General features: G+C 41.8%; 3 protein-coding genes across 3 annotated transcripts; 1 reads left to right on the top strand and 2 right to left on the bottom strand.

Moving 5' to 3' along the window:
- Positions 1-27471: 27471 nt before the first annotated feature.
- LRRC58 (leucine rich repeat containing 58) lies at positions 27472-49586 on the bottom strand. The gene is made up of 4 exons (XM_082654343.1): positions 49028-49586; positions 38272-38400; positions 36611-36888; positions 27472-33504 (listed from the first exon to the last, which is right to left on the bottom strand). Exons 1-4 carry the CDS (start codon positions 49525-49527, stop codon positions 33296-33298), a joined length of 1116 nt encoding a protein of 371 aa, XP_082510469.1. The 5' UTR covers positions 49528-49586; the 3' UTR covers positions 27472-33295.
- A 9058-nt stretch (positions 49587-58644) lies between these two features.
- LOC309823157 (V-set domain-containing T-cell activation inhibitor 1-like) lies at positions 58645-68907 on the top strand (the record flags this gene model as incomplete). The annotated part of the gene is made up of 4 exons (XM_082655315.1): positions 58645-58705; positions 65775-66179; positions 67148-67432; positions 68891-68907. The coding sequence occupies 4 exons, from the start codon at positions 58645-58647 to the stop codon at positions 68905-68907; spliced, it is 768 nt and encodes a 255-aa protein (XP_082511441.1).
- Positions 68908-74044: 5137 nt separating this feature from the next.
- On the bottom strand, positions 74045-125118 carry FSTL1 (follistatin like 1). Its single transcript, XM_082654121.1, has 11 exons — positions 125009-125118; positions 124791-124847; positions 91791-91895; positions 88968-89097; positions 88102-88134; positions 86687-86817; positions 82983-83101; positions 81551-81663; positions 81117-81227; positions 80115-80191; positions 74045-76711 (listed from the first exon to the last, which is right to left on the bottom strand). Exons 1-11 carry the CDS (start codon positions 125009-125011, stop codon positions 76667-76669), a joined length of 924 nt encoding a protein of 307 aa, XP_082510247.1. The 5' UTR covers positions 125012-125118; the 3' UTR covers positions 74045-76666.
- Between the last annotated feature and the right edge of the window lie 19061 nt (positions 125119-144179).

Here is a 144179-nt window from a genome sequence, read left to right as displayed (position 1 = left end):
GCCCAGGAACCGGGTTGAAGCAGGCCTTAATCTTGCAGAGATGGTCTGCCGGCCTCATCGCTTGGTCCTCTGTTGCCTGGCAACCCAGCCTGAAGTATACTGACCCAGATATAGGTTCAGGTGATAAAGGGGTACTTAGACCCTCTCAATTCCCTCCCATTGAGGCAAAGTGGCCATGAAAGAGATCAGAGGATGCAGCATACAGCCCATGAATTCAGTTTGACTTGGAGCATTCTGAGTATTTGTGTGATGGGTGAGATCTGTCTCTGGTTAGTCCCAGGAGTATACTGAATGAATCTGACCTCCTCTTGTTTACATCCCTTAGAGTAGATTGTACAAAGTCTCTAGACTGGATTGCACACAGGAGAATATTCTGGAAGTGACTTGGACATAAACAGACCTCAAGGCCTTGCTTGGGCTGGAGGCACTGCCCAAGAATTGCTCAAAATCTGACCCAATCAAAAGTTACATGGCTCCCTACAATGAACAGACTAAAGTCCAGGCCCCTGTGTCCTTTACCATTGGCCTTTAGCTCTCCTGCTCTACCTCTTACTGCAACCTGCCCTACCCCTCCCTGACCCCCGTCTTCACCTCACTCAAAGCCACACCAGCACTTTGGCCCTGACTCAAATGTCTGCTTAAGTTACTCTGTCTGTCTGGAAATGCCCTTCCACACCACAGCTGCCAGTCAGAGAGCCACACCTCCTTCAAAACTTGACTCAAAAGGCACTTCTTCCTTGGATGAAAATAACAACTCCTCCTGAAATAGCTAGTTTTCTCCCCCGGCCCCCCCACCCCTGGAAAGGCTGGCTAGCCTCCACTCCTTCTCCCATATTTTCATAGCAGGTGTGATAATTATAGCACTCAGCACAGCTGCCTTATACAGGCCTTGTCTACATTGCTGTCAAAGGAACTGTGTGCTTTAAAGGCTGATTTCTTTATTCTTCTATTTGGAACGAATGCATTCCATCTTAATTAATCCCTCCTCACGCTGACAAGCTCTTTTCCACCATCCCCTCTGGACTCACACCCTCAGGGGCACTCCATTAACAGGCCCTGCTTTTCCCAAGTCATTGTTGTCAGTCTTTCTCCCGATCCAGATATTATTAATGCTCATTCTTCTGAAGCCTCATTTGTCCCCATCCCTAGAAAGCAAGGTGGGTTCAGTATTACCAATGTTCTCTGGCCGTATCATCTATCTCTGTCTGAGCAGCTCATAATTATGACAAGTGTCTCCAAAAAAACACCTTGAGAAGTCTAGATGGAAACCAATGCCCCATGGAAACACATAAATATTTTATCAGGCTCTGAACAAGACTCTTACTCATAAATATTTAAACCCCTCGAGAACAGAATGCTCGATGGCTAATTAGAGTCAACTTGTACCGGGATGGGGAGCTGAGAGGAGGAGGTGAATACAACAGCAATGGCGGCAGGCATTCTACAGTCTCTTTTAAGGATCTAGAAACACTGAAAGTGCACCGGAGGGCTCCCCAGTTTGCCTGCGCACTCCTTTTCCAAGTGCTTTCCCTCTGCAGTGGAAGTCAGCACCCAGTGGGGCTGTCTAGGAAGGGCACTGTTGGGCTGCAGGCAGGCTGCCACATCGGTCATAGCCACCATAACCTTGCTATACTTCTCTCAGCACTGGTGGCACAAAGATTTTCAAAGAAGTACATAGAAGCCAAAATGAGGCAGACTCTATAAGAATGTTCATGGCAGCTTTATTCAAAATAGCTCCAAACTGGAAACAACCCAAGTGTCCATCAATAAGAGAATGGATAAATAGAAGGTAGATATTCATATTATGGAATACTATCTTGAAATAAAAATAAACAACTTTTATACTCAACCACATGGCTGAATCTCACAGACATTGTGCCAAGCAAAAAGAAGCCAGACACAAAAGTACATACTGTGTGAATGCGTTTATATGTTCATGAACCAGCAAGACTAATCTATGATAAAAGAAATCATAACAAAAGTTGCTTCTGGGGATTGGGAGTAACTAGAAACGGGCAAGGGGTAAATTTCTAGGATAGAAATTTTTTATATCTTGTTTGGGATAAGGGTTTGTCAAAACTAGCCCAGCTCCTAACACAGGATTCAGCTTCAAAGCACTGTGGAGATAAGAGTGGCCACTGATCTCTAGGATCACCATTTACCTATAAAATATTGATTAACCTGAATTACTTACAAGGACTTCTAATATTTTACCAAGGGTTCTGTAACCCTTATGGGAGGCAATGTCTTGTCTGTGTCATTTAATTATCTAATTAATTCAACAATTATTTATTAATTGCCTACAATATGCCAAACAGGAACATCGCCATGAATAAAACAAAAAATTTCTTGTCCTTACTGAAGCTTACATTTGAGTGGGGGATATATGGATGATTAATAAAGAAACAGATATACTATTTAATGCTGGGTAATGGTAAGTACAGTGAAAAAAGCTAAAGCAGGGTCAGAGGACAGGGAGTGACAAAGTGTGGTTTGGGATCAGGTGGTCAAGGAAGACCTGATGGAGGAGGTCCCATTTGAAAAGAGCCCTAAATGAACTAAGGAAAGAAGCACTGCCAGTATTTGAGGGAAGAGTGTTCAGGCAAAGAAAAGCAAGGAAGACAGTAAAGTGAGGGGAGAGTGACAGAATAGAAGGGCAAAGAGGCCAGATCACATAGGGCTTTGCTAAGTCCTGGTAGAGAGTTGGATTTTCTTCCAAGTGTGAGGGATTTTATTCCATTGGAGGGTGTTAAGCAGGGGAGTGAGATCATCCAACTGATGTTTTAAGAATGGGAAAAAGGAAGCAATGAAGAGATGTGCCTAGGATTCTTAGGGAAGAGTCAGAAGAATAAGATCCTCCCCCCACCCCGAAAGGTCAATATCTTTCACTCATCTATTTCTTAACCACCTTCTGATTCGAGTTCTGTACGTCTGAAATTTTTCACAATAAAATGCTGGAGAAAAAAAAAAGAGAGGTAGGAACTTGGATCCTTTATCAGGCAAAACTCATCAGTAACTAAAGGTAAACGTTATGGTTCTCAATGCCCTTCTGCAAAATAAAGGCTCTGATTTTTAACTACATGTGGAACATTCTTTTCAACTTTCAAATCCACCTTCTGGGCCCAAGTCAGTCCACGTTCCATTGTCTCTGTGGAAAGGCAGAGCCTCAGTGCTTCTCTCTCCCCCTGCCCTCACTTACTCTCTGAAAACCTACAAGGGAGTTGAAAGAAATACAAATTTGGGAAAAGGAGGGACTTTTCAGAGAAGTTCTATACTCCCCCAACTCCATCTGGAAATGCCCTTATGGTCAAACAACAAAAAGGAAATAGTAAAACCCTCAGCAGGAAACAAACTGTCAAGCACCTACTGTCCTCCCCAGAGAATCTCTTTCCCTCCATCATTACCCTCCCACTCTTTTGAGAGCCTTCTAGGCTGGAAGTCTAGGCTGGAAGTTGCTTCACCCCACCCACCCCGAGTCTCCCCTAGGCCACAACTCTGCTTTCACTAGACTTGTAAGTTCTCTATCCCCAGGCCACCATAACTCTGCCTCTGCCAAGCTCATTGCTAGCCTTTACTGGGGAACAGGGAAAAGCTAAAAGCTGGAGGGGGAAGAGAAAGGGGAATACAGGGAGCACTCCAGAGACAGTGGTGGCCCTGAAGTGGAATTAGGTTGGCAAAACGGGGACCAGAGAGGCACCAGTCCCCTCCCAAGAGATCCCTAACTCAAGCAAAGCCTGCCAAGGCATTTTCTTCTCCAGACTCAAACTGCCTTACACTATGTACAACCACTTCCTCAGCCATTTATCTCCATTTATTTAGCCATTTACACATTTGCTACAACTGCAGCAGGGGAAGAAGCTACTGTTTTGCAAGGCTGGCTGCTACCCAGCCTGCAGGGAGGCCTTCTATGCTGCATTTAGCCATTGGTGGAGAAACATTAGTTTTCCTTTGCAGGCCTTGCTGCCTCATACAATTATATCAACAAATTTCCCAGCTTTTAATCCCCACCTGAAAATCTTTCACTTAGGGGTGCAATAATTTAATGTTGCCCTCCATATCCTGGTTAAAGGACTACACCAGCAAAGACATTTCATTATAGGCTAGGACATAATTTGCCTATTATTCATGCACGCATGTACCTAGGAAACCAACAAAGGGAAGAGTAAGAGAGCAAGTAATGACGTCTCTCCCCCACAGATTCCTATTCGAAAATGTTAACAACAAATCTCAATTTTAAAGAAAAACCTCACGGTTCATATTTCGCAGCGTAGCACGTATAACTAGACATACACCATCCAAGTTCTAACAAGTGGCCTCTAGTTTCGGAGAGAACTACAAGGATGCGGCAGCTCCCGGGCGACTCTCCTCTGCCCAGAACAAGGCAGTTCGACAGACCGCAGTACAAAAAAACTTTCTCTGTTCAGGACCTCACAGTGCCCGTGAGAGAGTCCACCCTATCCGCCACCCGGCACCCTGGGGTGCACGTACCCCCGCCCTCCGCCACCAGGCAGGTTTGGGGACAAGCTCGGTGAGGAGGCTCTGGGAGGTCTACACGCTGTTCCCGGATCCCTCCGATTCAGCACTGTCGTTCGTTTAACAAAACAAACAGCCGCAGCCCCTCTTCCCGACAAATACCAGTAACCCTTCTCAGGAAGCTGCCACGGGCATCCCTGGTCAGGGACCACGGCTCGCCTCCAATTTCTAAGATAGTTTCTTTACCGTTTCCAAAGAAGCTGCCCAGATTCTGGAGAGGAGAGAACGCTCTTCCCCCCTTTCCATATTTTACTTTAGAATTTAAGTGTTTAATGCTTTGTGGATATATCGTGTCCACAGAGAGGTCCTGCAAACTCCCGAATTTGGGATCCTCCAGGGCGCGCTGCTCACCTCACCAGGTCCCGGACCGCCGAGGAGCGCCTAGCCCACGGCCGGCGGCGGGACGCCCGCGGCGCCCGGGTCTCTCGCGGGTTCGCGGGGCCGGAAGGGACGGGGAGGGGCGGGGGCAGCACCGCAGGGCGCCGCGCCCATCTCCGAGCCAGGAGCCAGGAGGCGGGCGCGGAGGCGGCGGGACGGCGTGACAGCGGCGCAGCGGCGCGAGGCCCTGATATCTGCACTGGGCGCGCGGTGCCTTCGGGGCCGCCCCTGGCCGGCTAGGGCGGGGCCGGGCCTCCTGCCCCTCCCCTGGCACCGCCCCGCGCGCCGCGCCGGACCCGGCGGTCTGGCCGGGAGGGCGGGTCGGCCCCTTAGGGCCCCGTACGCCACGGGGCCACGCGTACCCGTACGCCGCGCCGGGCTGCGCGTGAGCGGGGCTTCCCCTGGGGACTCCGCGGCGGAGCGGGGAGGAGGACGCTTACGCTCTATTTCCCAGGAGCAGGAATTATGTCCGAGATTTTATCCAGGACTCTTCCCAGATCTCTCATTCGATTCAGCCAGGCCCTTTCATTTGGAACATGCGGACAGTGAGCGGAACCAGTTTGATCCTCCTCCTTGGGGGCTGCTTTAGTTAAGAAGGCACGTGGGTTTATCTTCCCCTTAGGACAGCTGACTTACGAGACCAGAACCAGGGCTTCACTTCTGTGGTTCAGATTGAGGATTTGTCCTTCCCATCTCTGTGGGGCTTTTATTTTTCCTCAGAATTTCTCCTTGCTTTTAGCCCATTATTCTCACCATATTCTGCAAGATATTGGAATTTTTCTTCCAACGTGGTCCCCACCTTCAGTCCCAGTGTTCTTTTTCTCAAATTGAAGTATCCCCAAGCCCTCAGTTGGCCAGGCGCAGAAGGTTTTCCATCTTCCACCAAGGCCTGCCCTATTTACCTCAGAAATGTTTCTGGAACCTTTCCCCTCCTCTGCATTCCCATATTGCTGCTCCTGTTAGACTTTGATTACCTTGGCCCGAATCATTTTAAGTTTCCTTGCCTCCTATCTCTCCCCACTCCCAAAACAGAACTAAGAATGTTGCTCTCCTGACAAAATAAGCAAAACATACCTCCCCTCCTCTGCCACAGACCTGCAGTAAACCCCCTCTGCAATTGGAATACAGTCCAAACTACTTTCCCAATTGGAAACCAGCTTACCTTTCCAACCTTCGGTCCACTCAACACCTGTGTTCCAGTTATACTGAGTTGCACCAATTGCCATTCTTTGAATATACCCTGGTTGTTTAATGCCCCTGTGTGTTTTGGTCACTCTGTTCCCTTATCCTGGATTTCTCTTTATCCCCTTCTTTACCTGCTGAATTGCTCCCAAGCCTTCAAGACCCAGCTGCCTTCTCCTTTAACGAAGTTCTTCCAGATCTTCCCAGTCAGATCTGGGAGATCAAATAATTCCCTTTCCCAGCACTCTGTGCTTCTGTTACAGCACTCACTAAGTTGGTCTGTATGCTACAGCTGGCCGTGTTTTCTTGTCTCCCCACTGTCAGAGCTTGCAAGGCAGGAGGTGTTTCTGACTCAACTTCATCCCCCATGGCGATTGGCCACACACGTTTTAAAATAAATAACCATTCTTTGGTTGTATATAAACTGTGCTTATTGTAAAAATTCAAATACTTAAATGTATAAGGAAGGAAATTAACCCGCAACACACTGAAATAACCACTGTTAATGTTTTGATGATCGTATTTTCATGAATATCTTTATGCATATGTCCCTCCACCATATATGCACAAACGGAATGATTTCATGTATGCTATGTTTAGGACACCCTCTGTTTTAGTTTTCTCCCCTCACTACTCTCCCTCATTCTCAACTATTTAAAAAGTTAAGCATGCTAATATAACCATATATATTGATATCTATCTATATATTTTACAAAGTGAGTAATTATAGTGTAAACATTTCTCTGCTTCTTGCTTTTCTCATTAAACAATGTTATATAAATCCTTCCAGTTCAACTGGTATAGCTCTGATTCGTTCTTTTATCTTAGAGACTGGATAATGTTCCACAGTATGGATGTACCAAAATTTATTCAAGTTTCCCTATTCATGACATTCAAATTCTTTTAAAAAAAATTGTCACTGCCACCAACATTTCAATAAACATCCTTATGTGTATATCCAAATGCCCTGGTACTTTAATTTCTGAGGGACTGATTCCCAGGTATGAGATTGGTCTATTTAAAATGTTAATAGATTGCCTTCTTAAAGACTGTAACAATGTACTTTGCATAATTTAGCCATTCTGGTAAGTGAATAGTGATAATTTGTTGTTCCTTTATTTCACTGACTACTAGTGAAGCTGTTCATGTTTTCTCTTTCTTTCCCCTTTTGGATTTTCTGTTCTGTAAATTGCTTAATCATATACTTAGTTCATTTTTCTTTTTGAGTTACTGGTCTTTTCAAAGTGTAAGAATTTCTTGTATATTATAGATAGTAATCCTATATATGTTGTATGTTTTGCAAGTATTGTACTTTCCCCAATCTCTCATTTATCTTTTAACTTTGTTTGGAATTTAAAAACCAACTACAACTAATTCCAGTTGGTGTCAAGTTAATATCACATGTCTTATAACAAGTCAACATAGCACTTAGGAAACTAAAATAGATTTTGCTGTTTCAAACTTCCTTGGGAAACCAATCTTCTATTTCAGTATTTAAAAAATTTGACATACCATCCTACTCTGTAATCCCATACTCAGTCACTATTAATCACATTGCCCCATTCACAAATATAATTCTGTTTATAGTATAATATAAATTTGCTATATATTATTGTCTGGCAGAGTCACATTAAATAGACCATTTTGATTCACTAAAATTATGGTTAATAAAATGTTAACTCATTTAGTGGTCATCACTTATTTATTTATTTTTGCCCAAACCTACTTATTTGGGAAAATGCCTCCCATGTAATTCTAGAGGTCTGCCAATCTTGCAACCCCACTCTTTTGAACATAATAGTGGGCATGACCCACACTAGAACAGATAGACTCTATGTCCCAGGAATTTGAATCTTGAATTTTATTTTTTATTTTATTTATTTATTTTTTGAATCTTGAATTTTAGATTGACACTCTCTTAAAATAACTGTCCTTAATCCCAGCCACTAAAATCCTCAGATCTGCCTTGCTTCTTTCGATTGTATGTATTCAGTAATTTTCTTAGTGCGTGCCCTGGCATTGTAGTTAACATCTGTGCTTAAAATAATCTAATTTGGAGTAAGACCAACTTAATTTCAATAGCATACAAAGTTTTGCTCCAGTATAGCTCCATACCTACTTTTGTGATATTATTTTCACACAAGTATTTGTATCCTTTTTGTACTATAAGCTCATCAACACAGTTTTAAAATTAATTACTTTTTTCATGCAGTTTATTTAAAAATCAAATAGGAAAAGAGAGTTACAAACAAAAATATATTTATACCGTCTTTTGTATTTGTGTAGTATGTTTTCCAGTGCTCTTTATTTCTCCGTGTGGATTTGAGCTACTGTCTAGTGTCCTTTTATTATAGCTTGAAGGACTTCTTTTAGCATTTGTTGAGGTCAGGTCTGCTAACCACAAACTCTTTCAGTTTTTGTTTTCTTGGAATGATTGAATTTCTCCTTCACTTTTAAGGACAGTTTTGCTGGATATAGAATTTTTGGTTGACAGTTTTTTCCTTTTATTACTTTGAATATGTTAGCCCACTTCCTTCTGGTCTCCATAGTTTCTGATGAAAAGTCAGCTGTTAATTTTTATTGAGGATTCCTTGGATGTGAAGAGCCCTTTTTCTCTTTCTGCTTTAAAGATTCTATCTTTGGTTTTCTAAAGTTTGACTATGATGTGTCCAGGTATGGATCTTTGTGTTTATCCTACTTACAGTGTGTTGATCCTCTTGGATGTGTAGGTTAATTCTTTTCATCAAATTTGGGAAGTTTTAAGCCATCATTTCTTCAAATATTGTTCTTGCCCTTTTTCTCCCTCTCCTCTCCTTCTGGGACTCCCATTATGCTTATGTTGGTACGCTTGATGGTGTTGCACAAGTCTTTGAGGCTTTCTTCATTTTTCTCTTTTCTTCTTTCTGTTCTTCAGATTGCATTATCTCAAGTGACTTATCTTCAAGTGTGCTGACTCTTTCTTCTACCTATTAAATCTGCTGTTAAGCCCCTCTAATTTGTTATTTCATTTGTAATTTTCAACTTCAGAATTTCAACTTGGTTCTTTTATTTTAATAACTTCTGTCTCCTTATTGATATTCTAGGTTTTGTGAGACATCATCCTCATTCTTTTTTTTAAATCTTTATGTGTGATTTCTTTTCATTCTTTGAACATATTTATAATAGCTGACTTGAAAACTTTGTCTAGTAAATCCAAAATGGATTAAAGTTAGCACTGGAACTCTGACCAAGTTAAGCCCCTAAAGGTCGTTCATGCTAATCCTTCTTAAGAAAAAGATACCCTCCATACTTCACCCTCTAGGCTCCTCATCTTGACTCCCTTTTAATTTTGTTCCACAAGGAATTTAAAATAAGGTCCCAGAATTTTTACCTTGAAATTGGCTTGAAAGCCACCAGAATTTCCAGACTTCCCACACTTTAACCAACTAGTAGCATCAGGAATTAAGACTCAGGAAAAAAAAAAAAAAAAAGAATTAAGACTCAGCATCCAGCTCAGTTCCCTAAGATGCTCCCTGCCTGACCTCAAATTGACCTCCAAGGGTTGGCTCCAATTTGCTCTACCATGTAGAGGGCTGTGGCTGGTTTGTGAATGGTACATTCTAAAAATGGACTATTATCAGAATAGCATGCATACTTTTTTTTTTTTTTTTTGCGGTACACAGGCCTCTCTCTCTTGTGGCCTCTCCCGTTGCAGAGCACAGGCTCCGGACGTGCAGGCTCAGCGGCCATGGCTCATGGGCCCAGCCGCTCTGCGGCATGTGGGATCTTCCCGGACTGGGGCACGAACCCATGTCCTCTGCATCGGCAGACGGACTCTCAACCACTGCGCCACCAGGGAAGCCCCATGCATACTTTTGTTATTATTTTTTCAACAACTACCTATCAAGTGTAGGAGATAACAGCCTCTCCCTTTCCATAACTTCTTGCCTTGGTCCAAAACATAGTTCTGCTTTCTCAGAAGTGTTAAGGAGAAAGTGTCAATCCTTTGTTCTTTCACCTCCCACTTGTTTCTTACGGGAAATACAATGATTTGTGTGATTGTTATTTTAGAAAAAGGATCTTTGCATTTACATAGCCAAGTCCTTCTTTGACTTTCTGTGGAATGATCCTGCTCTCAGGAGGTATACGTTCTTCTTCATATGGTAGACTAACTAGAACAGACCCTGCTTCTTTAGATGGCCTGTGTTTGTACAAGTTCTGCCTGTGCTTGGGTGGTTCAGTTTGGGAGGAAGGAGTGTGAAACACATTTTGATTTCTAATCCAGGCTGTGTTCTCCAATCTAACATTACCATAAAAAGCTGAAATTTGGGGAATTTCCTGGTGGTCCAGTGGTTAGGGCTCCACACGTTCACTGCTGAGGGCCTGGGTTCGATCTCTGGTTGGGAAACTAAGATCCCACAAGCTGCACAGCACAGCTAAAAAAAAAAAAAAAAAAAAAAAAAAAAAAAGCTGATATTTGAATTATAGTCTGGTTCCTGGATTTATATTTCTATTTTCTCAGAACTTAGAGGCAAAAGGGATATGATTCTCCTTCTAGCACTCCAATTATTGGTGTTCATTTTGTACAATATATTGCTAGGAGCTATGAGGAATTCAAAGGATTATGTACATGGTCCCTGCCCTTTAAGAAATTTGTAGTTTTGTAGTACTGTAGATCTAAGACACAAACAAATAATAACAATTCAAATGAGAATATCATCATAAAATATTCTGGAATCATTTTCTGGTTTAAGGTTTTGTGATAGGTACTAAGGATACAGATATGTTATGGTTTCTGCTTTCAAAGTCCACACAGAGCAATCTTCACAGAGAAAAGGGAATTTGACCTCATTTAAGAAGGATAAGATTTCAAAGGGCAGAGATGGGAGAAGATATGCCAGGTAGAGGAAATAACATGAGCACGAACTCAGAGGCAGGAATCAAGGCAAGCAGTCCATTTTTGTTAAAACTGGAGGGATCTTTGAGCAAAGCAATGGAAGATAACTAGACAGGTAATTGGAACTAGATTGTGTGGTTTCTTGATTTCTGGCCTAATCAGAGGCATTAGAGCCTAACGGTTAAGTGTCAGTGCTTCCAGGTAGAAAGAAAGGCTCCCAATAGAGGCTCTAAATGTCTTAAGAGGAGGAAGATGTCCCCCAAATAAATACTTTCCTCTACAATTTACTTGGTGCACAGTTATAGAATATCAAAACTGGCAATGACTTTAGAAATATGCTAGTTCAACATTCTCATTTTTAAAACGAATAAAGAAGCTCAGAGAGATGAAGTAAATATTCATACCTAAAAACCTTAAAGATGATGCTAATGTCAGAAGTCTATCCCAAGAAATAAAAGCAGCAACAGCATCATTATTGAAAAAGAAGGGCAGATGCTCTCCAGAATTCCAATAACACAACAGGTAAGAACTGTTTCAGGAACACAACTTGAATAATTTCCTATAAAGCAAGTGGGAAGATTTCTGGTCCTTATATTTGTGGATACTGGTCTTGTGTGAACCAGAGGGACTGAGTCACAGTAATTAGTAGATTATTTTTAGTTTTTTTTTTTTCATGTTATAGTCATGCCCCTAAATGACTCTTAGGTTAACTTTTCAATCTCCAGTAAGCCTTTAAAAGGTAATAGACATCTTTTGTTGGTGCTTGCTGGGATGATGGGTGGCCACTGGAAAGGGTTGCCATTATGAGTCTTAGCAGGGAACCTGTCTCCTAGGCCTTACTTGTCAAACAGTCAGTTCTGTGGAACAGGCAGGAACAAGATACAGAGAGGAACACCTGTGGGAAACAGAAGTAAACACTATATTAAGAATAATTAAATTAATAAAATGGACACTCTGCAAACTACTTTTGTCCCCAAATGTTTAATGCACTGTGGCCCCACATAGCCAGAGGGAGAGTTTTAATGAGCATAAGACTCCTTGAAACTAGATGTCCAGAATCCAACACAGTTGACGCAAGCTGCCAGTCCTTTGAGGTTGAGAAGCTTTCTGGTTGTCCAGTACTTCTTGGGGATAGAAGTGGAGAAGGGCTCATCCTTAGTGCTCTTAGGCAAATGTCTTTTTTGCTTTTTTAAAAAACAAATTTATTAATTCACATAACATACAATTTACCCATTCAAACTTTACAGTTCAGTAGTTTTTAGTATATCCACAGATATGTACAACCATCATATCATCATAGTCAATTTTAGAATAATTTTATTACCTCAGAAAGAAACCCTAGATGATGAGAATGAAATGTAGAATTACTATATGATCCAGCAATTGCAATTCTGTGTATATGCCCAAATGAATTGAAAGCAGGAACTCGAACAGATATTTGTATATTCGTGTTCATAGTAGCATTATTCACATGAGGCAAAAGGTGGAAGCAACCTAAATGTCCATCAGCAAATGAATGGATAAACAAAATATTGTATACACATACAACAGCCTTATAAAAGAATAAAAGTCTGATACATGCTACAACATGGATGAAAATATTATGCTAAGGGAAATAAGCCAGTTACAAAATGACAAATATTGTGTGATTTTACTTATATGCAGGATCTAGCATAGTCAAGTTCATAGAGACAGAAGTAGAATGATGATAGGTGCTTGTGGTAAGGTTACTGAAACAGTATGGAAATATAAAATTTAGAATGTATTTCCTAATTCCTCATACAGATATATCTTCACTTAAGAATATACGATGACATTTTTCATGTTAGCTCACAAGAATTTATTTCATTGTTTTTAACAGTTGCTCAGTACTGTAGTCCATTATATGAATGTGCCATTATTTGTTTTAGCATTCTCCATTGATAAAATTTGTGTAGCTTCTACTTTTTCACTGAAATGACACAATCAAGATATTTACACTGTTTCTTTGCGCTAGTGTTTCCTGGAAGTGGGATTTCTGAGTCAAAGGTTATGGAAATACAGTGTTGTGTAACCTGCTTTTTTTTTAAAAAACCTATTAATATATTATGATCCTCTTTTCAGGTCATTAAATATTTAATTTAGCTGCCTAATATAATTTATGAATGTATTAAATTTTATTTTTCCAATCTCCTAACATTAGAAATTGAGTTATTTCTAGATCTTCACTAGATTGTTTGATTATAAAAAACTTTGCTTTAGGGTCTTCCCTGGCGGCGCAGTGGTTGAGAGTCCGTCTGCCGATGCAGGGGACACGGGTTCGTGCCCCGGTCCGGGAAGATCCCACATGCCGCGGAGCGGCTGGTCCCGTGAGCCATGGCCGCTGAGCCTGCGCATCCGGAGCCTGTGCTCCGCAACGGGAGAGGCCACAACAGTGAGAGGCCCGCGTACCGCAAAAAAAAAAAGAACAAAAAACCAACTTTGCTTTAAACATTACTTTAGCTAAATCTTTGCACGCAGCTTAAAATTATACTCTTAAGATGAATTCTTAGGTATAGAATTGCTCATTCAAGGAGTATGTACATTACAGAAATAATACATAGTCATTCTAGATTAGAAAAATATTGATAGGCAAGAAAATCAAACATGAATAACCTCATCACCCAGAGGTAACCATTGGTAACGATGTGGAGGTAACCATTGGTAACTATTTTGTCTGCATACTTTTTCTTTACACAAATGCAAACAGAGAGTATATGCTGCTTTGAACTACCTATGATAAGCATGCTTTCATTTATCTCCATTATCACTTTTAACATCTGCACAGTGTTCTAGCTTATAAATGGGCCAAAATGTATTTGCACAGTCCTTATTGCTGGGCATTTAGGTTCTTAATGTACATATTTTGAAAACTTTTCAGGTGAATGCAGTACATACAAGGGCAATCATCTCACTGTCAAGAAGCCCTGAGCAAAAGGTTCCTGCCTTTTTGTGGATCTGTGAGCCAGGGGGAAGGAGAGAGAGAGAAGGGCTAGTAGTGCAAAGGTACTGACTCGAAGTAGAGAAAAGTGCTTCAGCCAAGGCCCCCAACAAGGAGGACTCTGAATGGAGACATCTGGGTTAGGAAGGTAGATATGTGTATGACCATGGCTGGTTGGATTAGGGAGAAGGCAGGCTGAGTCCTGGACCACAACCCCTCCAGAAAAGTGCAATGGATTGGCAGTGCATCAAGTCTGGTGTGGGGAGGGCAGCTTCGCCCCGTGAGGCCTGCCAGGCAAAGCCCTGTAATTTTCAATGATCAGTTCTAAACTATCACACATACGATTTTGGTCTGGAGCTGGACTCTTCAATAAATAATGACAAACTGCCGAAACTTGTCCAGTATCCCTTCCCACCAGAGTATGCGAGAGTGCCAGTAGAAATGGTAGTTTGTCAGGGACCCAGTAGAGAAGACTGAAATGATTTCTTTTGGGGTGTATAACCAGACATCTGAGGGCAGGACAAAGAGTTCCAGCACGACTGGGCAATGGAATGAGCTCAAGAATCCTAAGCAGGCTGAACCAGGATCTGATGTAATGGGTCCACTCCTTTTAGGAGATGAGACTGAGTCATCTCCATTGTCCACTCAGCCAAGGGCTCTACTTTTGGAGTGAATTCTAAGCACATGTTGTGTGAATGCTTGGCTCTGCTCCGTGACCTCAGAAAGTGATGATAAATTTCCTAAATTTTTATTTTTTCTTAAGAAGAACGTAGGGGCAGGACAGGAATAAAGACGCAGACGTAGAGAATGGACTTGAGGACATGGAGAGGGGGAAGGGTAAGCTGGGATGAAGTGAGAGAGTGGCATGGACATATATACACTACCAAATGTAAAATAGATAGCTAGTGGGAAGCATCCACATAGCACAGGGAGATCAGCTCGGTGCTTTGTGACCACCTAGAGGGGTGGGATAGGGAGGGTGGGAGGGAGATGCAAGAGGGAGGAGATATGGGGATATAGGTATATGTATAGCTGATTCACTTTGTTATAAAGCAGAAACTAACACACCATAGTAAAACAATTATACTCCAATAAAGATGTTTAAAAAAAATAAAATAAATAAAATAGATAATCAACAAGTATCTACTGTATAGCATAGGGAGGAACTCTATTCAGTATTCTGTAATAACCTACATGGGAAAAGAATCTGAAAAAGAATGGATATATGTATATGTATAACTGAATCACTTTGCTGTACACCTGAAACTAACACAGCATTGTAAATCAACTATACCCCAATATAAAATAAAAGTTAAGTTAAAAAATAAGAAATAAAAGAAATAATCTATTTTGGTTTGTCCCTCTTAAGTTTCCTCTAAACCTTATAGATATTTTTAGCTTGCACTATTTCACTGAGTAATGGATTCTCTCATTCCATTTCCCACTGTGTATACTTCATGTTTTCAATTTTTCTGCTTCAAGCTTTAAATACTTTGAAATGTAACAGAGAGTAAGCATTGTCTGGTTATAATGGAGAGTAAGCATTGTCTGGTTATCTCATCCACACCCTTCACGATTTCATAAACATTTTATCACATCTCCTTTCAGTCTTCATTGTTTTGGCCTGGTCTATTCCTTTTTTTTTTTTAATTTATTTTTTATCTTTTGGCCAAGGTGTGTGGCATGTGGGATCTTAATTCCCCGACCAGGGATCGAACCCGTGCCACCTGCAGTGCAAGTGTGGAGTCTAGCCAGTGGACCACCAGAGAAGCCCCTGGTCTATTTCTTTTTAACCCATTAGATGGATGATTCTCAAGCCTTTTGGCTACCAGAGGTGGACCTTCCTGTTTCACTAAATTATTATTGTGATTATTACCAACACTATTATTATTTTAAGTATCTATCACAGGGAAGCACCATTGTAGGTTCTCAGAGAGGGACACATAGTTGAATAACTTATGATCTCTGATGAACCTACTATTCTCTTTGCTTGGCCTGTAGAAGTAGCCCCCTGGGCCAAGTGTTTAGAGCAGAGATCAAAGAAGACATTCTAGGTGGATAATCTCTTTGCTAGGCCACAGGGCTGTTTGACTCTTTAGTAATGAACATAAATAGAAATTAATTTTCTTAACTCTTTTTGTCATGGAAGTAGATTCTCTGCAAGGGTGAGGGTTATTAGACCTCACAGTTCTAGTTTTGTTGGTTTTTTTTTTACATCTTTATTGGAGTATAATTGCTTTACAATGGTGTGTTAGTTTCTGCTTTATAACAAAGTGAATCAGTTATACATAAACATATGTTCCCATATCTCTTCCCTCTTGCGTCTCAGTTCTAGTTTTGCCTAGAGATTCTCCCTCGGTGTAAGGAGTTCTGACACCAACTACCTAGAGTTAGTGCAAACTTCACAGGTTAAGGGTACAGTCCTCCATAAGACTGTCTTTACTACAAACACCAGCTGCAAATTGGTGTTCATTAGCATAAACTATCAGGTATGATCTGGGGAGCCAACCACAAATAACAAAGACACTTTTATGACTCTGAAAATTTCAAGGATTTGGAGGTGGATTCCCAGGACCTGGGGAAAAAGGCCAGTTAAATTTTTAAAAATACAACCCCCTTGGGGGTCTCTCCCTAGGCAACTAAACATTAGCCTCAAGGGGTGCTAGCTTCTCCTCTACCCTCCAGGCTCAGTATTCACAACAGATCCACTGCCTTCTGGTAGTACCTGTTCTCAGGGCTGACAGAGGCAAGACATTACTCTGTAGCTAATTATTAGAGGTCAAGTATATCCACATAAAATAGTCCAACATCTACACAGTAAATACTCATATGATAGCAGGGGAATTGGGGCTGTGTATTCCCACTCCGATTTCTTTTTCTTCCTGCTCCTGCAGAAGACAAAGTAAACTGAGAAGTTTGGTTCTACCAGGAGTTTTGGTCTTCAAAGATGTTGAAGGGAGTATTAGGGAGGGTTTGGTAAACAGGCATTCCCATTTGCTGTTGATGGTAGTGTAGATCAATATAACCTTTTTGGAGAGTAATTTGTAAGTAGCTAAATGCATGTAACAAGAAATTGAGAGGGACTTTTTCCCTTCCTAAATTGCATTTAAAACTGAAAGCTAAAAAAAAACAAACAAAACTGAAAGCTTACACTATTAGACACTAGGTAAGAAAAACTATATCTATCTATCTATATATATACATTTTTAAGACAGCCATCAACTGATCACCTTAAGATGGGGTCAACTACCTCCCTAGGGCTTCTGGAAGGAAGCAAAACTGGCAATACTATCATCAACACACCTCAACAACCATGCTGAGTCAAGTTAAGAAGACTGGAAAAGAGTGGGATGAATGATGAGTGGTGGTCTTGTGAGAAAAGACTACCATAATCACCATGAGAGTCTTTTCCCTTCTTTGTGAGAGGAATAGGAGGGATGTTTCCCCTCCCTGAATCCAAATGAGTGTGGACCCCAAGGGTGGCAAGCGGACTTTATTGTTCTATGGATTGAGAGGAGAGGACCCTACACAAGGTTTCTGGGCTTGAAATATCTTTCCAGTATTGCATCCAAGAAGGTTACCCATTCAGGGAGCAACAGCTGTGAAGTGGACCCTAGTGGTCCAGTGGTGGGAGCTCAGGAAGAAGCTGAGCTAGAGCCATGTCGCCCACACTGGGGAATGTGCAACAGAGAAGGAGGCCTCACAAGACACAAGACACACAAAAATCTTGATGCCTGCCATACAAATAACATCAACTATCTGCCTGGTCAGCCAGAGAAACAGCACAGCCAACAAGATACAATTAAAGTCAAGAAGTGTTTGCTTTGTTCCCACCACCATTCCTCCTCTGCTTCTCTCATTGAAGGAGCCCTTCCAAGTATCTCAAGGGAAATGGAGAGCTTTGAATCAACTTTGAAGTTTTAAATGGACTGGAAAGTTATGGAATCTGCTCAAGATGCCTTAAAAGCCTGAAGGGTATTCAAAATAACACAGTTGAAGATGATGGTTTGAGAAACAAAATGATTTCACGTTTAGACTCTACAAAGAAGAGAGTCTTTTAAATAAACCAGTTACATGCATATGCTCTTTGATTCTGGAATTCCACAGTTAGGAATTGAGACTAAAGATATAGTAGCTAATGTATGACACATTATATATACAAGGATGGTTACTGCAGCATTATTTGTAATAGCAAAGAGAGCAGTAACAAAAAGAAAAAAAAACAATAGCAACAAAATCTAGAAACAATATGATGCTATCAATTGGATACTGGTGAGAGAAGACAATGTGAGGATGAAAGGAGAGGTCAGAGTGATGTGGCATCACAGGCAACCTCTAGAAGTGAGAAAAGGCAAGGAAATGGACTCTCTCCCGGAGATTCCAGCCCTGCCAGCCTGGTCTCGTGTTCTGACATCCAGACATTAAAATAATAAATTAGTGAAAAAAAATCCTACCAAGATTGGTTCAAGATAGTGGAGTAGAAGGATGTGCTCTCACCCCCTCTTGTGAGAACACCAGAATCACAACTAACTGCTGAACAATCATCGACAGGAAGACATTGGAACTCACCAAAAAAGATACCCCATATCCAAAGACAAAGGAGAAGCCACAATGAGATGGTAGGAGGGGCGCAATCACAATAAAATCAAATCCCATAACTGCTGCGTGGGTGACTCACAAACTGGAGAACATTTATACCACAGAAGTCCACCCACTGGAATGAAGGTTCTGAGCCACACGTCAGGCATCCCAATTTGGGGGTCTGGCAGTGGGAGTAGGAATTCCTAAAGAATCAGACTTTGAAGGCTAGTGGGACTTGACTGCAGGACTTTGACAGGACTGGGGGAAACAGAGACTCCATTCTTGGAGGGGACACACAAAGTAGTGTGCGCATCAGGACCCAGGGGAAGGAGCAGTGACCCCATAGGACACTGAATCAGACCTACCTGCTGGTGTTAGAGGGTCTCCTGTGGAGGCAGGGGGTGGCTGTCTCTCACTGTGGGGACGAGGACACTGGCAGCAGAGGTTCTGGGAGGTACTCCTTGGTGTGAGCCCTCAGAGAGTCTGCCATTAGCCCCACAAGGGAGCCCGGGTAGGCTCCAGTGTTGGGTCACCTCAGGCCAAACGACCAACAGGGAGGGAACCCAGCCCCTCCCATCAGCAGACAAGTGGATTAAAGTTTTACTGAGCACTGCCCACCAAAGCAACAGCCAGCTCTACCCACCAACAGTCCCTCCCATCAGGAAAATTGCATAAGCTTCTTAGATAGCTTCATCCACCAGAGGACAGACAGCAGAAGCAAGAAGAACTACAATCCTGCAGCCTGTGGAACAAAAAGCACATTCACAGAAAGATAGACGAGATGAAAAGGCAGAGCGCTATGTACCAGATGAAGGAACAAGATAAAACCCCAGAAAAACAACTAAATGAAGTGGAGATAGGCAACCTTCAGGAAAAAGAATTCAGAATAATGATAGTGAAGATGATCCAGGACCTTGGAAAAAGAATGGAGGCAAAGGTCGAGAAGTTGCAAGCAATGTTTAACAAAGATCTAGAAGAATTCAAGAACAAACAAACAGAGATGAACAACACAATAACTGAAATGAAAAATAGACTAGAAGGAATCAATAGCAGAATAACTGAGGCAGAAGAATGGGTAAGTGACCTGGAAGACAGAATGGTGGAATTCACTGCTGCAGAACGGAATAAAGAAAAAAGAATGAAAAGAAATGAAGACAGCCCAAGAGACCTCTGGGACAACATTAAATGCAACAACATTCGCATTTAGGGGTCCCAGAAGGAGAAGAGAGAGAGAAAGGACCCAAGAAAATATTTGAAGAGATTATAGTCAAAATTTCCCTAACATGGGAAAGGAAATAGCCACCCAAGTCCAGGAAGTGCAGAGACTACCATACAGGACAAACCCAAGGAGAAACACGCCAAGACACATAGTAATCAAATTGGCAAAAATTAAAGACAAAGATCAATTATTGAAAACAAGGGAAAAATGACAAATACATACAAGGGAACTCCCATAAGGTTAACAGCTGATTTCTCAGCAGAAACTCTACAAGCCAGAAGGGAGTGGCATGATATACTTAAAGTGATGAAAGGGAAGAACCTACAACCAAGATTACTCTACCCAGCAAGGATCTCATTCAGATACGATGGAGAAATCAAAAGCTTTACAGACAAGCAAAAGATAAGAGAATTCAGCACCACCAAACCAACTCTACAACAAATGCTAAAAGGAACTTCTCTAAGTGGGAAACACAAGAGAAGAAAAGGATCTACAAAAACAAACCCATAACAATTAAGAAAATGGGAATAGGAACATAACATATCGATAATTACCTTAAACATGAATGGATTAAATGCTCCAACCAAAAGACACAGCCTTGCTGAATGGATACAAAAACAAGACCCATATATATGCTGTCTACAAGAGACCCACTTCAGATCTAGGGACACATACAGACTGAAAGTGAGGGGATGGAAAAAGCTATTCCATGCAAATGGAAATCAAAAGAAAGCTGCAGTAGCAATACTCATATCAGATAAAATAGACTTTAAAGTAAAGAATATTACAAGAGACAAGGAATGACACTACATAATGATCAAGGGATCAATCCAAGAAGAAGATATAACAATTATAAATATATATGCACCCAACATAGGAGCACCTCAATACATAAGGCAACTGCTAGCAACTATAAAAGAGGAAATCAACAGTAACACAGTAATAGTGGGTGACTTTAACACCTCACTTACACCAATGGACATATCATCCAAACAGAAAATTAATAAGGAAACACAACCTTTAAATGACACAATAGACCACACAGATTTAACTGATATTTATAGGACATTCCATCCAAAAACAGCAGATTACACTTTCTTCTCAAGTGCACATGGAACATTCTCCAGGATAGATCACATCTTGGGTCACACATCAAGCCTCAGTAAATTTAAGAAAATTGAAATCAGACCAAGCATCTTTTCTGACTACAACGCTATGAGATTAGAAATCAATTACAGGGAAAAAACTGTAAAAAACATAACCACATGAAGGCTAAACAATACGTTACTAAATAACCAAGAGATCACTGAAGAAATCAAAGAGGAAATCAAAAAATACCTGGAGACAAATGACAATGAAAACACGATGATCCAAAACCTATGGGATGTAGCAAAAGCAGTTCTAAGAGGGAAGTTTATAGATATACAAGCTTACCTCAAGAAACAAGAAAAATCTCAAATAAACAATCTAACCTTACCTAAAGGAACTAGAGAGAGAAGAAAAAACAAAACCCAAAGTTAGCAGAAGGAAAGAAATCATAAAGATCAGAGCACAAAAAAATGAAATAGAAACAAAGAAAAGAATAGCAAAGATCAATAAAACTAAAACCTGGTTCTTTGAGAAGATAACAAAATTGATAAACCATTAGCCAGACTGATCAAGAAAAGGAGAGGACTCAAATCAATAAAATTAGAAATGAAACAGGAGAAGTTACAACAGACACCACAGAAATACAAAGCATCCTAAGAGACTACTACAAACAACTCTATGCCAATAAAATGGACAAGTTGGAAGAAATGGAAAAATTCTTAGAAAAGTATTACCTTTCAAGACTGAACCAAGAAGAAATAGAAAATATGAACAGATCAATCAGAAGTAATGAAATTGAAACTTTGATTAAAAATCTCTCAACAAACAATAGTTCAGGACCAGATGACTTCACAGGTGAATTCTATCAAACATTTACAGAAGAGCTAACACCCATCTTTCTCAAACTCTTCCAAAAAATTGCAAAGGAAGGAACACTCCCAAACTCATTTACGAGGCCACTATCACCCTGATACCACAACCAGAAAAATATATCACAAGAAAAGAAAATTATAGACCAATATCACTGATGAATATAGATACAAAAATCCTCAACAAAATACTAGCAAACAGAATCCAACAACACATTAAAAGTATCATATACCATGATCAAGTGGGATTTATCCCAGGGATGCAAGGATTCTTCAAAATATGCAAATCAATCAATGTGATAAACCATTTTAACAAACTGAAGGAGAAAAACCATATGATCATTTCAATAGATGTAGAAAAAGCTTATGACAAAATTCAACACCCGTTTATGAAAAAAACTCTCCAGAAAGTGGGCATAGAGGGAACCTACCTCAACATAATAAAGGTCATATATGACAAACCCACAGCCAACATCATTCTCAATGGTGAAAAACTGAAAGCATTTCCTCTAAGATCAGAAACAAGACAAGGATATCCATTCTTACCACTATTATTCAACATAGTTTTGGAAATCCTAGCCATGGCAATCAGAGAAGAAAAAGAAATAAAAGGAATATAAATTGGAAAAGAAGAAGTAAAACTGTCACTGTTTGCAGATGACGTGATACTATACATAGAGAATCCTAAAGATGCCACCAGAAAACTACTAGAGCTAATCAATGAATTTGGTACAGCTGCAGAATACAAAATTGATGCACAGAAATCTCTTGCATTCCTATACACTAATGATGAAAAATCTGAAAGAGAAATTAAGGAAACACTCCCATTTACCATTGCAACAAAAAGAATAAAGTACCTAGGAATAAACCTACCTAGGGAGACAAAAGACCTATGCAGAAAACTATAAGACACTGTTGAAAGAAATTAAAGATGATACAAACAGATGGAGAGATATACCAAGTTCGTGGACTGGAAGAATCAATACTGTGGAAATGACTATAATACCCAAAGCAATCCACAGAATCAATGCAATCCCTATCAAATTTCCAATGGCATTTTTTACAGAACTAGAATAAAAATCTTAAAATCTGTATGGAGACACAAAAGACCCCAATAGCCAAAGCAGTCTTGAGGGAAAAAAACGGAGCTGGAGGAATCAGGCTCCCTGACTTCAGACTATACTACAAAGCTGCAGTAATCAAAACTATGTTACTGGCACAGAAACAGAACTATAGATCAATGGAACAGGATAGAAAGCCCAGAGATAAACCCATGCACCTATGGTCAACTAATCTGTGACAAAGGAGGCAAGGATATACAATGGAGAAAAGACAGTCTCTTCAATAAGTGGTGCTGGGAAAACTGGACAGCTACATGTAAAAGAATGAAATTAGAACACTCCTTAACACCATACACAAAAATAAACTCCAAATGGATTAGAGACCTAAATGTAAGGCCAGACACTATAAAACTCTTAGAGGAAAACATAGGAAGAACACTCTTTGACATAAATCACAGCAAGATCTTTTTTGATCCACCTCCTAGAGTAATGGAAATAAAAACAAAAATAAACACATGGGATCTAATGAAACTTAAAAGCTTTTGCACAGCAAAGGAAACCATAAACAAGACGAAAAGACAACCCTCAGAATGGGAGAAACTATTTACAAATGAATCAATGGACAAAGGATTAATCTCCAAAATATATAAACAGCTCATGCAGCTCAATATTAAAAAACAAACAACCCAATCCAAAAATGGGCAGAATACCTAAATAGACATTTCTCCAAAGAGGACATACAGATGGCCAAGAAGCACATAAAAAGCTGCTCAACACCACTAATTATTAGAGAAATGCAAATCAAAACTACCATGAGGTATCACCTCACACCGGTTAGAATGGGCATCATCAGAAAATCTACAAACCACAAATGTTGGAGAGGGTGTGGAGAAAAGGGAACCCTCTTACACTGTTGGTGGGAATGTAAATTGATACAGCCACTATGGAGAACAGTACGGTGGTTCCTTAAAAAACTAAAAATAGAATTACCATATGACCCAGCAATCCCAATACTGGGCATATACCCAGAGAAAACCATAATTCAAAAAGACACATGCACCCCGATGTTCATTGCAGCACTATTTGCAATAGCCAGGTCATGGAAGCAACCTAAATGCCCATCGACAGCCGAATGGTTAAAGAAGATGTGGTACGGGCTTCCCTGGTGATGTTATCCAGGACTTCATCCTTGTTCTGCCAGAAGTAGGTCTGAAGGATGGTCATCTTCTCCCGGGTGTCCTTCTCCACTTCAGTGCTGCAACTGCCATGGGATCCCAGAGCTGCAGCTTCCTTAGCCTTGAACTCCTTCTCCCTCTGCAGGCGGTACTGTTCAATTTCAGCCAGGGTTAAAAATGTAATTACAGTCATACCAAAGCTTGTCATAGGGATCTAGCAATCATCTGATTCGTTTTTATCCATTGGTCATTTACACACATCTTTCTTTTATGAGATGCTGCCCTCAGCAGAAATAAAAAACAGATAGTTTGTTTCAAAGCTGCCTATTGACTTATCCACTACAACGAACCTCTGGAAGTAATCTAAAGGGTAGAATTTTAATTGCAGATTCAGGGGCAAAGTTCTCATTATTCCACTAACACTGCCCCTGGCTGCTTGTGCACTGGTTTAGGAGGAAAGATTAAAAGACCCAAATAGAGGTGATTAAAAAGGGTGGGGTGAGTGAAGCCAAGAACTTATTAATATTTGAGAGCTACAAAAATGGAAAGGAGTTTTGAACACAGATAATTGTAGACTCAAAGTAAGGAAAAAACTCAGAGATCATTGTTGAGTTTATAAACAGGTTAAAATTACAAATAATGACAAAATTCTAAAATTGTAGAAGCTTTCTAGCTGTTACATAAGCTTAATTTCCAAGAAGTTAAATTTATTTCACAAATCTTTATTTAATTCAGCTTAAAAAAACCCCAAAGCAACATTAAATCCTGTCTTTATTCATAGAAAGAAAATACCCATAGTAACATTTTAAGAATATTTTTTCTTTGAGTTTCCATGGCATCATGAGCAAGTTTACTTTTCCATTTAAGTCTTCCATATATTTACAGAGGTCTTAAGATTGCATTACTATTCAGGTTTAAGCAATGAAATAATCATGTAATCTTATAGCTAGACCTAAAAGAAACTGGGGTAGAAATTATGCATAGTGCTTATAAAAATGTGTAGTTGAGTTGAGCTTTTCTTACTGTTTCTTAGCAAGAGAATCTATGTTTATGGATGAACTATAGTGTTTTCTTCTAGGCAGATGTCTACATTTTCTTATCTTTCGTGGTAATGTCAACTTGTTCATCACCGCTGCTTAGGATGTTAGCCATTTGTTTACCTGTGGTCAAAAGAAGCAGTGTATAGTGACTTGATGAGGTTTTCCTCGCCCATGGAAAGGCTGTCTCCTGCCTTGCGGCTTTATCCTGAAATATTTGACCAAGCCATCCTTTTACGAATGTTTCTAGTCACGTTGATCTGTTTTGCTGCTTTTGTGCTCCATGATTCGGCAGGTACTCCGATTTAGTTGAAGCTGGCTTCAATACAGCCAATTCAGTATTCCACCTGAATATACCATCTTATGTCCAGCAAACGTACATCCATCTTACATTTCGGTTCAAGAAAAGGTAGCTGACAGGGAGAAGCAAAGAACATTGGATTAGTAATCAGCGCCTGGTCTGAAGTAGGCATTCAATTTAAAAAAATTATTTTTTAAAAATAGATGAATGGATTCTAGCTCCAGCTCTGTCACGATTTACCTTAAGAGAACCTGGGCAAGTCACTTCATCACTTTGGGCCCATTTCTTCATCTGTCAAAATCCTACTTCACTGATCTCAAGTTATCATGAAGGGATTTTCACAAAAGAATCATCATCCTTGCTGGGTAACTGAGTCACAGAGAAGAGCTCAGTGGGCATCAGTAATTATTGATGCCCAGACTCCACATCTAGAGATCAGGTTTCAATTGGTCTGGGGATGGGCCCAACTTTTGTATATTGTGAAAGCTCCCATAGTGATTCTAAAGTGCAACCAGGGTTGAGAACAGCTGCCCAGAAGAAATCTTTTTAGATCTTTTTCCGCCCTGTGGGAGAAATACTAATTGGGCAGCACTACAAGGCTTAAGATTTGACTTGACCTCCTTTGGATCTGTGGTGTGTTAGGGTCAGTCTTGTGAAATGCCATCTGGGAGTAGAGGGAGTCTGATTTTGGTTGGTAATACTCAATTTACATAGAAGTTCAATTTGGATTTGATAAAGCTGATATTTATATCCCTTTCTCAAACCTATGTCAATTTCTTAATTGATTTCAAACTCAGAGGAGGGGAAAGGGTGTGACAAAACCACACCAACAAATTTCACCAAGTCTAGTCCTACCTCACAGTGTCATGACGATTAAATAAGGTAGACTCTTGAGTATGTTTGTAAACATAACGAGCTACCCAGATATTTACTCTTATCTAAGGTTTCCCACTAGATGTAAAGTTCTGAAGAGATGGTGCGGACAGCATCACTTTGATGCCCGTCGGCAAATTACGATGCGGTACCAATGCTGTTACTGATTTCCTGTCACACGACAGAGTATTAAAGAAAGCAGCATACTGTAGTGGAGACAGCACTGACCTGGGAATCCAGAGGCTTGGATTCAAGATTCCACCATGTGAAGTCTTTTCTTTTTAACATCTTTATTGGAGTATAATTGCTTTACAATGGTGTGTTAGTTTCTGCTCTATGACAAAGTGAACCAGTTATACGTATACATATATCCCCATATCTCCTCCCTCTTACGTCTTCCTCCCACCCTCCCTATCCCACCCCTCTAATCCACCATGTGAAGTCTTGAACACATCTCTCTGGGCTTAAATTTTTTCATCTCTCAAACATGAGTTACCTTCAGACCTTTGAGGTTTCCTTAAGCTCTAACATTCTAGGGCATGCTGATGGAACTGCTCATGAAGCTGGCAATGACTGATGTTATGAACGGGACACATCCAAGTCTTACATAGCCCCTGAAATGTTCTGGCGTCCCATGTAGTATTCTACAGAGTTAGACAAGCCATTAAAGAAGTTTCTTCCAACACTTGTTCTAAGGAGAACATCCACAACAGGACAGGTTAGGGAGCAGTTTTATTCTCAGGAAAGATCAGTTACACCCAATGTTTCTTCTCTTGTGCCCTCAAATTTCTGAGCCCATCTTCACCAAGAGGACTTCCTATATACCAACCAGGGAAGTGCTGAGTTTTTTCCATTTCAGCAATTCTGAAACATCGGCTGTTTTGCAGAGTGTCTTTCCTACCCACTCTGTTTACCTCAACTCATAACCAACCATGATATACTTCCAAATTCTGGAATCTAGAAATATGTCAAGTGTTCTAGGGTCACCAAAATAATGGCACTACATAAGTACTGCAATATCAACGTGCTCAGTTAATACTATGCTACTTTGCATCAAGATTGTATGATTCTGGACTAAATGCAAGAAGTAACTGACCCTCAGTAGCAATGTGACCTCACCAATTTTTTTTTACAGTATGTATCCGTAAGCCTGTTAAGACTGTGGAAGCAGAAGGAACTATGGTAGAAAGGATTTGGTCTAGTTCATCTTTCATCCTTTGCATCTAGCATAGAGAGTATAAATACTAATACACACTTAATGTATTATTCATGTATTGAAAAAATTCAATGAATAGATGAGCAATGGTATAGCAAGTAATCAGGCAAAAACAAACAGTATAAGGATTTTAGATTTTTTAAGTAAATGCTTGTCAATTAAAACTAAAATACTTTTGCTTTTCCAGAATACAGAATTAGATTCCAACAAAACACTTTTAATAAAATAAGGCACAATGTTTGATAAGGCAAAATTCACACAGACGGTTAATATTAGATCACATTCTTTTGTGTGTCCTGGGGGAAAAAAAGGAGGTATAGAATTGAAGTAGCTTAAATACTCTTTTTAGAGCATTTACCATTACAAGGTAATACATAAATTTGATGCAATAAACTATATCTTGTCCCCAAAATAAAATGTAATTGAGTCACACTGCTGAATTACATTTATTGTAACCATTGTTTTAAATATATATATATATATATATATACCTACAGATATAGATATTCTTAAGTCACAAGAATGCAAATACAGAAAATTAAGAAATCAGGTAATAAAAAATAATTTGACTAAAGTAAAAGTACATATATTTTTGATATCCTTTGTTGATACTTTAAAGTCCCAAACTTTATAAAAAGTTAAAATACTGGTTAAAATATTTCTCCCATTATATTTTTGTTTCTCATGAATACAAAGTGGGCTCAGAAATGCAACAGACACCAACTGCAGGCACACCATTTGCTCCATAATTGTTGTAAAGTGATTGTTGAGGTTAATAATCCTTCTCAGTAACACATCATTGTCAACCATTTAAGTTAGTGAAAGGATTCTCTTAAAACACCAGTTGTAGACAGAATTAACCAATTTAGTAATGCTTTTGTAGTACCAGCAATAGTGATGTCAAGCTTATCCCCAGTTTCTTCCCAAAACTGGAATTGAAAATAAGAGTTTTACCCAATTTATTCACAGCAAAAGGAAGAAAGTAACTTCTGTTGAATGCAGATGGTCTCTCCAACCATGGCTTTCTAGTATAATGGTATATAAATAATCTTCTTCATACTAACAAATTTTAATATTAACTAGATTGAATACTGTCCCTTACGATAAACTGAGACTGACCAGCAAGTGCTAGGTAAAAGTCTAGTAGCACCCAAATCAATATTACCCTGTGAGTGTTCAATAATGTGTCATGTTTGTTGTTAGTGAACTGTTATTTTCTACATCAATTCTTAGCAAATATGAACCAAGTAGAGACATAAAAAGAATGGGGATATTTACATGCAAAAATATTAAACCATACCCCCTTTTTAACCTGGTATTACAAAGAAAGCACAAAACGTGCTAGGCTTCATGGCAATAATATCTTTATATGATGCTATTAATATGAATTCGTTAGGAACTTGTCATCCCTTAGTGGTAGCAGATATATTTTCTTTATATGAACGAGAATATACTTTTTCACTGATTTTATTTCAGGGACTCTAATCCTTCTATGACAGTATGTATGATTGGGATTCCTTCTCCAAAAGCCCTAGACTCAGAGACATTAGGTCTAGTTTTAGTGGAAGGAGTCCTTCAGGATCACAGTCATTCTCCTTCAACTCAAAGCAAAGCATCATGAGGCTGTCACACACAACTTATTAAATGACATAGTTCCCCAAACTTTGGCTCCAGCGAGGAAGATTTAAGGCACATACTTTCAAAGCACAACTGAAGGCACTGCTACCTTTAAAAAGATCATGACTATAAAATACAAAATTGGATGCTATTAAATTCATCAGATTAATGTTATAGAGTATAGTGCTTAATACAGGAACAGTGAAGGTCAAATACTTCTTTTCTGTACAGCGGGGATCAGAACTATGAATTCCAGGTCACGTTGCCTAAAACCTATACAGCAGCCTTTACTGTTGTTAATGCTCAACATAACTTCAAAACTGACTATTTTGGACTAAATGGGGAGTGATAGTTATACTGTCATAATAAAATCTCTACTTTGGATGAGAATAAAGGGAGTCATTTAGGTAAAAATTAGGTATTTCTAAATAAATGCAGCTTAACTAATTTTATATACTATATATACATATTATAACTGATAAAAAGTTCTGCCCACAAAGGGTCTTATTTAGAATAACTTTTTTTTATAAATAGCTACTGCTAAAATGTTTTTTAAGATCAAACTTAATTTGCAGTAATCATTTGCTTAGCATTTTTTCTCTTTTACATAGTGAAAAGGTAAACATTAACCAAAGGTGTACCACAAATTCCAGGTTAACGAGGTATTACTTTCTCCCTTTGGAAAGAGCAAGGCTGGGTGTAAGAAAATCCAATTATTTGCTAGCCCTTCATTATGGAGGGATGTGGACAATCTCCCACTAGCAGAAACTGAAGAAATTTAGTGATAAACAGGCTTTCAGATGGTAGGTAGTGGGCCACTTAATTTCAAAACAATTCAGTATTACTTTAAAAAACTTTCTTGGCTCAGGGATCTCCTTGGGTGTCTGGTGACTTCTCTTTCCCTGCCTTTTGTGGTTTTTAAAGATTTCTTTCATTTTACACTCCAGCCATCAGCCTTTCCCTTGTCTTCTTTTGTTTAAATTGGTATTTACAATGTTTGGTAGAACTGGTCTGCAGTATTACCCTGCACTAGTGTGGACTGCTTTTAACGTTACATTAGTACAAAAATTTCTCAAGTTTGAGGTACAGTTTATAATACAAGTCTTTACTTTTACATTTGTTAACTTTAAGTTCCAAATACCAAGAATTTTAGAGTAAGAGACTCCCCCAGGAAGCATTTAGAAGTAAAATATGAACAGTAACCCTCAGATCTACCTCTACTACACAAATACAGAGAATGCTGAGAACCCTGACTAGCTTGTCCTCAGGTCAGCCAACCCCTGGCACCATGGAAGCAAAACGTTATAGTAGCTAATCTTCCTATTTCCTAAAATCCTAGGACCATTTCACCGACTCAGTTTGGTGACACTGAGAGAATTGGATTCTAGGAATAAAGATTACTAAGAATGTTCAATGTATCCATTTCAATTCCAAATATTAGCACTGAAGAATTCCATTCTAAACACATTTATGCTTTGGTTAAGTAGTTTTATCCACAGAAGTTTTGGTCACTAAAATTGTCCAAGTAGAGCAGTATCAAAAACTTACACACAAACAAGTGACTCAGCAACTAGAGAGACTTTCAATTTAAATACATAGTTAGCTATATGACTCTGGAACTGTAACTCACTTCTGGTTAATTTCTACAGTCACCAGTTATGAAAACAGGGAAGGTAGAGAAAAGAAACGGGAAAGCTTAGAAATTATTAGCAGCTCAGGAAAAGCTTAGAAATTATTAGCAGCTCTTATAAAAGGTTAGGTCAAAGATTAAAAAAAAGATAAAACTAACAGCTAAAATGTAGACTTCAGTAAAAGTCACCAAAGAGAGCTGCATACTGATCAGAGATTTTCAAATGTACATATAGAGAAGCATAACAAACATTTTGTTGAAAGACATTTTGCTGTATACAATGTATATATCTACATTACACAGCAAAGGCTAGAAACTGTTTCTGGTTGGATCTATTTACATCTGTAAAAGATCAATCAGTGTATCTTCTGGCAAGGTTAAGCATCTATTTACATATCTACCTGTTTATTTCACAAAGACTAACTCTTAGAAGATTACCCAAGCTGTTACTTAGATCAAACTGGTAATTAATTAGGAAGTAAACCGAGGAATTTAAGCCAGAAGAATTTGGTCCTATCAATTTATTTTACTATGAATATATTATTTTCTATGAAAATATTTTATGTATCTTACCTAAATCACTTACTTACAAAACACTTTGGGCTTGCCATTTAGGCACTGCCTAAATCATCTTTTATCTTTTATAATTTTGTAATACGCAGCCTGCTGTGGCTCAAGTGGAGAAGTAAACAAAGACTTATTACTTCAATTTTATGATATAATCACCCATGTACTACTCTGCTAGGCAGTAGAAAGATACTACATTACTTCTACAGACATAGTCAGAAAATTTCTGGATCAAAAGGAAAAAAGAATCTTATTACAACAGAGTGAAGGGATTCACTCTATAGCAGCGTTTCACAACTGCAGTCATGAAACTCTCATGATGTTTCATGAATTAACATATAATAAACAAACAAACTATCCTACAGTATATTTTCTTCTAAAATAAAAAATATATGTGACAAAAACCTAACATATGTACATACCATTATTATACAACTTGCTTTTAGGAAATGGTGTGCCCCAGTCATGAATGCCAGAAGTCAGAAGGGAGATCATCTGATGTTCCAATGTGTTTCTGACCTTTGTATTACTCTACAGGTAGTATTTACCAACAAACCATTACGTTATTACAGATTAGTTAGCTAACGATTGCTAATGTGTGCTATGTATTTTATTTTACAATGTCAACTTACAGTTGTACTGTTACTCAATTTTTACTGCATACTAGTTAGTAAACATTTGTCATTTCTACTGGCAATTTGTGAAACCATTTTTCTGCTGTACTTTAAGGGTATATTTAATACATTTAAAATATTTTATCAATATATTATTTTCAAAAACTACTCCATGGTTAAACTTGTTTTGGAAACTGTTCTATTGTGTAAAAACACAACGACTGCTGTGCCCAATTTTATTTCACTTGTAATGTTTCTCTAGTTTTTCTTTAAAATTAGAGGAAGTTACAGTTCAGTACACACAGGCAAAGGAGTCATACTGGACTGTTAAAACCTTTAAAATCATTTTTCCCACTCCTTTAACGCAAGACATAAAGAAGTTTCCTATCTTACATCTCTTTTCTGTTAAAAGAAATCTGACAGATTTTTCCATTAAAAACTATTATTCTGGGCTTCCCTGGTGGTGCAGTGGTTGAGAGTCTGCATGCCGATGCAGGGGACACGGGTTCGTGCCCCGGTCTGGGAAGATCCCACACGCCGCGGAGCGGCTAGGCCCGTGAGCCATGGCCGCTGAGCCTGCGCGTCCGGAGCCTGTGCTCCGCAACGGGAGAGGCCACAACAGTGAGAGGCCCGCGTACCACAAAAACAAAACTATTATTCTGTCTTATGATGAACAGACTGATCAAGATCGTGGCCTCCCATTAATTATAAAAGTTATTTGTTTAAACAAAAAATGAAGTTAAGGTGGCTATGAGCTCAGATGTCAGATATACAGCTGTTTACCTAGTCCCATTAAAGCATATTTTAAAGTGTTCTGCATAGTATGTCAGGTTATAGGCTGCTCTGGTATCATTTCTTGAATAAATTTCTAAATCCTTGTTATGATTAAGGCACTATTACAGTCATTGCTGGATTATACAAGGGTAACAACAATCATATAGAACAAAGGAGAAGTGAAGAGTTTTAAAACCCCACATGAAAGTTATATTCCTTACTTTACCAGTCAGTAGCTGTGAAAGGTTTAGGTCCTATGTAACCATCTGTGAGCTTATCTGAATAACTCTGTAATCTAGACATATGGGCAATACAAGAATGTAGGGCTAATCCTGTTACGGTATAGTGTTCAACCTAAACTCAAGGACAACTCTGGTAAAAATGACATCTTTGATCATTCCTATCTTCATATCAACTATCACAAGTTAACACTCATGGTTTATTATAGCACTGCTCTTCAGGATGTTCCATTCTGCTGTGTGATTCATGCAAAACTTGAGTGAAAACTGCAAACAATCAGCTAAATCTGAAACTGCCATTCAGAGTGAATTTAAAAGAATCCAAACATGGAACTGGACTCATTCCTGCTGAATGGCTAGAAACACAAAATCTTTTACACCATCTCCAACTCCGTCATGGACATTTAAGATGAAGGTACGGTTTCTAGTGAATTTCCAAGTCTATTCTCTTTTCTAACCACCTCTGCTCAGTCTTTTAGTGTTTCACACCGCCCTGCTTCCCTTTTCAACCAAGAAGAACTTTCTGCATTCTGTGTGCAGCCACACTGGCTTCATCTTCTGAGTCAGATTCGCTCTGGGATGTGGAGCTGTGAGAGGCAGAGCTGCAAGGGGAAGAGCATTCCGGTGAACACAGGTAGTGCATCAGGGGGAGACGGTATTTCCCACAGAAGTCCACAAATTTAATTTGTCTGACGCAGCAATCAAAGTAGACTCCTGGAGAGAAGGAATAAGGACAAAGTAATCATTACAAAGCAAAGACCCACATTTTCTTTTTCAACCCTATCTCCAGCATTCTGAAGAAATGTCTTATAGGCTTCTCTTTTGAGAATCTTAAGCAGAGGTAGTGGCTGCTCCCATAATTGTTTATAGAAATACTGGAAGGTCTTAGGGATGGACTACAAAGAGAAGGCTAGGAGATTTATCTTAAAGAGAGCTGGCGTTAAAAGGACACTATTGGGCTTCCCTGGTGGCGCAGTGGTTGAGAGTCCGCCTGCCGATGCAGGGGACACAGGTTCGTGCCCCGGTCCGGGAAGATCCCACATGCCGTGGAGTGGCTGGGCCCGTGAACCATGGCTGCTGAGCCTGCGCGTCCGGAGCCTGTGCTCCGCAACGGGAGAGGCCACAACAGTGAGAGGCCCGCGTACCGCAAAAAACAAAAAACAAACAAACAAAAAGGACACTATTTACTTGGCTTGTTTTCTCTGCGAGACTTGGTGGACAGTGGTTGATGGAGATTACAGGATACCTAAAGTGCCCTTTCTCCATCCCCCAAGCCCCTCCTTGGTACTACCCTAGAGTCTTGATAATGATCTTAAAGAATTAGTGTTATACTCAAAATTTGCAGAAAGGAGACGACTTTTAGTACCCCTGTCTTTATGTATTGGGAAGGAAAAATTAAAAGTAACAAAATGCCATCCTATTTCCACAGGGTCTAAATCTACAGCTTCAAAGCTGTTTCACTACTGATCTCACTTGACTTTCATGCAATTATATATTGCTAAGTAAACTGAAAACTAGTATTCAGCTCTTTTGAGTCCTAATTTAGTGCTCCTGAACTGTGGCCCTTCAGCTAAGTAAAAATACAGCTAGAGATGACAGGAAAGCAGAGGTTGCTGTTTCGTGGGCTTCTAGCTGCTCCTGCTACTAGATATTGCACATCTCTAATCCATGAAGGCTGTCACAATGGTTGCAGTATAACCGGAATCCCTAGACCCCTGCGTCCCATCACCTCTCTGGAGAAGAATCTCAACCTTTATACTCTACCTAGGATTCCTCTGGCACCAACTACTCTGTATATCACATAAGGGAACAAAATAAAAAGATGTGGTCCAAGCAAAGGAGAAACAATTTTTCTCCTATTAATTTTTTTTCTGTTACTTCTCCATTAACTTTCTAATTCTTTGATCCTGTAGTAAGTATAATTCATAGTTTAAAAAGGGAAATTCATGGTATGTTACTTCGAACAATTCAGAAAAGTAGACAGATTCAGTAAACTGATCAATCATTAACAATAAATCCCCCCAAATGAGTTAGCTTTCTGAAACAAATGGAAGTAATAAAATAATTATAGTTACCAAGAGTTAAAATAGTATAATACTATCTTGTCATCTGTAAGATCTCAGACTATACAAAGGCAATATCTCACAAAATAGAAAATTACTTTTGTTTAACTTAGAGTTCAGTAACTAGGGAATCTGAGGGGGAATTCACTTCAGATATTAGAAAATTTTAAGCTAATAATTTAAAAAGTTATTTTAGTTCCTAAGACAAATAACACAGCAGTATACTAAAGAACTCATTTAAGAAAGAAAGAAACCATTTAAGAGAGAAAACAGACTTCTTGTAGAGGTCTATTTCTAGAAAAGGACAGATTCCAAGAGATTAGATACAGACTATGAAGCCTGAAGGTCTGGTGAGAGTGTTGTCTCTTCCACTGTTAAAGCCAACTTCAGAAGGAGAGTTCACAGAGAAAATCTAAGTACTTCTAACTTGGCACGGCAGTCTCTACTTCTAAAAGTAAGTGGCCAGAAATGGCTCAGAGTAGTGTCATTTTTCTTTTTTAAACTAGTAGTATCTTTTTTACCTTTTAATATTCTTTGAGAAACTTAAATCACCTTCTCTCTGTTTAACATTATAACAGTTTTCAAGGCCTGACGGGACATCTGGGGAAAACCTCAGTTGGCTCTGATCATATTTATGCAGCATTTCCCTGGCACCTACAATTATCCTACAATAATAAAAACCTTTCTGTACCCCCATTAAATTGGATTTTTAAAAAAGTAGTCTTTTATGAGAGAGCCAAGATAGAATGACCTGCTATCATTCACCAACTCCCCTCCACACACTGGCACTTCAGGCCCTTCAAAATCTGGCCTCAATGTATCTTTTACTCTGCTCTCATTACTCCCTTAACTGTACATTTGAACCAAATTATTACTCAACCAACATTCTGCCCCATATTGTTTTGTTTCCTATTTTACTCTCTCCATCTGAAAAGTCTTCTATCCTCAATCAAACCATATCAAAATTCAACTCATACTTCAAGAATTGTCTCATCTTTTCCAGATCTAATAAATGTGCTCTCTCCCTCCTTTGGTTTCCAACAGTATTTTGGATTCCTACTTTACACTGTCTTACATTATATTATTTGTTTAGTTCTCTCTAAATGCTCTAAACTCAAGAAATTTTGAAGCATGGACTTAAAAGAATGGAGAATTCCAGGGTACATTCTGAAACTGGCACACATTCAGCCTATTCTCGTACACCCTGAATTGTACTCTGTAAAAGGTACCTGACACTCAGAATGGTGAGTCTAAGAAAATGTCCTTCAAATAAATATGAAAGGTGGCCAAACATTTTAGAGACTCTTCTAAAGCAATTAGAACTGTTTATGCTTTCTTTCTGTTTCCTCTCATGTTACCAATTTACCTTATCCTATGACAGTTCCAAGAAAGACGAGACTTTCTGGGTATTTTCCCTGTGTATGAATCCTGAAGTACCATGAAAAGAAGAAGTAAGGAAAGAAAGAAGAAAAGGAGGGAGGGAAGGAAGGAGGGAGGGAGGGAGGGAGGGAGGGAGGGAGGGAGGGAGGAAGGAAGGAAGGAAGGAAGGAAGGAAGGAAGGAAGGAAGGAAGGAAGGAAGGAAGGAAGGAAGGAATCCAGAGAGGGTGAAATGTCTTACTTTGGGGTAAAAGGGTGAAATAAGACAAACAAACAAACTGCCTTTCTCTGAAAGAAGACAGCTAATTAAAACAACATTTAGATCATTAATTTAAAAGTAACTAAATGAATGGGAAACAAGGACACTGAATTAACTTACCTCCACACTTTGGGTTTGGGCAATTGCTGGCTAAACTCAAGTATCTAAGAAGATTCCCAGGAAGATCATAGGGAGTATAGGAAATATTTCGTATTTTAATGGTCCGTGCAGCTAACTCCAGGAGAGTTGGAGGATCATATGTTAAATCTCTAACAAAACGAACAACCAATGGATTTCCTCGCAAACTCAATTCTTCCAAATGAATAAGGTTGAGGATCTCTCGAGGCAGGTATGTCAGCAAGTTATTGTGAAGACTGAGGGAACGAAGTGAATGCAACCTAGAATGAATGCAATACAAAAATCAACCACCATAAGCAAGAAAACTACTCAGAAAGTTAAGGGAAGGACTCAATTTCCCCGCAAGAATGAGCAATTAAGATTAAGGTCAATGGAAGTAAAATTAAAAGGTGCTGAAACTAAATTAGAGCCCATACTTGTATATGTCATGAAGGACTTTTGCCCATGGAATCTTAGAGAGCTTAAAATACTTAGAGAGTATTCTGATGTGTTAGCTGATTTAAATGCTAGATTTAAAGGGTGTTTTTTTTTGGCATGCTTTATCATTCAGATACCTAAAAAAGGAAAGATTTCAAATGCAACAGGAATAAAGATCCTTCACATTATCTCATTAGGATAGGAATGCTTCATATCAAATATAAATCAATAAAATCCCATAAAACCTTGGGGAATCTATGCCAAAGTAATACTCTATTTTTGATTACAGAAAAGAGGCTCAACAACTATGGAAAACAGTATGGAGGTTCCTCAAAAAACTAAAAATAGAGTTGCCATATGATCCAACAATCACACTCCTGAACATATATTCAGACAAAACTATAATTCAAAAAGATACATGCACCTCTATGTTCATAGTAGCACTATTTGCAATAGCCAAGACATGGAAACAACCTAAATGTCCATCGACAGATGACTGGATAAAGAAGATGTGGTATATATACACAATGGAATACTACTCAGCCCTATAAAAGAATGAAATAATGCCATTTGCAGCAACATGGATGGACCTGGACATTAGCATACTAAGTGAAGTAAGACAAACAGAAAGACAAACACCATATGATATCACTTATATGTGGAATCTAAAATACGACACAAATGAACCTATCTACAAAACAGAAACAGACTCACAGACAGAGAACAGACTTCTGGTTGCCAAGGGGAAGGAGGGGTGAGGGAGGGAAGGATTGGGAGTTTGGGATTAGCAGATGCAAACTATTATATATAGGATGGATAAACAACAAAGTCATACTGTATAGCACAGGGAGCTATATTCAATATTCTGTGATAAACCATAACAGAATAGAATATGAAAAAAAATGTATGTATAACTGAATCACTTTACTGTACAGGAGAAATTAATACAACACTGTAAATCAACTATACGTCAATAAAATTTTAAAAAGATAATTAAAAAAAAGAAAAGAGGTTCAACGATTTTGAGGAATATATCAGAGCATTTAAAAGTAAAATTAAAAATAAGCCACCCAATTCATAACACACCTCAGAACTTTCATTCTCATGTATCATTTACTTTGAGAACACTTAATTCTTTTCCACATACAAATCATGTGGGTGAATGCAGGATGATAATTCCTAAGCATGTATCTCTGTGTGTACATAAACTGCCTGAAAATACTCACTGTGAAAGCTGAGGAGGCACACTTTGGATTTTGTTGTCACATAATACCAAGTAATTTAGAGAAGGCAAATTTCCTAATTCTGGCGGGATTTCTTTGATGAAGTTTCCTCCAAGATATAAACACTCTAAACTGCAAAAATAAATGAAAAAAACAAAAAAACCAAAATTTGAACAAGTACCCCATTATCTTTATTACAATGAACATATATCGTTTATTCATTCCGCAAATGTTTTACTCAGGCTTTCTATGTGCTATACAGTCTCTGGAGGAATAATGCAATCTTCAGGGAGCTTATATTATAGGTAAGCAGACAAGACACACCACATTTATAATTAAATGCAAAACAAGATCCCAAATAAGCATAACATGATTAAAATACCAAAATAAGCAGAACAATCCATAAATGATATAGGAGTTTAAAAAGTAGAGAAATTAAAAAAAAAGACATTAGTTCTGATTGGAAAGGCTCCCAAAAGTGTTGTGATTTCAGCTGGACTATGAATTTAGCCCATTTAGGGTAGGAGGAAAGAGGACCTTCAGGTCGGAAGAAGGGTTTTTATGGGATAATGAGTATACCTTTTAACACATAAGAAGAGAATTCATGTTGAGGAACCCAGAGATACAGCTGGATAAAGGCCAAATTACAGGAGCCCTGTATTCGCGCTGGTGGGTTTGGATTCAATGCATTACTAGGCAATGGGAAGGGGAAAACCACTAGCTTTTTTTTGAAGAGTGGAAAAACACAGCTGAAGTTTATGTTTCTTCTTTGCTCTTATTATGGCAAATGCAGTCTTCAGGAGGCTAACTAAATTATGTAAAACTGACCACTATTATGAAATTAAAGTTCTAGATAATTATCCTGTTTTCTAATAATAAGTTAACAACATTTTAGACATAGCATATATTGCACCAAAATGTACTGCTACTCCTTGTGGTGGTGACTGTAGAAAGACTCTCTCCAAAAGATTTTTTCAGTTGACGGGGGGGTGGCAGAATCAGTTCTTACTATATAAATATCAATGAAATGTATACATATAGATCTTTCCCATAACTATGTTACTTTTGTCTTCCTGTTAAATCTGCTCAGTAGACATTATCATTCTTTTAAGACACCTTTAAATGTAGGGAAAAACAGCATACTAAACTGTTACCCAAACTTCCAGGATAAGAATTAACTGGGATACTTTTAAAGCTACAAAATCTAGGCCATGCTCAGATCCAGTAAATCAGAGTTCCAGGGGAAGGGCCTGAGAAGTGGCAGATTTTAGGGTACAAGCTGTAATGTTAAAAGAAAAAGCCAAATTACCCTGCAGAGTTATAGCTAATTACAATCCACAATTAGCATTTAAGAGCACTCTTTACCCTACAGCCCTGCCAACACTTAATATCATCACCTGCTTTAACGTTTTTATTCTACTCTTTACTATTTAGCTGGTGTGAAAAATGATACCATTCTGTACTAGTAATCTCTAATTATTAGTGACGTTTAGCATCTTTTTATGTTTTGACCATTCGTACATCTTTAGAGAATTGCGTTTCTATCCTTTACCCATTTTTCTCATGGGTTATACGGCTTTCTCTTAGCTTGTTGAGAGCTTTGTTGTTGTTAAACATATGTTCTGCATAACCTTGTTCCTCTGTGGTCTAGAGCATGGTCTATTTTTGTTCACATTTTATATGTGTAAAAAGAATGTGCAGTTATTAGGATTGAGCTTGTTAGCTGTGCAATTCAAATTTTTTATAGTGTCTCATTATTTCACCTTCTTACTCTGGTGGTTAGTTTCCTACCTGAACCATGGTTTTCCCTTTATAGTTCTGTCAATTTTTGCTCTCTTTCTCCTCAAAATATGGAAGCTATATTGAAGATACATTCAGGTTCATGATGGTTAAAACTTCTTGTTGCATCGTTCCTTAATTCAAATGAAGCATTTCTCATTCTTCCTTCTAATCCATTTTGCCATAAAATCTATCGCCTCTGATTATCAATACTGCCTACCTGTTTTTGTTAGTATTTATTTAATCCTAGCTCCACCATTTACCAGTACGAGAACTTGGGCCCATTACTAAATCTCATTATGCCCCAGTTTCCTCTTCTTTAAAATTGAATAACATTACTATATATCATATAGTCAATAAATATGAACTAGGCACCGACCATGTGCCAGGCACTATTCCAGGGAATATAATGTAAATAAGACCAAGTTCTTGACCTTAAGAAGCCTACATTTTAGTGAGAGAGACAGTAAGTCAATGAATGTATATATATTATGCCAGATAGCTTTAAGTGCTACAAAGGAAAACAGGTAATCAGATGCTGATGGAAGTGATACTGTAGATAGGGTGGTCAGAAAAGGTTTCTCTTAGGAGATGACACTTTAACAGAGATCTGGATGGAATGACTGAGTGAGTACAAATCCCTGCAGTGGAAAAAAGCTTGGTGTGCTGTGAAAGAGCAACACAGCCAGTGTGGGTACATCAGGGTGACAGAGGTGGGGAGAGTGGTGGTCAGAGAAGTCAGAAAGGTAGCCTGGGAAAGCCAGATCACAGAGGGCCCTTCAGGCCTTAGCAAGGATTCTGAATTTATCCTAGGTAGAAGGGGTTTGAACAAAGGCCAGTTGTGTAACTTGACTTACACTTTAGAAGGATCACTTTGGTTACTGTTTGGAAAACAGCAGGAGAAGTGGCAGGGACAGGCGAGTGCAATGGGAGGAGTGGAAGCAGGAAGACCAGACTGGAGCCTAAGGCAGTTGAATCCAGGTATGAAATGATAGAGATTTGCTTCGTACATCTTTTTCTGCACCTTAACTTTAAACACATTGGGGTATTTCTATTTTAAGTGTAACTCTTGCAAACAGTGCACAACCTGATTGTTGATATATTTGCACTTGTGTTTTCTTTACCATGGTATATCTCAATATCTTTTTCTCTTCTGTCTGCCTTCTGTTGTGTTCATCAAGTTTCCTTTTGTCCCACTCCATTATTTTGAACTGCACATGCTACATGTATTTTGCTAGTAGTTGCCCCTTCAATTTCCTTTGCTCTCCCTCTCACTCCCAAATATACAACCATGCTCACTTCTCTGTCATCTTCATATCATCATCCAGGATTAGTTCTACCTTGATTTGAAAATAAATTGAAACTTATTTATTCCCAATCAATAATTACTCAGTCATCAATATGTTTTACCAATTTCTCTGCTCACCACTGTTCTGGGCACTTGCTATTTCTTTTAAAGTTCATTTTTCTTGGAGTACAGCCTGTAGAAGTTCTTTCAGTAAGGACTCACAGTTGTTAATGTTTGAGTCCTTTGTCTCTGATGTTCTTATTTTTTCCCTTCACACGGGAGTAATAGCTTGGCTGGGCATAAAATTCTAGGTTGACAGTTACTTTTCCTTACCAGGAGGAAGACACTGTTCTACTATCTTATTACAGCCCATATTCCTTTGTAGGTAATCTGTTTTTTTTCTTATTAGGAATTTTTAGGGTCTTTTTTCTTTATCCTTCTTGTTCTACAGTTTTATTATGATGTGTCAAGATACCAGTTCAGAGTGCTCTCTTTCTTTAATCGTGGGAAATTCTCAGCTACTATTACTTCTGGCATTGCCTTTCCTACATTCTCTCTATTCTCTTTCTGGAATTCCTAGCAAACAGCACTTTGAACTTCAGAGTCTATTTTCCATTTCTCTTAACATTTCTTTCATACGTTCCGTTTCTTTATTTTTTTGTGCTGCATTCCAGAATGCCTCAGTAAGATCTTTTAGCTTACTGATTCACTACGCATCAGCTGACTCCAGTCTACCATTCAGCCCACTGAGTTCCTAATTATATATTTTTATTTCTAGAAATTCCGATTGGGGTTTTCATAGTTGTCAGTTTTAAAACTTCTTATTCTTCTTTCACTGATGAAGTTCCCTCCTTTATCTCTCTGAAGTTAGGAAACAACTTATTTTAAAGTCCTTTACAGATGGCCTTTATACATAGTTTCTCAGATACAATTTCTTCCATTTGTTGACTTTCTTATCTGTATTTCATAATCTCAGCCTTCCTTGATGTGTGGTGATTCAAAAAGCCAATTTGAATCTGAAGTTTTGTCATTCTAAAAATATATTAATGAAAAAAAATTAAAAAATATATTAATGCTACTCTCTATTTCTTATTGTGTAAATCTTTTCAAGACTGCATTTCTCTCTTTAGATTTACAATGCTCAGTAAAAGTAAGCAGAACACTTAACCCTGATAGGCTATTTTTTTCTCCTTTAAGGATTATCTTGTGGCAAAAATCAATGGTCTGGATACAAAACTGAATTCCCCTACATATAAGTGTTTAAACACTGGTGAAAAAGGTTCCTAGGCAGGATTTTTTGAGCTTACAGATTATAAGTTACTGAGAAATTTCTATTTTTCAATGATGAGAGCTAATAGAATAGAATAGGAGAGTAGAAAAGAATATTTGGAGTCCAAAACAGAAACTTCTCTGGAAAAAAAACAATTTCAATGAGACAGTTGGGAAAAATTTTTAGCAAACTTGGAAGTTCTTTTATAAAGGATTCAATAGTTACATAACAACTTGCAATTTAGTCTAGTGAGGGAGAAAAGAAAAGAAAGTGATGAAAGGGAAGAGTGAGTCTGAGAGCAAATATAAATATTGCCCTTCCTATATGGTTAAGTCAGGAACCAAGAGAAATTAGTGTCTGGTGGTCAGTCACTACTCAATGTCTTCTCTCAGTGTTTTGGAGTTGGTGGGGAGGTAAACAGACAGAAAGGACGCCAAATCTTAGTTGTTACTGTGACTTTGGCAGAGAAAGATCTGATGTTCTAAAATATAACCAAGTTCATGACTTCAAAACCATATAAATCTCTTTTGCAGCTGATGGGTATCATTAATTAGAGTATACAACCAGCATATTAAATTTACATTTTCAGGCTTATGTACCACTTTGAAACTCAAATAATTTCCAAAGTTCTTGGACTTAAAGCCTTTCAATGATTTGTGGGAATTAAATTTCTAAAACACACTCTACTGTTTCCAAACACGCTTTTCTATAAGGAGAAATGAAACTATTGTTGAATTTAAAGCAAAACCGTAGTGTTTAAAAGTTCTTGTATTTGTCAAAATTACACCTCTGTTAATCAGACGTGAAACAATTCTATTCTTTTGATGTTTGACAAATACAAAAAACATGAAAACCATTCACAAAATTTAGAGAAGAATTCTTCCTTTCTTTTTGTCTAAGGTTAACAGACCAACCTTAAATTTGTTTCCTGAAAAGTATCTCACCTCTCCAATCCTTAGGGATACTGAAGTGGGTACCTTTCCTATAGGAAGGGCCAGTGACCCACTGGAAAAATACACTAGGGTCCACTTAGTGCCAATCAACTTAACCACAGGTGTAAGTAGGAAATGTTTTGCTTCTCCACCCAAACAAAAATGACATTCAATATAACAAAAATATACATTAGTCCCATGTTATGATTGGTTAAAGGGAGATGGAATTAAAGTGAGACAGGTTTGTACCTAAAGAGGCAGAAAATAGAAAATAAGAGAAACACAGAAAGATAAGAACCATACGTCTGTGGATAAAGAAAGTAGTTTTCTTGAGACAGCATCCCCATACTAAATCATTTTCAAATATACTCACTACAGGATTTTAAAGTCCGTTATATGTTCAAAAGTAGGAGCACAAATGGAGGAATCATCTCTTGGTTCTTGCCCCAGACTAAGGCATTGAAAGAAGTCAGAAGGAAGAATTGAGAGCCAGAGAAAAACTCAATATGACTCTAAATGGGGAAAAGAGTTTTTATTTAAACTTTACTGCTGCATTCTATTTATCATCTGGTTAGGTCGTCTCTTTTGTAAGATATCAACCTATTGCACACTAGCTTCAAAACAGTCCAGGACATTAATATTTAGCTTTTATTTCCATCACAATTCTCATATTTTTAATTTCTAAAACCACATCAGGCAGACAGTGAAAGAGGCATTATGAACAGAAAAAGGAAGGAAATCTTTTCTTACCTGAGAAGAAAAGACTGTGGGGAATGGAGCCAACGAAACTCACTTGTGCTCAAACCTACTCTCCCAGTGTCTAGCATCCTGGATGCCAAAGAATCCTGGAGCTTTTGTTTTCTTTAACAAAGTCTATTACCCGTTGGGTGATAAGTTATTAAGCTCTTCCTCAGTTAATGTCTGAGCTAGTTGAGAGGAATAAAAGTTAAGAGTTCAGAAAAAGAAACAGGTCAAAATATGAATTACACCTACTTTTCCAACACTGTAAGACAAAACCAAGTTTGTCCATCTACTAGCAAGTTATTATACCTACTTGTTGAAGAAGAACCTCATATTTTGATGGAAAGAATCTACACCCACAACCTCATGATGCACACTGAGCCTAATTTACTCCAGGGGAATGAAGTTAATCATAAAAATAAGATTTTCACCATCTACTTATTTGTTATACTTTAAAATCATCTTTCAAAAACCACTTTTCAAAAATTTTATCACCAGGGAAAAGGATCAACAGAATACAGAAAATATACATGAAAATACCCTGCTAAATCTGGAGGATCAAATACACCAATTAAGCTAGGAGTATTTATTTGTTATTCCCTCCTGGAAGGATGGAGGGTGGGGAGAAAGGGGACCTCTATATGGATTATATACTCTGCATTATTTTTTAAACTTCCGTTAAAGAGGGTGGATAGATTCCAAATGCCCAGAAACACCTCACTTGGTTTTAAAAGCAACATGGCATAGTAAACAATATACATCAATGTTACCAATGAGGTCTAGGGAGTCCACGTATATTCTAAGAGAAGATGGTGTTCTTGGGCAGGTACCTTAGGGTTTGAGTAACTGAACCTCTACCTCTACATTTTTGAAGCTTTAATGTATTATTTTAGTAGTAAGTAGTAAGCAGCCTTTGAGGGTTGAAGCACATGAATCTCCCTGTCACTATCTGGCCTCAAGCAAGTCACTGATACTAAATCTCAGTTTCTTCATCTGTAAAAAGAAGGGGGTGACTCAGGCCAATTGCCTAGGCTGTCTCTACTTCTAAGAGTATATTCCTACATGACCCTTTCAGCCTACATTCAACTACAGTTTATATTTGGAGCATATAACCTAAATCTTTACTGATTCTTATCAGTAAAGAGAAATACAGCAGACAACTGAAGAATGAAAACAATGACATAAAAGAGCCTACATACAATTGGAGACAAAGGTACAATGTCCAAAAACCACAGTAAACAGCCCAGAAAATCAGGTCAATCAGGAAAATGGCTTTAGCCAATCCTCCTGATCACATATTCAACAGAACAGAAGTCAGAAGAATTAGGTTCTAGCCCTTACTCTGTCACTGTGGAAAATTCATGGATTTGAAGTCAGAGATCCAGTTTGATCCAAAGGTCAAATCCAGTTCTACCACTCATTGGCTTTGTGATCTTAAGACTTTACTTCTTAGGGCTTCAGTTTCTTCTTCTCATATCACAGGGTCATTGTGAAAATTAAAAAGCATATTTAGAGAACCTACCACAGGGCTTACTGCATTGTAAGAATTCAATAAATGGCATTTTTGCCTACCTTTCTCCCCATGTGATGGTAATATTTGCTCTAAGTTTTTCTTAGTACATTAAAAAAATTCAAATGAGAATGCTGGAATTAACATCAAAATTAGAAGGAACTAAGGCTTGACAATTTTACATCTAAATCTCTCTCCAACCCTTCTATCAATATTTCTTACTATCTCTCCTAGCATCACCCTGGTATAAGCTACCATCATCTCTCATTCTACTAGAATAGCCTCCTTCCATCCAGCCTTCAAAATGTCTTCTCATCTCTCCACCTGCTCCCCGCTCCATTCTTGCACAGCAACAAGACAGATGTGCTTTTTAAAAACTCTTCCATGCGTACTTAGAATAAAATTCAAGCTTTACCATGGCCTTCAAGATATGACATGGCCTGGGATCTGGTCCAAATTTATATTTGCCACTTTCCCTGTTGGTCACTTCCTCACTATGCTCTAGTACAATGTCCTCCTTTCAAAATTTTGGCCTTCAGTCCTTCTTTCTGGGTTTTCATGCATGCTGTTCCTTCAATCTGGACTGATCCCATCCCACCCTCTCCTGGTTAATTCTTACTCTTCCTTTAAAAGCTCAATTCAAATGTTACTTGCTCAAAGACCAAACTAAGTTACTTTGTTTCAAGGCACTCTGTACTTCTTCACAGAACTTATAACAACTGTAATTAAATAATGAAGTTAACAGGTGTTTAATGTCTCCTCTGTTAGAATGCTCCATGAGGGAAGGATCCTGTTCACCACTGTATCCCCACCCCAGCACCTAGGACAGTGCCTGACACTGGGTAGGTACTCAATAAAAATCTGTTGGTGAGTAAACAAAGGGACATCTTGTCCAAATGCCTCATTTAGCTGATTAGGAAGTTGTAGTCAGGATATGTTAAAGTGACTTGCATAAGGCTGGGACACCAAGAGTTCTTTTTTTTTTTTTTTTTAACAATAATAAACATTTATTTAGTGCTTATTACATGTAAAGCATAGATTTAGGCTCATTATTTTTTTTTTAACATCTTTATTGGAGTATAATTGCTTTAAAATGGTATGTTAGTTTCTGCTTTATAACAAAGTGAATCAGTTATACATATACATATGTTCCCATATCTCTTCCCTCGTGTCTCCCTCCCTCCCACCCTCCCTATCCCACCCCTCTAGGTGGTCACAAAGCACGGAGCTGATCTCCCTGTGCTATGTGGCTGCTTCCCACTTGCTATCTATTTTACATCTGGTAGTGTATATATGTCCATGCCACTCTCTCACTTTGTCACAGCTTACCCTTCCCCCTCCCCATATCCTCAAGTCCATTCTCTAGTAGGTCTGTGTCTTTACTCCCGTCTTGCCCCTAGGTTCTTCAAGACCTTTTTTTTTTTTTTTAGATTCCATATATATGTGTTAGCATACGGTATTTGTTTTCTCTTTCTAACTTACTTCACTCTGTATGACAGACTCTAGGTCCATCCACCTCATTACAAATAACTCAATTCGTTTCTTTTTATGGCTGAGTAATATTCCATTGTATATATGTGCCACATCTTCTTTATCCATTTATATGTTGATGGACACTTAGGTTGCTTCCATGTCCTGGCTATTGTAAACAGAGCTGCAATGAACATTTTGGTACATGACTCTCTTTGAATTATGGTTTTCTCAGGGTATACGCCCAGTAGTGGGAATGCTGGGTCGTACGGTAGTTCTATTTTTAGTTTTTTAAGGAACCTCCATACTGTTCTCCATAGTGGCTGTATCAATTTACATTCCCACCAACAGTGCAAGAGGGTTCCCTTTTCTCCACACACTCTCCAGCATTTACTGTTTGTAGATTTTTTGATGATGGCCATTCTGACCTGTGTGAGATGATATCTCATTGTAGTTTTGATTTGCATTTCTCTAATGATTAATGATGTTGAGCATTCTTTCATGTGTTTGTTGGCAGTCTGTATATCTTCTTTGGAGAAATGTCTATTTAGGTCTTCTGCCCATTTTTTGATTGGGTTGTTTGTTTTTTTGATATTGAGCTGCATAAGCTGCTTGTAAATTTTGGAGATTAATCCTTTGTCAGTTGCTTCATTTGCAAATATTTTCTCCCATTCTGAGGGTTGTCTTTTTGTCTTGCTTATGGTTTCCTTTGCTCTTATTCTCAGGTCAATGTTCTTTTCACTACACTTAACTCTGAGGTCCCTTTCAGCTCTAATATTCTGTTATCTCAGAAAATTCAAGAAAGGATGTGAAAATATTTTACAGATAGAAGATTCTTTTTTTTCACTTTGGACAATACACTTGCTCTTACTTTATTTCTCACTCCCCTGCAGGGCACCTTTAGGGGACTTTTGTTACCCTGCTTCCTGCTTCCTTCTTCCATTTAATTCAACATATATTTACCGAACAATCTAGTAGATGAGGCAGATCTGTAGGCAATAATTATAATCAATAAGTGCAATGGCAGAGTGAATGAGGTACAGAAGAAGTACAGTTTAGACAATAATTAACTGTTGTCCAAGAAGCAGTAAAGAAAGGAAACAAAGAAATGACCCTCAAAACAGGTTTTGAAGGATGAACACGAGTTTGCCAGATGCAAGCAACATTCCAGACAAAGGTAACAGCAACACAGAGGCACTGTATCCATTCAACACATATTTAGTCAGTGCTTACAAGGTGCCGGTAAAGTGCACAGCTCAGTGAATTCCATAAATAGTTTTGCTGGTATCGCTACAGAAAAGATGGAGCAGGAAATGTAGTGGAAAGCAAGGATCAGATCGGAGTACCTTGTCTGTCACGCTACAAGACATAAATTTGATCTACAGGCATGGAAAACCACCCAAGACTTCGGAGCAAGGAAGGAACCTTCGGAGCAATGTTGCAAGAGGCAACCTCAGATCTACATTTGTTTGAGTATGTACTCAGTTGGGATCACTCCCCCAGACCCCAGAAGACGACAGAAAAACTGCCTGGAAGATCTGCACAGGGCAAACACAACAAACCAAATGCTGTCACGACCACGATCTTATTAGATCTTCACTACAACTCCCTGAGTTGGCAGGGCAATACTCACAGCCAAAGAGTTGAAGAAGAGCCTAGACTAAGACAGGTACGTGACAACCGAACGGCGCCCCAAGACCTGGCGCAGGGCCCCAGGACTCCCGGACACCGCCCCGGGCCTCCCTACTCTCAGGCAGGCACCCGCTCACCTCCTCAAGTTCTCGATCTCGGCTGGGATGTTCTGAAGCTGGTTGCCACCGAGGCTGAGGGTGTGCAGCGCGCGCAGGTCCAGCAGCGAGGCTGGAACCTCTTGGAAGCAGTTCCCGCTAAGGTTGAGCACGTGGAGGCTGCGGCAGAGCGGCGACTGGGCCAGGCCCTTGGGCAGCGAGCCGGGCCCGCCGAGCCGGTTGTTCTTGGCCAGCAGCGTGCGCAGGCCGCGCAGCGCCAGCAGCTCCGGCCCCAACGCGGTCAACGCGTTGCCGCTCACGTCCAACAGCTGGAGGTGCGGAAAGCCGCTGCCCAGCGCCCGCGGCAGCGACACCAGACGGTTGTGCGGCAGCAGCAGCCGCAGCAGCGCCTCCCGCGCGCCGCGCCGCTCCTCGCCCCGCGCCTCCAGCTCCGACTCCAGGGTCTCGGGGGACACGCTGAGGCGGGACAAGTTCAGTTCGGACTCCCCGGCCGTGGCCACCACCGCTCCGGCCTCCTCCATCCCGGCCGCCACAGAGCGCCCCGCGCTACCCACAGGCCGGGAGCTCCGCGGCGCCCCGGAACCTGAACCAAGCGCTGCGTCGGAAGTGGCGCGGGAGGGCGGACGCGCGCGCGCTAAACCCGCGCGCCCCCGCCGAGTCACGCGACGCGAGGCGGCGGGGTGCGCGCGCCGCTCGGGGGCCGGGCTGCGCTGCTCGGGGGCTGGGCTTCGCTTCACGCGGCCCGCGGCGCGGACCGGGCTTGCCGGCGGGGGCGGAGACCAGGCGGCCCCCAGTTACTCTCTGAACGCGGCCGGGTTTGGGCAGCCGCGGCTTATGGTCCCTGGAGTCTGGTGACCTGTCCCCGGAGTCCAGGACCGCCTCGGTAAACAGCCCGAGGACAGTTTTGCTATTTGGCGTTGAGGATTCGCGCGTCACGGTGCCCCGCCCTCTTGGTTTCCAGTTTAGGAGTGGGGCCCCTGGTCTGAGGGATTAAGCAAGAACACAGGAATTTAGTGGTGATTCAGCTCCATGACAGCAAGCCCCAGGAATTTCAAGTCCCGGGATTAACCAAGCCGACTTTGAAGTGCGAAGGCAGCTGTACTAGAAATCAGAACTCTTGGATCTTACCTCGGGTTCAGCTGTTAAATAGCGTTGTTTCCTCGGATATGGGATTTGATTTCAGTTTCTCCATCCATAAAATATGGATAATCGTTGCCCTGCTTGCCCTACAGCATTTTTTAAAAAAAACCGTTTTAAAAGGAGGTGTCAAATAAGGACGTTTCGCCATTTTAGCTGTAGAAGCACTTCTGTGGTTTTTTGGTTTGTTTTAGTGGCTAGAAATGAATTTGGGGGCCATGGAGAAATTTTCGTTAATTTGAGATAGCTCAGATTAATTGATCAGTTTAAGAAGGCAGAAAGCATTGAGATTTTAGTTCAGGTTAAAACTACAATGTAAAAAAAAACAAAACTACAATGTAACTGAGAAAATCCAGAAAATATGTTAATTAGTTAACATATTCTAATTAACATATTTTTTGCCTTGCCCTAAATTCAGTCTTTTCTGAAATTACTTTTTATAATTTTGAAAAGTCATTAATAGAAATGAAAATATTCAGCGTATTTTTTACAAAGTCATGCACAAAAACGTTAAAAGATTGTGTATAACCGATGCCATTAAATTGCTTTCTTCCTAAAAAGGAGAATAAAGTAACTTTTTTCTTTCCAGTTAGTGTGAGAAACTTTATGCTTCTTACCGCCCCCCACCCCCTGCCAAACTTCACCTTAATTTCTGATTGAGTTATAGCTGTGGGAGGTTACACATTGTGAGTTTAAACCAGGGATGGAATGTTTTTAAAACCGCTGGAGTGTCTTGAATTTGAAGCCTGTTTTGAAAGGGCCCTTTTAAAAATGAGACCTTCCTTATTTTGGATCAAGATTACATTCTGGCAGGAAACTAATATGTGAAAATTGCAAATGTGTAAAGTAATACAGTTTTATGCTTTTTTTTTGCGGTACGCGGGCCTCTCACTGTTGTGGCCTCTCCCGTTGCGGAGCACAGGCTCCAGACGCGCAGGCTCAGCGGCCATGGCTCACGGGCCCAGCCGCTCCGCGGCATGTGGGATCTTCGCGGATCGGGGCACGAACCCGCGTCCCCTGCATCGGCAGGCGGACTCTCAACCACTGCGCCACCAGGGAAGCCCCAGTTTTATGCTTTTAAAAATGTGTATGTGTCTGTGATAAAAATAAACTGACGGGAATGTAATGTAAAATGAGAAAACATAATTCAAATATGATTCAGAAATAGAGTTAAGGTCACAAATTGGTGAAATTAAGGGGGAAGAGATAGAAATAGTCTCAGTATTAGAGAATAAAGCTACCTGGTAGAAAGTTTTGAAGATATGTTGAGAGTGATGGGAGGATCCCCCCCCCATTGCTCATTATAAGAACCCTCTCTATCTCAGCTACCATGGGTGCATCTCTTTGTTGAAGCCGGGTGGGTCTAAATAAAGCAGCATCCCTCAACACTACAGTGGGCCTTGAAACTGTCCAGTGAGCTTGGAGAGTTTTGAAAACTCCCTGGGAGGTGAAGGAGCTTTGGTGGCTTGTGAACCTTCACAGTGATGGATGCAGTTGGGGCACCAGAAAGTGTAAAGGGAAAAGGAGACATGATGAGTTATCTAGGGAAAGGGAGATGGATTACAGGGAGTTGGGAAGAAACATGGCATACTTGCACACTTATCAAAACTTCACCATTGAGTCACTTTTGGGTCAAATTGACTGTTTCAGGATAAGTCTCCTGACTAGAGTGTTACTGAAAAAAAGGGAGACCAAATGAAGAGCAGGTCCTCCTTCAGCCACCCTGTCCAGGTTTCCTGAGGGCAGGTGCTGTGTCTATTTACCTTGGCACCACCTCCTGAGGCATAGTAGACACTCAGTAAATAGTAAGTGAAGAAAATAAATGCATGAATAGGCTTTGGTATACCTGACTAGGATGGCCACTATTGCCCAACTGACTGCAGAAGAAACAAGAATAAGCTGAGTGAAGAATCCTTTCATAAACCATACTAGCCAGGAGGCAGTGTACTAAGTATATAAAGCGTGGGCTTTGGCTTTTATCACATATAGGTTTCAAATCCCACCTCTGGAAATCAAATTTCTCTTATTTAATCTTGATTTTGTTACTTCATCTCTTTAAGCCTTGATCTCATTATCTGATTATTGTCTGTTTTGTGGGGTCATTATATGGGTTAAATCTAAAGAGTTTAGCTTAGTAGGTATGTAGCATGAAGTAAATAATCGGTAAGTAGTGACTATTATTAGCAATAATAGTAATAGCAGTTATTGTTATAACTATTACCCTCTCCCTCTTTTTAGATCATGATCAGGGTAAAGATGAACGAAGTTGAGAACAACCTTTACTATGATGGCACAATTTACTGCATAAACCGTGGCTTTCTGTTCTGGGCCAGGCAGTGTTTGGGGGATTAGAATTTGAGAGGTTGGTGTGAACTCTCCTTGCCCTTGGTCTTGACATCCAAGATTTATGCCTATTACCCTGTCTATCTTCAAGTTATATATCAAGACCTCATCCCTCCTAAACTGGACTCCTACCTCCATTCCAGCTACCTCTGATGAAGCACTGCTTTTATTATTTCAAGCCATCTTTCTACCTCTCCTAACCCCATATCTCTTCATTATCAGATGAAGGACAATTGCTTAGCCTGGCATGCAGGGTTTTGGATTATTACTATTGCTGAGTCACTCTCAGAGTGGCTTATCCAGTCTGGCCTGGGATGGTTTAAAGTTCTGCCATCTTCCTACCAGCTGTAGTCCAAATATCAAACAACAGTTACTCTCTGTTCCAGGCAGCATTGAAGGCAGAGGGAGCTGTAATCTTTCAATCCATCATGAGGAGGAGTCCGCCTCTATGTTTACAGGAGCCTAGAGTGAATCTGCAGACAGTTTTGTAATTTAAGGTCTACAGTTTGGTTAGTAGCAGGTTCCTTCCTCTGCTTCAGTGTATTCTTGCTATAGAATTGACAGATCAGTATTAATTGGTAGATTAAGCTTTCCTCAATACCTTTCCCCAAATGAGTCTTTACTGAAGTATGGGCTCTCTTTATTTTGAAGATTCAAATAATGACATGACATTTTTGGATCTGGGTGTCTTTCAGTGAGAGATATAAAAGCATCCTCATGACTACTTCCATTGAATTCACTTCATGTAGGGGTTTTCTCACACCAGTTGAGGTGTTTTCCTTGGTGATTGTTTTGGGAATTTGAGTAGCTATGCATCTTTTATTTATTTTTAACATCTTTATTGGAGTATAATTGCTTTACAATGGTGTGTTAGTTTCCGCTGTATAACAAAGTGGATCAGCTATACATATACATATATCCCCATATCTCCTCCCTCTTGCGTCTCCATCCCATCCTCCGTATCCCACCCCTCTAGGTGGTCACAAAGCACAGAGCTAATCTCCCTGTGCTATGCAGCTGCTTCCCACTAGCTATCTATTTTACATTTGGTAGTGTATATACATCTTTTAAATTTTATCCACTTGTTCAGCCTATGTTCCATAATTGGGTTGTTTTACCTTTTCATAGATAGCTAGTCATAACAACAACTATAAACAAGCTAAAATACTTCTAGTCCCCAATTTATTCATTTGTAAATACTTATTGAGCACGTCTTATGTGTAAGAAGCTGAACTATGCATTAAAGATGTATATCCAAAAATAATGGCTAACATTTATTGAGTGTTTTCTCAGTGCCAGGCACTGTCCTAGAGACTTTGTAGTCATTATTTTATTTAATTCTCATACTCATTCTGTAAGGTATTATCCCCATTTTACAGACAAGAAAACTGAGGTGTGGAAAAATTAAGTAACTTGCCATGTCACAGTTATGAAGGGGCTGGATACCAGCATAGTAGAATATGACCCCAAAGTTTATGATTTTGTTGAAATACAATCACTGCCTTCAAGGGATTTATAGTATAGTAACAGACTAAACATGAACCCATAAAATCCCAAATAATCCAATTTAAAATTGGGCAAAAAAATCTATAGACATTTCTCCAAAGAAGATTTGCAGATAGCCAATAAGTACATGAAAAGATGCTCAATATCATGAGCAAATGCAAATCAAAACTGAAACAGGAGGGAAGGGGGCAGGGCATTGAAAGAATGACATAGCCCAAGGACATGACATAAACTGATTAGAACCAAATGGGTCCAAGATGGCAGACAAGTCAACTTCCACTAGATCTTGAGCCTCAGTATACCTCACTGTAACACATCAGCACACTAAATGACCCACAGGCACCATGACAGTTCCAAGACCAACCTTGATCAAAGAGTGGGCGGTGGCCCAATTCCTGGAAATGCCCGCCTCTTCCCAAAATAGCTGGAATACTCTTCTCACTCATTAGCCTATGAGATTACCCATCCCTATGAAAACTGAAAACCCCATACCCTGGTGCCTTTCTCACCTTCTGAGGTGGCCCACACTCTGTCTGTGGAGTGTGTTTCTATCTAAATAAATCCACTTCTTACCTATCACTTTGTCTCTCACCGAATTCTTTCTGCAATGAGACATCAAGAGCCTGAGCTTCATTAAGTCCTGAAACCAGGTGTGTGATCTCAGTTGGAAGACTGTGAGTTTTGGCCGGGTTCAAGTCCCAGCACATGGGTTCAAGTCCCAATCTGAGGTGCATGTTTTCAAAACCACAAAGAGATACCACTCACAGTTATTAGGATGGCTAAAACCAAAAGATAGATAATGAGTGCTCACGAGGATGTGGAGAAATTGGAACCCTCATACACTGCTGGTGGGGATGTAAAATGGTGCAGCCACTTCGGAAAACAGTCTGATAGTTCCTCAAAAGGTTAAAAAAATAGAATTACTGTATGACCCAGCAATCCCACTCTTAGGTATGTATCCCAGAGAACTGAAAAAAATATATCCAACAAAAACCTGTGCACAAATGTTCATAGCAGCATTGTTCATCATAGCCAAAAAGTGGAAACAAGCCAAATTTCTATCAACTGATGAATGGATTAAAAAACGTGTTTATCCATAAAATAGAATATTATTTAGCAATAAACATGAAGTACTGATATGTGTTACAACGTGGGTAAATCTTGAAAACATTATGACAGAACACATAAGTGGAAGAAACCAGTCACAAAAGACCACATGATGTATGATTCCATTTAAATGAAATGTCCAAAATAGGCAAATCTATAGAAACAAAAAATAGATTAATGTTTGTCAGGGGCTGGAGAGAGGGGGGAATGCGGAGTGACTGGTACAGAGTTTCTTTCTAGGGTGATAAAAATATTCTAAAGTTGATTGTGACGGTGGTCGTACAACTCTGTAAATATACTAAAACCATTGAATTCTACATTTTAACTAGATGAATTGTATGATATGTGAATTTTATCTCAATAAAGCTGTTATAAACCCAAAGCAATTAAAATATTAAGTAGCATTTGGTAACTGTCAAATAGAGGCATAAACAAATACTATGAAAATTCAGAGGAAAGAGACCATTTCAGGCTCCTGCAGTTAGGAAAGCCTTCATTGGTTGGTGGGGTTTTGGTAGAGATGGGATGAGGCATACGAAATTGGAGAGAAAGAAATGAAGAAGGTATTTCTTGAGAAAGAATGGCAAAAACAAGAAGGAAAGCTTATGTCTGGGAAATGGTGAAGGGTCTGACGGCTGAGGTGCTTGGTGCTGGTGGTTTCGATAGCCTGGTATTGGTGCACTTTGGAGAACAATGGGAGAAAATATTTTAAATTGTAACTTTGCCCCCCAAATCTAAGGTGTACTGTTATTATTTTGTATAAAGGAAGGGTAATGCTTGAAATGATAAGCTGGTCTAGATCATGATGGGAGAGGTATGAATACCAGGTGAAGAGAGCATCTCTAGTTCTTTCCTTACTGGAAGCTCGAAATCCCATTTCCTTATTAGCTTGTGTAGACATGCATGAAAAACTCCCAGGCTTGGGGGAGTCTATGGAGTGTGGCACCTGTAGAAAGAGCTTTATATATGAAGACAAAGTATTCTTCCCCATTTCTCAAGACTATAGTAACATCAGGATGTTTCTCCTCTGCCGCAGAGGGGAAATCAAATGTATTGGGTTGGCCGAAAAGTTCGTTCATTTTTTTCCGTAAGATGGCTCTAGTAGCACTTAGTTGTCTTTAACTTCATTCGAAACAATTTTGTTAGATTGTATGTGATAGCTGTCATATCAGCGTGCATTTAAAAAAAGACATCAAAATTGGTGAATTTTTGTGTAGCCATTTTCATTTTGAAAATGGAAGATAAAAAGCAACAATTTCAGCATATTATGCTTTATTATTTCAACAAAGGTGAAAATGAAACCAAAATGCAAAAAAAAAAGATTTGTGCAGTGTATGGAGAAGGTGCTGTGACTGATCGAATGTGTCAAAAGTGGTTTGTGAAGTTTCATGCTGGAGATTTAGGGTAGAGCAGTTGAAGTTGATAGTGATCAAATCAAGACATTAATTGAGAGCACTCAATGTTATACCATGTGAGAGATAGCTGACATACTCAAAACATCCTATCCAAATCAAGGGCTGAAAATCATTTGCACCAGCTTGGTTATGTTAATTGCTTTGATGTTTGGGTTCCACATAAGTTAAGTGAAAAAAACCTACTTGACTGTACTTCCGAGGGCGATTCTCTACTGAAATGTAAAGAAAACTTTCCATTTTTAAAACAAATGTGTGATGGGCAATGAAAAGTGGATACTGTACAATAATGTGGAACAGAAAAGATAGTGGGGCAAGCGAAATGAACCACTACCAACCACCCCAAAGGCAGTCTTCATCCAAAGAAGGTGATGTGTAAATGGTGGGATTGGAAGGGAGTCCTCTATTATGAGCTCCTTCCAGAAAACCAAATGATTAATTCCAACAAGTACTGCTCCCAATTAGACCAACTGAAAGCAGCACTCAACGAAAAGCATCCAGAATTAGTCAAGAGAAAACACATAATCTTCCATCAGCATAACACAAGACCGCATGTTTCTTTGATGATCAGGCAAAAACTGTTACAGCTTGGCTGGGAAATTCTGATTCATCCGCCACATTCACCAGACATTGCACCTTCGGATTTCCATTTACTTCAGTCTTTACAAAATTTTGTCAATGGAAAAATTTCAATTTCCTGGAAGACTGTAAAAGGCACCTGGGACAGTTCTTTGCTCAAAAAGGTAAAAAGTTTTGGGAAGATGGAATTTTGAAGTTGCCTGAAAAATGGCAGAAGGTAGTGAAACAAAAGGGTGAATATGTTGTTCAATAAAGTTCTTGGTGAAAATGAAAAATGTGTCTTTTACTTTTACTTAAAAACCGAAGGCACTTTTTGGCCAGCCCAATAGACCAAGCCTCAAGCCCCATAACAGGAATTAGAGAAGTGATATGAACTGATCACAATTATTTCATTCCATTATGTTCCATTCCAGGGTTATTTTATTGAGCAACTGCGTAAAAACTCTATGTTAGATGTTGTAGGAGCTTTCAAAAAAACAAAAACAAAAACGACATTCTTCAACAGTTCATGTTTGTGGGTGTAGCTTTAAGTTCACTTCGACATTTCATGGGTGTTGCCTTCACTCAACCACTAAAGATGATTAGAACTGAGAGGTTCTGGAGATGCAAAGGGAGGAACTAACTGCTTCATTAGCAGTCAGAAGAGGTCAGGGATCCAGATGCCTCTGGCACTGATCCCCAGCAGGAGACCTCCTGTTTATGTGTTTATCTTACTTGCCAATTGTTCCCTCAAACCCTTGTCTGTAGTTCACCTGGGTTGCATGCTGAGTGTAAGAACTAGGGCAATCCAGTTGAGACCCAGACCCAGTAATTCATTTGCTGTGGTGATGGGAGAGGGAAAGGCACCCTAATAAAGAGCTGGCCACCACTGAACTTGAGCTTAAAGGTTAATCAGAAAGGTTTTAAACAGGAGACACAAGCCGTACTCATCCCTAAGAGGAAGAGAATAGAGAATAAATCTCATTTGCTCTTTCCTGTACCCTCACTCTCTGAACCGCATTATGTGTGTAAGTTCTGTCTGTCCATTTCATTATTTTTTCCAGTTATAAAGTATTTATTGTAATGTAAATGTAAAAGGTCATTACAGAAAATTCAGAGCTGTGTAATGAAAACAACTAAAATCACACATAATCTGACCATTCAGAAGTAGCCACTGCTGACGTTTTGGTGTATTTCCTCCCTTTTCTATGTGCACATATTTTTTCCCACAAAGTTGAAATTATGCATGTGTATAAACATATATTAAGTTTTGTATTTTGATTTTTCTCACTAAAAATTGTATAGTGAGCATTTTCCGTGTTATTATTCTCCAAAAATGTGATTTTTAAAAACTGCGTGTAGAATGATTCTCCAATATTGGACATTATGGTGTTCTACTAGTTCCGCTCTTTAGCCATAATGCCTTGCAAGCACTTTTTAGCCAACAAATATAGCCATTAGAAATATTAAATCTCACAAGGTTCTTTGCTGAGCTTTTGCTGCAACAGCTTGGTAATAACAGAATCACCAAGCCTTCTCTCTGGGGACTGCCACACAACCATCCCTCTGAAAGACATGCTGACTCCACCTCACTTGCTTCTCACCTGGCTGATCAGAGGGACCAGCTGTGATACAGGTAAGCTCTTTCAATAAATAGACAATTTGCGAGAAAGTGTTGGCCTTGTGAACTGGAGAGTCAAATGTTGGATAATGTGACTGAAGTATTTAGGTATCTACTCCAACTGTATGTGGTCCCTTTACACATGTGCCTCTATTATCAAGCTAGTTCATAGTCTTCTCATAGTTTTTCTGTAGACGAGAGGTGAAAAGGGTACAAGCCCTGGAGACAATACCGGGCTGCACTGCTGGAATTTTCTGCTTTGGCATAGTTGATGCTCATCTTTAGTAGTGTATGAATTTCTTCTTTTTTTTTCATTTTTCTGTTATAGAGTGAAAATTTGTAAGAATGTTACACCAAATTAAATTTAATTTAGTTAATGCAATAAACACGTATTGGGCCTCTACGACATATGGAACACAATGATGGACATATGAAAGACAAAGAGGACCTAGGCAGGCCCTTAGGGAACTTGCAGTCTAGTAGGCATGATAAGATATGCACATACATAACTATAAAACAGAGTAGACCAGATTATAGGGATATTTTTAATGATGAAGAAATGCTCACAAAACAGTGTCAAGAGGAAAATTAAACTGGACACTAAACTGTATACAAATTTAGTTCTCTTAAAAAGTACACATACTGGGCTTCCCTGGTGGTGCAGTGGTTGAGAGTCCGCCTGCCGATGCAGGGGATGCGGGTTCGTGCCCCGGTCCGGGAAGGTCCCACATGCCGCGGAGCGGCTGGGCCCGTGAGCCATGGCCACTGAGCCTGCGCGTCCGGAGCCTGTGCTCCGCAACGGGAGAGGCCACAACAGTGAGAGGCCCGTGTACCGCAAAAAAAAAAAAAAAAAAAAAAAAAAATTACACATGCTGAGTATGTGTACGTACTACCAAAATGGTAGCAGTGGTTGTCTGGATGGATTTAAAAGTGGTTGTAGTATTCTTCTTTATTCTTTTCCATTTTTCTAACATTTTAAAACAATGAGTATGTGTTACTACTAGAATCATTAAAAAATACGCTCTATTAAATGTGTGAGAGTACTGTATAAAACTACAAAATACAGTGGAATTATGGAGGAGCAAAGATTATATCTCACTGAGGTGGGGGAATTGGGAAGGCTTTAGGATTTATGTCTTTAATAATGATGCAAAACTTTCAATCTTGAAAATAGATAATGAAATTTCATTGAGTTGAAAAGGCATTTTATATTCCTACAACTTCTTATCTCTATGACATTTGACTACAGTCTCTCTCTATTGACTATCTGTAGCTCTAGTAGCTGCTATCTGGCATATTACCTTTTATATTTTTTATTATTTTAGATATGTCTTTAAAATTTTTTCCTACATATACCACAGAGAAATATTTTCTAAATCAGTAGTTGTTGTCAATCACTAGTCATATTCCTAGTCAGAGTATATACTTTTGGCAAAGAATCTTTCCATTTGTCCCAATGACCCCAGAAATGCTTTACTTGGACATCTGCTGGCAGGGGCTCCTCTATCCTCTTGTTCTTCTGAAGAATTCTGTATCTGTTAATATTCAACCCACAGAGCACATATTCTCCAGGGTCCAATAGGCCTCTAGGAAAGAGACTTATTGTAATATTCCACAAGCCATCTGCTTCATCGGCCAGGAGCTTCCTGTTCTTTTGGTGGGCACCCTGGGTGATGGGACTTCCCATGGTATGTGGCGACAGTGCAGGGGTTTGTCAAGACAGAATTTAGGTGACGTGACAGGCTTCGGCTAACCTGAAAGATGAGTGTCTTTGTTCTGTGTGCCCCTGATGAATTATTTACCCTCTCTATGCCTTATTTTCCTCACTTATAAAATGGAGATAGTAAAAAAGAGAAAAAATGGAGATAATAATAGTGCCCATTTTATAGGCTTATTTTGAAGATTAAATTTGGCATTTGTTAACATTTGATATATAGTAGCTATTATTATAATGTATCACAGACCTGGGGGATTGTGGAGTTTTATTTTTCTCCTTAACAGATTATAGGAAGAGGCAGAATTTTGAATGTTAAGTGAGTAGTGGAGGGCAGATGAGGGCGGTCGTGATGGGCGATGTGCCAGGCGAGGAGGCTTTGAACAGCACCATGACTCAGGGATGGCACTGGTGGAACTTGAGGTGTGGGGGAGTAGTGAGAGATGAGACCAGAGAGGGAGGCAGCATCCAGACCGTAAGATTGCCTTTACCTGCTGTAGATGTACATTTATGTCAGAGCTTCTTAAAGGGGCTGACTGTTCCCCGATACCTTTCTCCCACCGCCTCCAGAGATGTCCCAGGCTTGTTAGTACCATTTCCATTAATGTGCAGCCCTGGCAGGGCAGACGTGTTTAGTACTGTCTCTTGGTTATTTTTCTCTGTTTGGGGAAGCATCGCTCCATAACTTCCCAGATACATCTGTATATCTACTAGTTATATCTCCCCCACTGCTGACCTTCCCCAAGCAACATCCAGAAAGATCAATGACAATTGCTTGGGAAGCTGTCACTGATCCCTCAAACATCATTTCAGGGCTAACTCTGATCCAGAGGAATTCAAATGTGACTCACCTCTAGAGACAGATTTGCATATTACAGAAATAGAGCTCCAGGTTCATATAGCAAGTCAAACAAATCTGCATAGAATCAGCCTGGGTGAACTTGACTCAGTGGACAATCCCACACAGAATGTTGAAGTGCTGGAAGCCTCTGTCTGCTAAGAGTGCATCTGGTGGGCGTGGAGTCTGGTGGTGGAGCCTCTTGGTGGGGCCTTCCTTGGACCCAGCAGCGTTGTGCTGCTTCACACTGTTTCTCAGCTGAAGCAAATTTTCTCCCTTTCTTTTTGTTCCTTACAGAATGTCTTTCTTTTTGGTGACTGTCAACATACTTCTACTTATTCATAATGTAGATGAGTCACTTTTCAAAAAATCTTTGTGGGTATTTCTGAGAAAACTTTGGGGATAGTGAGGGAAATAGTGATTTGGAGATTAAAAAAAAACAAGCAAATTAATTAATCTCTCTGAACCTCAGTCTTTTCATTTTTTTTAGATGGGAGTAACAATGTTATATTTGTTTAACAGGAAATGGTGAAGACAGATGGGCAAATAGACCCTAATTGTAAAGCATTCTTGTTTATTCTATTTTCATGTTTTTAAATGAGAAAAGCCTTCCCACCCCCACTGCCAATTTGAATTGCCCATTTGAGGCCATATCTGGATAACTACACTTATTCACATCTATAATTTGAACTCCCCCAATTAAAAAAAATCTAGACAGTCCTCCCCACTTCAAGTGCCTGATTAGTGCTGATTCAGAGTATAGCATCACAGAATATTTGAGAGCAGGTCTGTCCTGAAAAATCTGGATGGGCAGTCAACACAGAGTTTGTATAATTTTTATACTCATTTCTTCAAAAATGTTGAGATGAATAGTATATAGATGTTGATAATGTTAATGTAATTCAGCTAGCCAAAAATATATATGCAAAAATTTCTTTAAAAAAAAATATCCCAAACCTGCAATATAACTACTCAAAAAGTGGTCAAACACATTAATCGGTTTTAGGTATATGCAGTGTCTCAGAGACATATGGCAGTTCTGCCAGTCTCTTAAAGCTGGCAGAAGCTGGAAGGCATCCTCAGGAGATGCATCCAGAGATCTACTTAGGAGTTAGTGCAAGGCCTGGTCCACCCAGATTATATTTACTGGCTCTTTTCTTTTGATGCTTGGTTCCTGTGTGTGTGTGTGTGTGTGTGTGTGTGTGTGTGTGTGTGTGTGTAGAAGGGAGCAGTAAGGCAAAGTGAGATGGTAATCCACTCATAGTTAGGAACAACCCAATCAAACAGATTAAAGGAATGGGTATATATGTAAGTGAGAAAGAGAGAGCGGTGTTAGTTCTAATAATATCTTATATTTTATAGCAATAGTGACAACCTAATACTAGGTGCTAGGTACTATATTAGGTGCTTTAGATGTAGTATCTTTCTATAGTTTTCAAAGTGTTTTCCCATATTATTAACTTTTTGCTGAGCTTTTGCCTCAGCTTCTTAGGCCTTGGGAAGCTAAAGATACAAAGGTCTAGAAATAATACAGATTGAAATAGACAAAAGAGTTATTCAGATTCAAGTAGGACCATCTGCAGACACATCACTCAGAAGTTGGCTTTTATATTAACAATTACATCATTGGCAGATCCTGTTTCATGATTCATTGGCTAGAGTCTTTGGATTCCTGAGTCTGAGATCCTTTCCCATGGGGACAGAAAGTGTACAGCTGTAGCAAGACCTCCTGGATATAAACTGAAAAGCTAGAATCAAGGACCTCTCATATTTTTATGAGAGAGTTTGGGAAGAGGGGCAGTTTACTAAGGTATCCACCCATCTGGTCCACTCCTTCTGTCCCTCTGGAAAATGACTAAACCATGTCATATAAAAACAATCCCTAAGATCCCAAGGTATTTCATAACAGCCCTGGGGCAGGTGTTCTTACCCTAATTATACATAAGGAAACTGTAACATAAGAGAGATTAAGTGACTTGCCCAATTCCAAATGACTAATAAAGAAAACTTAGAACTAGAACTTGGATTTACAAATCTACCAAGATTTTTTTGTACCTGTAATCCACTGCTTCTTGATTATAACCACGTCAGACAAATAACAATCTGAGCAGGAAAGCACTTAGTTTTTTTGGTATGCAAATCCATCCTTCCAAAGGGTGGACAAGTTGTTTCTCCCTGCCTCCTTTTTTTCCATTGTCATCTGTCTTCCTTTATATTCATTCAGTCATTTATTTCATCAGTCATTTTTTCATTCATCAAACTTAGAACGAGTGCCTACTGTTAGAAGACAGAACCCAGTTCAGATGGAGGGCTCTGGAGCCAAACTGTCTGGGTTTGAATCATAGCCCTATTTCTCACTAGCCATGTGTCCCTGAACAACTTACTTCACCTCACTCACTGTGCCTTGGTTTTCCCAGTAGTACATTGAGAATAATAGCAGTACCTACCTCGGTATTAGTATACAGATTAAATGAATTAATTCAGGAAAAGCTCTTTGAATACGCCTAGGACATTGAAAAACTTAAATGTTACCCAACGTATTAGTTAGAGTTCTCCAGGGAAACAGAATAAAATCTATATAAAGAGATCAAGTGATTATGGAGGTGAGAAGTCCCCAGAACTACAGTGTTGACCAAGCTGGAGACCCAGGAAAGCCCATGGTATATTTCCGGTGCAAGTCCGAAGGCTCACGACCCAAGAAGAGCCTATATTTCAGTTCAAGTCTGAGCAGGAAAGGACCAAAGTCTCAGTTCAAACAGCTGGGCAGGAAGAGTTCCCTATTACTCAAGGGAGGGCTGGTCTTTTTGTTCTTTTCAGACCTTTAACTGATTGGATGAGGGCCCCCCACATTGGAGAGAACAGTCAACTTTACTCAGTCTACTGATTCAAATGTTAATCTCATCTAAAAACACCCTCACAGACATGCCCAGAATAATGTTTGACCAAATATCTGGGTACCCAGTGACCCAGTCAAGTTGACATAAAATTTACCATTACACCTGATGTTTTCTTACTGTGTCAAGTCCTGTGCTAGGCACTGGTGAAACAGAGTGGTTAAGATACGGTCTCTGCCCTCTGTGTACAGTCTATACCCAGCGCCATCATTAGCCATGTGGTTGCCACTGCTGAAATGAGCAGATTGCATCTATTATTCAGCTGGAATGTCCCCTACCAGATGTCTCTCTGGCTGCTCTTTGCTGGGCTGATGGCTTAGAAGCTTCCTTGCCTATTAACTTTCACCATTTGGGTTTTCCTTGGTGCCTCACGTATTCCTTTCTTCTATTTGATCTCAGCTCATTATATCAAACAATATCCTTACTTAGGCTTATATGATAAGTTCTTCCTTTAGGATGCTTCTTACTTGCATAGTGTCTCTAGGAGAAAAAAAAGATGGAGTCCCTACTTTCATAATGCAGAAGTTTCATTATTCTGTCTTACTCAAGTTGGGAATTTAATAAGTCTTTTAGGCTCAAAAGTTTGATAACTATGACCCAAAAGGTTCTTTTTAAATTCTGAGACGTCTTGTTTCTTTCTGTTGTGCTAACAGTATCTTACTTTGTGACCCCAAGCAACATTGCTCCCTGGGTTTCAATTTTGTCTTTTAGTAGCAGAGACACTTAACAGAAGAATTCTTACTTGGAAGCCCCATTTATAAATTAAATTATAGAGAGATTTTTCTGATTGAAGTGATAAAGGAATACAGATCTCACTGATTTGGTCTTTTACCTGGCTGTCAATGAGGTGGGCTTTGGGGAAAATAGTTTGGAAAGATTGAATCAAATGACCTCTAAGCTTTCTTTCAGCTCTAATATATCAGGATTCTATTCTAGGTCATGATTCTATGAATGGTACATAGTGCAATGGCTATATTCCCCATAGCCCTCAGCCCCTTCTGTTGATAACTCTGCCCAGACCAGTAGATATTTGTGGCAGGTAGAATAGACTGACTTACTGCAATTCTATTTTTGCCTTTTTAACATGCCTTCCTGAACTGCTGAGACTACAGAGTAAAAAACTGTATTTCCAAGATTCCTTTGTATTTTGGGTTCTGGAAATGACGTAGGCTCTGCCAATCAGATACATTTGCTAAAGGACCAAGTTAGCAACTGATTTAAGTGAGGAGAATGGTGATAGTGCATGAGGCATCCTTTCTGTTCCCAGTGTGAATCTAGCAGGTGCAGTTTGACTCTGGAGCCAATACCTGCAGTGACAACTTCCTGATTTACCAGCTTCCTGATATGGCAGAGGCAGCAGTTCCACTGGCAGACCAGCTCAGCCTGTTGTTCTGAGCATAATTCAGGGAAGGACTTAACACATAAGACATTGCATGTCTTACCTTCCGTGACCTTCTTTGGGCTCATTCCTCTAGGCTCCCCATGATTTTGTAAATGTCTAATTCCCTGTACTAAACCTCTTTCTGTTTGACATAGCTAGAGTGATTTATTTTATCTGTTATTAAACCCTACCTGATGCAGTGTTCACTGGTCTTTACAAATACTTTGCTGACTTCATTTCTTCTTTGACATCCTCAGTGTCTATAGAAGAGTTGCGGTCCCATCCTTTCACTGATGTTACCCTTTCCTGTCATTTCTCCTTTGTGGAGGACACAGAAAATCTTGAGTTGCCTTGGAAGAGAGAAGACATAAGACAGGAGTATGAGATAGAGGATGATAAAGAATATTACCAATTTTTTAGGTACTATGATTTTTGGGAAGTTTTCTCGAAGCTGGTTTGCCAGTTTAGCAGTAACACAGAGCAACTAGAGGACCAAAACTCCTTGTATGAGGGAAAAGTCTCCATGGATCGGGAGGAAATTTCTGAGTGGACTCTATCACCCTTATTAAGAAATGTGGATTTCATGGATGAAGCTATCTACAAATGCTCAGCCATCACACCAAATGGAAGAGGCAAAAGTACAATTAAGCTAATAGGAGAAGGTAAGGGAATTTATTGGATTAACTTGGTTTCAAGCTCTGTTTCTGTTCACAAAGATAAACTACACGTTTTCTCTTCTTGTGTTCTCACTTTTTCCCTTCTACTCAAATCATTACAGGTACTTCTTATTCCCATTATGAGAGTCAGGTATTTGGAATGTCAATTCACCTTAGCTAAAAATATTGCTCTGAACCAAAGGTGTTAATCTGTACCTGACTACATCATTCATTCATTCAAACAAGCAAACAAAACATAAAAAAAACACCAAAATCCAAAACCCTGGTCCTATCCCAAACTTACTAAACAAATTGTAAGACTGAAAAACCAACATGTTGCAAAAGCCTCCTACATGAAAACTCTGAGATATGATGTGTGATTTGGTGAGAAGAGAGCCCTGTGCTGGGAGTCAGGAGGCCCAGGTTCTAATTGTGTGACTCTGGACAAACCATTTAGATTTTCCAGGCTTCATTTTCTCACTATTAAAATGTAAGATTGGACGGGACCAGTGGATGTCCATAGTGCCCCAAGGATCCTCACCCTTTTCAGGATTACATGGGGAGTGGTCTTTTCCTCATCAGAGATCTCACAAAGGTGGAGGGAGGCATGGCAGAATTCCTCTGGGTAGGAGTTGGAAGAGATGCCAGGGGGGTGCTGAGAGTCATTTTCCTTCTATGATCCTCAGCAGGGCTATCTGAGTGCAGCAGAGAGTCTGAAATGAACCCCCTCATGTAGAGGAAGGTTCCAAAAATAAAGACAGCAGTGGTAGATGAGACCTGGAGGGCAGGCATATGTGTGTATCCTGATATTCTCTCGCTGTGCCTGGATCAAAACTTTAACTATGGTGAACCTCAAGATGTGTTGCCTACATAAGGGTTAATGTAAAAACTCAGGGCAAGATTTCTGCTAGCCTGATCCTCTTGGGGCTGGAATTAAAAAAGGAACTAACAGTTTTGTTATTTTTTCCAACCAGACTCTGAAACGCCCCAGGTGCGGTTTGATAAGATTAATGATGAGGATGTGGCCACGTGCGTCTCCAGGGGCTGGTACCTCACGCCCAGTGTGACCTGGCTGGATCGGGCAGAGAGGGACCTGAGCAACCACAGTACCGTGGAGGTCCTGGAGGAGCAGATGAATGGCTTCTACCGGGTGTTCTCTGTCCTGAAATACCCGGTCAAGTTAAATGAGAAATATGTCTGCCACATAACAGAGACAGATGTGAACAACCAGCCCTTCAGAATCATCTGCAAGTACCCAAGTAAGTGAGTTAAAGCAGGGTGTATTCCTCCACAAAGAAGTCATTATTCAGTAATATTTACCAAATGCCAAATGTATCAGGCACTTCTGGGCACTTTGGAGATTTAAAGAAACTCAGGAAGAGAAGGTTGTAGCTTGGGGCAAGAGAAGGTGGGGAGGTGGGAGTTTCTCTGTGTTTGAAAAAAGACCACACTTCAGGAACTTACAGCTTTCATCCCAATCGATGTGTCTGTTCCTATTGGTAAGGCTTCTCTCCCTCTGCTACGGGCGTCAGCTTTATGATGTGACAGGCTGAATAAGCATAGCTGCCCTTTATCAGTCTCTTACCATGTGCCTGGCACTTTACATACGTCATATTAAGTCCTTGCCTCAACCCTGCAAGGTAGTTGTTATTGCTGTCCCCCTCCTGTGTGAGGGAAGCAAGACGGCAAAGAATTTGACCAAGGACATGGCTAATAAGCACGTGAGTTAGAATTCAAATCCGTTCTTTCTGAATCCAAAGCTCATATACTTTATTTTCTTACACCACCCAGCATTTATGTATCTAAGATTATACACTCCATGAACAGATTTAAGTCATCTAAGTCTTGCCCCGAGACTGCGAATCCCTCACAAGCAGCAGCCATGTTCCTCTATCCCTCTTTTCTGGCTCCTGATGCACAGCAGTCTCTTGGAATAGGTGGTGTTCGCTCTTAGTTTTTGAGTCTCATGGTCATGGCCCCAGAGATGCACAATAACCTTGAATCTTGAAATGGAAACGCACAACTCTTGTTCCTTTTCTCAGGACACATCAGGAGCATCTTCCTCCCTCCTCCCCCTGCAGGCTCAGATCTAATAAGCAGACTCTGCAGTCATTCCTTGGCCTGGGATGTCTTCTTTCCGGTGTATACTGGAATGCGGTGGGATCTGGTGACTGACGGTATCAGTTCCTCTGACATGTATCTCAGTCCCACAAACCTAACAGACACAGTAGTACAGTATATTCCAAAGCCCTGGGCCTATTTTGCTTCTGTATTTCCCCTCTCTCTGAAAGTTGGTGGGAAATATCCCATTCACTTCCCTTTTCTCTTTTTGCTTCTGTCATTGTTCCCCTAACAGTAGTGTTGAATTAATGAATGAGTAAACCAGGATTTTGCCTTAAAAATGAAGGAGAGTTACTAATGGTGAATGAGTTATTTGAGGGCTACTGCTCTTAGGAGGAACAGAGAGAACTCATTTTTCACGACTGCTCCTTCCTGTGTGACTTTCAGGAATGCATTGTAGCTGAATGCAGGGTTTGCCTCTAATATAAAACTCCAGCCTTCCATGCTTGCTTTCTTTTTTACAGGGAGAAAGTATCCCCGTACATATGACTACTATTAAGAGATTTGAATAACATCTGCCCGAGGACCAAACTGTCTTGCCTTTAGCCACTGGAGCTCCTGGTTTTCTCTTGTGGACTATATTCTCTTTGTCCTAGGCACCTACCTGTCATAAACCTAAAAGATAAGGAGGTAACAGGTCCAGTGGACTGGATGTTGACTAAAACTATAGGAGCGCCCCTATTTTGTCTCTCTTAGGTCTGTATATTTATAAAGTCTTGTTTCTTTATCTCTAATTCTCTTATTTATAAGATTTACTTTTATTTGACCTCATGCCTCTCATATGTTAAGTTCTCTGAATAAAATTTTAAAATCTTTACTGTGAGATGAAAGATGACCAAAAACCTGATGAACTTTCTACTCTGTGTATGTTTCATTGATGTGGTGCTGCAGTGACAGACGATTTGTTGGAGACTTCAGGGCAGAGCAGGATTTCTCTAAGCCAGATTTTTTGGGTTTTGGTATCAATATTATTACATGGGCACTTTGCTGATACGAAGTTGAGAGAGACATCTTCCTGAAACTGATTATGAATGGGAATCACTATATCTGTAAAAGCCTTCTTTTACATAGCATAACTGAGCAAAGGCTATGGAAAGCTTGGAAAGTCAAAGAAGGTGAGACTCACTCTTGAACGTTTCTGATTTGCCCAACTGATTTCAGAGTCTTTGTTATTCCTAAAACTCACCTTCCAAATCTCTCCTATCTCTATACTTTCTGTACAGAATCTCCTCCTTTGTTCCTTTTGGAAGGGGGTGGGGGTGATATCTGTCCCGGGCCTTGTAGGAATCAAGCTTAGGTTATGGGAGAGAGGAGAAAAAGGCATGTAAGAGAAAAGGGAATTCAGAAAATCATCCAGGAACCAGAGATTTTAATTGGGTTAAAACCCCAATTTTTTGAACTACTGGACTCAGGTGATAAAATAATTTTGATGGAGATAAGACATACATCTGCTTCTAAAACGTCCACATAGAATGTCACAAAAAGAAGGCATCTCAGAGAGGTTTACTGGGCCAAACCTCTGAGGTGTATGCTGGAGGTTGCTGGGGTCCCACACTGGCTGGCATGACTCCTGGATGCATCGTTTCTGGGGAAACCAAGTTGGATTGTGGATCACGCCTCGGGGAACTTCAGAGGCCCGGCCTGATCCGCACTCACTTAAGAGTGAGAAGACGTGCAGACAGTTATTAGAACTAATTGAAGAAACTTATTAATTGCTTATACATGCTCAGCAGTTACATAATTAGAGAACACGAATGAGGAATTAATGGCTCATGTGGATGTAATAATTTTTAAAATAAAGGGAAAGACGGTGGCAAAGTAGAATGAGTATGAGAGGGACCCAGGTTTGAATCCTCACTCTGTTCTTTGCAAATTGTGTGGTATTACATAAATTCCTTAAACTTTACAAACTGTCTGTTCCTTATCTGTAAAATATCTTTTTCACCAAGTCATTGTGAGAATTATAAGAATGTATAATAGAAAATAATTGGTGATAATTTGACATTTACACAGCACTTTCTACGTGCCAGAGACTATTTGAAAAAATTATATACATTAGCTCATTGAATCCTCGAAAAAAGAACAAAATGAGGTAGGTACTCTTGTTATGCCACTTTAAAGAGGAAACTGAGGGACTTCCCTGGTGGTCCAGTGGTAAAGAATCTGCCTTCTAATGCAGGGGAGGTGGGTTTGATCCCTGGTCAGGGAACTAAGATCCCACATGCCACGGGGCAACTAAGCCCATGCGCCACAACTACTGAGCCCACGCTCCTCAACTAGAGAGCCCGTGTGCCACAAACTACAGAGCCCGCACACCACAACTAGAGAGAGAAAACCTGCACGCCACAACTACAGAGAGAAAACCCGCACGCCACAACTACAGAGAGAAAAGCCTCACGCCACAACTCGAAAGAGAAAAGCCGCACGCCACAACTACAGAGAGAAAAGCCGCACGCCACAACTCGAGAGAAGAGTGTGTGCCGCAATGAAGAACCTGTGTGCCGCAACAAAAGATCCCACATGCCTCAACGAATATCCCACGTGCCACAACTAAGACCCGATGAAGCCAAAAAAATTTAAAAAAAAAAAAAAGGAAACTGAGACACAGAGAGATTAAATAACTCCTGGAATATAAAGGGCAGAGGCAGAACGAGGATATAAACTCAGGAAGCCTGGTTGTTAAACATTACATGATATCGTCTCTCAGTAAGTTATCAGTCACAATAAGAACAATGTTATGATACAGATAAATTAGAAAGAAGTTGAAACATGAAACTAAGAATGGTATTTATGAAAGACAAAGAATATATAAAGTTATAAATATTACTGGCTGCCAGCTTTAACTATGGAGTCTAGTGGAAGGATTTTGGAGCAAGCATTTTGTTTTGAGTTGTCACTGCTCCTTGGAAAATGACAAATTCTGCTAACTTATATAATTTAAAATGAGGCAAGGCACTAGAAGGATAAAGTCCCTTCTCTTTTGGCGGCAGAAATTTCCTTTCATCATCCTCTTGACAATTTTATACAGGTTTCCTGGTTAAATATTTTATTCTTATCCATTAACCATCTTGCCTCCTATTTTCCTGGCAATATATTATTTTTACAGACCCTAACACTGTCAAGTTTCCTAAGTTTCTTATCTGACCACATCAGGTCAGTTAAGACCTGTGCATTACAGTGATCATGATCAGGGTGCATTTCCTGTTCCTTTCTCCTAAATTCATTTAACCCGTTTTCCAGCAAGTTGTGTTACTCCATTCCATACATTCATGGTGTTTCCTTCTCAGTTTTGACCTCTCTATAGAATCCATGGTACCATTTCCCATCTGAACTCTCTACATGCTATGTTTTCATCTATGAATCCAACCCATTGTACCATTTTTCTGTGTACACTGTTTGTTAACGATGCCACAAGGAAGCAGGAGAAATACACGTACCCAGAGTTTCTCAAAAGGGTTCTCTGTCTTTATTATGGACCTTCCCAACTCAACATTTTCTTTTTTTTCTCACTTGATATATTCTCCATAGGCCATCTTGTCTACACAAAGGAACACTATCTCCATACTGTCTATTCCAAGATCTTTATCTCCAGCCCAGATCTCTTCCAAAACCTTCCTATCCAACTACTCATACCTCCAAACTCAGATTCAACCTGTGAAAAACTGAATTCATCACCTCCCATTCCTTCCTCCTTTCCCCAGCCAACTGGTTTCTCCTGCTCTCTTACCAACGCTAGAAGATGGCACCATTATCTACCAAGTCATCCAAGCTGGAACCTTAGGGTCATTCATGACCATTACCTCCTCCTTAACTCCCACAGCTAGTCATTAGCCAGCTCTTGTCAATGTTACCTCATTAACCTTCTATTAATCCCCACTGCCATTATCTTAAAATTCAAGTCACCATTATTTCTCACCTCATTCCTGAAGTAGCCTTCTATCTGGTCCACTACCGCCAGATCTTGCCACCCTCATGACAAAGGGCTAATAATAATACATGAAGAACTATTATAAACCAGTAAGCAAAGGCCAGCAACCAACAGAAAATGAACAAAGGTAATGGAAGAAAAGAACAAGGACCAATAATTCACGAAAAGATGCTCAATCTCACATAAGGAATAATAAAATAATTAAAAATAAGTCAATGAGTTACCATTTTTCCTCTGTTAGACACCCCAAAGTTTGAAGACACAGTGCTTGCAAAGTTTGGGAAAATAGATATGCTCAGTGTATGTATTTTTGGTGCAATTGTAGGTAAATGCATGCAACCTCTTTGAAGGACAAATGGCAATTATAAGCAAATTTATAAGTGTACACACCCTCTAAGAGGATGAATTTTTTTCACTGTATTTTCTTTGATACAATTTGAATTTTTTCTTTTACCATGTGCATGTATTAGTTTATCAATAAGAAATGTGTTAAATAATTTTAAAAAGTGAACTCCTATTGACAGGAAGACCTCTCATTCAGACAGCAACATGATACTTCCTAGTTACTTCATGAATCAGCCTTCAGCAGCAGTAGCCCAGGGTTTACGTTCTTCATGTCTTCCACCTATGCTACATTTACTCCAGGGCTCTGAGGACATCTGCTTAGATCTACTCGTTCAATAGACTTTTTTTACTCCCTCCTCCCCCTTATTTCAGAAGTAATTTAGGAGGACTGTTGGGGACTTGACACAGGCACTCCAAAACTAAAGTTAATCACAGTAATTTGTTCTAATTTACAGAGCTCATAATGTTACATTTTGATTATAGGAAACTTACCTTCTAAATTATGTTTCTTTCAGGCTCTTTTAATTCATTTTCATTTCCTGAACACATGCATACTGTAATAGCAGGAGAAGTGCTCCCAGAGCATGGTAGAAGGTTGGGAGAGGCCAGCCAGCATTTAAAAGTGGTTGTGGACAAGGTACCCTTCAAATTGGGTTTAAGAATTCTGAGAATGAAAGTTTAAAGAATCAAACGGTGATTAATGAGATCAGTAATTTGTAGCAATAACACAACCAGAGATGACATTTTAATATCTGATTAGCATTTGAATAATACTCCAAATCCAATCAAGGTGACCTGGCTATAATTTGAGAGAAGCAAGACTTCTATACATTATGACTAAAATTAAGAAAGCTTAAACCAACTGTAATGAGTTCTCTTGGAAGACAGAATTAATTATTGCTGGTGGGGAGTACATGATATCTGTAAGAATCACTTGGACAGGGAGATGGAGAACTAGTATTGGTCATGTATCTCCAAGATAGAGCAAAGCAGAGGGTCTTAACTAGCCAACATTCAGTCCACTTGGAAATGCTTATCCCTATGGTATACACGTGTACCTGGTAAACAGCCACTAAGATTATCCTACCAGATCTTCACATGCTCCCTGTGCCACCTTCCCAGGTTTGTTTGGCTTCTCATACAGGTTTACCTGCAGCCAGCCTCACCCGATGCCATTCAGTCTCATAAGGTCCATGGCAGTTTTTGGAGTCATTTAGTTTAACCTCTACCCAATACTGTTCCCTGACTTCTCATTACTTCCTACGCAGACCCACCATTGGTGATTCTTTTAAATAAACTTGTTCTATCAGTCCTTGAGTAAACCTTTCCCCCTGCAGCTGCAGTCCCAAGATCAGGAGAAACTTTTCAGGCCTCTTTTAAGCCTCCTGAAACTCAAATCTACTTTTATGAGGTAAATGGTTAATGTTCTTGCAACTTTATTTGGCCTTAATTTGGGGGAAAGAAAACAATACAACTATTATTTTAATTTCTTTATTTATCAATAGTATCCAAAAAAAAAAAATCAAGAGTTAACAAAAAACAAGTTAAATGCAATAAGGAAGCCTACTAAATACAAATACATTTCACAAATACACAGGCAACAGAAACCTGTCCAAATTGCTTCTTGGAATTTGACTGTTTAAAAACACACGTATAAAGGGAAGACATTCAGACTGGTCCACATGGGCTTATTAGCAGGTGGAGGAGCCCTGCTTTCCAAAAGCAGTGATGGAGTCCAGAGTCATGGCATGTGAGAAGGTTTCCATGGACACTGAATCTTAACAGATGCTGTAATATGTTTATAAAAACCATACACACACAGAAAAAGCCCAAGGAAGCTTGCAGTCTAAGCCCTGTGCTTTTAGAAAGCTGGAGGAACAGAACCCAATTGAATCCTGTTTATTTGCTCCATGCAAAGCTTCACGCAAGACTCCCCAGACTAGGCTATTTAGCAGCTTTCCGTGAATGATTGTCAGATCACATGATCCTGTGGTGCAGACAGTAGCTTCCCTATTTACAGGAGGAATGCAGATTTTGCTCTTGGGAATTCAATGTTGCAGGGGAGGGTCGTCTTGGATAGCAACCACTGACCTAAATGTAACTGGTGAGGAGACACTCTGCCTTCTTGCTTTAAACAGACTGGTACTCCTGCCCTCTCTTCCATAGTGTCCAAGGGCTGGCAAATCTTGATCAAGGCGTGCTGTTGGGAGTTCTCCAAGGCACTTTGACAGGGAGGTACATTTCAGACCACACAAGTTGGGTTGGAAGACAGCTTTTAAGTGGGATGATTTACAAAAGCTCAGAATTCTAAACAAAGTGGAATGTTTTCAAAGGAGAAAAAGGAAACCTGTTTAGAAGGAATTCCATTTTCAGCACAACTGTCTCAGAGTTGCCTGTGCAGTACAGTCTACATCATTTCCCTTTGGTGGTCTGTAATCTGCTTTCTGAAAATGAGATCTTATGTCAAGTTTTTAATTTTGTTATTCCAAATGCATCCTAAACATTATATTGAGTGGAGTTAATTATCACAGAGGCCGAAAGACACAGGAATGACTGACTTCTCCCCAGTCACAGTTTTAAGATTCAATGTCCATTTTTTTCCCTCTCGAAATGTGAAACCTTCTTTCATCCTCATCTCTAAAGGGAAAGCCATTTCTGTTCCCACGAAGGTTAAAGATGACATGCAAAAGTGAAGACAAAGTGAAGTGGTTCTCTTTCCCACTCTCTTCCTGGGCAGGCTTTACCAGAAGGCTCTACATCACAGCACAACCCGTGGGGCCATTCAGACCGAGGTCAGATTTGGTCAGCTTGTTTTTGGCTGTCTGACTCTTATATAACGACAAGGTTTCATTTATCTTAAGCAGAAGGAGGAAAATCACATTGTCTCCTTCTGGACCAATTATCAGAACCACAGAATTTACAATTTCTCAAGTCAAAAGTTTAATGCATTCCTACCTGCTGAGGAAACTGAGGCCCAGAAATAGGAAGAGACAGGGACAGAGTCACTCTCCTAGTTAGTGGAGGATCAGTGAGCATATTGATAGGCTGGGACATCTAAGCCTTGCTTAGCTGCACTGGTCTCAATCCTTTGGAATACTGATCTGCATGGATCTATGAGAATGAATGAAAACAAATTAGCTTTTTGGATCTTAAAAGCTTTGTATGGAGACACTTCTCCTGGCTGCTGTCTGAGGTACTCCCTGCTCCTCTGACAGACTGCTGACCCACTGGAAGCCAGGGGGCAAACTCTGGGCTGCATCTAGTATGTGGCAGGGCTGGGGGGAGTCCGGGTGATAGCAGTCCCTGCACAAGGAAGAACCCCAAACTCTCCCACCTCTGAAATGGCAGGACTAATGAAAAATAATTACAAAAGCTTAATTTCTAGTGAAGAAAATAAAATATTAAACAACAACAACAATAATATAATGATAATAACTGAAGAATGAAATCAACTTGCCAAAAAAGTTTACAGAAAAATAGCACCTTTGGTAAAAAGTATTTTAAAAATTTGGTTAGGTCTCTAAGGGGCTCAAAGTCTACAAGTATCTGCATCATTTGGGTGCACCCTCCCAGACACTGGGTAACTAGGAGGATGGCCGTGTATCTAGAGCCAGTGGCTGGGGCCATGAGGAGAAGCACAGATGCTAGAGGTCTGTTATGCTGATGGCAGCAGGAAGGGCTGGAAGCCAAATGCAGTCTTCTCCACTGAGCTTCCCAAATCCCTCCTCTGGGGACAGCCTGCTAAGCTCTTTCTCACTGCCTGCACCCCCTGCAGCATGTTCACAGCTGTGGTAGACTCAGAAGTGTTCCAGATCTGGGTACACTCTCCCAACACCGATGCAGTTTCCCTCCAGCCCCCGAGCACCATTTACAGTTTCTCTCAAAGTACTCCTAGAAATGAAGGCTATGGCCCTTCCCCTCCTAGCCAGCCACCCCCATTTCCTTTACTGCAAAACAAATAGACAAAATAAAACTCATTGCTATACAAGCAAATACTGGTGATTTGGCGATTGTAGCAGACACTTGCGTATACTGGACCCAGCGCTGAAGTGGAAGAGAAGGTGCCAGGCTCTGGACACCTTTCCCAGATGCCTCCTCATTAGATCTCTTTGGTGCTCACTCTCTTGGTCTTTTCAGCTGTTTCCTTTGAGAAGCAAGAGAAAATAAGCGTTATGGAATAAAAAAAAATATTGGCATTTATCTAGTCTTCAAGACTTTACATAGCATGACAGATACATGCTTATGCCGAGTTCTGTTTGCTTGTCTATCTCCTCTGTGGATGATGAACAACTTGAGGACAAGGATCATGTCTTACTCGTGACACGGCTGTATAGGGACTGTTGCTAAATTAAGAGCTGACCCCATTTAAACTCCTATGAAACAATAACGTCAGACATTATTATATTCACGAAGAAATGAAGAAAATGAAGAAAAGGATGCTAAATGGAGGTGCTACAAAATGTTCTGAATCCAAGTTGGGAGAAGCATTAAGAGCAACAGGCTCGGGACTTCCCTGGTGGTGCAGTGGTTAAGAATCCATCTGCCAACTCAGGGGACATGGGTTTGAGCCCTGGTCCAGCAAGATCCCACATGCTGCGGAGCAACTAAGCCCATGAGCCACTACTAAGCCCACGTGCCACAACTACTGAAGCCCATGCTCTGCAACAAGAGAATCCACTGCGATGAGAAGCCCTGAGAAGCCTGCGCACCGCAACGAAGAGTAGCCCTCGCTCACTGCAACTAGAGAAAGCCCGCAGGCAGCAACGAAGACCTAATGCAGCCCAAAAAACAAACACACACACACACACACACACAAAAAAAAAAAAGAGCAACAGGCTCTGGAGGCAAATTGCCTGAGCTTGAATCATGGCTGTGTGACTTTCTGGGGGACTTTGGGCATATTATGAAATCTTCTGTCTCAATGTCTTCAACTACAAAATGAGTACTACCTCTTATACCAGTAGCCCATTTCTCCAAAGAAGACATTCTTACTTATAGCCAAAAAGCACATGAGAAGATGCTCAACATCTTTAGTCATTAGGGAGATGAAAATCAAAACTACAATGAGATGCCACTTCACACCCACTAGGATGGCTAATAAAAAATAACGACCATGACAAATGTTGGTGAGTTTGTGGAGGAATTGGAATAGTGCTGGTGAGGATATAAAATAGTACAGTCACTTTGGAAAACGGTCTGGAAGTTCCTCAAAAGATTAAACACAAAGTTTCCATATGATCCAGCAAATCTCACTCCTAGGTATATACCCAATAGAACTGAAAACAAGTCCACACAGAAACCGGTAGAAGAATGTTCATAGCAGTATTGTTTATCATAGCCAAAAAGTAGAAACAACCTAAATATACATCAACTGATGAATGGATATATAAAACGTGGTATATCCACACCATGAAATGTTATTTCGCCATAAAAAGGAATGAAGTCCTGATTCATGCTACAACAAGGATAAACCTTGAAAACGTTACACTAAATGAAAAAAGTCAGACAGAAAATGCCATATATCATATGATTCCATTTATATGTGTCCATAATAGGCAAATCTATAGAAATAGAAAGTAGATTAGTGGCTGCCAGGGGCTGGGGGAGGGGAGAATGTAAGTGACTTCAAATGGGTATGGGGTTTCTTTTAGGGAAGATGAAAATGCTCTGGAATTAGACAGTGGTGATGGTTGACAATCTTGTGAATATATTAAAAACCATTGGATTGTATACTTTAAAAGGGTGAGTTTTATGGTATGTGAATTACATCTCAATAAAAAAATTAAATAGGGAATAAAAAACAAGTGTCTGGCATCTAGTACACACTGTCGGTGCCCCATCCATAGCCCGTGCCTTTAACGTTTCAGTACACTGGCCTGGCTTCTTACTGCCAGCAGCTGCATCTCTTTGCCTGAGGTTTTCTCTGGCTGCTGGAGCCTGCTCTGCCCACACATGCCGACAGGGCAGAAATGCCAGGGAATTCATGTTTGCCGGTGGCTGCTCTCAGCCATTGGCTGATGGGAGTTCATACAGGCATAGCCCAGCTCCCTGCTCCGTTGCGCACAGTAACTATTCCTGGAGTTCTGCAACAGGACTAAGCTCCACTTGCTCCTAGTGGTAACATGCCTGGATACGCACTCTTTATTGTTTCCTTCCCTTCATGGGCTCTCTTCCCAACTCCCCTTCTGGTGTTTCCTGGGACTGCCTCCCAAATAAACTATTTGTACTTGAGTCCTTGCCTTGGCGTCTGCTTCCGAGGCAACTCACATAAAACAGAGACGCTAAAAAATGTTAGCTATTATCATTCACTCCCCACTGTCTACTCTGATCATTTCTCCACCCTAGAGATGAAAGGAATTCCTATTAAGTTCTTTTTGCTTTTAAGGGTTTATACTCATCTGGAGGCTCAAGGCTGCTGAAATATGGAAAAACAAAGGGCTAGGAGCTTCTGCATTTGTTTTAAAAAATGACATGAGGTTTCTACACTATCAGTGACAATAATGACAATAATGATATTTCAGCAGTGACAAGGCTGCTGAAATATGGAAAAACAAAGGGCTAGGAGGTTCTGCATTTGTTTAAAAAAAAGACATGAAGTTTCTACACTATCAGTGACAATAATGACAATGCATATGAAAAAGCATCAATAAATATGAGAATTTATTATTAATACTAATAATTCTTGATTTTCAATTCAAATATTTCATGTCAATAGTTCTTGTGACCATTATATTCCTTAAAAACTTATATGTCAGAGAGAAGGCATATATGTCATATTACCAGACCCAGTTTACAGACAGATGATTCAAGGAGCAACATCCTCTGTTAAAACTACAGGTAAACCAGTGGAAAGACAGGCCCAGAAGTCCAGCATATCCATGTTTTCTCCCTAGGCCCTCAGAAAAATATGTCAGTGGATCACTATTCTGCTAAGAACCTTTTCCCCAAGAAGGCCTTCAACTTAATGACATAGAATACTGATTTATTATTTTCTCAAGTCTCTAGGAAGCAGAATCTCTAAGTTTCCAGGCTATGTTCTAGCTAGCTTGGCATTTAACTTAAATCCTTTCTGCTGTGGCCCAAATCCACTAATTTCATGCTCATTGAGAGCCAACTGTACACCAGACCCTGTGCTAAATGCAGGGCTACAATGGTGAGCAAGTCATAGAGCCTGCCCTCAAGGGGCTCACAGTCTTTGGGTCTGGGCACTGGTGGTGAAAAGAAATAGGAGGTTTTTTAGACTATGCTCATTTGCAAACCACTTCCAACACATTTGCAAACCACCACTCAGCTGATTCTAACTTATAAAGCAATTTACCAAGTTGTAACCTACATCTGTTGGGGCATACTGGCCCCACGAGGACTCCGTCAGGGAGCTATATGTATCATGGTTTGCGTAATACAGGTATACAGGTATATCATTCGGGACCTAATGTATGGGACAGAGCACATCTCCTTGGTCACCTGGGGAGTTAGGCAGTGTCTGAGTGGTGGAAGGGCCTGGTGGCAACAGGGATACCTGAACCAGCGTGGAGGCTGCAACTCACCTGGTGCTTTTGGAGCTCCTCCACATATCTGGTCATTTCCTCCTCTGTATGGGTCTGGGCCCCCTTCTGATTCTTTCCTGTAAGAAGAACCAAGGCTCAGAGCAGTGGTGGCTGAGGGAGGCCAGTTAGGGATCGCCACTAATATCTACCTTTTAGGCTCTCAATTTCATTTCCCATTTACCATATGGAAGGTGAGGTGAATTACCCACATTTTTCTAACTATAAAGTGTCCCAGTGCAATGGACACCTCCAAAGTAATGTGCGTGGGTAGTAAGTGACTGGGCCAGGGTCCAAATCCAGGCCAAGGGGAGACGGATGGAGCTGGGGTTCTAGAAAACTTTTCTGAAACATCTCTTTGTAGAAGGGTGATAGTGGTGATGCTGGCTTGTGCACGGCCCCCTCCTCCCCAAACTCTCCCTGACATCTCTATCTCCCAACCCACCCTGCTCATATCTCAACTATCTCAACTTTCTCTTTTTTGGGGGACCCAATGCTGTTAATTCAAACATGTGTATGAACATGCCTCCTTTTCCTGCTTGGCATGGATGGCAAGCAAGAGTCATTTTGTCTTCCAACCACCTAAGTCTTTGACATATAGGATTTCCTAAGCTGTCATAAGGATTAAGTGGGTTAATATGTAAAGTGCTTAGAAGAAATGCATGTACTTCTCACTCTTATGCATTTGCTTTCTTTATTATTATTACCATTCTAATCTCTTATCAACATTTGATCTTGTCCTGGGTCTCGAACCTCTCTTGTTCCAAACCTTTGGAGTAACTTTCCAACATAATGCATCTGGCATAAGTGCTTTGCCCTCAATGCTGCCCCCTGAGAGCTCTGACATTACAAGTATGAGCCAGTCTCTTGCTCCCCAGTTTCCTTGCTGGGACCCAGCCACTGCACTCTTCCCCACCATCCCCACTCTGACTTCTCTCATGGTGATTTCACGACGGAAGTTGTCTCCGTGCCGTCCCTTCTTTCTGCGTGAGGTGCACAGCTCACCATCACAGGTCATGGCTGTGCAGACCCAGTTTCCACAGGCACACACACAGCGGTTACAGTCCACCTCGGTCTCAGCTCCATCAGCATATGTTTCGTCCTCCAGAGCACACTCTGTGGGACCAGAAATAAGAGGCAAGAGTTTAGGGCGAGGGTGGAACAGGACATCTTGGCTATAGTCTGTGCATGTTACCCGTTTCCCAGACAAGACCTGCTTGTCCCTCAGAGGCACCATATCTGAGCAAACGCCACCAACAACCTGAAGATTTTTGGACCTGAATCTCAGCTCGGAGATGCTGGGCTGGCGCCCAGTCTAGAATCGTGGAAGGGAATTTTCTTAGTAAGCTCTGCAGAGTTCCACGATCCCCTCTATCTTGGCCCCCTCTAAATGTCCCCACTCCCTACAACCCCCTCCCTATTTCTTAGGTTAGGCATACTCTTCTCTGGAGGGTTGAAGGCTGGATTGAGACACTTGAGGAACTCTTGGAAGCTGAGTTTCCAGTCAGCATTTTCATCAGACAGTTCAATGAGAGCATCGATACAGAGTCCTCTGAAATGAAACACAGGAGAAACGTGTCAGCAAGACCTCAGCTTCAGTCCCAAAGAAAGGAATTAAGCATCAGGATTACACAGACCTAGGCCTCCGCAGGCGGCCAAGGGGACTATTTAAAGAGAACATTTCTACACTGACCTCCTACAACCATTATGCAACCCGACTCCTGTAAGCATCCAACCTTTAGTTTATTATATGGGATGTCAGATCACTCAAGCTGTTCAGATATGCCCAAGATGACTAAAGTTTCCTGGATGGTTTTGTCCACTTGGATTGGCAAATGTTTCACCACCTGCATACCTTCCACTAGCAGTTGCCTTTCCCCATGCTATGCATGTCAAGTCAACCCAACTAGAAAAATCAAACAGAAGTGGTAGGAACAGATGATATGAAATGCATGTGTGATTTGAAAGAACATGAGTTGAAGCCAGCATCACCACTATCACCCTTCTGCAAAGAGATCTTTCAGAAAAGTTTTCTAGAACTCCAGCTCCCTCCGTCTCCCCTTGGCCTGGATTTGAGTCCTGGCTCAACCACTTACAACCCAAATGGCCTTGGGCTAGTTATTCAACCTTCCCGCACCTGTTTTCTCATCTGTAAAATGGGAACGAGGAGCCCTCCTTCACTGGGATATTATGGGGATCAGATGTTGAACTTGTAAAATATTACCTCATTTCAGGTTATCAAAATATGAAGGATTTACAGATATTATACTTTAAGGTCATGGGCTATTATTAGGAAAGAATCCTAGAATCTGGGTTTCATGCTTTGAAATCTTTTGAACAAATAGGTGCTTTTCCTATTTTTAATTCTTACCAGTATACTGGAACCACACCAGAAGTTTCTTAGGGGTTAATTTTTATTAATATTTACTCTGGAATAATACCAGAAAAGGAGAGGAACGTGCTTACATTTGTAACAATTAGAGTTCTTTACATGAAATAGCACTGGTTATCTTAAAATCAGAACTAAAGCTATTTTAGACCTATGGTTAAATAGAACATTAAAGTAATTCCTTAAGAAAATTAAACATTAAAACATCACCCATGACACTCAGAAACAACTTTGGTCTGATGTGATCATTTATTTTAAAATTACATTCTTCCATTCCTTGCAATTTCTGGCCAAAAACAGTAACTACTTGATCCGATATCATAACGTTCACAGAAGAGACAAGGACAGAATCCCTATTTTGCTTTTTACTTCACATCGACTTTGACACTGGTGGCTCCTTTGCAGGTAGGAAGGGGTTCAAAGCTCTTCTCTTATCCAGCCTTCCCTCGTGGACCTCTCCCTTACCCGCTCACTCCACTCACCTAAGCAGCTTGTTGTTCCCCTGGTCTGCATAGGTAGTGATGTTGATGGCGGTTTCATTTTGCTCCACAAATTTCAAAAATTCGCTGGAGTCCAAGCGAGAGTCACCATTATCAAAGTTCTAGAAAGGGGACAAAGTGATCTTTCAGGAATGTTTTGTAAAACCCCAGCTCTATCATTCCCCCATTCAGCTTGACCCATCTCTGGTTCATCTTGTTCTTGACACTGTCCAACCCTGCTCTGCCCTTTGAGCAAAAAAGGTTCAAAGCCCTGGGGCACCCAGAGAAGGAAGGCACCTGTGCCCCAAGATGAGAGAGTCAAAGTGTCTGGGCAGAGGTCACTGAGGGCCTTTCAATCCTAGACCCTGCTCAGGATGGCAGCCTGAACCTAGGCCTGCAGTGTCCAAGGAGCCTGGGGGTGCTTAAGAGGTCTCTGTAGCCGCATCCCTGACCCTGTTCCAGACATTCTTGACTTCACTCCACCACTCCATGTTCTCAAACCCTAATGATCATGGAAGAAACTTGTGAATCAGAATCTGTGTCGGAGCCCAGGATGTGTATTTCTAACAAGCTGCTTGGGAACAATGGTGCAGGTGACCCTCAGAGCTCACTTTGGGAATCACAGGACCATTTCTTGCTGCTTGAATTCCAGCCTCCCTGGCCTGCTCTCAGTGCTTACTTCTCACACTGGTACACCTAGCTGAACTCATCAGTGAGAAGTCAAAGGCAAAGGCCACTGCATGTTATTTGCATTGATAACCTCCCCTTGGAGGTGGTGCAAGCCCCCTACCCCTCCACCCTATGCTGCAGGCTACACTGTAGATGGTGCAGCCTGTCCTCATGACCCAGCTCACACCCCATGAGCACAAGGCAAGGGTGTAGTGAGCTCAGTACTGTCCTCCCTTTGGCAAGATGCTAAACTGAGACCTTAGCCATCTGGGACAATTCAGGATGCCCAGGCCCCAGCCGCAGGAGGAGAGTGGCAATTTCAAGGCTCTGATCAAAGTCCAAGTTGGATAACTGCTGCTCTCCTAAATAGTTCTAGTGGAAAAAAATTTTTTTTCAAAATTCTTTCCCTAGGCTGCCTCATATTGCTACCCTGGGAAATAGTCTGCACCCCCATGTTACTTTCAAAGTGGCTCCCAGGCGGTGGAAGGGATTCTGGAAGAAAAGTCTGACCAGGTGGAAGGGAAAGATACAGCTACTGACTGACTCTCCTTGCATGACTCATGTGTCATGTGCATTCTACACTAAGGTTGTAAATCTTTCCGTGGTATGTATGACGGGTACGTATAAAACAACCCTGTAGGCCTTTGCTTAATCCCTAGTTATCATTCTCATCCTAATTCCTAGGAAAAGGTCTCAGATCTCTGGTCACTATACTTATACCCTGGCTCCAATTTCAGCCCTGGCCACCAGGAATTCAGGGTGTGTGTGTGTGTGACACGGTCATAAAAGGCTCTTTCTACCCGGTCTTCCCCTCTTCACTCTGTTACGCTTTTGTCTAAAAATTGTGACTGAAACACCAGTTGAGATGAGAGTCTGATTCTGGTCTTATCCAAATTCCGATTAGATTTGTTTTGCAACTGATTCTGATGTAAGGAATGCCGACTGGGCTAGAGGGCAATTCACTGGTTCAGAAACAGTCTCTGTGAGATACTGATCTCTCAGCAACAGGCAGCTGTCTGCCTAGTGGGAAGAAGCCTCCCTTTGAAGATTGCACCATATGGTTCTTTGATAATCATCAACAAGTAGATAGTGAAAACCCTGTTTTCTCGGAAGACACTGGGAAGAGTGAGCATTTGTTTGTCAGTCAGGAGTAAGCTTTCTTGGTTAGCATGAGAATGCCCTACAGAAAAGCTACTTTCTCAAGTGGCCTTGCAGTGTTTAGATGGGAGCCTATTAGAGAGAGTTACTGCCAGAGGAGGTGGAGATGTGTGGAGGGGGTGTGTGGCCCTGGTCCTTGAGAATCAAATTAACAGCACCTGCCAGTGATGCCCACGGCAGGGTACCATCAAGGGGCCACCAGAACGGTTACAAGGTCCCAGGAGGTCTCCTGGAAAGAGCATCCTGGGCCCCACGGCTCCTGGGCTATAATGACCACGGCAAAGTCACTGCTCACGACCGACCCAGCAGGTGCTGTTCACTTGGCTTTGGAAAAATCATTTTCTTTTAAGTAACCTTCTGCTCCTGTCTGACTCTCCTGGCTCCTTTCTGTAGACAAGGAAACACCCCTGCCCCCAGGGCTCTCTAATGTGGGAGTAGTTGAGAGAGAAGACAGAGTGAGAGGCTGTGCTTTCTCTTCTCAAACACTTGGAATCCAGAGAGATTTACTTTCTGTCACAGAGAGAAACTTCTACCTAAGGACGGTAACGCAAATGAAGTCCTAAATGACCAATATCCTACTTCAACCCAACCTGGTATGTTTCCATCTGTGGGGTCCATGATGCCAGTTAGAAAGAGGAAGCCACAGACTAGGCAGGTGTTGACCACATTCAGTGGCCACAGAGGTGCCAAGAAGTCCCTTGTGTGTGTGTGCGTTGCCCCCGAGTCCGGGCTGGCTAGGCCTGCAACACACCCTGGGGGCATGTGAGGGCGTCCGTCTGGGGATGAGCCTCCAAGGGCACCTACCCAGAGATGTGTGTGTCTGTAAGTGAGGGGGTCTTTTGTGCAGGTGTGGGAATGCGGGCACCTGAACGTGTGTGTAGGATGTGTCTCTGTGTGGCATGCACATCTCTGTATGTGGTGTATGTACGTCTGTGTTTCTGTGTGTGTTATGTTTATGAGTGTGATGTACCTATGTGTGCGATTATGTCCTTATCAGTCAGCAGGAAGAGCGCCATTAACTGCTTCTTCCAGCAACTGTCTCAAGCTCTCTGAAAGATCTCCACATCATGGCAGCCTTACTCATTGCTAAATACTATCCCCTCCCTCGTTTTCCTCTTTGAAAGCAGCATCTTTCCTCCCTCCAACTGGAACGATCTGTTTCTTCAGCTAAACACAATGGGAATAGCAATATCTAGGTTCATGAAGAATTCTGGACCCATGAAACACCAGTCCATTGACTCTCCTCAGATGAAGAGAAACTCTGCAGGCCATGGATGGTCAAGTTAAAGACTTAGAAAAGGGCTTCCCTGGTGGCACAGTGGTTGAGAGTCCGCCTGCCGATGCAGGGGACATGGGTTTGTGCCCCGGTCCGGGAAGATGCCACATGCCTCGGAGCGGCTGGGCCCGTGGGCCATGGCCGCTGGGGCTGCGCGTCCGGGGCCTGTGCTCCGCAACAGGAGGGGCCACGGCAGTGAGAGGCCCGCGTACCGCAAAAAAAAAAAAAAAAAAGACTTAGAGAAAAGCCAAACTGGGTGGGAAAGAGGCTGAAGTGGCCTGGGTCTGGGTATTGGCAGGCAGCTCTACAAGGTGTCATATGGAGGATGGGGATACAGCCTGGCCATATTTTTCATGGACAGGCTCTCCAAGACCTTTGTGGCTTTAATTGCCCAAAGGGAGCAGCCCATGTGTGTTAGATCCCAAAGGCTGGACTCCTGGAGTCCCACTGTCTGTCACAGCTTCATGGAATGATCTGTGAAGAAACTCAGGGACTCTAGGCAGGTTTATGTTTCCTTGTGGTCTGGGAAGATGTGATCAGGTAATGGAAGAGGAAGACTCCCTTTCTCCGGGCTGAACAGTCTTTGACTCCAACTCTGGTTTACCTTAAAGTACTTGTCTAGGATTTCACTGTAGTTGCTGCCTTTAGAGAACCAGCCATCTGGGATGATCTCCGCTTCCAGCCACTGGATAATGCGACGCCGGAGTTCATCGCGGTTGGACTGATAGCAAACGACTGCAGGAAAGGGGAGAGAGGTCAGCCGAGCAGTGAGGACCCCAATGTCACCCAGCACCGCGTACATGGGGACTCAGTGCCCAGGAGTCTGCATGTGTCATCTCACTGAATTCTCACAGCAATCCAGGGAAACAGGATCATCACACACATGTACAGAGGGGTCAGCCCAGGGTACACACTAGAAAGTATCTAACCCAGGATTCAAGCTCATGTCTAAAAATATAAAGTTTGAGAATGTTGAAACAGAGATTATGTTGCTAAGGCGAGAAAAAAGAAAGAAAAATAAAGGACATTTTCATTAACTTTAGGAAGCTGAGGGGAAAAAAAATCAATCAATCAATAGAACAGCTCTCTTGGCTCAAAAATGAGCTGAAATAATAAACGAATAAGTGAAAACATTACAATTCTTTATGCACTGGATTTCTGATTCTTTCTATATAGCTTTTCGTCTCTCTCACTTAAAAACTTCTCCCACTTAAAATTTTATACTTTATTATGAACAACAGAAAATGAGGCCAAGGAAGGGCATGTTGAAGCCCTGCTCTGGAGAGCTGTTCATTGTAAGCCACATGGCAACAACAGGTGGGGCTGAGAGTCCAGTGGATGGGGAAGCAGAGAAGGGAAAGCCTTGGCAAAAGGGAATTCCTGGAGGCAACACATGTTGGGATGTGAAAAGGGCACTGAGCCAGGGAAATGAAACTATGGGCACTTTCCCCCACTCTGCCACTTCCTAGCTGTGTGACTCAGGGAAATTCACTTAACGTCTCTGAGCCTAGATTTCCTCACCTATAAGGTAATTATAGTAAAAGCTACTTCACAAGGTTATTGTGAGGATCTAAGGAAAAGTGTATGCTAAAGGAGTCTGGTAACTATAAATCATGAGGAAATTTTAAATTTGTATTCATAGAAAACCATGGAAAGAGTCTCACTGTCGTTTCCAATCACCCCTTTCAAAACGAGTTGTCCTATCTGATTCTCCTTGTTCTGTGACACCCGCAGGTCTCACAGAGCACTGAAGGAGGGACTTGGTGGCTTTCCCATCCTTGCAGTTCAATCATTACTCAGCAAAAATGGAAAACACAGCCAACATTCTGACCCAACCAGCTGCTTCCCGTGACAAGCACAAAAAAATGCAGTTGTGCAGCTTTTGTGAGCTATGTTGAGGAGTGACTAGTTCTGGGTCACAAGTTCTGACACACTGAAGATCTTGTGAGCTTTGGCAGGGATTGTGGAACATGGGATTTCCTCCCTAAGATGCACACCGTAGAAAAAACAGGCACTCACCTGGGCTGGCAGATGGACTTACAGATTTCTTCTCTGCAAGACAAAAGGAGAAAATGCATAATGCAAAGTGAAGAAAAAAGAAATTTCTGTGTATTGCTAGGATTAAAACTGCCCACATTAAGGGGGCCACTTATATCTTTCCATCACTTCGTCTTGAGTCCTTATATCCTCTCCCTCCAGGTCCCACGTTTGGGGATCTTTGCTTCCCTGCTTTGTTTGACATTTTGAGGCCACTGAGTTACCCTCCTGATCTCACACCTCCTACTGTTAGCTTGCGGGGGGCGCGGTGCTGCTGGGAGTTTGAGAATTCATACAGAATCATTATGGACAAAGAAATGGAGACCAACATGTGGGAAACAGCTTCTTATTTCTCCAAGGAAGTTCAAGGCTGGCCAGGCGGCTGGTGTCTAGGTAGCAACAAGCTTGGGACCCCTTCCCTCTTACCATAATAGCAATGGTTTGAGTGTGAATTAGAGGAAGTATAATATTATCAGGGCTGAGAGGTGCCCAAATTTAAAAAGCATAGGATATGTGAAATTTATCTGCTTTCTAAAAAGGTACAGAATTCAGTTAAATGCTACCATATTATTGACTGTTGATGTGGTTCCCCACCCACTATCCATCTCCAGACAGCACTGAAAGCCACATTGGGAATCTGATGCAGGAAGCACAGGGCAGAGGCCTGGGCCACCCAGGGCAAACCCAGCAGGCTCATGAGCACCAAGGGGATGCCTCTCCAAGCAACTGGGTGGTCTCCACAGCTTTGGGCCCTATGCTCAGGGTGGAAAGGACTCCAGGGGGCCACACTGCTCCGTTCCATGGCTCCCCAGCTGGAGCTGTGATGTGGTGATGAGAGCACTCTTTACCTTTGCAGTGTCCATCGTAATCGACCTGGATTTTGGATCCAGTAAGGCAGGCATCTCTATGCAGCTCGCAGTGGTTGAGGTAGGTCTTGCTGTTGCTGCCACACACAGGCCTCTTGTGAGGTTTGCATTGCTGAAACAGACCGCGGAGGACGTTGGTGCAGTTAGGGCTGAGTTTGTGTGTGTGCACGTGCACACACACACACACACGCACACGCACACAGAGCCATCTTGTGAGGGGAGTCCCCAAAAGCAGAGATGCCTTCTATCCTGCCAGGGCAACAGGGAGCCTCAGCTCTGGCATCAGTGACCTTACCCCACTCATTGTTAGAGGGACCACATCACCTTGCAGCCCCTCGTGGTGCTCTGTGCTGATCCTGGCCCAGGGTCATCTCTTCTACTCAATGAAAAGAAATAAATCCCCCCTACTCCAACCCTATCAAATTAGCAGGAACGGCATTTTATTCGAAGTCAGGAATCTGGATTATCTATCACTTTATCACTTTGTAGAAAGTCAATCAATGTCTCTGGATGATCTAAGATCCCTTAAAATTCCAACATTCTTTTTTTTTTTTTGCGGTATGCGGGCCTCTCACTGTTGTGGTCTCTCCCGTTGCGGAGCACAGGCTCCGGACGCGCAGGCTCAGTGACCATGGCTCACGGGCCCAGCCGCTCCGCGGCATGTGGGATCTTCCCGGACCGGAGCACGAACCCGTGTCTCCTGCATCGGCAGGCGGACTCTCAACCACTGCGCCACCAGGGAAGCCCTAAATTCCAACATTCTACGACACAAAACAGCCAGAGCTGGGAATGTGAAGAGACTGAAAGACAGGCACATACAGCTCCCTACCCCCCATCACCCCAATTCTTCACTTATTCCAGGGTCTAGCTACAAGAATCTTTGCTCTCTGGCTTTATTTAGTATTTTGTTTTTCTCCTAATCTCACAACAGTTGCTGTGAGGCAGGGGCAGGGGGTGCCTGGGTCTTTGTGAAGTACTACACAGTAAATGAACTAAGGTTCACTTGGCAACCTGATTCTACTTTGGCTATACTATATAAAGTGCCATTGTGACAGGCAAGCTCAGTTTCTTTAGACTTCATGATTTTTTTTAGTTTCTTTTAAATTTATTTAATTTAATTTATTTATTTATTATTTTTGGCTGTGCACGGGCTTTCTCTAGTTGCAGCAAGCGGGGGCTACTCTTTGTTGCGGTGCGTGGGCGGTGGCTTCTCCTGTTGCGGAGCACGGGCTCTAGGCGGGCGGGCTTCAGTAGTTGTGGCACGTGAGCCCAGTAGTTGTGATTCGTGGGCTCTAGAGTGCAGGCTCAGTAGCTGTCGTACACGAGCTTAGTTGCTCCGTGGCATGTGGGAGCTTCCCGGACCAGGGCTCAAACCCGTGTCCCCTGCATTGGCAGGAGGGAAGCCTGAGACTTCCATGGTTTTTGAAAGGGGTAAGGGGGGAGCAAGTTCTGCTCAGACCTAACAAAGGCACTAAAGTAAAAATGAGCAGCTGTGGTAAAAGAACACAGAACCCTGGAACTGGAAAGTAGCCCAACCTTTCCAACTTATAGACCAGAAAACCAAAGCCCAGAAAGACAAACTTCTTTTAACCAATACTTACCACTGGGTTCTTACCATGTCCTGGCCCTGAGCAAAGCGAAACATGGTCTGTCTTTATGGCATCCAGTGGCAACTAATTTGTTTAAAATCACACAATGATATATGGCCGAGCTGAGGCTAGACACCAGGTTTCTGGACCCTAAATGGCCACGTAGTGGCCAGGAACACCACTAGTGAGGACATCCCAGAGTCCCCAGCAGATTTGGTTTGCAGGTTTCTGAGTTGGGGACTTCCTTTCTGGGACAATGGGTCAGGATCTTTCAACAGGGCACTAAGGTGGGTGTATTTACGTGTAGAATTACAGATGAATTTCCAGTCTTGGGTTCATTTGACAGAAAGGGGAAAAAAGGGCACACATCCAGGTTATTTATGTTTGCCAAGAGCAAGAATCCTGCCTACAAAAGAAGTATTTCTTAAAAGGTCACTTTGTTTTTTAAACTTCATTAAAAACAAAACCAAACCTGAGAAATCTGCATTCCATCTAGTATTTTAAAATATGCATATCCTTTGACCTAGCATGCCCCAGTGGGACTCTTTATCCTACAGAGATAAAGCCAGCAGCATGTAAGAACATTTGTAGAAAGATGTCATTGTTTGTAGTGGCAAACAATCCATGAAACAACCTCAATGTCCATCTTCTATAGGAAAATGATTACATAAATCTGGTTCCTGTACATCACTAAATATTGAGCTATTAAAAAATGAGTTAGAACTATATATGCTGACCTAGAGGGTTGTTGTTATATATTAATGAGTATAAGATACAAGTTGCATATATCTAGATCTGTCTATATTACGATCCCATTTTTGTATAAAATAGGGGGAAACCCTATATGTTTATAGCTGCATAGAAAAAAAACCCGTGTGGAACACCTAACTGTTTATACTGGTTATTTCAGACTAATGGGATTTGAGGGTTATGGGGAAGATTATTATATTTATGTTTGCATAAATGTCTGTACTACTTGACTTATAAAAAGCAATTGTTAATTTTGTAATTTAAAACTCTTCTAAAGCTAAACATTTTTTAAAAGGAAAAATATCCCTACATTCACATCTGATTTTTAACTTCTGAGATAAAAATTTCACTTCTCTCAGACAGACAAGGTGTGCTTTTATAAAGATGATGAAATCGTTGGCACTGCTCTGCAGACTGGTAGCTCCAGCGAGATAACCACACTCTGGCTCCCACCCTCGGGACTTACCTCGATGCAGAGGCAGGTGGGCTCTCCCTTCTCTGTGACTGCACATTCCCGGCCGGCTCCACAAAACACATTGGCACAGATCTTGGATTTGCTCCTTGGTTCCTCCTAAAACACAAAATCATCAAGGAAACCCTTATGTCAGTGAGATGAGCCCATCTCCGGATGAGCCAATGGTGGTGATTATGTCTCAGCCTCGGGCCGTGTCCTAGAGTCGAGGCTCATGGTGCTGAAGGGTCCTAAACAGCCAGAAGTTCTCCCCAACAGCCAGCATCAGTCTTGCTGGCACTGCTCCCTCTCAGGCCCAGCTCCCTATGAATCTCTAAGATTGTTTCTCAAAGAGCAAGAGCTTCTTTCTTGCAGGCTTCCTTTCTTCTAAAACGTTTATTGAGCACCCATTAAATGCCAATACTAGGCTAAGGACTGGAGATAAAAAGGCATAGTCCCTGTCCTCAAGAAGCTCCATGGCTATCCAAGGAAACAGACTAAAGAGACCTCTAGAAAGCAATGAGCAAGTGTTAACAACAGGAAGGTGAGACTCAAACAAGACTTTCTGAAGGTAAGATGCCTTAACTGACTCCTACAGGATGAGAAGAGCAAGCTAGGCAGAAGTGGAAATGCTTGAGAGAAATACAGATATCTGAAGGACCAAAATCTCACTGAGCAGTGTTCAAGGCACTGCCATCTCAAAAGGCAAAAGAAGGATGGTTAAACCATTGGAAACATGGATCTGCTATTATTCGACATGGTCTTATGCAGCCCCTGCCCATATCTGCCTCTGGCTTCAAGACCAAGAGGGCCAAAGAATCACATGACAGACAGACCTGTTCTCAAACCACTTGTGGTCAGACATTCGTGTTCAGACATGTGCAGCAAAACTGACAAGGCAGGGAATGGTCCCAGTCTGTGCCACTGACAATGTGGGTGTTCACAGGCACTAATCTGTCAGTGACACAGTCCTTCCCTCCTATTAATTGGTGGCAGAAAGCTAGTCCCACCTCATCTGCCACTCAGGTCAGCAGTAGTGGAGGCTGAACGAAGGAGAATGTGATTTCTTGAGCCCTTTTCTTGACTGCATGGGTAGGCAGTCACCAGTGCCTCCAGGCTTCTGCCCACTGGGGTAGCATTGGCCGTGGAAGAACCAACAAAGATGGCAGAGGCTGGGATGGGGTCGTGGGACTGGCTATAGTAAAGCTGGGGGATGGAACCTAAGATTCCATCCTTCAGGCCGTGTCTGCCGTGTCATGCAGAAAACTCACACCCGCAAAGCTTGTAACTGTAAAATTCTTATAGTCGGTAAATGTTTTACATCCAAGAAAAGGTCAAAGAAAGCAATAAACAAAGTGGATGTTGAGGGCTGAGAGGGTATGTCCAATACAAGTTGGTCTGCTGCCACCCGGAGGCTGCTTTGCAAACTCTAGGTTATTTTCTCTCTGAGCCAGCTTGCCCGTCATGCAGGGCTCCCATTGGTCTAGAAACCCTTGCCATGCTCGCATTTCATTGGTTCACAAGCTGTTGCTAAACCCATTCTCTTTTGGATGTTGCTAAGGCGAATTCAATAAAGCTGGCAGGGAGCAAAGAAAGAGGAAGTAATTCCCAGCAGGCTGGGGGTACTGGAGAGCTGTTGTTTCCTAAACCAGGAGTGGAGATAAAATCTAGTATATTCTCCAGGCAGGGCCCTCTTGGAAACTCCCTGGGAATGGCAAGCAGCTCTAAAAATGAAGAGGAAAAGGCTATTGCTGACCAGTGTAAAAAAAAATCTCACATAAGACTACCTTCTCCTCTCCCCCTTCATGAAACAACATGCTGAGGGCTACAGACAAATATATACCCCCAGTGAGTGTGTCACGTGAGTTAAAGACACACTACTGCATAAAAAAGCATGCTCAGACATATGCCTACACTCAAAGACACACCAGCAGACAGTCCCACAAGCCTTTACCACTTACTAGCTGTATGTCCATAATTAGTCACTTCAATTCTCTGAGCCTTGCTTTCTTCATCTGTAAAATAAGGGGTAAATACCTGCCCTACCTTGTGAAGATGAAATGAGATAATATATTTAGAACTGCATCATAAACTGTAAAGCAAGCTGCTTGCTAAGTATTATTCATTTTAATGATTACAGAGTTTCCTGAAGAATAACCTGTGGCATTTACAGAGCCTATTTTCATCTTATGTTTGTTTTTAGTGAGTATTAAAAATAAAAGCTTTTACTGATAGGTCGAACTCAACCCAAGTCATTTTTCAGAAATAATTCTCAAAAACCCATTTAAAGAAACAGATACCCTTTACATAAAATATAATGACTAATAATTGAATAGTACTACTAAAATTTACAAAGCGTTTTCATACATACAATTTCATCTTACTGTGGACAGCCCTGCAAAAACATGCGTATTATTAACCACATTTTATAGATGAGGAAACAAAATGGGAAGGTCGAGTGACTTGCCCAAGGTCCCACAGCTAAAAATGAGGAGCTAGGATTCCAACCCAGATCTTCAGACAATAGGTGACTAAGCTCCTATTTCTAAATGCCTGGCGCCCTGCTAAGTGAATTTCATTTTACAGGATCTTATTTAAGCTCTATGACAACACCATAAATCAGACATCATAACTATCCCCATTTTATAGATGAGGGAACTAAGCCTTAAGAGCAGAAATAAGTAGAAAGTGGCAGAGCTAGGGTTCTACCCAACCAAAGGGAAAACTATTCTTTTATATTTGATTTATTTTCATATCTATAAGATTGAAAATTAAAAAAATTATGATGGGGATTTGATTTGCATAATTAGCAAATGTCAGGAGAAAGTGCTTAAGGCTATGACAGAGTTAGATTTGATGTCCACCTCCCACCTCTGCTCCTTACTTGCCATGGTTGTGGGCAAGGTACTCTCTTTAAACCTCAGTTTCTAGTGTGTAAAATGGGAACACTAATCCCTATGAGGACTGTGGGAGGGTTATATGAGATGTACTGCATGCAGCACAGTGCCTGCCACACAACAGGAAGCGGCCGTTATTACAGAGGGCAACTGATTTTCATACAATTTTCCCACCGTGATGCTGTCATCACCTTGGGCTGTCAAGTCCCCAACCATCCTTCCTTACACTGAATGATAATACTGAGAGCAGCACTGACCGAATGGAAAAAACCAAGAGCCTAACAACCCTGTTATCGTGTCTGAAGACCACAGAGAAATGCTAGCTAAACAGCATTCCTCTTTGCAGGTGGCACATCTGTCAATAGGGGGCAATCTCTCTCTTTGTCTTACGGAGCTTGGAGCTGCAATGCAGAAGCGCAGCTTTGGCTTCAGCAGCTCCTCCCAGCTCCGTCCTCCCAATCGAGATGTGACAAAGCGGGGTGGGAGAATGGGCGGGTGCCCTGAGGGCATCAGGACACCAAGAACCAGGGATTTGCTGACTTGGGAAAAAACATCTAACCTGAAGCCCTCACAGCACACCAGCCCCCTATTCTGCTCATTCACAGGCATGCTGTCAAGTAGAAATCAATAAGGCAGAAAATTTTCTTTGTGTCATTGAAAGCCCTTCTCCAAGCCCTATGTTTTCTGGGAGCAGGGATGTCAGGAGCATCCCCGAGGCTCCTGAGAAGTTCCTCAGAGGGGTAGGTGCTCTTACCCGTCTGCTGAGTGACTGATTCTGAGTGAGGGAGAACATCTTGAGAGGGGATAAACATGGCAGGAACATGCTCAAGGTACAGGACAATGGCTGCCTGGTGTGTGAATGCAGGAAGAGAGAGATGAGGTGGGGCTCGCAGGTGGCAGGGGGCGGGTCAGGCCAGGTGATCCAAGGGGCTCTCCATGGATCTGATGCACAGTGAAGACCCTGGGAAGTTTGAGACGGGGCAGGTGACATGATGAAGGTGGTGCTTTCGAATATTGTGTCTGGTCCCTTCCAGCTTGGAAATACCGACTCAAAGTGCAGGGCAGCCTGGAGAGAGGCTGGAGACAAAAACCTGCCAGGTGTAAGGCTGCAATCTTGTGGAGGGTGACCAGGGCCTAGGGCTAGTATTAATCAGGGCACCTACAACTGAGTGAGGCTCTTCACAGATCTCTTTGTCCTCACAACGTCTGTGTAGGTTTCCATATTTTTAGTTCCATGTAACAGATAGGGAGGAATTATAAGATTCAGAAAAGCTCTGTGATGTGCAGAGTCCACATAACTAGCGAGAGCTGCGTCAGAACTGGAACACATCAGCCTGACCCCAGAGTCTTGATAATTCCTTATGGGGAACAGTCAAATGAGCTGCAGGGAGAGGGTACAGCTACAAGGGCTGGTACAGGGAGGAGTCACAGGCGCAGTGCAGTTCTCACAATGGAAAGAAAATTGTCTGCTTTACTACCATAACAATTTTAGGAATTAGGTCCCAAAGCTGTATGAGAATTTCATCTACGTAGAGATAACAACGTTGGCATCTGAATATTCTCTGGGAGCATGAGGTCGCAGGTATATGAACCGGTTGTCTGAATATACCTGTGTGACTGAGTGGAGAGAGGGAATGTGTTCTGGAAGTGAGGCCACCATGATATATTGAGAAAAATCAACAAAATACTTGCTCCCTATGGAGAAACATCAAGTTTCTAGCTTTATCCTTCTACATCCTCTCCTTGACTTGCTTTTATGTTGCTTTCATTATGTGTCGCAAGCCATGCTCTGGGGGTTTGGTCTCATGTTCATCTGCACACTTCAAATTCTCCTTGGTAAAAGATGACCGGGAACATTGCTGACTTTTACCAGGGAAAAACGTCCTCTCTGAGCCACTGCATGGTGATAATGATACTTTCTGTTTGAACAGCAATTTTGACGAGTCTGTAATTTTTACTGTTACTTTTATTTTCAAAACCTTTTAGGATAGGCAGGCAGGGGTTACTTCTAAGCCCCCTCCAGATGTAACATCCTGTGATAAAGAAGAAATGGAGGCTCACAGCTGTATTGACTGGTCCAAGACTTCATGGGTACAGACCTGGGTCCTGGCCCAAGGTCTCCAGACTTTATTTCCAGTCCTCTTTCCACTAAACCACTTTGCCTCTCTACAAATCAGAGCTAGAAAAGGTATTGTCTTGGATCCAAGGTCTAAAAAAAAAAACAAAACAGAAATTATCTTTGCACTTGAAAAAGATCCTTTGCAAGCCATGGGAAAACCAGTTATTTGCAAAACCACCAGTAGAGGTGACAGGGTGTCTGAGTCTCTGGGCTGACCAGCACTAAGCCTGAACATAAAATATGCTTTGAATGTTTAAAAGAAGTCTTCTGAAGTGAAACAATTTCTGGAAGAACAGTGTGCTTTGGCAGGGGAGGAAGCTTATAAGCAAAGCCATAAAACTGTCAGCTTAATATACCATCATCATTTCACTAATGTGAACTGGGTTGGCTCTGTCCCCTCCATCCCTTTTCTCCTTCCCAACTTTCTTTTTGAAAAAAACAGCCCTACATATGCCAAGGTGGAATTTTGGCTCCCCTTGCCACTATTCTGTGACAGAGCGGCTTTGCTGACATGAGAAAGGCGCTCCTTGCTTTGCCAGAATTAGTCATGGAAACTTCACAGGAACACCAGGGCCCCTCAGATATGCTGAGCACCAGAGCTGGGGACAAAGGAATTCACAGAACTGGGGAGAGCAGGAGACCTGGGTGGGGCACAGGCTGGGACGGCCGTTCTGGAACGGAACCCAGCAGCACAGGCTTGAGAAAGCCAGGAAGAAAGCAAGGCCACTTCAGGATCCTGAAATATGGCTGGAGCATCATGTGACCTTGCTCAATTCTCTGATTCTTTTTCTCTGAAGAGTGTGTTGCTGCGTCCTACATATTCCAGGAAAGAGGAGGAAGGAGTGACTTCTAGCAGTTGCTCTGATGCACTTGGCAACAGGCACTGTGTTTGTCCCTCCCTCGTGGGTGCTCACAGCCAATCCCTCATCTTAAGGTTTAGGCACCAGGGCCAGACCCAGGTTTTGTGGGGCCTGAAGCTTAAACAAGTTGAGGGGCCCCCCCTTAAGAAAAAGCATACACCACTATGACTGCAAAATTGGGCACAGGGCTTTGGAAGTGGGCCTTACAAGTAAAAGGACCGAAAATGAAGCTTAATTAGCTTCTCAGTCAATCTGACTCACCATAAACAAGAAGGCTTTGAGGCCTTTAGTCTGTCAGTCAGAGCCCTATTTAATATTTTATGCACACGAAGTGTATCTCAAGTAGACTAAACGCCTGCACATTTTGGCTTCCCACAGACTCACCACATTGTCTTGCCAGAGAAAAATGCTCAGTAAACGTTTTTTACATTAAATGTCATTTGGGGTTCTTCAGGTTGGTGTCAGTGTCAGTGGCCAGCGACAATGCACTCAGGATGTTTGGGGTAAGGCATGGCTAAGCTTCATGATATCAAAATAAGGGCTGCAACACCCCCAAGAGGATTAGCCTTAAGATAAAAAAATAAAACACCTCTATTATGGATCTGTCATTCAAGAATTATCTATTTTTTCATTGTATTAATTTCTATGTTCAGCCTCTATCATAGCTTACAGGATAGCACATTTTCTACTCATTATGTGGTAATGTGTGCCTGGAAATGCCTACTTTCAAATTTCAAATGGGACAAAGCTGTTTACCTTAACCACTGTCTTTGTTATTTTACAGATCCTGTCACATTCTCCTAAGTGCTGGCCCTGTCACACAAGGAACTACACTGCCATCTTCATATGGAAGCCCTTTCACCTTCCCAGCTGCTCATCTGCCGTCTCTGGAATGCCTCCCCCTCCGTATGTTAGGACTTTTTTGAGGTGGCCCAGATACAGCATGGCAGACTGGATGCTTGGTTTCTATATAATGGTAAGTTCAGTTTTCTGCAATGGTCTTGTCCAGTCATAGCATAAACAAATAGTGGCATTTAGTAAGCACAGAGTTAGCAGTATGTTAGGCCCTTTCACATGGACTGAAAATAATCTCACAAGGGTCTATGAGGGTGGAGTATTCATCCCTGTTGGCAGTGAGGAGGCTGTAACTCTGAGCTGTGTGTGAGGTAGGTAGGCATTTCTGCTCCCATGCCTTCAGGTCATGGTCCACAGCAATGAGCTGGGTGTCTTCCTATGGAGTGCCATGCTATCTCCCCAACTCAGGCACATGCAGTGACGCCACTCTGACAGGGGCTATTGGGCTCCCCACTATCTGTCAGTAGTCTTCAGAGTGACCCCTGGGAATTCCCAAGATAGAGTGGCAGTCTTCCTAAAGGGTGCTTTTTGTAAGTTCCCTGGTTTCACAATTTCACCCTTCAGTTTCATCAGAACCCTCAATGGAAACTTTTAAGCCAGACCACTCTCCACCCTGAATTAGTCTGTTGGGTGTGAGCATGGTATTCATTTTCTGTTTTCCAACCATCTGCCTGAGACTTGTCCATTTTAAAGGACAAAGTAGAGGGTATGGATAGTCCTCTAGTCTTCTTCAGTGAAAGCCAAAGCAAGGAGTTTAAACCTCTCAGAAAGCGTATTTGATAATGCCTATAACAACAAACAAGAAGGATAACAGGGGCTTCCCTGGTGGCGCAGTGGTTAAGATTCTGCCTGCCAATGCAGGGGACACGGGTTCGAGCCCTGGTCTGGGAAGATCCCACATGCCGTGGAGCAACTAAGCCCGTGCACCATAACTACTGAGCCTGCACTCTAGAGCCCGTGAGCCACGACTAATGAGCCCGCGTGCTACAACTACTGAAGCCTGCGTGCCTAGAGCCTGTGCTGTGCAATAAGAGAAGCCACCGCAATAAGAAGCCCATGCACTGCAACGAAGAGTAGCCCCTGCTCGCCGCACCTAGAGAAAGCCTGCGCACAGCAACGAAGACCCAACACAGCCAAAAATAAATAAATAAAATAAATAAATTTATTTTTTAAAAAAAGAAAAAAGGATAACAGCCTGTGACCAGCATGGTACAAGTCCTGTGGCATATACTCTAAAAGAGTACAGGATGTGGCCTCTGCCTTCACAGAAGTTTCTAACATAGTCCAGGAGATGAAACTAACACACACAGACCAATGCAGTCCTGAAGTCAATGGGGCTGACCTTAGGAGATGGGTTTCACGGACGAGGTGGGACTCGTCCCGAAGAATGGTAGGATCTGGACAGAAAATCTGTAAGTTTCTGAGCAGGAGGGTTTTTTTTTTTTTTTTTTTTGGCGGTACACGGGCCTCTCACTGTTGTGGCCTCTCCCGTTGCGGAGCACAGGCTCCGGACGCGCAGGCTCAGCGGCCATGGCTCACGGGCCCAGCCACTCCACGGCATGTGGATCTTCCCGGACCAGGGCTCGAACCCGTGTCCCCTACATCGGCAGGAGGACTCTCAACCACTGCGCCACCAGGGAAGCCCTAGCAGGAGGGTTTTAAGAACAGTTGGGTGGTGGTATGTGGGAAGAAATAGGTCAGGAGGAATTGGGGGCACAAGGAAACCAGCTAGAAAGAGTCTGGGGTGATAAGTCTCATGGAAGGTAGTGACATGGATTCAGAGAAAGGAAGAAATCAAAGAGCAATCTCTAAAGAACAAGGGGATCTGGCAACATACCAGACAGAAGAGAGGAAGGAGAAAATCCAGGGAGCTGCCAAGATCTTTGGCTTTGAAGGCCTGGAAGGCTGCTGGTGTGTCTGTCAGAGTGGAGCCCTGGGAAGGGGCTGAATGAAAGAGGGGCAGGCAATGATGAGTCAGTTATGGACATTAGTCTAAAGGGACAGTAAAACATCCCACTAAGTTGAAAATAAAGGATTGGAGGTGCACATCTGGACATCATCTGTGTAGATGATGAGAACAAATGAGCTCAGGAGGAAAGGGTGGGAATGGAGGGCTGAGGGCAACTGAGACAAAGGGACAAGATGAGCACAGACAGCAGCAGAAAGGAAGGCAGGTTGCCCATGGGGTCCTTGTGCAAATCAGAAAAAGTGTCTTCCCCTTTGGGCAGATGCAACACCGGGCCAGGTTACAGGGCTTGGCAAGCAGAGTGCAGGTTGGATTTCAGCCCCCCTCACCTCCTTGTGCAGTGAAAAGCCTGCACAACTGTATGAGGGCTGTGAAGGCAGACCAGCCAAGAAAGCAGAGTAGGCACATTCAGAAAACCGGGAGCAAAACCAGGAAGTCTAGAGAGCTCCTAGAAATGGAAGATGAATGGCACTGCATGCGAAATGCTTTGGCAAACATTGGGAAGTAGGCAAAAAAAAAAAAAACCCACAAAGAACTTTTAAACCTCTGCTAAAACCTGAATCAGTAACCCAGGTGTCAGACCAGGCAGAGGCAGTGAGGTCCTATGTAAAGAGAATTGGTGCAAGAGCCTGGAGAGAGGCCTTGGACATGTCGCTGCTTCTAACACACTGTGTGACTTAGGGCAAGGTGCTTGACCTCTCTGGGCCTCAGATTCCCCATCTATAAAATGTAAGTGTTGTTGATGATGCCAAAGTCCCTTAAACTGTTAGAATTCTCTTACCTAGGAAGCACAGGAATTTACCGTTTCAGATGTTCCTGAATATCAAACTTTAATCTCCCAAGGAAACTAACCTAAACTAAACTAAAGATGTTGCTTATGTATAGACCCTCTTGAGGGTGTTTCACGGTTTTTGCTGGGCTTTGGTGGGGGAATTAAAGTTGGATTTCATAGTCAAAGGATTTTCGTAAGCAATGCTTTTTCATTCCCTCCTGGATCATGGCAGAGGAAATCAGGGGAGCAGTAATGGGACCCCAACTGAGTGGCCTGATTTCACTCTTAACTGGTTGGAACCCTCTACTCCCCTAGAATGCCATTAATAACATTTTTATTCTATTTGTGTTTGCCTTGCAAGAAAAAAAAAGGAAGAAAAGAAGGGAGAGAATGGCTAAAGGAAATTCACATGAGATTCACAATTCTTCATTCCTGCCAAGAACCTGTCACTGAAGTATGTCTGGGACTGCCAGGACTTACATTTACTCAGCATTCATGCTCTAATTATTTCCACATGTAGTTCAAGGAAAATGGTTGATTAAAGGTTAAAAAAAAAAAAAACCCCACACACCTAAGTCCCAATTCCCTCAACTAAAGAAGGGAGACAGCTCTAGGGCAGCTGTGGAAGAGTTCTGAGAGCCAGTTTTAGAAGTGTCCCCTGCAGTGCTGGCCACATCTGGACCAACATCCCCACACATTCCCGGCACTCCTTCCCGAGCAAGCCAACCCTCCACCTCCCCAGGCTTCCCAAGCCCTGAACAAAAGAGAATTCACATTCTTTGGACTTCTGAGTGGAATATAGGATTTATTCCCCTGCTATGCTGGAAGGCAGAAGAGACATGAATACAGGCTAAGAGCTACAGGTTCTCCTCACCAGCCCTTTTGGCCTGGGCTCTTCTCAGTTTAGGTAGCTCCTGATATCACATAACTCCTAAGGAAGGAATCCAATGTGGCAGAGAACTTGGGTACCTTCCCTGAACTGGGGGATAACCATTTGTGGCTCCTTTCCATCATCCCAGTTTGCACATGGCTCTCCCTAAAACTGAAAGGCAATCCACTACTCTCCAAGGTGGTTCACATGATCTGGCACCAATGCCAACACTGTCACCTACTTGGCCACATTTAACCAGGTCTTTGGCACGTGGCTCAGTCTTCTTCCTCTCTTCTGGGTGACTTCATTGTTTACTTGGCCTTCTCACCTCCAGGAATCCTCATTTCTCAGGTCCTCTGGCTATAGGCACTTCAGGAGGTGTCTGTGAGTAGAGCAGGTGGCCAAAGCAGACTAAAATAAAGGGTATGACGCAACTGAGGTACTACGTTTGAAAAGAAAACTCATTACCCTTTGAAAATGTCAGCACCATGAGGTATTGTTATCTGCTTCTTTAACCTTCAGATGGGCAAAGAATGTCCCACAGGACCAGCTAAAAAAATAATGTCACCGGGCTTCCCTGGTGGCGCAGTGGTTGAGAGTCCGCCTGCCGATGTAGGGGACACGGGTTCGTGCCCCGGTCCGGGAGGATCCCACATGCCGCGGAGCGGCTGGGCCCGTGAGCCATGGCCGCTGAGCCTGTGCGTCCAGAGCCTGTGCTCCGCAACGGGAGAGGCCACAACAGTGAGAGGGGAAGTCTGATTTATCGTCTGGATTGCCCCAATTCTTCCTGTCCTTCAAAGCTTAGCTCAAGTTACACCACTCCATCCTCAGTGGCTTTTTCCTTTTGATTGGTATGAACTCCTCCTTCCTTCTCTGAACGTTCATTCCTCTCTGTATGAACTCCTTTTGATCACTTTTAAAAACTTTTAATTGTGCAGATTTTGTCTTCCCAGCTGAACTCTAAGTTCCTAAAGGACAAGGATTATGTTTTAGAGTTCTGTCACAGGTCCTGGCATAGCACCCTGTGACACTCAGTCAACCTTCGTTGAAAGTATGAAAGGGGGACTGAATCCCACTGCCCTAAGGACTTGGAGCAGGGGCAGAAAGCCAGCCCCTGTGCCAGCTTCCCTCCTGGGGCTGCCCCCTTCCAGGACCAGTCTTTTTGGGGAAATAGGATCAAGACCCAACTCTTCCACCAGGCCATAAATATTTAGCTTGGAATTTCACTAATTAGAGATTGCCTTAGACCCACAGAAAGACATTGGGGTGCGTGTGTATGTGTGTTTTGATAAAGTGGACAGGAGAACAATGGAGGACTGAAATGACTTTCAGACATGTCCTTGTTCACAATTAATGTATAACCTAGCTGATAAGCTGAGGGAATGAGAATTTGGTGGAGGGAGGGAGGGTGGAAGATGAGGTGATGCGGGAATATGAGGTTCCTCAGGGAGGGCAAAATTGGGTGGGACTTCAGAGTGTAGCGTACAGGCCACCCAAGAGCAGCCCAACAAGGTGGCCTATAAAAGGGAGAAGTGGACATGAAGAGAAGCACGTGAGAAGAGGCCAAGAGAAATTGTGCAAATGGGCTTATTATCAAGGTAGCTGTTTTGTGTTACCTCTTCTCAGGAACCCCACCCGACACTGCCCTATGAGGTAGAAGGAAGGCAAGATGGTCAGTCTTCCTACATGAGAAAAAGAGGCTTCTTGCCTTGTTCTACCCCTCCTCCAGTCTGAGAATCTCTCTAGCCACTCCCCTCTGGCTCATCCACTAGGCTGACCTTGCAGTGGGCTGGAATACACTGAAATGAGTTGCCAGGGCAGGGCAAAGACTTAGCTGTGACCGAGTGATTTATTTCCCCTGGTGCTTGGGGAAAAGGAATTGTGATGTCCAACCAAGAGCTGAGACCATTTGACAGAATGGAGCGGGCAAGAGGGTGGGGGGAAAGCCAAGAAGGCAGGGTTGACTGGAACAAAATAGAACAGAGAGACCCAGAGACCCAGCATAGCAGAGCAGCCTAAGTCTCCTCTTTAAAGACATAGACAAAGCCCTGGGAATCTTTTGGGGTAGTGTAGCTGAAAAGCATCTGTCAAGTTTGCAGCATCCTGGCAATTATTCTCCAGCCCAGGGAATGCAGAAGGGGTTAAAACCCAGCAAGAAACTCTGGACTAAATGAAGTCTCCATATGTGTGGCTCGGTATGGTTCTAGGAGAAATAGACAGATGTAATTAGAAGTGCTGAGACATTGTGTTGTCATGGCAACTGCCAGACAGGGGCAGGGGGAGGGGGGCACTGGGGGGGGAAGTAGGGGGAAAACCTGGAGTCTGAGGAATACAATCTTCCAACGAAATGCCAGAGGCAGGTGGCGGTCATCACCCTCAGGCTCCACAAGCAGGGTCTATTTCTCTAGCCTACCCACTCCCAGACTCTTGAGGACTCTCCCTACCCAGTTCCTCCTCACTTCCCACCGGCCGGGTACATACCCAGAGCAATTCCACACGCAAATGAAGGGCTACATTCAGATGGCATCCAAAGGAAGTTGATTCTTGGGGAAGAGCTTGTGCAGGTGATATTGTTCTCTGGGTGGTCTCTGGCCCCAGGAGCTTTCTGGATCTGAGTCTGAGGACCAGTGAAGGAAGCTGCAGGCTTAATTTATATCACTATGGAGCCTAGCTCCTCTATGAGGGGGATGCTGGATGAGTGCTGAGGGCAAGTAGGGGTATGTGAGCTTGAGTGGGGGAACACGTGCTCATAGTAGGACTATGATACATTTTATCAGCCAAACTGGGACATTTTTGAGAGTAAAAGGGGGAACTTTCAAATAGATTACTTGGACAACAGGCATAAACTGTGACACATGGTCACCTTAATTATTAGGCTGCCCAAGTGGAAAATGCTTATTTTCATTTTATAATGTGGGAATTCTTACCTGGTGTCTATGAGACCCTAGAAACCCAGCTATAGATTTTGGTATTTGGTTTTCCTAGGGCATAACCTAGGAAAGATGAAAAACCCAAAGAAAGTACTCTTTCGGGCCTGAGCTGCCTCTTGTAGCTTTAATCTCCCTTGATTCAACTGCCACATGAGGATATTCATGGGGTTCTGCTGCTGCAAAGCTGGGGAACCTGGGCAGATGAGACCATTCTTACTTCAAAATCTTTGTCATTACAAATCCTTCTAACTACTTCTCTAAAGAGACAATCATTAATTTCACGCATCGTTGCCAAAGGGAGACGGTCCTAATGAATTTACGGCAATAATGTGGTCAATGGAGTGGGATCATTCCACAGCAGTGAGACCTAATAAATCTCCCCCCGAAGAGGGGAGGTTTCCAAAGGTGCATTCTTAAATATTCCTTAACAACAGAACCAAAAGCAGTGGCTCAGGGATCCTCTGGTCACAAAACCCAGCAAAAGGTCAGACTCTCCCAGGCAACCAGCAGAAATGACTGTATTTTAGGTATAGTACAGCCAGCCTAGAAATTATGAGCATGTGGTCCAGCCACAACCTCAGTTACAAAATTGTAGGATGTTTAAACGGTAAGGCCACCCAGGGTGCATCCCCTAGTATTTTCTCAGGGACTCTGGAAATCACAGCCATCTGGTCAGAGTTCCTGGCAGTTACTTAGCAATCATGGCTGGTCGCAGCCCTCTCCTCTCAACCCTGGTTCAAGGTTGGCAGCCACTGGGGCCAATGTGCCTTATTTACCTGGACCTATACCCCGACAGGTTCTGGAAAATGGGGCTCAAAATCTCTGAGCTTAATGTAGAGCTTCCCCAAGATTTTTGGGTGGCAATTATGACCCTTAATCATCAATTAACACTGCTGCTCTCTGCTGGGCAGGAGTGTCAGGAAATTCCAGCACCCACTGCATGTTTCCTGGGTTTTAACAGTCCAGTTTAGAGGAATGTTAATCTTTCTGGAATGAATTAAGAATTACATAAAATCAATCCTTTTGAAAAAAGCTACACTCCAAACACAATTTAATCTGCACTTCCTTATCATTGTCCAGAGTGGAACTGGACAAAACCTATTTTGGAGAAAGTCAGCAAAATATGGAATAATCAAGCAACAAAATACCAAACATCATGCTAGATGCTAGGGACTCAAGGAACAATAAAGCATAGTCCACGTCCCTAAGCTGGTGACAGTTCAGATGAGAAGATGGAATTTTAAATAACAGAACAACACAATCTAATAAGAGCTAAGTCAAGACAATGTGTGGCTAAATGCAACATATGGTTAGGTGACAACTGTCTAGAGCAGTGCTGTCCAACAGAAATATAACACCAGGCTCATAAATGAGTTAAAATTTTCTAGTAGCCATATTTTAAAAAGCCAAATGAAACAGATAAAATTATTTTAATAATTTGTTTTATTAAGCCAATATAGCCAAAAGTTTACCATTTCAGCATGTAATAATTATTAATGAGACATTTTACACTCCTTTTTTTCATACTAAATCTTTGAAATCCGGCATGTATTTTATACTTACAGCACATCTTAATGGGACTGGCCACATTTCAAGTGCTCAAGAGCCAACCTGTGGCTAGTGCTTTTCCTACTGAACAGCACAGTTCTAAACAGTAAGTTCTGAGTTCTGACATTACTGAGAGCTGAATCAAGGAGGAGAGTTTAGATAGAGAGATTAAGACTTTAACTGGGAATGTTTTAGAAGTGGTGTGTATTACAGAAGTCAACAGATATTATCTGATCCCGCAGGGAAGGCAGCATGCTGGGCTGCGTCTGAGACCAGGAAACTGAAAGAGTACCTAGTCCTTTGAAAATGGACAGGCATCCTGGGCGCTTAAGCCTAATCCTGACTCAGCTTTCAATGCCTGTGGACAAGGCACTTCACCCTTCTGGTCTCCTCTATAAGGAAGATAAAATGTTTGCTACCTCCTATTTTAGGACTGTATGGCTTATCTCATGAAACAGTGTTAAAGGGCTAATTAAACTACATATTTTGAGCCTTCTCTTAACTACTTAAATACGCTTTTTTTTTTTTTGCATAGAAGTCCATGGACAACTTTCACAATGAGGTGGATATTTCTCAAAACTCTTCTTTTCATTTTTCTGCTCTACTGATATATTTACTCTGTTGCCGTCAGCTTTCAATAATATCACACACACACACACACACACACTTTTAGTGCCTTGAGATTAAAGTCAATGAAAACATGCGCATTCTATTCTTCTTGAGATACTCCTGCCTTGCATTCTTTCCTTGGAGCAGTTGGGAAGCCACAGCTTGGGGGGGAAGGAGCTGCAAAACCTACTTGTGCTGGCCAATCAGGCCTTAGCTGACAGGAGGCCCACTAGTGGGAATGTGCCAGGTATCCTGCTCCATTGTAGCAAACTCCCTATTTTTGCAGAGATTAAAATCCTGTGAGACCCTTAAGCTATACCAACAATGCACAAAGACCTCCTTTTCTGTTCATTTTGTTTTCCCTAAGGGCTGCATTAGAAACCCTACCCCAAACCCACTAGCTCAGTAACTACACACAGATTATCATTTGTGGTAAAAACATTCCCAAGTATTATGTGGCGGTATAGTTCTTAAAGCTCTGTTCTCCTTCATTTTTAACTGACTGAACACGAGAGAAATGCCACACACTGAACTGACTTCACTGAAAAGTGGAGCAAGATGCAGCGGAAGTCGGGAACGTGGTCTGTGGGTCAATGGCAGGAGAGTTTAGAGAGTAAAACTGCAGATAAGGGGCTGGTCTGTTCCCTGGGACTCCACTCACTACTGGTCACTGTGCCTCAGGAGAGAAGACTTCTCTGAGATCTAATGTGGAAATCCAGAGACATTGTTTTACCCATACTGGGGACATCACAGGTGCCATTCAAATGAAACAGAAGAAAGAACAAAAGCAGGAAGCCTCCCGAAAAGTAAAGGTCTCAGCAAATGGTGAGGTCAGAAGACAAACCGACCAGAGGCCTTGGGGCAAAGAATCACTGATAACAGAATTTAATGCTTTATTTTACATTCCTTGGGACATTTGCTTACTCTGGGAATGAGGCCCAGTTAAATCAGAATTGCTGATCATGGAAAGAAAGAATAAAAATATTTACTATTCAGCTAGTGTCTGCGTAAATTCCAACTTTACCTGGACCTGAGAGAATCAGAATCCAGGTTTCAGACTAAGCAAGCCCAGCATTACTACCACGTCCAAGGTTAAGCAAAGTGTTGATGGACACGTGCTATCAACCACCTTCCCAGGTGCACAATATACTTGCAGAATCTGGCACAGAAATGATTGAGGTGGGCAGGATACTATGCATCTTCTCATACTGCAGATGAGATATTTGAGTGCATTGATCAATACATTTGGCCAGTGGATTAATTCCACAGATTACTTACTGAGCACCTACTACATGCTAAGCTCAGTTCTAGGTGCTGGGGATTCATTGGTAAAGGAGAAAGAAGGGCTCTGTCCTGAAGGAGTACATATTCTAGAGCGAGGACAGTGAGTAAACCCAAATAACAAGATCATTTCAGATTGTGATGAATGTTTAGAAGAATATAGAGTATGTTTGACAGAGAAATCTGGGAGAGAGGTCACCACTTAGATCGAGTGGTTAGGAAACACTCTTTCGAGCTGAGACCTGAGGGATGAATGGAGCAATTCAGACAGAAGGAAAGTGTGAAGGTTCTGAAGCAGGGTGGAATTTGTCATGTTTCTGGACCAGAAGAAAGGTCACTGTGGCTGTGACACAGGGCCCAACAGGGAGAGCAGTGAGAGGTGAGCTAGAAAAAGCAAGCAAGGGCTTGAGCATGTAGGGCCCTGTAGGCACGGGTAAGAAGTTTATATTTTATTCTTAATGAGATGAGGGCTAGTGGAGGGTTTTACATAGAAGAGTGACGTGATTATATAAGTGCTTTATGAAGATCACTCAGGTTGCTGTGTAGAGAAGTAGATGGAGAAAGCTAGAGGGCAAAGGGGTAGAGCAGCTAGGATGCTACTGCAATAGCCCAAGTACAAAATGATGGCGGCATGGACTAAGGTGGTAGTGATGGAGACAGAACAGTCAATAGAGAGGTGATATACTCTGACAGCAGAGCCGACAGAATTTGCTGATGGACTGACTGGGTACGGATGGGGCAAGTGAAAAATCAAAAAGAAGATTCCTGGATACTTCAAGCTGATAATAAAAGACCCCAGCAAGTTCTAGGTAGATATAGACATGGACACGCCAGTGGTCCAGTCTAGAGTCAGGCTCAGAAGAATCTTCTATTAGACTGGCCCTGGGATCCCGATGAGTCCCATGCCTTCTTCATGAAATTGAATTATAGTTTAGGAAGTGAGTTCACCAAGCTCACGAAGACCTGGGGTAAACAGACTCTGCTTATGGAAATCTGTCTAGAATTGACCCATACTTCCAAACTGTTCCACTAGCCTTTAAATATTTATGGTATTTTTCGAAATGGTTTTCTGTGGTGAAATGTCTGGAAAACATTGCTTATAGTACTTTCTTTTAGAGAGGAAGATAAATAATGCACATGAACATTATAAGGGTCTGAAGTCTTGCAACTAAAAGACCATTTAACCAAGCATATATATTAACATCACTCAGTACTCAGTTTGAGAAACATGGGTTTAGGCTCTGTATGTCTCTCCCTGTAGTTCTACTCTCCCCTGGAATTCAAGCAACAACAAGAGAATAGCAGCTACTATTTATTGAGCACTTACCTTACGTAAGGTACTTTGTACCATTATCTCCCTTGCTATACACACTATATACAGGTGCTGTTTTAATTTACACCTTGTGCATTATCATTTGCTGTTGTGAGTTTTGCTTATGGTCCACACATTCATTTAGTAAAAAGTCACCTTTCTTTTCTGATCGTATGTATCAGCAGAGTTCACTCACAGTATTTCCTCACAAAGCATTTAAGATAAAAGCCAGATATTCTTCACTTTATCACCCCTTCTTCCTTTACGTACCCAACTATAGCTAACGGTGAGCGTCTCCCACCCCCACCACCGCCTCCCTCCTCTCCCTGCAGTCTTCCCCAACACTACTTTCCTTCTTCCTATTTACTCCATGCATTTCTAAACAAGAAACTGTTTTAGGACAGTTCCATGCCTTGAACACCCTTGGCCTTAGAATCCTTTGTCTCTCCCCCAAAGAGAATGTCATGACTTTCTGAATATGGCTGTTGTCACATGTAAATCCACAGACTGGTAATGTAGACACGTAGACACACACACACACACACACACACACACACACACACACACACACACACACACACACACACACACACACACACACACACACACACACACACACACACACACACACACACACACGCTCGCTTCACCAACCTGGTTAGAGAGAAGACTTTCCTGGAGTTAAACAGATCATTGGGGAATGAGGAGGTCTTTGCACTCCAGGCCACTGTAATGTGAGTAATTATGGTCACTAAATGACAATGCTATTTACCCTAGGCCAAATAATGATAGCATTACTTAGAAAAATAACCCAATCACCAACTCAAATATAGCCCCCGGGGAGGAACCCAGCTTGCTCTCTAATTCACACAGCAATTCAATGAAACAACTTAGGCAAGAGATGAAGAGCCTTCTGTTTGATCAGATGTGTAAAGGGAATCTAGAGGGAAAATGCAATTACCTAAGCTGTCAAATGACCAACATAGCAGGGTTAATAATCCTCAAGCGTTGGTTGTTCTTACAGGATTTCATATCACCTTCATGGTTTCTTTATTTTTATGTAAAAAAAGAGAAAGCCTAGATAGGGCATATAACAAACAAAAAAATACAGTTTCTTATTATCATCCAGGTTATATTATACCCGTTCTTTTACAGAAAACAAAGAAAAACACAAAGACTCTTTTCCAGTTGTATTTCTCAGAGAGAAAACCGTTAACTTTTTAACTGCCCTTTAAACGATACGGCCCACAGACAGCTTAGAAAATTTTATTAAGAAATAAGTCTGCAGTGAGCACTGAATTTATTTTACCCAACATTTAGCAAAGACTTGAATGTCTGGCCTCTGCTCAAAACACTTCCCAATCCCATTCTCCCTTCTAGTCCCATCCCCCAGGAAAGGAAATTGAGAAATCCCAAACAAACTCATACCTGAAGTGGATATCCTTGTGCTGGGGTTTTCTTTGATCATTAGCCAGCCCTTGATGCCACACAGAAAATTACTCTTTTGTTCAACATGATACAGACACCAATTAATGCATAAAGTGAAAGGCTTTACCCTTAAAAAAGAGCTAAACTAGGAAGTCTGCTCCTCTGCATGTGGCTACTGGCAAGGCCAAGGCCACACAGGCTAAGAAATGAAAGAAAATGCCAAGGACAGAAGACTAGAGGAGGGGTAGGGGGGACAAAGCACAAATGAACAGATTCCTGAAAGATCCTAAGGACTCTGAGGAGAAGCCAGGTGAATTTCCAGCTTCTGATGTAGACCTCCGTCTGCTCCAATTAATTGTAGCATTGTAATCACAGCATAGGGTGAAGACCCAAGGATGGGAACGCCCTTGGAAAAGTGAAGCTGACCGTTCTGAGCATTTGTGAATTCTGCCACCATTCCCAAGAAGGTTTTGTGAGCTGGGTTGGGCCCCCCAGAAGCCACACCTGGGTCCTCCTGATGGGGACCCTGACAATGACGGGAACTCTGGTATGTCTGAGTCTGGGCTCAGTGCAGGCATCTGGAATTCTGCTTCAAAGGTTGTAGCTGCTCTAATAGGAATTCCACACTAGTGTGTCAATTTCACATTAAAATCTAGATGAGCCAGGTATCGTGGTGAGTCATCAGGAATTTTAAGTTCTTCATCCATTTTATTTTTCTCTGTTGCAACTGTTATGCCATAAACTTGAGTCCTTTACCAAAATGGAAAATATGTCTATTTAGCATGACCCTAACAAAAACTAGTAGGACATGCTAGCCACAGAATTTGAGAAGAAAAACATACTTCTTATTTTTGGAATGAGGTAGGGAATGAATGAATGAATGAATGACACATTAAGTTAACAAGCAAACTTCACAACCACAAAAATAAGCACTGATCTATATCACTAGGCTCAGAAAGAAATCAGGACATTATAACAGAAGTTAAGTACCAAACTAGATTAAACACAACAATCAAATTAAGGGAAATTTAATAACATATATGCTTCTCTTCTTTAGTTTCCACAGGAATTTGTTTTTGTGAGGGGAGTGTATTTGTGAGGGGAGTGTATTGTAGTCTATAAGTAGATGGTCACATTCTCCAAGTAGTGAAACTTAAGTCAGTTAAGTAGTAAAATTTATGGGTGTCTCTGTGTATATAGTCTACCCTGGAGCACAGCCAATTTGAATTCAATTCTGACACTGTATAAGTGGCCTTATTAGGAAAGCCACAGACAGCACTGGGCTGGCGCCCCAATTCAGAACCAAAGGTCAGCAGAGTTTAGCATACTGGGATTGTCTAGTGGGATTCAGGAACTAGAGTGCAGTTGAGGTACCAAGCATTAAACAGGACTAAAACATCTGCACTGGCCTCTGCTTCCTTACTGCATTCACCCTCTCAAGTCACTTGATTTAACCACTGAGGTCAAGGCCAAAGAGTAGTGCCTTCAGCTGTAACAAGAGCCCTGAACTGATTTAGAGAGAAGGCATGGGGACCAGGGCAGGAACTTCATCAATTCCTGTTGAGGAAACCCAGGATCCTGGTCATGGGCCAGGCAACATGGTGAGAAGGCAAGAAGAGTTCTGGAAAACAAAATAGGGTCCATGCAACGCTTTCAGACAATGATCTTTGTAAGCTGTTTCAATACTGCATCATTATTTTTAAAAGAAAACGTGAACATTTACAAAGGTCAGAAGAAAGTTTTGTTTTTGTTTTTTTGTAAGTTCAGTAAAAGCTCAAGTTGCACGTTTTGGAATCTTGGGTTGTCCTCTTTTTTAAAAAAAGATTCCTTGCTCAATCCCAAGAAGACCCAGCATCCTTCATTTCTTGCCCAGGGTTGTGGATTAGCTGCTTTCTAAAGTGGAAAAATCAAGTGATTCCTTTCTGTAGAATAGACAGCAACTGGGATTTCTGGGCATGAAGACTGTTCGGGTGCCACGTGATGTACCGTTTATATTTCATTCAACGCACACAGGAGAAAGCAAGGGACACAAAATGCCTCCTGCTTTTACTCGTTCTCTGTTCCCATTCCTGGGCCAGCTTCTCTTTCAAACTGCTCCTCCTTGGGCCGTCAATTAAGACAAGAGCTAATCAAATATCTTAACTCCATTAAGTAGAATACTTTGACAATCCAACCTAAAATGTCTGCCTCCTTTTATATGGATAGGATTTCAGAGCTGGGTTTGAGAGCTCCCCTACTCTAACCCCCATATTTTGCAGATGAGGGGCCCAGTGACTTGCCCAAGTTCACTCCACCAAGGCTCATTACCTGGGTGCCACTGTCTGTCCTGGGTTCCCTCCAGCCCATCTCTGGCCAATAAATGGAGGCTTGTTGGAAGCTGGCTCACATCACGGAATCTCTGTAAACTCAGCCACAGCTGCAGCCAGCACTGCTGATATTTTCTCAACTCTGAACCTCTCAAGACAGCTGAATCCTGACGGTCTCATAAATTCAGTCACCTGCTTCTTACATGTGAGGCTCATGCCAGTCCCCTGAGACAGTTTAAGGCTAACTAAGAAAACGGGGGCGAGGGGGCAGGGAATGAGTGAAGAGAGGCAACCCAAGTCAGAGCTGCAGAACTGTGCAGACTGTGCTGAAAAGGCTCACTGCCAAGCAGACACTGTCTAGACTTTAACCGGCCTCTCCAGAGCGGGGTGTGGGGAGGAGGGGGAGTAAGGCCAGAAAGCTTGCTTGCTTTTTATTCAGCTAATGCAAACACATGACACAACCTCTGACAGGCTCCAGGCTGGGAGTTCACTCTGTCTAAGACGTTTCTTCCTCGGCGCTGGAATTCAGCTGTGGGCTGAGGGAAGTTGTGCTAATCCAGCAATCCGGGGGAAGCTAGGAATGCTTTTCTCAATTCCTGGGGAATCATAGTTCCCAAACTAAATTGAGTTGGGCAAGAGCCAAAAGTAGCACATTTTTGGTTGTAAAAGGACAGATTTTTTAAAATTTCCATTTGTATCATCTTAGGTAATCCATGAGGAAAATCCACAAACATACAGAACCGGCTTTTGGTGGAAGCCTGTTGTGAAAGCTTTCTAAGACTCTGAATGATATCAATTTACAAAATGTACAGAGGAGAAATGGCCACCATAGTCAAATAAGCATCTTATATCTGAGAGAAAATGTTGGGTCTGGGAAGCTCTGCACATCAGTTAGAAAAAAGGTGGTTCTCCCCCTGGGTGGGCAGACAAGGCCCAGGATAGGGCACAGAGACTGGTAAGCAGAGTGCAGGATGGAGTCAGCCCAGTTGGCTCCCTTCGCCAGCCACTTTTGTGCAGTCGACAGTCTGAACAACCATACCCAGACACTTAGCTGGAGTCTTAGAGCTGTCTTGAAGTTTGGTCTTATTCAATGTGGAATCGCTGTGAATACATCTGAAGGACAAAGAAATTGTTTTAAAGCAGCTCCTGAGTCACTGACCATTATGAGGCAAGTGCTCTGGTGGAACAACTATACTGTACTTCAATGTGGGTCAAAGAAGCACTTGGACCCGAACCAAGTTGAGGCCATGCCCATGTCGATGTGGCCAGAATGACCATTACCAGGCCTCAAGTATTGATCCAGGCACTTGCAGCTGATAGAGCATGAAGAGTTAAATGACAGAGCCTGTGCAGTTGTTTTTGAGTCCACATAACCTAGAGAGAAAAGGTCTTTGCTTTGTTTTCAAAGTCACTTTCAGAAATAAGACTCAGTGGACCTTAAGCACACTTGAACACAGAGTATTTGCCTTCCTTGAGAGTTGGAAGTCCTGGGTTTGTATCCTGGCTTTACGATTTACTAGGTGACTGATTTAGGGTAACTAACAATCTTCTGAGCCATGGTTTCTTCACTGATAAATGAAGATTATAGTAACAGCATCATCATGTTGTGAGAGTTAGATAAGGCTCTTTCCCTCTCCCTGCTGTTGTCTGGCTAACACCACTCATATTTGGGGCTCAGCTTGGGGGCACACCCTCTGTGAGGCCTTCCCGCAACCCCCAGTGCTGGGTTACGTTGTCAGCCCTGTCCTAGCACTTACCATGCTGGGTCACTCCGCCCTGTGTGCCTCCCCCAGTGGACTGCAAGCTCCTTGGGGACAGGTCTGTGTCTTAGTCACCAGCATTAACTCAGTGCCTGACAGAGAACAGGAAACCTTTCCTTCCTTGAGTTTACTTGGAGAACTGTTACTTTGGCCCAGATGGTGAGGCAAAATAATGCATCAAGATTTTGTGCAGCTTTCTCTCTGCATGAAATGTGAACCTGGTGCTCTGTGTATGTTTTGGCAGCTCCGAAAATGCAGCCCAAACACTCCACGATGACCTCTTTGTTATGGTGGAGGAAGGAGATGAGAAAGAAAAGGAAAGACAAGAAGGCAGAGGGAAAAGATGAAGAGAGCAACGCAGGGAGCAATAAAGAGACCAGGCTCCGGGGCCTGGGAATTGGTGGCCACGTGAGGCTGCAGTCAGGGCTGGCTGCCAGACACAGCAGCAGAGGACTCAAGTTTGTGTGCAAAACACCCGAAGCACGGCCTTGGTTCCCAAACGGACAAATCAGCCTGCTCCAGGGATACTTCCTACCCTGTCTTTGAGAGAAGGTATTTCTTTTTCTTTTTACTATTATTTTTTTTTGCGGTACGCGGGCCTCTCACTGTTGTGGCCTCTCCCATTGCGGAGCACAGGCTCCGGACGCGCAGGCTCAGCGGCCATCCGCGGCACGTGGGATCCTCCTGGACCGGGGCACAAACCCGCATCCCCTGCATTGGCAGGCGGACTCTCAACCACTGCGCCACCAGGGAAGCCCGGTATTTATTTTTCAAACAGTGAAAGCAAAGAGTTCTATTCCTTTGCCTGATCATTATTTTCTAAACCCCAAATTGAGTATTTGTGGCACAGGGACAGGCTGTGCTACGGGGACTACAGCAAGAATATGCAAATGACAAATCCCACAAAAAATCCAAGATATCTGGTGGCCACCTCCATGTGTAAGAAGGGTGGACACAGGAGAAAAGCTGAATCTGGAAAAATTCCAGAGGAGTTTTATCACCTCTCTTTTCTGCCTTTTCTCACTCTTCTTCCCTTTCCAGTTCTCTGCCTTGTTCACTCAGTCTTCAGGGAAAACCTATGCTGGCTTACAACATGCACTGCCTGTGCAAGGAAGGTGCTCAATGAGTCCTTAACTCTTTTCCCCGAGGAAGGACAGAGCTGTGGCTTCACAGAGGAAATGCTGGAAGTTTGAAGGCAAGATTGGCTAAGTAGAGGCAAGGGTTCTGATATGAATTCTGGGCGTCAAAGCATCCACTGAAATAAATATTCTAGTTGTCTTTTAAAAGGTGATCCTTAATCGCTGGAGAGAATAAAGGAAGCAAGGGGAGTTCTGCCAGCCATGAGCACATGCGAGTGTGCAAACACACACACACATACACACACACCATAGCTTTTGGAGCTCTTCCAATAAGTAGAGATGCCACAAGCTTGATAATAATAGCTAACATTTACTGTACTCTGTGTGCCAAACCACTCTTCTAATTGCTTTACATGGAATAGCTTACTTGATTCTCACAACTAACTTATGGGGTAAATACTCCATATTAAGCCCATTTTATAGATGAGGAAACAGACCCAGAGAGGTTAAGTAGCTTCCCCAAGTTCACAGGGCTAATAAGGGCTACGCTAGGATTTAAACTCAGGTAATGTAGCTTCAAGGCCTGAGTGCTAAACCATTACGCTATACTTCCTCTCAACGATAAATCAGTGAACAGAACAATCTGAGCCAGTGCACAGGTTGTACAAATACAGACAATGCCTAGTGAATGTTAATGTGTAAACTGAGAATTCTCTTGTTGAAATCATTAGAGTTAAAAACAGTCTTTATCAGTGCCCAGTAGGGACTCTTAAGATGCACTTTTTTTTTGCAAGTGTTTGGTGTTGACTGTGTGCTATGAGGAGAAGAGGCTTTTTTATTATCTAATTGGATTGACAGGCAAGAGAGACGTCTAGCCATTATTCATTTTACAAATGAAGAAAGTAAGCTCAGGGAGGTAAAGTAATTTGCTCATGGTTTCACAGCTCGACAAGGCCAGAATTCAAACCTATTCATTACCCCAAAGCCCTTGCTCTTAACTGAGGCTGCAAGTCAGAGATATTAATTAGGTGGCTTTAAAAAGGTAACATTAGCAAGAAAGGGAAAGAGCAGAACTTCTAGATCAAGGACTCTTTCACTATGTTCTTCTTAATAATAAGAAAGTTCTGTAACAGGGTCCATGTAAAAGGTAAGACTTGGAAACACCCAGATATGAGAACAAGAGAAGAGAATGAAGAAAGGAACTCAGTAGAAGGCTTGAGTGACATGAAAACAAGAAATAAGAGAAAAGCGCTAGCACTCCAGGAACAGACACAATTTCAGATGAAGTTCCACACAAAAAGCTGCCACCTACTGGACAGACTGGTCAAGTGGTCGAGGTGAACAGCCTGAAAATGGCCCCAGCAGCTCCCTTGGAGCCTCTCAAATTCTGAGAAGGCATCCATCCCACAGCTGCATTTCAGGGATTTCTGCACCAGCAGCAAGAGGTGAGGAAGGGGGTGGTAATTTCTGTGAATGCCAAAGATTTGGCCCCCTAACGGCCAGGTCCATTTGAGCTGTACAGTAGCTATGGTGGTAGCAGCTACTTCAGAATAGGGACCAATATGGTACTGCTTTTAGTTCCACACTATTCTTAATAGCAGTATATGTGCAGAGTGATTGGTATAACTGGCACTGCTGTAGATCAATAAATTACATTCATTTACTATCACTGAGGGACAGAATGACAGACTGTGGAATAAGACAAATTTTGCCTCAGACACAGGATTTTAAATCTTGAATACGATAAAAAGTAGTAAAAGACATTTTCCCTACCTCAAGCCAATATCCCATGCCACACATATGTATAAACCGGGCCTGCAACATATCATGCTTTTGCCATGTGTCACATGACTTGTTTTGGCAACAGCTTAGTTGGTCACAAATAGTGTCTGGGATTATACAGGAAACATTTTAAAGGTCATAAATTCAGACAATCCTGGGAATAGCTTACTAGTGATGGCTTCCAAATGAGCATATAAAAAGTCTGCAAAGAGATTACATGGAAATCCTCCAACCACAGCAGAAAATGCAGATTTACAGGATATATTTTGTACTCCAACTACCCAGAGAGCTTTCCATTTAGCAGTTTCTTGCCAGGCGGCTGCTAATGCAGAAGCTGTTATCTATGACAGCAGCAGCTCTTAGAGCCTTAGCAAGAACAACTATTCACTCCAGCAGAAGAGCCAAGAAAATTCTCATATTTTTGTTGATGGCCAGTATTAGAGAGTTTGGCTTACAGGTTTAAGGTGTTCGAACTCATCTAGAGAACTTAGAAGCTTGAGCCAGGAACAAACTGCTGTTTTCTCGACATTTTCATCCATTTGCTACCCTAGTTCCATCACCTATTACCCCATGTTGTTGTTGTTTCACATAGTCCCAAACTCTGCCTTCTAATCATCTTAATTCTGGCTAAAGATATACCAATGTCTGTCAAATTGGATTGACTTTTCCAGCAGAAAAGGCAAATGTCTTTTATCTCACACACAGAGTAACTGCTAGTGGCTGTCTACAGCATTGCTGAGAAGGATTTTCTAACCTCTTCCAGGCTCAGAAGGAAGAATTCTGATTGATTAGTAAGGTCTGCCATGGGTAAGGGAGAGGGTAGTGGTGACATGCACACCATGTTTGTTCCATCTCTGCAGGCGATTTATCATAGTGTTGGGAGGCACTAATTTTCATTGCTTACAGTGTCTAGTAGGCATATCACATACATCTGTTAATTGACTTTGATAATTTCTCTGAAAGGAGGGATGAAGGGCTAGTTTATCTTTAGGTGGTAGAATTATGGGCAACTTTATTCGTTGCTCTAGTTTTTTCTATATTCTCTGAGCTTTTTATGAACATATTTAATTTCCATATTTTATCAGAAAATAACACTTTCTTATTTAAATAAAATAGCATATATTAGAAGGATAAATTCCTCTCGAAAAAGGTGAGATGTCACAAGAATCCTCATGATGGATTTTAAGACATTTTGTCATACTTCTCTATAAATTGTTACATAGTTGTGAGGATAGGCATTGGAGTGGGGGGGTGTTCTGCTTTTTTATTTAAATGATCATCATTTGCCGGAGCCTTAAATTTTTTGTAAACATAACTTTTAGTGGCATATATTGCTGTTAACTCTTAACTCTTTTCCTCTTGTTAGGTAGGTAGTAGGCTTTAAGTTTTTAGCTTTCCTAATGTGATAGGTGTCTTATGTAGAGTCCCTTTAAAAGTAATAATGAATGACCAGGGCAAAGCGGTCAAACAGAATTAACTGAGTTTCTTTCCTTGATTTGGTTTCTCAGCGTAGATTATATGGAGCCCTGAAATATCCATCAGCAAAACAGTCAAGTCAGCTACACAAAGTCTGCTAAAATGAATTCATGTCAATAAAGACTGTATTTAACTGTGTTTGCTATGTTTTTGTAGCTAACAAGGAAAACAATTGTCTACTGCAAGCACTGTTAACTACAAGTTAAAAATGCTTAAAATAATATCCAAAGTGCAAGTCTCATATGGAGAGGGTTCATTTACCTTTTCATGAATTATTAAAGGTTCATTATTGTTAAATCATGAATTAAAAGCTCGCCAAATGTTAGTAGGGACAGACATCAAGAGACTGGACTAATTAAATGATAATTAATGATCATCAGATGATGAAACGTAACCTCGATCATATCTATACCTCACTTTTTTTCATGTTAACTGTTTCCACACACCCTGAGTTCATAGCCTCCTTACTGTACCAACTCCCTCAGTCTTGATTGGGTGGTGGCTACATGGGTATATTCACATGTGAAAGTTCATCAAACTATACATTAAAGATTTGTGCATTGTACTAATGTAAAATAACTTTAAAAATCAGGGGAAGTCCTTGTTAATGTAAAAAAAAGCAATAATAATAATGAAGATAGTTGTTCATCATGCAGTTATAATATTATACAGTATAGCTGCCAGTTTAAATCTAACGGCTCACCATTAGATTGTAAGCAACCTGAGGGCAGAGACCATGTCTTGCTATGACTCTGACATAGCTATGCTTGCTATGACATCCATGACTCTGCCCTGTGTAGGGCATGCTCAGCCTACATCAGGGAATACTGACTGATGGGCACCATGAAGTGAAGGCCTGTGCTGTTAATGACTCACTCCTGGAGAAAGCACCCCATGCCAAAGTCACAAGTGACAGAAGATGGAACCTTAGAGAAAAGTATGCATTTGACCTACAGGACATCAGTCACATAGCTTACAAAATGAACCCATCTAAGTGTAAGTTGTTTTTCAGTCCTATAATATCTGGTGTCCTTAAGCTAATACTATTTGTGGCTACTAGAAATTTCTGTCTGGATGTCCATTTATTTGAAAAGGAGCAGGAAAAAGACACCATGATGTTTTCAATCCTCCATGTGTGACCACTGGCATTTACAGCTCATCCTTTCCCTGTTCTCCTGGAAACATGTGTCTTCCTGCCTCACTGACTTTGAAGACTTTATTTTCTTCTTTGCGACATTACATTCATAGCAGCCCATGCCCCCACCTCACAGCTCTTCCCAAACTCATTCTTCTGAGCCTGAGAATGGACTCCTGCTTTCCATTACCCAATCCAGAGATGTCTATGGGAATTGTGACATGTCCTTTCTAAAGACATTTTCAACATCCAGGGCCTCAATTTGCAGGGTGCTTGTCCATCTGTTCTGGCTATTCAGCAGAGTCACTGCCATGTTTTAACATCCCAATTTCTAACAATGGTCTCCAGAATCACAGCCAGGAGTTTATTTGCCAAAGGATAAACAAACAAGAGATAGTGGTTAATGTACAAGATGGATATTAAAATCTTAGTTTTTTCTGTAGCTTCAAGAAGCAGTCAGAGGATGTGGGGAAAATCAAGGCAAAATGGGAAAATCACACTCTAGGCCTTCCTGAATCCACTATTAGAATAATTCTAAAGAATAAAGAGGAGACCCCACATCTGCCAATAATACCCCTGGTGGTTGCTTAACTGTATGTTGATAATAGGGTATAAATGAGGTTATGAAACCTGGCTTCAGAGGGACAATGCCCTAAGAATCTTCTTGCCTATCTGTATAATTGTTATTGTTCTTGCTGCTATTATCTTAAATGATGCGCTCACAGTTCATAGGTTAAGTATTCCCTTACTGGAATGAGTGTTCTGATTTGTGAATCAGTCTCCTGTACTTGTGACTTATCGTGATGAATTTATAGACCTGGAATGTTGGAAATCAGAGTGCCAGCAGAGATAACCACCAACGGAGAGTGGAGTGTGCTTGGGCACTTGCCAAGGCTGCCTTTTGGTGTTAAAATAGACTCATACCCACCACCTCCCGAGACTCAAGGGCACATGTCAACCTTTCCCAGCCTCCACTATCCACACCTCGCAGTGAACTGCAGTAATTCTCAATGGGAGGGGGATGGGTGAAGGAAGAGTGAGCAGGCCCACCTAGCCCCCTCCCAAAAGATTCTGAAACAAGGTAGCTTGCTCTGCCGCTGCAACCCCCCATTCCTTGTCCATTGCAGATACTAATATATGCTCATCAAGAGATATGTGCCAACACCCCGTTTCAAGCAGACTCTAAAGAGTACATGGCTGTGAGCTCAAGTGGATGGGATGGAATTTTGATGGAGGCTGCCTGAAGTATTAAGACAAAAAGAAAGAAAAAGAGGAAGCAGTCAAAAAATCAACCCTGAGGTGCCAAGAGACCATGAAAAACATTAAAAATATAACACTTTCCTTAATGAGATTTGTTAATAGTTTCTTGAATCTAACCAAACAGGATTTATAGACTGGCACTAATAATGACGACAACCACCTTTTCTCAAGCTAGGGACACCTGATTCTAGAGGTCTACTACTATTCCAAAGACTTGGCTTCTTCAACTATCAGCATAATTTGTTGTGCAATCACATACTTTAAAAATATGCTGAATTGAATCCTTGTGCTTGTATTAAATCAAAAAGCACCAAGAAAACTAAGTTTGTTTTTTAAATTTCATTTTAAAAGTTCAACAATATTTGTACGATTTCAGCCCTAAAGTCTACTAAAGTGGATTCATGTCAATAAAAACAGTCAATACCATTACTTGGCTTTGTTTGCTATATGTTGTTGCAGCTAACAAGGAAAAAAATTCCACTGCAAAAGCACCATTAACTACACGATAAAATGCTGAAAGTAATATCCAAATTGCTAGGGCTAATCTACCTTTTCATTTATTATTATTAAAACACTGATTAAAAACTTGCCAAGTGTTACCAGGGTCAGATACCAAGAGATTGTATTGATAAAAAAAATAATCCTTAATAATCTGGAGTCATGAAATGAAAGCTACATCATACCTACTCCTCACATACCCTGAGTTCACAACCTTCTTTCTGCACCACTTCCTCCGTTTTCATGCCTCAGCACTTCTTGATTTTGCCTCTTTCCCCACGATTTTGCCTTGGGAATTCTGTGAGAGTACTTTCTGCTCTTCCACCTCAAGCAGGAAATTGCTGCTGGGGGAACTTCCTATGAGGGCTAAGCTTTTCCCTGCAATGCACTGGGGGTGGGGGGTGGGGGGGTGTATAGTACAAACAGCTTGGGAGAATAGATCCCAGACCTTGGGCTACAGAGCCTTGTGGTGAGTGAACCTATGGCATCCTCACTCCTCAAATGTGCATTCCAGTTCACAGAGCGATTTCACACACTAGCTGGCAATTCCTAAACCTGCAGTAAAACAAACCAGGGATTCACCTCGTCCATCAATGGACTACAGCAGCCTTTTGAGGGCAACAGCAGGGATGGAAGGCTGTTTCTCAGCCAGGACTAAATCAGCCAGTGAAGGATCCTCCCTCAAACTCAAACCCTGGAGAACAAAATGCATTAGAAGCAGATCTGGAGTTCAAGATGAGCTCCACCAGTGGAAGGAGCTGGGTTCAGATCCTTCCTAAGAACTAGCTGTGAGACCTTGGGCAGGTTACCTAGTCTCCGGAACCTGTTTCTTCCTCTGTAAATTGTGGATAACAAAACTGACCCTACAAGGTTCTGGGAAGCTTTAAAAGAAATGAGGCATGCAGCCCAACCAATGTCTGCTATATGAGAAGTACATAGCAAATATGAAGTCCTTGTGTGAGACAGTGGTTAAGGGCCTGGGGTGCGATGCCTGACTGTGTTCAAATCCCACTCCTACCATTTAACAACTTAGGACACTAGGTAAATTACATGACCTTTCTGACTTAGTGTCCCCATCACTCAAATGGAGTTTTATTACAACACAAAGTAGATATCCAAAAAACATTAGCTATTTTTATTTCATTGTGAGTAAAAACAGCACGTTTCCAGATCAACCAAAAGTGTGGTAGTGAATTAAATGAGAGTTCAGTATAATGTATATATATATTTTTTTAATCGTGAAGACCTTGCAGGCTTTTATGACTTTTCTGGGCAGTCAAGCTGTGATGCTAAGGGTGGGGCTAAACTGTAATATGAAGAAAAAAAATTCAAAGAGGGAGAATAACCACCCACCAGGGAGCTATTTCTTTTGTAATGTACATTCCATTTCTTCTCCCTCATGCTTTTTAATTCCTTCCACATTTCCTGCCATAATTATCAAATGTTTGGTTTCTGACCTCACTTTTCTGGAGACTAGAGCCCAGGGAATTTAGAATTGTTTATTTTCTGTCCATAAACCTTTGAGTTAATGGAGGGGCTTGTGAGCGAAGGGTTTGTTGGTTTGTTTGTAGTGTCTCAGGAAGGTCACTGGAGTTGAAAAGAAAACATTACCCAAAAGGCGCTGTAATACTTTGACTGGAAACGCAGAGCCCTCAAAGAGCAGAGCAATGGATCACTCATACTTGCGCAACGCCAGTTTAAGAAAAAAATTGAGATTTTAAAAGGCCGTTATTTGGCTCTGATAATAACGCAAAATCCGAGGGCACTTTACAAAAAAAGAAGAAAAAAACCCCAGAGAATCATCATTTTACTTTATAAAAGAAAAAAAAATATCCCGCCCTAAAGGAAGAGTCTCTTGAGATCCCCCGACCCCCCTCCCCCAGGAGACAGACTCGGAAGGGAAAAGTCTCCAACTATTCTCAATTTCCTCTTAAGTGAAGGAAAGAACTCAGGCGCCTTTTTGAACTCGGCTCCTGCTCTTGTGGCCGCCTGCATCCCAATCGGCCCTGCTCGTCCTCTCTCCCCCTCCCCACTCTCCCTCCATATTAGCCGCGGGGGGGTTCCCGCTGACGGCCCAAACTACTTTTCCTGATTTTTAGGTTTAAGTTTCGTAAGCAGCATTTCTGCTCCGAGCGCCCCCCTCACCCGGCAGATGGAAACTCCCAGTCCTACCCGGGGAGAGCATCCCCTGGACGCACGCACCGCCCGCGCGACGCGCAGACCCCAGTGGCCCCGGCGCCTGAGTTCGGACCTCCTCAGAGGCTCACCTACCTCGGCGTGGACCCAGGCGACCGCCACCAGCGCGAGCGCGAGCCAGCGTGTCCACATCTGCGGAAAAGACAAGAGCGAGAGTGAAGGCACCGGGCCCCGTGTCGACCCCGGAAACTTCCTCGTGCCTCGGAGGCTCGCTCCCTCCGCCCGGCCACCCTCGGCCGCCCAGAGGGGTCGGGCCAGTGCGCTCGGCTCCGCGCAGCGAACCCCGCTCTCACCATGGTCCCGTTCCGGTCTCCGGAGGGCGCGGGGGCAGGCGGCTGCAGCGAGCTCTAAGGGAAGGTGGGAGCTTCGCCGATCGCCAGCCTCAGAGGAAATCCGACCTGGCCTCGCCGCCCCTTAAGACCCCTCCTTCCCCGACAGCCTGCCCCCCAGCTCCTCCCCATTCTCCTCCCCCTTCTGCAGCAGCGGCCCCCGCGGCTCAGGGTTGCGCTCCCTCCTCCCAGCCCCTCGCTACGTCCTGGAGCCCGCGAGCGTCCTGGCGCCGCCGAACCCCTTTCCCGAAACCCAGGCCCCTAGTTTAGCCCCCAGGACGTGGAAGCCGAGGCACAGAGGGGGTGGTCCTGGGGGACACTGCAACAAAGGCGGAGGGGGTGTGGGTGTGCGAGCCGAAACCCCACCCCCGGGAGGGGCCGCTGGCTTGCTGCAGCTCGGGCAGGCTGCGAGTGCGGGCTGCGGCAGTGGCCAGGTGGGGCGGTAATGCTGGGGGCCCTGTCTCGCCCTGGGGCGGGAACCTGGGGGGAAAGGCCCTGCGGCGTGGGGAGCTGAAGTCGCCCCCTACGGCTGATAGAGGGCCAGAGGTGCAGAGGGACCCCCGCAGCTCCGGGTCCAGGGCATCACTGTCGCCAGAGCGCGAGGAAGGGGGCGCGGGGCCCAGAAGACCAGCCAGCCTGAGGAAAGCTGCTTTGGGTTCAACTGTGGATTTCCTGGGGAGGGGGGTGGGAGGCGGAGGCCATCCTCCTCTGCTGAGAAGATCCTGATTCCAGCGTTTGCCTGCAGCCTCATCCCGTCCTTCCCTCAAGCCCAGGAGCGACCGGGGTCCCCTGCTCTCCTCTTCCCAGCTTCACCTGTGTCCCTACTCCCACCTCGGTCATCCCGGGCACCCTCTATGTTCATACTTCACATCTCCACCAACTTCTTCCCAGAGGTCCTCAAATGCGTGATGCGTCTTTGACAGCGTTGACTCCGCAAACTGCTCCCACTGTAGCTTTTTTCCTACTGTGCGCCCGGTGTCCCTGGTGCGGAGAGCAAACCAACTTGACACCTCAGATTTAATGTGCCCAAGGTTGAGACCCACTTCCCACCAGTTCCGGGCCTGCTCATCTACCTCCCTCAAAAACGTTATCTCTACTTCTCAGACCCCAGTTGTGACCGTATCCTGACAGTTTTTCCTTCGAGATCTTCTGTTCATCCTTTCACCCCCATCACATTTCCACTTCCCTAGGCCAGACCTTCATCCTCTTTCACTTAGGAATTATAGAAACCACCTCTGGTTCCCTCCAGCTCCAAGTTCGCCCCCGCCAGTCTCCACTGCAGCGCACTGCCATATTATCTCTACATAAACACGGTCTTCCTCCTGCTCTTCCCCTGCTCAGAAACTTAAGCACTCTTCCCACGTCAAATCCAAAAGCCTTTCTTGTAAGTCATCCATCTAACCTTACTTAAGCTACTTATATGTCCTCTGCTCACATCAGGCCATCTTCTCATTATCCTCTGAATTTGTCACATTCACTCTTTTACCATGGTTTATTGAGTGCCGACGGCTATGGTCTTAGGGGGCTTCAAATAACACCCATATCGCCCATACAAGTTCAGAATCCATTGAGATAGCTGCAGGAGTCAGACTGGTGGAAAGCAAAATGTCAGCCTGTCCCTGGTAAAAACTGGAATGGTGGCAGTGGCTTTAGATCTGCAGGGACAAGGACCTGCTTGTACTTCACCACAGAATTGAACATACCCCACCAGCCACAAACAGAGTTGGAAAGTCTGCTTGTATAAAACTGACTGCAGTTTTACAGTTTCTGGAAAAGCAGAAAAGAAAAGCATGCTTCCTGGGGCAGGCCTGCTTCCCAAAATTGAGGGGTCAGAGGGACACATCCCTAGTTCCTCCTTCAAGCTTCCCAGTCAGAAAATGCACTCCTGCTTCCTCGTTATGGAAGTAAGAGAAGTAGGGAATAGGCATTCCCCCACCAGCTACCTGTCCCAATCTCTGTGCTGGGACTGAAGGGCACTATGTTGTACAAGTTTTGCTTCTGCCCTGTAAGAACTCACAATACTTTTCATCCCTGGCCCATGCACTGCACCCTCTCAGAATCTGGCATGGTCTCCTCTCTTCCTTCTTCCTTTTGTCTATTCAAATTCTGTCTTTTTAAAAAAATTTTCAGGATCCAAGCAAAGTTTCATTGCTTTTCTGGTACCTTTTCTGGCAATAACTTGGCATAGTGGAAAGCACATGAGGTTTGAGGTCAAATGAACCTGGCTTTCAATCTTGTTGCCACCTTTTACTGGCTGTGTGACTTTGTCAGATTACTGAAGCTCTCTGAACCTAGGTTTCTGCATCTGACAATAATGCCTTGCAGGGGGTTGTGAAATTTAAATATGGTATCTTATAGAAAGTGCCAGGCAGGTAGCAGCCCTTCATAAATGGTAGCCATTATTATTTCATTAATCTGCTTTGCATCTGAATTGCAGTCGGTATTATATGCCAGGTACTAACCACAAGAGCCAGGTCTTTTTTATTTAATTATCACAACAAACTGAAAAGTATTTTTTTATTGTGTCCACTTTCCAAGTAAGGAAACTGAAGCTCAGAAAAATTGGGGTACTTTTCCGAGGTTAATAGTTGATTACATAGACTTACAACTTGGCATCTTATTGCATATTGTTATATGGTGTCTGACACTTGTTCATAATAGTTGTTAGTCTTGATTCTTCAGCCAGATTTTAAGTTGCTGAGGGCATAAACATTGTTTTTCATGTCTTCATTCTCTCCACATCTCGAGCACAATTGATCAATTTGATTATATCAAAATTAAAGATTCCTGTTAAACAAGGGCACCACAGAAAAATGATAGATTAGAAGGAGATTTGTAGTATCTAAAATGGACATAACTGCAATATATATGTGACCCCTGCAAATCAATAAGAAAAAGACAGGAAACTCAGTAGAAAAATGGTCAAAGGGTATGAACAGGCAGTTTCTCAAAAAAAGGAATCCTGAATGGCCAACAAGTAGAGAAAAGATGTTCACAGTCACTGGCATTATTTAAACTACACAACAACCCTATAAAATCAGTATTATTTTATTACCTCCATTTTACAGGTAAGGAAACTTAGACACAGAGAGTTTAAGTAACTTGTCCAAAGTTACATAAGAAATGGTAAATATTACTTTACACTTATTACAGTGGCAAAAATTACAGAGTTGGACAATGCCAAATGTTAGTATGTGCATAGTGTAGTCTTTCTGGTATATTGTAGTGATTAAGAGCATGGGTTTAGGAGCCAGGTTACCTTGGTTCAAATTTGCCTTGGTAGTAAATCTTGGCTTTATTACTTACTGAGTAACCTTGGGCAAGTTACTTACCTCTGGTCTCAGTTTCCTCATTTGTAAAATGGGGATAATAATAATAGTAACTCCATAGGATTGTTCTGCAGATTATATGTGTTAATATATGTAAATTACTTAGAACAGTGCCTGGTATATAAGCTTATAATTAATGTGTGCTGCTAGGGGAATAATTCAATGGAAGGACCTTGCAGATACTGATGATAATTCTGTGCTCCAGAGTATGGTTAACTTGACTCTCTATAATAAATACAAAACAAAACGAACCGACAACAATAACAACAAAACAAAGGAGTTGACAGCTGTATCAGTGATGAATTTTTTGGCTGCAGATGACAAAGAGGCCAACTTAAATTGCTTATGCAATTAAACAGAATTTATTCACCTAGTAGCTGAGAGATCCAGGGGTAAGTCTGGCTTCAGGAAAGCCTTCATCCGACCGCAAATAAGGTCAGCAAGGATCCTGTTTCTTGCCGTCTCTCCTCTTTACCTTCAGCAATCTTATTTCATCCCTGGGTTCCATATGGTGGCTTCTGAGAGTTCCAGTTTATGCTCTCAGGGTGGTAAACTGGTTTCAGTGCCAGCCTCATCACGCCCTTGGACTACCCCATCTGGGTGAGGGAGAGAGCCTCTTTTGGGAGCTGCTACAAAATCTTAGGGTTCACTTTTTAAAAAGGAAAGCATAAATTGAATTTCTTGACATCTCCATACCAGTCACTTTGATTGGAGGCTGGGCTGGGCTAATTTGAGCCAATGAAGACACACCCAAAAGAAAATAAGGGTAATGTTGACAGGAAAAGCAGGAATGAATGCTGGGACCAAGCCAAGAATGTCCGCTGCAGCAACGAATCACCAACCTACACTGTGAAACCAGTACTCTCCAAAGTTGGGGTGCAGGGTCCCCCGAGGGCATGGGAAAAAATATTGGAATGTCTATTTTTACTTATTTCCAATCTAAAAATAGAAATTAACTTTGTAAATATGTAGATAGACTCTGTTGCCCATATTTAGTCCCTATGTCAGACAGTCACGAGTTATGTCCTGTTGCCAAACACCATGAGGAAAGAGTGGGCCTTCTCCCCACAAAGGGATGATGGCATCGTTTCCTTTAACATATTGTGTTATACTGCAGTGTGCCCACTTAAATGGATTTACATATTATATGATCTAGTTTTAACTAAACTAGATTAAAAACATTTTAGGGGTCTTCCCTGGTGGCACAGTGGTTGAGAGTCTGCCTGCCGATGCAGGGAACACGGGTTCGTGCCCCGGTCCGGGAAGATCCCACATGCCGCGGAGCGGCTGGGCCGGTGAGCCATGGCCGCTGTGCCTGTGCATACGGGAGAGGCCACAGCAGTGAGAGGCCCGCGTACCGCAAAACAAAAAAACATTTTAGGAACAGAACCATAAATTGAGGATAAACCTTCTTCCTATTAATAAGAAAAGGTCAGAGCTGACATGTTTCCTACTTCTGAAAAGAGCTCGCTGACTGACACATTAACAAGATAAAAACAAACGACTTAATTAGATCTGACAATGAGTCAAACACAAAAGTAACAATAAGACTATGTGAAACATGGATTCACATTCATTATTATTAGTGATATCCTCATGCTTAGTATGCTTTGAGTTATTTGTCAGGAATGTTGTACTTAGGATTACCAAGAACTTTAGAAACCAGGTATCTGGAACATAAAGACATTGAGACAGATACCTATCATTTTTTTTGGGGGGGTGGGGTGATGTTCGAAGATATACAGTACTCAATTCTGTACTTTAGAAAATTTCACTCAATTTGTTATTAAATATTTAGAGACACTCTTTTAGGTTTCTTACATAATAGCAAAAGACATACCTTGAGGGGGAACAAGGTATCTTCCTGATCTAATCAGGAATAGTAGAAATAGTACATGGAAAACAATATAATAACAAGTTAAAATGCATATTTTGGTCAGCACACACCACTGGAATTGGCAAAAAAAATTCAAAAAGCCACACACACACACACACACACACACACACACACTCCTGAAGATCAGCAGGAAAAACAAGTATTAGAGCAAATTACACCATCCATAGTTGCTATATAGTGATGAAAATATGGATGCCTCAAATGTTTCATTGCTTATTAAAGATTGGCTAGATTCTGTTTCAATAATGAAATCAACAAAGAACTGCTTTTTGTGTGTGAGCAACTACAGAAAGCTATAGTGCTGGAAAAGATACATTCTTAATATTAAATGACTTCTTTAATGAAAGCAACATCTTCTGGAAGAACTGTGTATGTGAAGCCACAGAAGAGTGGCTGCTTTGAACAGAGTGGAAGAAGGATTCAGGGTCAGGTTCCGCGGCTACCCTCACAGGTGGAACCCTGTGCCGCACAATCCACAGATGAGATACTGCAGCAAAGAGACTGAGGCCAGCGCTGCATAGCATGCTGTAGAAAGTCACTGATGTGGTTTATTTTATAAATTAACATAGAGCAGAATATTTTAATATTTAGTAATGATATGGGAAATGACTATGAAAGCATTTTATACTACATTGAGGCTCACAGATTACCTTGGGGCAGAGGCCATAAATGTTGTCGAACTTGAAAACTCAAACCTTTGTCTGATATAAAGACAGCTGTTCTAGGATAGAAAGCCCAGAGATAAACCAACACACATATGGTCACCTTATCTTTGATAAAGGAGGCAGGAATGTACAGCGGAGAAAGGACAGCCTCTTCAATAAGTGGTGCTGGGAAAACTGGACAGCTACATGTAAAAGTATGAGATTAGATCACTCCCTAACACCATACACAAAAATAAGCTCAAAATGGATTAACGACCTAAATGTAAGGCCAGAAACTATCAAACTCTTAGAGGAAAACATAGGCAGAACACTCTATGACATAAATCACAGCAAGATCCTTTCTGACCCACCTCCTAGAGAAATGGAAATAAAAACAAAAATAAACAAATGGGACCTAATGAAACTTCAAAGCTTTTGCACAGCAAAGGAAACCATAAACAAGACCAAAAGACAACCCTCAGAATGGGAGAAAATATTTGCAAATGAAGCAACTGACAAAGGATTCATCTCCAAAATTCACAAGCAGCTCATGCAGCTCAATAACAAAAAAACAAACAACCCAATCCAAAAATGGGCAGAAGACCTAAACAGACATTTCTCCAAAGAAGATATACAGACTGCCAACAAACACATGAAAGAATGCTCAACATCATTAATCATTAGAGAAATGCAAATCAAAACTACAATGAGATACCATCTCACACCAGTCAGAATGGCCATCATCAAAAAATCTAGAAACAATAAATTCTGGTGAGGGTGTGGAGAAAAGGGAACCCTCTTGCACTGCTGGTGGGAATGTGAATTGGTACAGCCACTGTGGAGAACAGTATGGAGGTTCCTTAAAAAAGTATAAATAGAACTACCATATGACCCAGCAATCCCACTACTGGGCATATACCCTGAGAAAACCATAATTCAAAAAGAGTCATGTACCAAAATGTTCATTGCAGCTCTATTTACAATAGCCCGGAGATGGAAACAACCTAAGTGCCCATCAACATATGAATGGATAAAGAAGATGTGGCACATATATACAATGGAATATTACTCAGCCATAAAAAGAAACGAAATTGAGCTATTTGTAATGAGGTGGATAGACCTAGAGTCTGTCATACAGAGTGAAGTAAGTCAGAAAGAGAAAGACAAATACCGTATGCTAACACATATATATGGAATTTAAGAAAAAAAAATGCCATGAAGAACCTAGGGGTAAGACAGGAATAAAGACACAGACCTACTAGAGAACGAACTTGAGGACATGGGGAGGGGGAAGGGTGAGCTGTGACAAAGCGAGAGAGAGGCATGGACATATATACACTACCAAACGTAAGGTAGATAGCTAGTGGGAAGCAGCCGCATAGCACAGGGAGATCAGCTCGGTGCTTTGTGACCGCCTGGAGGGGTGGGATAAGGAAGGTGGGAGGGAGGGAGACGCAAGAGGGAAGAGATATAGGAACATATGTATATGTATAACTGATTCACTTTGTTATAAAGCAGAAACTAACACACCATTGTAAAGCAATTATACCCCAATAAAGATGTTAAAAAAAAGACAGCTGTTCTAAATTTGTTGTCTTATTATGTGATAACAAGGCTACCTATCATGTAAATCATGTTAAAAGAAGAATCCACACACAATCTACCATTTCGTGGAAAATTTGTGATGCTAATAATGAGTGAGAAAGTAATTGCTCTTAAAAACAAACTTGTGGGCTTCCCTGGTGGCGCAGTGGTTGAGAGTCCGCCTGCCGATGCAGGGGACACGGGTTCGTGCCCCGGTCTGGGAAGATCCCACGTGCCACGGAGCGGCTGGGCCCGTGAGCCATGGCCGCTGAGCCTGCGTGTCCGGAGCCTGTGCTCCGCAACGGGAGAGGCCACAACAGTGAGAGGCCCGCGTACCGCAAAAAAACAAAAACAAAAACAAACTTGTGCTATGGAGAAAATACTTTGAAATCGGATATTTGGAAACGTTTCATTGTTAGGTGATTTTGTTGTCCCAAACAAAAAAGGTGTGGCACCATAAAAAACTCTCATGTATGCACATTTAAAAAACTTTAAGCATTGACATACATACACTACCAAATGTAAAACAGATAGCTAGTGGGAAGCAGCCGCATAGCACAGGGAGATCAGCTCGGTGCTTTGTGACCACCTAGAGGGGTGGGTTAGGGAGGGTGGGAGGGAGACGCAAGAGGGAAGGGATATGGGAATATATGTATACATATAGGTGATTCACTTTGTTATATAGCAGAAACTAACACAACATTGTAAAGCAATTATACTCCAATAAAGATGTTTAAAAATAAATAAATTTAACAAAATTTTCTAACCTGTTTAAAAAATCTCCCAGCAAAGAGTTTTAATAGTTTATCTACTCACTTGTGAAAAGTTTAAATATGTAAAAACTTTCAGTTAATTTGAAGAACAAATGATTTCTGGAGCAGATGGAAATTTACTAGCCAAATTTAGACAAAACTTTTGCATGATTGATTTATAACACTGTCATAATTTTGCGAGTGGGCCACTGATGCACATCTCCCATTTGATCTATGAACATTTGGACTGTATGAGTCTGCTAGGGCTGCTGTAACAGAATACCACAAAGTGGGTGGCTTACCGAACAAAAATTTATTTTCTCACAGTTCTGGAGGCTAGAAGTGCAAGATCAAGGCACTGACAGGGTTGGTTTCCGGTGAGGTCTCTCTCCTTGGCTTGCAGATGGGCACCTCCTTGATGTGTCCTCACGTGACACATCCTATTGGGACACCAGTCCTATTGGATTTGGACTCCACCCTTCTCACCTCTTTTAACCTTAATTACCTCCTTAAAGGCTCTATTTCCAAATACAGCCACATTGGGGGTTCAACATATAAGTTTTGGGTAAACACAATTTTGTCTATAAAAATGAGTTATCTTTTTCACCTCTCACAGTCATCAAACCAAATATCAAAATAAACTGGACTTAGGATCAGACCTTCAACTGTCTCTGTCACAAAACATTAAGCAAATATTTTCTAAATAAAATAAAAACACCACTCTCACTAAATTTATTATTATTATTTTTCCAATGAGAGCATAAAGGTTTTTCAACCATTAATAAGTAAAATGATGTGTTTTTTAAATGTTGATTATTTTGTCTTTAACTCATCTTCTTATTTTATATTTTGTGTATGTTTTATAATGTATATATTTAGTCCATTGTTATTGCTGGAGGTATGTCACCATAAAGTTTGAAGACCGCTGCTACAGAAAACTAAATCTCACTCTCAAGCCAAAAGAACATTTCTAGAATTGAATGCAATATTTATTATTGTTAATCACGTTCATTGTGACATTAATCAAATCATTGTGACATTTTGTTTAATCATTGAGAGCACCTGTGACAAGATGCTTTCATCACCAACTTAGGGAAATATTACATATTTATGTGTTCATTTACATACACAGAACAATGTGTAATTTATACGTATGCCTATTCTACCCTGTCTAGAGGTGCTAGAGTCACACGATCTTCTCCAAGTTAATTTCTGAAAATTCTGTGAATTGGTAGTATCAATTATCATATTGTGTTCACAAAGCTATGATTTATGATAATCTATTTATCATGAGCTTGACAGGCCTATTCATTTGAAAAAATAAAGGAATTTATATCATGAAATCTCTGATATTAAGTACACATCTATTCCTTTTGCAGCCAGCATGCTTTCACCCCACTTCAGGTAACCATATTGCATATCCCTCTAGAATACCATTCCTATTCCACTCTTCATCCTTGTGTGCTAGTCCACTCTAGAGCCAAAGCAATGATCTCTAGGGTAAGCTAATGCTTTTCATTCCCTTGGCCACAGTTCAGCAGTAGACATCTGACAGAAGTCAGACCAATAGGGCCAATGAGATCCAATTTCAAGATTTCTGTTCTACCCATCAGGGAAGGATACTTTCTCTTCCACTGGCCAGGGTACAAGATGATGTGAGTTTGAAGCTGCAAGGGGCCGCTTCCTGGGACCTGAGATACCGCCAATCGTAAAGAGACAGAGCTAAGAGATGGAGCCCAATATCATCAGAGCCTCAAACTGAGCTGTACCTGATTAGCCCCAGATTTTTTAGCTTTGTTGTCTGCTTGGTTTTGCTCAAGCCTCTTAGGTTGAGTTTTCTGATCATAATTGAAAAAAGTCCCAACTGATCATCAGGCCATAAATATAAGTACAGAGTGTTTAAAACAAAATAGTTAGCATATGCAAATTCAACAGTCCTTTAAACCTAATCTTTGTAAGAGGTGTGAAGTATCAAAGCTGGGAAAAGGAAATGGTTTTCGCAAACACTTGCAGAAGAGCAGATGTTCTGTCCACTGCACTAGGCTGCTTCCTCCGTGTTTTTCCCAGCTTGCTGCAGACATGGGGATATGTATCATTTAAGATACCTTTAACACAAGTGATTAAACTCAACTTATACTAGCCTAAGACAAGAAGGAACTTATTGGCAAGAAATAAGGTCTCAGAGACTTGAATGGGACTTGTGGTAGGCTAAAAAAATGCTCCCCCCCGACTCCCACAAAGATTTATTTACTTCCTAATCTCTGGAACCTGCAAATGTTACCTAGGCAAAAAAGTGAATATTACTTATAAGGCAAAGATGTGATTAAGTTGAAGATCTTGGGAGGAGGATCTTATCCTTGATTTTCCAGGTGGGCCCTAAATGCAATCGCATGCATTCTTATAAGAGATAGGCAGAGGGATAGTCAACACAGACAAAGGAGAAGAGACACACAGAGAAGGCCATGGGAAGTGGAGATGGGAGATGGTACAGTCACAGGCCAAGGAACACCAGGGAATGCTGGCAGCTACCAGAAGCTGGAAGAGGCAAGGAACAGATTCTCCCCCAAGAGCCTGCAGAGGGAGCACTGCCCTGCCCACACCTTGATTTCAGTCTTCTGGTCTCCAGAACTGGGAGAGAAGAAATTTCTGTTGTTTTGAGCCACCAAGGTTGTGGTAATTTTTCATGGTAGCCCCAGGAAATGAATACAGTATTCAATGCTATAAGTACTTGCTCGCTCTCTCTCTTTCTCTCATCAGACTCTCAGCTTATTCTGCAGTTTTAGTTTCTCCATATGGCTGACAAGATGGCTAGTGCAAGTCCCCAAATTGCATCCTCCCAGCTTTGGTACCACAGCAAGAAGAGAGTGTGTATTTTCCCAAGGTTGTGTACATCCAACCCAGGGAAGGATTCTCATTGGTCCTGTTTGTGTCATGTTCCCCCCACCGCTACCACGTGCTTGGACAAAGCATATTGTCAAGGGGGTGCTCCTGTGCTAGGCTGTATTTGGGTCATGATACCATCCCTACAGCAGGCAGCACATTCTGATTAACAGCTTCCCAAAACACATGGTATGGGGCAGGAGTTTCTTCCCAAGAAAGGACACTGGGCGGACTAAAACAACAAATATCCACCACGAGGTAGTCGGCCAGATTCCTGGGCTCTTTCCCAGCTTGGGACACCATAAGGACGTGTAGGGTTATGGGCAGAGGAACAACAGACTTGTCTCTGGGACATGGGACACTGGATATTCCCTCCCCTAATCCAGATGAAGGAGTAAACAACTGCCTTTGGAATTTATGTGGAGACTGGAAAAGCTGCGTGTTTGATCAAAATGATGGGCCCACCCTCCTACGTGTTTCAGTCAGAGTGGGCCTGGTCTAGGCTGGATGAGAGGGTGGCCTCAGTGGTGCCGTGAAGTTAATTGGCAGTCACCGGTTATGGACAGGTTGGGACTCTCCTGAGAGGACCCCTAGGGATAGGACATTTTCATGGCCAGAGCTCAAGGCTGAAGAGAGCCCTTCCTCATTCTCTGGCAATTTCATTTCCCTCTCTTTTCCCCCGTTTAATCTCCCTCCCTCTACTACCCTCCCTCCCTCTTTTTTCTCTCTTCTTCTCTCCTCATTCCCACCCTTGGGATAAGAAGCAGGATGCTAACGCACCAGCCATGGGCTTTGTAGAAAGCAGTTTATGATTTTTTTTTCCCCACTGAAAAGCAATGCCTTCCCCTGCCTAGTTTTGGTGGAACATTCTATTATCAGCATAATCACTGACATTTATCATAAAACCTCACAGACAGATTCTTCCAGGGTTTGGGCTACTCCCCGGGAGTAAATCAGGTATTTTGAGCAATGACAGGGCTTCTTTCAGATCCTTAGGTATTATTTTTAATGCACCAGCAAAACCTAAAAATGGAAGTGAATAAATGCAGCTGGTTAAAGGAACTGACCTGCACATGAAGACCATGCAGTAGAAGAACTTGGTTCATTTAGGATGTGTGAACGTGGCAGAAAATGTTCATTTTTACTGGCTTTTCATGGTAAATAGAAATGCTGCCATTAACCTGCTGAATACGACTCAGAGTGAACCTACCAGAGATGCTGCCTGGAAGCCCCCTCCAGCTGGGTCTGCCCCCTTGATGTTTCTTCTTTGCCCTCATTAAATTTTTAGGCACTTATAGCTTCTTCCAAAGAAAGCTGATTCTTTCAAGTTACTGACTTAAACAGCTGTAATGGGTGTATGGGGGAGGGGAAGGAGGAGAATGTAATATCTCTTCCTTGCAGATAGACGTACAGTTTATTTTTTAATGTGAGGAAATGGTGCTACTTCAGTATGAATGGAAATCTGTGGGCCAGATTGACTGTGTGTTGGGGGATCCCCAAGATTACTCCCAGTTCCATGATTTGCTAGGAGGACTAACAGGACTGGCCACATAGTTGTGTCCACAGCTATGATTTACTATAGTGAAAGGATACAAAGCAAAATCAGCAAAGGGAAAAAGCACATGGGACAAAGACCAGAAGAAACCAGGTGCAGCCTTCCAAGAGTCTATTGCCAGTGGAGTCACTCAGAATGCACGGAATTCTTCCAGCCCCAAATTGGCGCAAGTGTGAAATATTGTCTACCAGGGAAGCTTATTAAGACTCGTAACCAGGGCTTTTATTGGGAGCTGGTCATATAGGCACACGCTGCTTGGTCCTACCAGAATTCCAGAGTTTTAAAAGGAAAGCAAGTGTTCAGCATAAGCCATACTGTTTGCACAGATTAGGCACAATGAACCACTCTCATCGTTTCTGGGAATGGTGGGAACCCTCCTGAAATCCAAGTTTCCTGATGCCAGCCATGGACCAAACTTGCAATCAGGACTTTCTAAGGATAGCAGTCTCAGGCCTGTTATGTTAACTCTTTAATCTCCACAATTTGCCAGTGTCTATAGCTTTTCCTGCTTTAAGGAAAACTTGAAGTTATAAAACAGAACTTATTAAACATAAATTGGGAGATACACCATGAAGCCTCAAATGTCTGTCATGCTCCCACCTTTCTTTCAAATTGGATTTATTTATCATGTGTTTATCCTGCTATCCTGGCCATAAATGATGAAATAAGAGATTTCTCCTTGAGCCAAAAGCTGCGAAGCGCAGTTGGACAGGATCTAGACCAAGAGTCACAGAGTGTGACCAATAAGGGGAGCAGTAGGGTGGGGCATGACAAACTGATCCCATCCACGGTCTTTGGAAGAATAAATGCTAGATGGAGAAAGGGAAAGTGGGTGACTAGAGCTCAGACTGAATGCGAACAATGTTGAGTTGTTGTTCCAGGTCTTCGTGAAGCCTGGTGCGCTCCTCAGTTTTGGAAGTCTACGGTCAAGATGGAGAGGATGCCTCCTGGCTCACATTCTCATGTATCCTTGCAATGAATTCCTTTACTAGTAAGGGTGTGTTTTTCCCAAGCAGCCTGAAAGAGTCTAGCAGACAAGGGGGTAAATTTTCCCTTTACAAAGAGATTTGGCAACTAAAATTAAAAGAGTTGTACTAGAGAGCATCCAAGGAAAACCTGAAAGAGTACAATTTAGGTCAATAACAGGAAGTAGTAACTTACACTGCAAAAAGGAAGTTTCAGAACACATTCCACTCCCTCAATTAGAAAACATAAGTGGGCTTAAGAAAATCTTTAAAACTTATCTGTGTGGTTGAGTCATAAGGAATTATTGGGAAAAGCTCAATATGTTGGGACTATTTCCTCTTCTATGAGATGGATGTCAGGAAAGAGAGTGATGATCTCCTATGGCATAACTGTGGTGTCCCGGGCAGGACCCACCCAGGACGGCCTGAAGCAAGGGTTCCTCTTGATAAGGCTGCCAGCAGGGGCTGTGAAGTTGCGAATGGCCTCTGAGGACATGAGCCCCAGAAGCCCTAAACCAGACCTGAGCAGTGAGCTGAACCATTGTGATGGGCTCAGTGGGAGGCAACATTCAACCCCTTGCATCCAAAGCAGGCCCAGAGGCAGGAATATAGTGTATTTATCAATTTGTCTGTGGACTAAATATATCGAGTCAACATTCTGGGTCTCTGCAAGGATGAGGGTAATTAGAAGTATACTCCATGGACACACTGCCTAGCCCAGAATGTTCTTGTGAAAGGCCCTCACAACATACAGTGAGTGTGGGAGACACAGTGCCTGCCACCTGGCTAAGCACTTCAGAGACTCCCATTGACATGTTGTGGGCTGAGGCAGGACTGTGATTAGAAAGGATGGTTTCATTCCAACACCATGGCGTTCTTAAGAAAAGGATAACCTCTCTTTAACTGGCATGTGACCTTTTAGTTGAACTTGGAGTATTTGGGGCTGTTCAGAGATAGTGCTAAATGGCACAAGAATACTTACTCTGTGATGATTGTTCCCTGGTGAGCTTCCTGCAGTAAAAATGATAAGGGTTGTCTGAGACTACCCAGTTTTAGTATTGGGGCCATTTCCATCCTTTGTTATTAAAAATGGGCTCAAGTTTTCTTTCTCTATAGGGGGAGGGGAAAATTAATAGTTTCCTTAGGCATTCAGGGCACAGTTATGCTTTTGAATACAGAGCAGTGGTTAAGACTACAGATTCCAGTGTATGAGAGACCTGCAGCTTACTAGCTGATTGGGCCAGCTACCTAAGCTCTTTGCTCTTCAGTTTCATCTGTAAAACGTGAAGAAGAATAATATCACACAGCGTTTTTATGAGGATGGAACTGGATAATGTATGTAAAACACTTAGTGCCTAGCACAGAGTGAGTTCTTAATTACTACTTAGCTATTTATTTAACTATTTTATTTTTTCATAGGTACTGAACCTGCATACAAGTACTTTATTCCAGACCCTTCCAATATCAGAATTCCATCGCTGGAAATGGTCCAGAGCAGAATGTTTTACAGGCATTTAGCAGGGACAGATTTGAGTCATTTGTAAAATGATGTAGACCTTTGTCACTCGTGGATTTCAGTTTTGTGGTTTCAGCTATCCATAGACAATCTCAAGGGTTCGTGATGTGGTGTATATTTTATATATAAATATAAAATATATATCACCTTAATCTAAAAGGGATAAGAAGTAGTGAGGATGCAGTAGAATCATTTTGAGTACCCACCCAGTCATGCTCTCCTCTGAGAACTTCCCCCCCAACAAAAGAGATGGACCCCCAGAGCTGGCTTGTGACCCCTCACCACAACTGATGGGACACCTGACCCAGGGAGAGCTGATTTGGTGCTTGAGTCGACCTAATTTTCTCTCCCGGATTGTTCTTATTTTCTGGAGATACATGAAGAAGAAATTGGGGATCACATCTCATGATAGACATAATTTATTTTCAAATGGTTCAGGAAAAAAGTGTATATATGTGTATATATTATACAGAGAGAGAAAGCAAACATCACAGAGTTATAGCAATTAATAAATCTAACTGAAGGGTATACAAATGTTCATTGTACTATTATTTCAGTTTTTCTTTGGTTTAAAATTTTAAACACTGGAAAAGATTGTAATGGAAAATGAAAAGCCCCTTTAAAAAGATTAAAACAAAACAAAACTCCTTGAGTTACAATGAGCTCCTGAGCCTCTAGGCATCTCTCCTAGGCTCTGAGCTGAGAAACTGCCTGTTGATCTTGGGGGAAGGGGCCAAGCATACACAGAAGAGAAAGCTGTACTTCAGAGAGAGATAAGAGAAGCAAAGGTACAGAAACATGCAGAGGGGAGAGAGCCTGAGATCCCTGGGAAATGGGGAGCATGGGGTGCATTCCTGATCTCTTGGTTCTGGGTCCAGAGGCCTGGTTCTAGTGTAAGGTCTACCTCTTCTTTCTGTTTCTGAGGTTCATGGAATACCCTGGTAGCCTTCCAATAAATTCTTAATTTTTTTTTTTTTTTTGCTTAAGCTATCTTGAGTTGTTCTGGCCCTTTTGAAAAAATGGGCTGCAATCAAGCCCCCTGGCCAGTCTGTGGTAACCGGTGCAGTGGGGGCGTGTACGAGCCTCCTCCTGTGAGCTGAGATCAGGAAGAGTGGCTTAACTGGAGAACGTGCCTTGCAGACTGCTAGCTTCTGCATCTCAATGGAGTCGAGGCGGAATAAAAGTATTAACTGGAAGCATAATTTTCAATTGTACTTTACAGCTTTTGGAAGGGTAAACCACATGTGCAGTGGGAACATATTCTTCAGGCCACAAACTCAGGTGTGGGCTAGGGCGTAGGGGAGTAACATTTGTGCCTTTTCGATGCTGAATTTAATTCCTATCTTCAGCCTTCCTCCTACCTGGTAGCAGAGTCTGAGTTTGCTCCCCGGGTTCAGTGTTTTTCCTCCTTCCCCCTGGGGGAATGCGTTGGTGAGGAAGGGCTATAACCCTGGGTCATCACCACTGATGCGCGCCTGGCATCTCCAATGATCTCCCTCACCCTCTGGTCCTCCTGGCCCTCCTGCTCTTGGGGTCCAGACCTGCTGCCTCAGTGCACAGGGACTCTCTGAGGTAGCTTCTGGCCTCTCAGCCCACACCTTCTCTAGGGCCAGACCCTGCAATTGCTCCACTGCCCACAGGGGTAGAGTCTTGCCCCTCCCTGGGCTCAGATTTCCCCAGCAGGATTCTGAGTGGTCTGTTCATTTTCCTCCCTGGCTTAGCTTGTGGAAGGGCACGAGGGCCTTTCTCAAGTTACTAGCTGACATTCTTTCTCTTTCCTCTTGTGCAACCCTGGGATGGTGGACTGGATCATAGACCCTCCCCTGGAAGTCTTCTCAGCCTCTTGTTTACGGCACAGTTTCTTTTAAAACATAGTGTTTTATTCTTACTAGAGTACCTATACAGAAATAGCTTATTTGGTTGTTTTCTTTAATTACAAAATAACCAGAACCAACAAAGAGAGTCTTTCTATATTGCTCTCCTAGAAACATGGGATTCACAATTTAATAATATATAATTTGATATGATTTTATGCCCTGAATTTTTTTTGTTATTAGCTTTTGATATCTAAAGGCCAAGCTTTGGGATCTCAAAACGCTTTTTTCTTGCAAAGCCTATTTGAAACCCCAAAGCTAAGAACTGACTTGTTATTTGCATTTTGTTGTAACAAATCTACCCTGAGACAATGACAACTTCAGGTCTAAGTCAAATGCAGATTGGACAAAGGATAGCAGAAAGTGTGTGGGTGGGTAGGAGGAGAAGACATTGGGTCACAGTATCCACTCTGTGTGCCAGTGGATTATTCATGAATTGGGGGATTTAAATAGACCCCTGTGTTCCCCTTGCCAAGCTCAAGGTTTTCCTCGTGGAAAGAGGAAAAGATTTTCCCTTGCAAAGATTCTACTATATGGTGACATCTCTTCTACCTGAAACTTGGATTGGACTTAATCAAAACACAGCTAGGGGTAGGAAGTAGCAAACAAAGTCTCAGAGTCACGAAAACAGGTTTCACAGAAGACATACACCATAGAGTTCGTTCACAGGCAAGCCCCTTAAAGCCTCCAATAAAGCTTATTTGTTCTTGTTACATATTCAAACACACCCAAGTTATCAAGTTTCTAGGCTAGATTGGGGTTGGTAAGTGACAGGAGGATCTAGCTGTATATTGCAAACAGTAAGAAAAAGTGCTGTTAGCATGATAGCAACAGAAGAGTCAGAAATACAACAAAAATCAGATATAAACATTTAAAACATCAGCGCTGTCTAGGGACATCAGTGTAAAGACAGCATGTCTTAAATTTCTCTTTTGTTTCTGTAACCAGAGCTGTAATTGATCAGTGTCTTAGAGCTCAGTGGAAATTCAGAGGAATCTAATCCAAGTATGAAATATGGGATTCATAATTTAATAATATGACATAATAATAACAGTGTGACATGATTTTATGCCCTAAATCTTTTGGCGCATTGGCATTTGATAACTAAAAGGCAAGATTTTAGATCTCAAAACGTTTTTTTTTCTTTTTTGCAAAGATTATTATGGGCTGAATTGTGTCTCCCCCAAACTCATATGTTGAAGTCTCAACCTCCAGTACCTTAGAATGTAACTGTCTTCTGAGAAAGGGCCTTTAAAGAGGTGATTAAGCTAAAATTAGGCTATTAGGGTGTGCCCTAGTCCAATCTGACTGGTGTCCTTACAAGAGGAGATGAGGACACACAGAGAAGACGCCCAGTGATGCACACACACAGAGAAAAGGTCACATGAGGCCATGGAGAGAAGGCAGCTATCTGCAAGCAAAGGAGAGAGACCTCAGATGAAACCAAACCTGCCAACACTTTGATCTTGGATTTCCAGGCTCCAAAACTGTGAGAAAATAACTTTCTGTTGTTTAAGCCACCCAGTCTGTAGTGTTCTGCTATGGCAGCCCTAGCAAAATAATATGAAGACTATTTTGAAACACAGAAGCCAAGAACTGACTTCTCTGTTATCTGTTTTCTACTGAAAAAAGTCTATCTAAGGTTTTGTAGTTTAGTCACAGAGCAGACCATGGGTTTTTCCAAGATCTCCAAGAAGGTACAGAATTGAACCCAGCGCTCCCCAACCCAACCTCCTGCCCACCAGGCAGCAGCTTGGTGTAGCAGAAAGGACCTAAGGCTTTAGGTTCAAATACAGGGCCCTGCCACTTAGAAGGTGGGCTGCAGTTTACAATCTCCTTCACTTCTCTGAGCCTCAGTTTGCCCATTTACAAAACACAGATGAGGTGTGCAAATTATATGAGATTACATTCAGGTTATATGTGCAAAACACCTAGCACAGACCTGGCACATAATAGGCAGAAAACAAATATAGTTCTATTATTATTTCTACTCACCATATGATGACCTTAAGTCATCAATAAAAGATTAAACTCTGTATGTTATTTTCTGTTGAAGAAGGGGGGTATGTTATTTTTAAAACAGATTTTTAGCCTTATGTGATAAGATTCAAATGTCTTGATGGTTAAAGGGATGAGCAT

Source organism: Grampus griseus (genome assembly GCF_964374135.1).
Source record: "Grampus griseus genome assembly, chromosome: 5".
Lineage (NCBI taxonomy): Eukaryota > Metazoa > Chordata > Mammalia > Artiodactyla > Delphinidae > Grampus > Grampus griseus.
The sequence above is the reverse complement of the archived record's forward strand: the minus strand, read 5'-3'. Positions and strand labels throughout refer to the sequence as shown.

Coding starts and splice junctions, on each gene's coding strand:
- LRRC58 (XM_082654343.1), bottom strand. CDS start 49,527: ATGGAGGAGGCCGGAGCGGTGGTGGCCACGGCCGGGGAGTCCGAACTG. Junction 38,401..49,027: donor GAGATCGAGAACTTGAGGAG/GTGAGCGGGTGC, acceptor TTATTTTTGCAG/TTTAGAGTGTTTATATCTTG. Junction 33,505..36,610: donor CCCAAACCCAAAGTGTGGAG/GTAAGTTAATTC, acceptor CCTTCTCTCCAG/GAGTCTACTTTGATTGCTGC.
- FSTL1 (XM_082654121.1), bottom strand. Junction 86,818..88,101: donor AAGTCCATCTGCCAGCCCAG/GTGAGTGCCTGT, acceptor CCTTTCCTGCAG/TCGTTTGCTATCAGTCCAAC. Junction 83,102..86,686: donor TCCTAGACAAGTACTTTAAG/GTAAACCAGAGT, acceptor TCCCCTTTCTAG/AACTTTGATAATGGTGACTC.